We start from the raw sequence: 141246 nt of genomic DNA, 5'->3' as shown, positions 1-141246 counted from the left end.
TAAAGCTCATCTGGTTCCAACTCCCCTGCCACGGGTGAACAAGTCACTACACTTCCATATAAATGCCCAAACTGTGATGGTTTGTCAGTGTGCCGTCAGAGTACTTGGCAGGGATTTGGGTGAGGTGGTCAGGGCTGCATCTCAACAGGTCATTTGCCAGAGCAGGAACTACAGCTCCTGCCTTGTAAAGCACTGTCATAGCCAGGAGTGTCAAATCCCACGACCACCCACAGATCTCTACCGCAGCACATACTTGGGAAGGGACCTGTTGTCAGCACTAATGAGTCAAAGAAGAGATTTAATTAAATTTGCACACACGGAATAAAAAAGTCACATTACTCACCTTGAAGGGAAGAAACTCACTTACCTGCTCTCCTTACAAGCCCAGCTTGATTAATCACTTAAGGGACTGCCTTACACCTCCACTACCTTTCCCCATTTTTCAGCATTCATGCCTCTCCCAGAACTTCCAGGCAAATGTGCCCTTTTGGGAGCAACCTATGCTTGGGGAATCTCCTGACACTGGTAGGATGGGTCAGCACCTTCTGGGAAGTTGCCCAAGACCTCCTGCAGAGTTGCCCAAGACCTGCTGCAAGGCAGCCCTGCAGGAAGTGGGATGATGTTTAACACAGCTGCCCCATCCATACCTGTTCCATACCATGCTCATGCTTCTTGAGGCTCAGCAGGACAAACTTGTTCAAGGCACAAAACAGCCCTAAACTCTGCTATTTAGTCCTGCTTGGTGTGGGTCACATGGAGATAACTAAATGCCCATTTTTAGTTAATCCCTAAAATACAATATTTTTTTGCGCACTTCTTTTATATAGCCATTGCAAATAACATCAGAGAAAAATATCGGTAATTTCCAACAAATAATTGACTCACTTTAGCTAATGGCAGTTCCATGGCCATGGTGGAACTAGATGATCTTCCAGGCCCCCTTCCAACCCAAACTATTCTATGTTTCTATGAATAATGAAGCCATTCAATGAAACAGAAAACCAATCCGTTTTTTAAAAATTACAAAGGAAAATGACTAGAAGATTTTATTTTTTGGTGTCTTGAAGACTTCTGTGGATTATCCCAAAAGCCTCCCAATACCTGAATAGAAAATCACTTTGGTCGGCATTTGTCTTTATGACAAATTCATCCCAAATGTTTACTGTGAAAAAATCAGGGTATAGAAGCTTTTCATGGATACTGTGGAGGCTGTGCTCCATGCAAACAACAGTTATAAGGAATCAGATGGGAGAAGGTGTTCAGGAAAGCATAATGCTGAGGAAATTATTTTGTCTGCTTTTTTCTAGCATCACAGTTTCTTTGAAAATATCAGATATATGCAATGTGCGTGTCTGAAAGAAAGAAATAGTAGTTTGAGAGTCAAGAAATTGCACCCAAACTGATGCCCCAATAAGACAAAGTAATTGCTCAAACAGCATAAAACAAGTGGAATACTAATGACTGTCTAATAGCTACAGCCTTCTGGGTAAGCCTGTAAGTGGTTTACTCTGGTTTTTATGCTTATATGACAAAAAAAATACAAATCTTTTAACATGTAAGTAGACAAAGAAAAGCAGGATTTTGTTCCCTTCTTTCACCTACTCTTTTTCAGTAATGCATGACAAATTAAGCTGTTGAGCATAAAAATCCCCTGTTTTCAGGAAGAAATCTCTGCCTATGTCATACAATCAGCTTTTTGCAACAGAATAGCATCCTCCGTGCATGTGGAGATACAGCAAGGAGATGACATTTCTGGTTTTGCCCTGCTCAGGCAGAAACGAGCCCTAATCTGCTAAAAGAAAATAATTAAATGCATGCTCCACTGATAAGCCTATTGCACTGTCAGGCAGCAGCTGGGGGAGCTAACCTCAGTCTGAAATCACCTTTAGCTCTTTGATAGAGAGGGGAGACAGGCAGGAAGGTCACCACAAGCACTGGGCCTGCAGAAGTGTTAGATATGAAGGGACAGCATTTTTGAGTTGCCAAGGTTTGCAGTAAGCCCAACTGTAAATGCACAGTGCCCCATGGAGTCACTTAAAATTCCTTCCCCTGTAGATATTCCAGGCTCCATTGTTTTCTATCAGCAGTCCTTTTCTCCTGCGCTCCTTTGCCAGTACAGATGAAGGTCAGAGGAGAACAACTCAGCACAAGTTGACCCGAAGTTCAGAGCTCACCTCACTACACAGATGTAATCAAGGCATCAAAGTGTTGGGGAAGATGAAACAGGAAGGCCTGGTGGATATGATTGCCTGACAAAAGATTTTGGGAATATGAAAACTACAGGCAACATCGAAATGAAAGCCACTTTTGAAATACCAAGTCTTAGTTACTGAACAACTAGAAAACAATGGTATGGCCACTGAAGTAATCCCCTCTTGATGGAACAATACCCTCTGCTTGCAAACAGGTCCAAGGGTCAGAGCAGACCCTACTAGCTCAGCAGAAGGGGTCCAAAGAGTAGTTTTTAGAAGTTAAGATGTAACACTCTATGGTAATATAAGAACTCTTATAGGCTGTATGTAAATGCTATAGGATTTGTATCTTGTATTAGATTGGTTAGTGACAATTAGAATATTCAGTACAGAAGATGATTTATTGTATTGTAACCAGGACTTCAGATATTCTCACTTCCATTCTCTCTTCTCTTCCACTCCTTTCCTTACTCCTGCTCTTACTTCCACTCTCGCTCTTACACCCTCTCTCTCTCTCTCTCTCACCCACTTACTCTCTTGCTCTCTTGGGCCTGCTCAGAGCTGAGTCAGGCAGCTCTGAGCAGTGCCCCAATACCCACGCCTTTACAATAAACCGACTGTGTCCCAAGACCTGCCTATAGAGATCTCTCCGTCTCCATCCGTCTCCGTCCCGACCGAACCCGCCCGTAACCTACAGTCTGGCGCCCACCGTGATTGCCGAACCCACACCCAGAACCTACATCAAAGCTCAAGGACAGCACCCACTTTCTTCTCACAATATGTGCCAGACCCCAAAAATCAAACCAGACTGTGAGCTACTACTTTCCAAACACGTTTTATTCCTCATGAAGTCTATTTCAAGCAACACTGTGTGTCACCTGCCAGGGTAAATGCAGATGAGTCTTCCCAGACTTCAAATTCAAATGGATGCATATTTCCCAAGCAGGGAGATATAAATGTAGTTTTGTGTTTGGGGCATTTCCCAGCCAGCATCCCATGGGCTTGAGGTGATGCACAATCACATCAGAGGACCAAAGGTACCCAGGCTGTCAGGCAGCTTGCAAGGTGTAGGTGGCCATATAAATCTGTGCACTTGCCATCTAAACTTCACACAGCAGCAGCCTACCAAGGATGACAGGCAAGTGAATCCTTCATCTCCCTGGCCCTCACCTCTTCTTCCCTGTTCCTAGCAGCTCTTTGCTCTGCCATTGCCTATAAAACATTTCCACTCCTTATAACTGCTCTGTGAGAGTGAGACTTAGATCTCTGGGCTCTCAGAAGGGAAAAGAGGCACAAGAAGCAGCTGGTTTGGGGAGCAGAGGCCCCCCAGCACGGGAGCTCACAGCAGCAGGCACAGATGTGGCTCATCAGGTCCCTGCCACAGTTTGCCTTCTCTCAGCAGCTCACACACACTGAGCTCGACATGGGGCTTCTCACTGAGCTCAGCAAGCTCAGCGTAGCCTGCACTCCCCATCTCCCAGCCCAGAAGCCTTCTCCATAAAAAACAGGTCAAGGGAGTGATAAAAATCAGCACAGGAAAAAAACCCAAAAAACAACCAAACAAAAAACCCCACCACGCATCACTTTTCAAGACTGACCTAAATGAGATGAAGCATTAGGTCGCATCACAGATTTCAAGGATGTTTTTTGCCACCACAGAAGGTCTAATATCTTAGCAAATTATCAGTGAAAGCAGACACAGCACCAGCAGGCCTTTGTTTTTCTTTCCCCATGAGAGTTTTTTATTTACAGACTGCAGCTAAGGTTCCCAGATGACAGAAATGCCCAACTCCACACGCTGTGCAATGCCCTGGAGATCTCACACCTTCACTTTGAATGAACATCTTGCAGCCAGGGGCTCTTACCTGCCTCTGAGGTCTTCAGGGGAGGCATCACACTCAAGCAGATTCTGTGTTTAGAAGCAACATCCCTGGCAGCTGGTATTGTGAATATTACTTAGAAATTCACACCATTTATCTGCTTGTTCCTCTGTGACAGGCAGACCTAAAAGCAACTCAAATATTGATCCAGCTGGAACAGAGGTGTGTCATCTCATTTAACACCCTCACAATCCTCTGGTCGAGGGGCTGGAGTTTAAAAACACTTTGCAGACTTGGACAATCTGATTTTGAAAATTACTTGAATTGTGCTTTAATTATTCTGCATTTAATGACATTAAAATCTCGAAATGTCTTTATTTCTGAGCACATTTCTCCCACTAGTTTCCTCAAATAAATTAGTTTTGAAAATCTGATTCACAACAGTTTCACTTGGCTTTCAGGAGGGGCAGTAAAGCAAAGGATGAGATATACCAAGGGCAATATGCATACATCCTTAAAATAAACACCTTCTGTGCTATAGAAACATCTAATCTGTTTCTCTCAAAGCAAAGAAATTGATTTATTACCTGACTTCTTTCAAGAAGCAAAGATAATCAACAGTATTATAAAAATGACAAGCCAAGTTACTAATCAGAGCTAGTGTTAGAAAAGATACAACTGCAGTTAGAAGCCTAGGTTAAGGTCAAGGAAAACTTATAATTAAATAAATTATAAATTTCACACATGACAACATCTAGCTTCATTTGGGGTTTGATAGTTTCTGCTTTAAATGTAGACAAACTATACTAAATTAATATCATTAAAATACAGAACTCTCAATGTCTATGCTATTAACAAGAACAGATTTATAAATTAAGTCTGAGGTGGAACAAGACTGAAATCCAGGACCTTTCCATCTCCCTATTTCTTTCTACCTAATCTGATTTATGAGATGCTGTGAGGCCTAATACCCAATATGAGATGAAACAGTAAGATTAAGTAGCATGAAAAACTGGCTTCAGTGTCCCCATAATAGACATCATTAAATAATTAAATATACATAGATATTGGTGTTAAATTATAAAAAAAAGATGCAAAAAGAATCAAGTTGTCTTTTATAAAAAGTACCAATTAAAAACAATTTCCTGGCACTGGGACTTAGGGACACTAGAATAGGAAAACCAGACTCTAACACAAAGCTTGGGGAAAATCACAAAGTCAGCATCTTTGTGGCTTCTCATCCATAGAGAACAACTCCTGGGCCTGGAGCATGCTCAGCTAAGGGTGACGTGGCCCAAGGGGCTCTGGGGAGCACTACAAGGTTGGAACAGCGACAATACCCCAAAAAACAGTGCACCCCCTTCCCTGAGCCCTCTTCTTGCCCAACACAGTGAATTCCTCCACTCAGGGGAGAAAGGGAGGAAGCTTGGCTTAGCCAAGCGCAGGGGTACACCCGTTTCAGCCTAGGGAGTAGAAGGGAGCTGATTTGCTCTGCTAATAAACCAGGCTTATCGAGCTGGTGTTAAACCCTGGGTAACAGCCTCCTGTTGCCTGGAAATCCCTCCAGCAGGACCCATGCACCTGGGAAATGGTTACCCATTGCTTTCACCGCTCTGTACCCACCCAAAGAGATCCTTGATGGCCCCATTAACATTTTTCGAAATCGTAGGGAAAGTGGTAGTTCTGCAGTTTAAAAAAAAAATTGCTGTGAGAGACTGAAGGGTTTGAGGGGAGCTTTGGTGGGTGTTATCAGGGAAAGCTTAACTCAAAGGAGCTGAAGGGCACCCCTGGGTGTAGGCTGGATTAACTTGAAATATAAAAGAGGAAAGATATTATTAAAGAAAAAAATGATGATAAGTAGCAGGTTGATCCTGGAATCTGAGTGTATATCCAATAAAGAGGGTCCTTCCATCTGGTGTTTTTGCTGTAAAGACTCTGGATCAAAAGGCTAATGCTGGTATCTCCAGCAGTATTATTTGGGCCACAGAGTTAAAATCAATAGGGTCTTTCAGCCTGCCTGAAGTACTAGACACGGGACAGTGTCTTATTTCCCCTTTATTTCCCAGTCTGGAGTGCTGGTTTTTCACTCAGCTCCAGAGGCACAGTATAAACATCCAGACAGTCACACTACAGGCAGACAACAGGGACCAGTAATGTGATGCTTTAAAGCAAGAATTCAAGGAGCTGTTTGAAAGAAGGTTGTTCCAGCACCCCAGTCTGCCTCAGAGCTGGGGTTTGCACGGAGTTGGAGCCATGTCAATACCATGGAATTACATCTTTGGCTCCTGCCCCACAGCCCACGGCTGGAGCAGCACTGGCTCCACATTCCCTGCGTGCTCTCCCCCTCATTACCCAGACTGAGGCCTCAGATGTATCCCCCAGCCTCACAGCCCAGTGCAGCAAGTGCCTCATGGCTCCTGCCCATGCCATGGTGTGTCATCCCCTCTGCTGAGGCTCAGGAGGCTATGGAACTATTTTAGTGGCTACTTAGTGCATTACTTGACAGGTAAGTCAAGGTAAGGAACAGTTTTGTTTTCTCATGAGCCAAAGAGTTGTCAGGGTGAGATTTGTCCCACTGTTTAGCTGACACTGGCTTAAATTTGGCTCTTTTCCTGTGTTGTGTGTCCCTTAGTCATGCTGAAAACACCACAGAGAAATTCTCAGCAGTGAGCACAAAGTCAGGCTGACCATCCAAAAGGTGTTCCAAACACTCAGGGTTCCTCTGCTGGTGAGAGCTGCCATCACCTCAAGCACAAGAACAACCCCTCGCACTGTTGTGCTCTGAGAGTGCCAGGCACGGTGCTGACAACAAGAAGGCTCATTAAGAGGCAGCTCTGACAGTTGTTTTTAAGATAATTACATCCTGAAAGAGAACACACCTTTGTAGTCTCATGGCTGGATATTGACACAGCCCTAAGCAGGAACAGCAAGATCTACTGTGATTTGTCTGATCATGGCAATGGAGGGAATAAACAAAGGTATGACTGCTCAATATGGTAGAAATTAGTAGCTACGAATTACGGTAGATAAAAACGTGGTGATTCCATACCTGCCATCACCTGCTGATGCTGGGTTCTTGTAGTGGTTTGGTCCAAAATACTCATTACTGTTTATCTTCTGTGAGATAAGAATTAGGAGAAATGCAAAGCAGCACCAAACTTGAAAGAATATAAAGAAGTTTATTAACAGACCTAAAAGAAGGGAAAAAAATTATACCACACCTTCAGAACTCTTCTCCTCCCCCCACCTTCCTCCCTTCTCCCACTGACAATGTTCAAAGACAGCCCTTGAGATGTTCAGTCTGTTACCACTTCCATAATAACCTTGTTCAGTCCATTTAGAAAGAAGAGTCTCTCTTGCCCATGCTATGAACACATTATCACAACGAGACAGCCGCCCACTTCCAAATAACTTTATTCAGTCCATTTAGGAAGCGGAGTCTCTCTGCTCACATGTGAATCCCTTCCCACGACTTGCAGCTTTTCCCGCAACTGCTTTCGAGGGTCCACTCTTGAAGGTTTTTGGGGTAAAATTTTAAGGTTAAGCCATTCAGAAACAAAAGTTCTCTTCACCCATCTCTAAGAACAGAGGCCCTCCTCCTTCCCTGGGAGCAAAGGGTCTTCCTCATCTTCATCTTTAGGACTAACTCTGGTCCATCTCTAGGAACTGAGGTTTCTCCTTTTCCATTTGGAGCAAAAATCCTCATCGCTTCCATCTCTCCCTGTCCAAACTTCTCATGAAATTACAGCTGCGTCAGCATCTGCCTATCTCAGCGCAGGTGCTTCTGCTTACGAGTTGAACACTCCACCCCCCATATCTTCATGGAATTACAATGAGTACTCTGACATATTATAGCTTCACAACAGACTTTCAGGTTTAAGCATCTCCTCTTTCTCTTCCCTCTGGTTTTCAGCTCTTCACAGCACTAAAAGGGTTAATCTCACCTCAGCCTTGCAGCTGGAATGTGGCTTATCGAAGTGGAGGGGGGTGGAGTCGAGCTGCTCTGACTGCCCACAGCAGGGCAGTGGGGGGGTTCCATGGCTGGAACAGGTCCATCGGCTCCAGGATGGCCGTGGCCTGGCCCAGCCTGGCCCGAGCAGGGCCTGAGCTGGGCCCGCTGGCCCCTACACGGGGCCCGCAGCCACCTGTCCCAGCGCCGGAAACGAGAGAGAGAGACTCTGCCTCGGGGTTTCCTATTCTTAAGTGTGGATCACAGAGGCGGTCACAACTTTAAGTGGCTTGAAGAATTGTCCATATTCAAACTGGCCAGCTGATAGGTTCTGTCAGGTCACAGAGGAAGCTGTAAGCACCCCTTAGCAAGGACATCACTTCCAGGACTATGCTTGCTAACCTATGACAGTGCTTCAGCTGTAGGCTGGCTGTACCTTTTCCTTTTGAACTGAATTCTCCTCTTTGCAAGTGGACCAGTGGAACAGCCCACAGAGCATCTGCTTTTCATCTCTCACATGCACCCATTTATTGAAAAGCAGTAAATCATAACAAAGCAAGAGTCATTCAAATGAAGACTTCTATGGCACTGCCTACCAGCCCTCATTCTAGTCCCATCACAATCACTCCAAAAACCAACAAAGAGAGGAATAAATGCAGAAAAAAACAAACAAACAGAACTGTCTGAGAGGGACAAGGGACAAGGACAAGCAAGCTCTGAAATTAGTAGCTGGGTGAAGAAGGAACCTTGAGGAACTTGGACTAAATGAAAACAATTCAGTCCAATCACAAATTGCTAAGCTTTTCCCAGATAACTTCTCACAAAACCAGGACAAAACTGAAACTTTACCAACTTCTTTGGAAGGAAAAATAATGCCCTTTTGGATAGACAAGAGGAAGAAATAGCCAGGGGTGAGACAAATTGAAGGACACCACAGACCAGGGCTATTGTGGAGTCCCTTATTCTCCCGTTCCCTGGCATAAACACACCAAAAAAGCCAAAACCAAACAGAAAGTGTGAATTTCTCCATTATTCCCCACCTCTTCCTGACCTGTAATTAATAATTACTAAGCTATATTCATGGATGGCTTGTCAAGATTGTCTTGCAAGACAAATGGCTCTAGTGAGTTTTATGCTGCCAAGAATATTTATTGGCTATGAAACAGACTACCCCTGACTCCCAGGAGGGTCCAAGGGCCATCAGTAGGAAATGTATTTCCAGGAAAAATAAACCAAAAGAGCAGCACCCCTCGGAAATATTAGCACAGGCTTTTTAACAAGCACCCAGAAAATAACACATTTTTTAAAAAGGAAAACCATTACCCTGGGTATATTTACTTCTTTCTCTATCAGCAGACAGGCCCTGACCCAATGGATTAAACATCTAAGGAGCCTCTCCTGACTCTAGGGAGAAATGGGTCAGGCAATCTGTCACTCAAAATTACTCAATGTTAGATGATTTCAATCCATTGGCACTGTCTTAAATCTGAGTTAAACTGAAAATGTGCTACATCCAGTGGTCTGGATATCTTGAAACCATCAGCGTTAGAGTCTAAGTAAACAATGTGCAGACTGATCAAATACATATGGATCATGCAGCAATAAAAAACATGTATTAACTTGGGTAAATAGTACTTTTGTCAAAATATCTCCTACAAATTTACACAAGTCTAAATGGTGTTTATCCAAGAGTCCAAAATAGCTCCCAAGATACCATAGTATTCTGCCCTTTCCCAGGTTAATTTAAGTTGAAGTGTTCACAACTGTTGATCCATGTTGGTGGTGCACTACCATTTCCAAACAAAGCCCTCCATGGCTGCAGAGGTAGTGCTGGATTCCTGGGGAATATTTACCCTGCCTGTCACACATGGATGTGACACTGAAATGGAGCACCTCATGTGCATCCTGTTATTCCCTGCTTCCTGAAACCCTCACCATAACCCTGCTGCTGAGAGTTTCATTATTGCATCAGCTTAACTTAGTTTATTTTATGCTAAATACTCATCTTTTGATCTTTGCTGCTTCTGCTGCACTTTTTCTCTGCTCCCTGCTTTTGCAGCAAACCCTGTCCCTTCAGCAGCAAAGCTTGGGGCTTATTTCCTTCCTCACATTGCCAGCACCCCTGTAAAATGGTGTCACTAAGGTTCAGCAGATATTTATTGGGCAGCTGGAAACAAGCAGTAACCTGTGAGGCAGTGTCTGCCAAAGGACAGCAAGAAACAACACTTTACCTGTTGCTGGAGAAGGCTGACAAACCAAAAAAAAAAAAGGAAGCTGACAATAATCCACAAGACCCATTCCTTTGGGAATCGACCAAAACTGTTCATGCCAAGTGCTTGTGGTGACATAATCCCAAAATTCCTTCCTTTTCACTGCCTTTGGGTTTTCTTGTTAGTCCTTCCCTCCAGAACCAGCTGCATAAGCACTATTCTTTTGAACTCTGCCTGCAGCTTGCTCACACAGCATTTAGTTCAAGCCCTAGGAGCAGTAGGTGGAAACCAGTCATTATTTGCAGAAGGGATTACATTGTACCACTGATAACCAAAATGGCTGTGTTCCTTCCTTGCTTGTACTTATTTCTTTGAAATGCCTTTGGATGACACAAATAATTACTTATTCCATCAGATTCCACAAAGGTCAAAGGAGAGACCATTGCTCCAGTTCAAATCATGCAAAATAACCCAGAATTGTTAACCAGAGCTTATAATTGCAAACAAATCAAAGAACCAGTACAAAATACACCCACTGTCATTACTAATGAAATTAACACTTCTGCACTCAATACACCCTCTTTTTTCCACCTGACTTCAAACACTGTTCCTTCACTTTGCTCAAGTGCTGTCTCTTTCAGGCAGCTTCATGCTGAATCTCTTCTTCTGCCTGGTCCCAGCACCTACCTTGCTGATACTCCTGGTGCCAGCCAGGGGGTTTGGTGGCTGCAGCCAGGGGCTGACCCACAGGAGCTGGGCAAGGCGGTACTTGGGAGTTGGGCAGGATGAGATCCCTGTTCCCTGTGCACCACGCAGGAATAAAGAGCCTGTGTCTCTTTAGGCCTTTTAAAATTAATTGTCTTTCCCTAAATGCAATCAGAAAATCAATCACAATTAATTGACCTAATGAAAACATTTCCCTACACACACACACAGACACACAGAGCATAATTAAACAGTATCAGAGCCCTGAGTGCACTCAAAGGCTCTCAACCACCCTGACCATCCTCACCTGGGACCCCCAAACAAACATTTGGCCACAGTGCAGAACCTCTGGACAAACTCAGGCTGGACTCCCACTCCTCACCTGAGCTGTGTAATTGTGTTTTCATCCCTGTCTCCTAGGACAGACTCTGGACCCACCTTCTAGTCATCCATCTCCCCATCCCCACTTTGCTGCTCCTGTCCTGTCTCCTGCTGCTGATGCCCTGCATGGCCCCCAGTGAGGTTCCTCTTTGTCTACGAGCTGCTGGACCCTGTTACCAGCTCCCTGCTCTGCCCAAACCCTGTGGGGCTGCTCCCTGGCCAGTGAAGGTTCTGGGGTCTCCCTTGGCTCCCAGCTCACCCCACGCCTTATGAAGGAGCTCCCTCACAAGCAAAGCCAAAGGAGTGCCTCAAAGTCAGCAGTGAACTTTCTAGAAAATTGTATTCCCTCTGCAGAAGAAAACATCCCCAGAATTTACAGGTCCTACAGAGATTATAACCCTCTCCTCTAGAGGTCTTAGTTCAACCCTTTTAGGCATTCAGGTGTGCTGCACTTAAACCTAAGCCTAATTTCAGGAAGTAAATTCATCTGACCCTAGAAAGCGATGGAAAACTCCTTTTGTCCCCAACAGGATGTGACTAGATGTTTGAACAGCACAAGCATGACACATAATCTGCCATTTCACAGCAGAGAAGCACTGTGTGAATAGTCTAGCAAGCAGCACTACCAGGAGTGTGATAAAAATTATCCTTCCCCGATTTTAAATAAAAAAGAAGTTCAGTTCAGTTAACCAATCACCTGCACTTAGCTATGATTTTTTGCATATATCATTAGGAAAAGTGAGATGGAGGGCAATTATCCACTGGAAAAAGCTTGTCCCAAGGAAGGGCCCAAGTTAGGACCAGCACCAGAGAGTTGTAACTTTTGGAAAGGCAAATTCAGTTAAATAAAGTTCCTGTGCCTCCAATGCAACAGGAAGAAATTGATGGAAGTGAGAAGTAAATGAGGTGAATCAGGAGCTCTGTTTAAACAAAACCTGTTCCACCACTGCAAAAATAAAATGCAGCAGCTGTAGCATTCAAAACAAAAGCTATTTCCTAGAGAATTAGATAGTTGTAACAAGTGAGCACTGCAGAACTTCTGTAAAGAAAACTAGATGATCAAATTAGTGTAGACAAAAGGTTTATTGCCACATTACATTAATATAGCCGCTGGAAACCCAGAGCACAGGAGGATGAAAATTCAGAGACTACAATTTGGGAATCAGATATCAGATCTCATGGCTAACTAAAAGCAATTTCTGCGCCCATCCCACTTTGGAGGGGGCTTTTGGGAAACACAAAGCAATGCTTGAGGGAAAGAAGGGCTGTGGCAAATCATTCAGGAGATCAGACAGCTTTAGAGGAGTAGTTTTTAATCACTATTTGCCACTCCGTTACCCTCACAAATCAAAGATTTACTACAACATCCTCTCATCCCAGACATTTGTTCCAGCATAGGCGGGCCACAGACTGACCCTGAAACCATCCCACCTCCACTGGCTGCCACCAGACTCCAGCACAACTTCCCACAGGAAACATATACTCGTGCAGACACTGCAGCTCTCCAGCAATTCTTTTTTGCTTCCTGCCCTGTTTCCCTCTTTTAAACTTCAAAGACTAACTGGGCTGACCAACACTGGATTTCTTGCCCTGGCTGGGAAAGCCTGGGATGATCTCAGGGACAGGCTGGAGCTGTGCCTCTGGCACATCAGCACTGCTGCCATGCCTGGGGGAGGCTGCCAAGAGCCCTGGACAGAAGCTCCTTTCTCTCTCTCTTCTTCCACTGGTTTCTCCTGAGATTTTAGCCACTGGTTCACTTTCTTCTCATTGCCTCTGCAGACAAAGGCCAGACATAACCACCAGGACTTCGTCAAACACATTTCCCCTCTTTGCCCCACGTAAAAATTCTCTTCGCTGTCAAGTAATTCAATTTTTTTTTTACTTTTCTATAGCTAATAAAAGTGATTTTCCTGCAAGCAGAAGCCATGGGGCCAGGCAGGCAAACACATCCTCTCTTTAAATCCCAGGCTGTGCTTTGCTGTTAGCACCATACAGTGACCTATCTGCACCTGGCCAGAGACAAACCAGACTTCAAACTCTTCGCAAACACCTCGAGTTACACCCACCTACTTCTTGAAACAACTCATCTATGTAATTGCTCCCTGCCTGGACACTCATTTCCTAGTGGCACTCACTCCCTATTTTGGTCTTCAGTTAAAAAGAAAAGGGTTTGAAGACACTAAAAGTCTTTCAAAGGCATTTGATAGAGCTAAATAAAGTGACAGAAACACCCATCCTGCCCATGGCAAAAAGGTTGGGCCTAGAGGATCCTTAAGGTCCCTTCCAACCCTGACCATTCTATGAATCTCTGTTAGGATTGCACCCATTATATGTTTATTGGCCCATTCAGTTTGGGGGGGGGGGGGGGTCTATCCTACTCAAAAAGCAGAAATAGACATTTACAGTAATAGCTTTCAGTTATTCACTGATCTACTGACAACAGTTAATATTCGTGCCACGAATTACCCTTCAATCTGAATGTGGAATAAAAAAACCCCTTGAAATGGGTGAGATGGTGCAGCACCATCTGGCTCACCCATTTCCTCTTTGTTACTGTGAAATTTATATCCTTGTCTCAGTTGGTCCTTGATGTCATTTAGATACTGAGAAACATTGGACTGCACTAGAGCTCTGCTTCCTTAAAACCTGTAGGTTTTTCTTCACTTGTCATTGTTTTCCTGCAAAGTAATGTCCAAATGGCATCTCTAACATTTCAAAGTGACAGCAAACGGGCTGAGCAAGTGCAATCCTGGAGGGGAAAAAAAAAAAGAAACCAGCAACAGAAAAAGAAGGCATTTGTTTGCCACAGGGTAATGAATTCTCCGAGCTGGGCTAAGCAGACAAACTGTTACAATGAGAATCCAAGAGTTCTCGCTTTAGAGTTTGGCTGATGAACAGTACTAGAGGAGGGTCCCATTAAGTCATTTTGTGTAAGGAAAGAAAAGGTGAAAAGAGAACTACAAAAATCCATCTGGGAAGCATATCTACCCCTTATTATGAACACTACTATCAAGTTTTCCAGCTAAACCTGGAATGCATCCACCATAAAAGTCAGCTCTCTGTTTACAAATGAAAATAATCACATGAAGTAAAGCAGTGCCTATACCAAGAAACCTCCCAGATGCTGGAAACCTGCAGGAGCTATCAGGCCAGACACATAATAAAAAAATTTAAAAATAAAAATATCCAGCATTCTGGTATCTCATTTCAGTAGGACATAAACAAATGACAGTGGGAAAATACGCTAAGTGCAAGAATGATACTTTGCTGCTGAGCAAGAATTTCTGAAGATCTGAAGCGCAGCAGGCTCTGGGCTATTATTCAGGTACAGTGGGTAAGGCTGTGCAAGGCAGCTTTTTACTCTGTGATAGAAGTGACTTCTGAACTGAAAAAGGAGCTAATTCTGTGGAAGGCTGAACGCCACAGCAATCCATGCGCATTAAAATGAAATGGATATAATGGATTTCATAGTAGGAGCAGAGTACAGCACCACAGAATCACAGTCAGCTGCACATCAGGCTGCTGTGTAAAGTCACTGGTAAATAGAGCAGTTCAGTCTTTATTGCAAAGGGAAGGGATGCACACAATTAAATGTCATTTTAGGAAAAGCACCCTCCTCCTCCCTGCCAGTATGGGGCTGGCATTTGACTTGACATGAAAACAAGGAATGTAGGCACTGGCAGGCAGCGTTCACCTTGCACATTCAGGCCAGGACCTGGTCTGCTCCTGCCCTAACACAAATAGGGAGCACATTCACTGAAAACTTGAAACTGGAGGGAAGGCTGTTCTATTACCTGTACATTTCAAGAGCACAGAGTGCCAAGCCATCTGATAATAAATTACCCCACTCCAGCTTCAGGGGGCAAGCTGACAAATTGCATTTCTTCTGATTTACTCTTTCATAAGAAACTCATCATGCCTCCTGGAGATGCAGATATTGCTGTATCAGCCTGCTCTTTGCACGATTACAAAGGGAGCACTGAAAAGCATTTTTAGCAATGGCTTTTCACAGGTGAAGAGATTTGCAGAAATTCTGACTACTCACTCAATTTTATCTTTTCCTCCCCAGTACACACAGCAGACACACATCAAAACATCCCTTGAGCTAAAACATTGTAAACTTGGAATAAACTGAAATAAATAAAAATTAATTCATTTAATTTAAAAATGAAATATTATTCCAATGGAAGAGTTCAATTTAAATTCCCACTTCAAGACAGTCCCCACAGCCGCACCTGATGTGCCCATCAGCAGCCTCACAGTGGGGAGTCTCCACCAAATTACTGATGGCTGATGGAAAAACTGCTCTGAGAGTCAAGCCTGGGGTTTCCTGATAATTCTCACCTGAAATAGTATCTGTTCCTGAGGATCACCCTTCACAAAACATACACACTAATGAGAAAGCATCCAGAGACTCTAACTAAGAGAGATCAAGATTTTAGGAGACATGGTCTTATAGGATTAATCAGAGGATTGATGGACTTGGGTTTTAATGTCAGGAAGACAGAAGAGAGCTGTGAAAGAGCCTTCCAGTATGCAAAAGAATACTGCAAAGAAAAATGGGATAAATTTTGCCCTATGTTCCATGATGAGGGCAAGGTGTGGGCAGGGATGGTAGGAGCAAACTTTTCACCTAGGAGAAGACAGAGCTGCATAGCCAGAGGTTGGTAAGTGCAACAACCACAGTAATCACAGACCAACTGGATGTCAAGAATTCATAAAAAGAAACACGCTATCAAAAGGGCCCAAGTCATATTTGCTCTTGCTCTTCCTCATTTCCTTAGGCTGCATGAAGCTTTCTGGACTGACCATTTATGCAAGCTCCAATCTCTTAGGAATTAAGGGAATTTTAATTCCATAGCTCTACACCAATTCTTTCTGTCATCTAAGCCTCCCTACAGCCCTCCTGATAATTGTTGCATGCTCAGAGTCACAAGGAGTTAATCCCAGCACTGGCAATACTGAAAGTAATAGAGGCTGGAGAGAAGTAATTCAAAAGACTGGAATACTGTGAGGCTTTAAAGACCACTCTCTACTAACTGTATCTGAATTTTACACAGTGCATACATAGGCATTGCAAAACTATTTTTCCCCTTGGAAAGGACTGCAACTTGCTTTAACATTATGGCATCATGGATTTTTCTCACCCTCCCTCAGAGCACTGGAACTTTTCTGTAAATTTCCTGACTTATCTTGCAAACTAATTTGGGCCTGCAAATATGGCTCTAGGGGCTAATTCTCCCTATGCTGGCACTCTAATTATACCCAAGGAGAAGCAGCAGCTGAGGATAGAATGCTGCTGCACTGCCAGGGCAGTGTCCACCATCACTGGGCACTGGAGTCAATGCACTGCAGGTGCCAGGGTGTAATGGGATCTGACAGGTCTAACAGACCCCCAAAAACCCACTGCAGAGTGCCCTGCAAGTGAAACGGCAGATCCAGATATTTTAATCTTTTAGTCTCTACACATTTCAAATCTTGGAATAACTCATGGAGAAGAGGCGAATGCTGTTAGGTACCCCCAAACAGTTCACCTGACAAAGTTTAAGGGAAAAAAGAAATAAAGCTGAACCATTTCTGGCTGCTGTGGGGCCAAACTACTAGAAAATAAGTGTTAAATCAACATAAATCCTCACTTCAATTACAATCTAGCATTTACTAACAGCTAGCAAACAGATTCCTACGTTGGTCAACATTGTTCTGATTCAGCATAATCATCCAACAATCAGTACCTCCCTTTGTGACAATCCAGCAACTCAAAGGCTGCATTTCCATGCCGCCCACTTCCAGGCATTGCCAAACCTGACTCTGGTTCATAGAAGTCCCTGCTTTTTGGGCCAGCTGTCCTCTCATGCAGGTAATCGAGATCAACTGCTCCAGACTTACACCAGACCACAGGTTATTCAGACCTCCCTTAATTTCCTCCACCATCTTAAAACTTGTAATACAATTACATAAGGTTGTACATTTCTGTTGCCTCTACTACTTCCTAAATGCAAACTGGTCAGGCTCAGGTCCCCTCTAAGTCCTGAACTTGAAAACAATGAGGAACAAGTGCTCCTTCCTAGGAAGAAAAAAAGAGATTAAGTGGGCAGGCACAATTTTGAAGGTCAGTGTTTCTTTCCATCTTCCTCCAAACTGTGCAACATACCTAAAACTGCAAAATTCACTACTGCTGGGGAGAGGGGGAAAAAATTGCACTATGGTGCAATTGGGAAAAAATTACTCCTCAGAATATGCCCAACAGGCACTAGGGGAACTGTGAGTGTAAAACTCACACTTGCTTGGACACCATCTGCCAAGATATTAAAAATGCAATTCCAGGCACAAAAAGAAGCATAACAAATTCAAGAACCTGCCAAGCACAAGGGTTCTGAAATCCTAGCTCTGAGAGGCCAGGAAGAAAAGAACTGACAAGATGAGAAACGTGTTTCTTGCCACAGATGGTCACTCCATAAATGTCTACAGTGCTAAGCAGATAAGCCAGTACAAACAAGAGAGCATATTTGTACTTTTGAGAATCAGCACAATAGCTGGGTTTGAAGTACTTGCACTTCAAAATTATTTACTGCATACTCTTTTTCCATATAGAATGGGGTCATTATGCAGTAAGTATCTTAGTCCAGAAACACATGCAAGCATTTCCTCATGGCTGCTCCGGGACACTCTCACTTGGAGTTGTGTTCCTCAGAGACAACTCCACTCTGCACTTCAGACAAATGGTCAGTGTAGGGCACCACCAGCATCCCTGATCTATACAGGTTTAAAATTCAGTCCAAGACATCGAGCAATGAGCTTCAGAAAGCAAATACAGCCCTGATACAGCTTTCCCTTTCTATTATTTGGGATTTAGAAAAGATTCTGATTAAGATTTTCTTGTGAGTGCTGAAGTCAGAGGATAAAATGTCGGCAGGCAGTTTACAGAAACTGTTCCCTCTGCAAGCCAGATAAAAAGCAGGATGTCTGTCCTGTGCTAAGGCTGCTCTGGGCTGAGGGTTGACTGCACAGCAGTTTCCAAAGCAAGGATGGCTAAGCAAACAAAAGATAATAAAACCTCAAAGAAGAAGCTACAGGCCCCAAAATACATTTTCCCCATGCAATGTATAGGACACAGGCGCATTTGCTAACAGGTCAGAGTAATTTTGTCCCATGACTCTCTTATGAAGATGTCTGTAGAGATTATCCTTCATTCTGTTTTCATCCTAAGGAAAATTTCCAATCTCTAGGGAAGTTTTTTCCTCCTGCCCTGCACCCCTCCTCCCCCGGCCTTCTGTAGCAGAAACTGCTAATAAAATAAACCTTATTCCTTACACTGAGCAAGTATTTCAGATGGGATGGGACTGTGGCTTTTGGTGAACTCAATAAGGCTTTTAATTAATCAATCAATCACTAATCCATGTAACCTGAACAACTGATTAAGCCCATGGCAGCAGCACCCTCAGAGAGAAGAGAGAAAACAGTGAGCTGAGCTCATTTGCTCACATTCCCCCTGCCTGGGGAAGCTGTTCTCCATCCCCCCATGGGTGGTATCCCAAGTAATAACCCTGAGCTCCTTGAAAAAGGAGTGGGTAGCAGGCTTCACGCTGAGATAAGGCTCCACATTAAATTAGAACACAGGGATTTGGTGCTAAACTGTCTCATCACTTGGTGGCTTAGCTGACCTCAGAGCCTCAGCTTTCTGGGCTCAGAGATAAATGGCTTTAAATGTTTCACCCAAATTCCCTTCCAGGCATGCCAGGGCACATTTCACTGGGGTCACCTGTCTTTTCAGCTACCTCAGCAAGAAATTGGATAGTCCACCTGCCAGGTACAGTCTGCAGCAAACGACCAACATTATAATGTCAAAGCACCTTCTCTCTACTACTTTCATCAGCAAATGAGTGGCTTTTGCTCTAAAATTGCAGAGTAGCCAAGGCCCACCATAGTGCAGTAAGTTGTGTCTCTTTGGAGTAGACACAGCTTTTTTTAATTATTATTATTATTTCCAAACATGCTATCACTGCAACAGGATCTTGCTGTGTTCAGGAGTGAAGTTCCAGACCACTGGTGCAGGACTTCTACATGTGGCTGAGGCTTTTTGAGCAGAGTATCAGAACTACCTCACTCCTGCTTGAAAAATGTCAGTTTTGCCCCAATCTGCAGAGGCAGCAGAGCTCAGCCGACATAAGCCAGGAGCATTGAATTCACAGGGCCCTGGTGCTGACACAGGTGCAAACAAAGCCCCTTTCAATAAGTGGGAAATGGGAGAAATCAAAGGAAACCCCTGGGTGACAGCACTCCTCACTGGGGGGCTCAGCTGACTTGGGCAAATATGTCCAGTGCAAATACAGCTCTGAGCACTGTGAGCAGCCAGTGCTGAGTGCTGCCAGCTTCAGCCAGCAAGAGTCTGCAGGCAGAAATAATGGCTGGCCTAAAAATACGGGGGAAAAAAATGAGGGTGGTGGACACACCCACCATATCAGCAAAAATAAATTATTTCTATAAAACCACGTTTGTGACTGGATGGTTACAATCATTCTCAGCTGGGCTCCTGGGCTGTTGGATGACAGAGGAAGACAGGATATCATGTTGGCACTCCTAACATCTGCATACAGAACAGGGAACCCTCTAAAGCTGGTTTGTGGGACAGCCTGAGCACCACCCCCTCCGGGAATTAATGTCCACATGTTCCTGCAAAAACAAACAAGGCCAGATAAATTCCAGGCTAAGGTCTCCAGGCACAGCTGGAGATCCCAGACAGGGCTGCACTGGTGTTTCTCATGGCACAGCTCCTGCAGTTTTGCGTGGCATGCTACAGAAAAAGTGGGGTTTCTGTAACACACAGGGCAAGAGCTGTCAGAGCTGAGATTTACTATTGCAAAGCCCGTTTTCCCCTCTAAGACACTAAGCATGCTGCTGTTTCAAGCAGGTATCCCAAAGATAATACTTTTTGTTCCAGCGTGTGTTGCTTCTCTCATGTCTATTATGCATTTCTGATGAAAGGTCTGTTTGTTGCTTAGCTGAGCGAACCCCGATACCAGTTTCACTGGGAACTTGCTTGGATATATTCAATCCAATCCATAGCAGAAAGATGTATCCAAAGTGAGTGATTTCTGAGAGCAGCGAGGAGAACAAAGGGAAATGGAGACGCTGGGTGGAACAGCACAGCAGAGAACGCCGGTGAAGATGCCCTGGGGGTTGGAAGGAGCGCTCGGTGGCTTTCCCTGCCGACTCCCAGCACACGGGCACTGCGGTAACAGCTGGTGATGACCGGGAACACCCGCTCCCTCTCTCCGGAGAGGGAACTGATTCCCCCCATCCCGGGTTGTGTTTTTCCGACGTGGGAAGAGCTCCCCCAGGCTGCCGCGGGCTCCGGCCGAGCGGCCCCCGGGATGCGGGCGGTCCCGGTGCCCCCAGCCCGCGCCGGGATGCGGCGGGGAAACGCAGCCTTTGGGAACACCTGGCAGCACACGGGGGGAAAGGAACAGCTCTGTCAGCCCTTGTAATCCTCGCTGTTTGCTGAAGGCATACGACCGCCTGATCAGTTTAATTTCTCTCTACATCAGGCTTCTTTAAACCTGCCAGGCATCTGCTGCTCCTCCCAGCCTCAAGATCCTCTCTCTCCTTCTGCCTTCTTGGATGTTTGCCATTTCTGTTCTTCGGTTCCTAATTCCCCAACACTCTCCCTTCCCTCTTCAGCTCCCCCAGCCCCCTCCCTTTTTCCCTGTACGCTGTGTTTTTGAAGAGAAAATAATGAGTTATTCAGACACAAAAAATCTATACGTCTTCTGGATTAAATAAATACCAGGTCGTGATTGACTCTGTGTAGAGAGGATATATATATACATATATCCTGAACTTTCTGTCTCTTTAATATGGTATCCTAGGCAACCTGCATTTTCATGTTGGAGATACAACTATCCCAGCTTTTCTTCTTTTAATATAAAGATTAACCTTTGCACATCATCTGAGATTTTAAGAAAGTTCGTAACCTGATTATGCCTAAACTCCATGAATTATTCATTTGTCTGCTAGTGAGATCAGATTTAATTACATTGGAGGGACATCTTGTATAGAATTAAATGTTGAAATCCTCATTTGCCTTCGTTGCAGCTTTAGACACAACCGACATTGGGCTTTAAATGTACATAGACATGGCATTAGTTAAAAAGTTAAATTAAAAATATACCAATACCTCCAAACAACTGAACAATAGGCATGTTTACTTAAGTTGTTTGTATATTAAACCAAACACAACTTTATCTCCATCATTACAAAATTAAACCAACAATAAATTAATACTACATTATCCAGAATGTGGCTGCGAGTCACATAAAACATTTATGTACTCTTGGAGATCAATTTCTTAAACAGCTATAGGCTGATGTCAGCCTTCAAAAAACGCATATCAATAACAAAGTAACATCCTCTTGTCATATTTGGCATGCCTTAAATTCAAATTCAAAACAGAGACTTTGATCGTAATCAGTATTAGCTGTCTGTGTAAGCACTTTACGGAACACTTACTCTGAAACACTGATTAAAAGCATCTTGTAAGAGCTATAATAATAATAATAATAATATAAATGCTTCTACCCTTTCAAAGAAATTCACTGCCAAAACCTAAGATATAATCAAGGTTTTCACCCCACCAAAATTTACTTTGAGGACTGACACACCCCTGCATTGATCTAAATTCATACACATGTGTAACCTAGAAGATTTTGGTGCAGCCATTCCCCAGTTAAACTAGAACCATATCCCAGTTAAGACACCCCATCATTTCTCTGTATTGAGGGCTTTAATTTTGGGGTTTATTTTATTTGGAACTGCTAATGCAAATCAAAGTTTCCTGACAGCAAGCACTCTTGTTTGTAGGGCCTGATGCACAGGCTGGCTCCCTTGACAGCCAAATGAGATACAGCCACAGTCACCTTATCCCTCACCCCCACAGCCTGAGATGAGACTTGGCAGGGGAAGAATCTGCACTGCCTCCGTTTTTCTGCCTAGAAGTTGATGACACAGATTTTTTTTTCATTTAGTATTTCAAGACCTACTGAGAACAGCCCTATTTAAAAGGCTGCCATTGTTCTTAACTGCTTAGTGTAACTCCAAAGCCAAAAAGAGAGGTTGTTTTTTACTTGTATTTCCTGGTGGTTTGATTTTGTTGGGGGTTTCCTGGGTTTTTTTGCTTTGGTTTTTGTAAAGGGAAATAAGAATATCTCGTGTATATGTGAACCAGGTTTGTGTGGCCAGGTTTTGGTAGCAGGGAGGTTACAGAGGTGGCATGTCTGGCATCCGGCCAGGGTCAACCCACTACAATCTGAAGCTCTCCCTGGATGTTTGCCTTCTCCAAGGCACAGAGAAAGGATTTGGAGAGCAAGCTAAGCACCCAATTCCTTCAGGCATCACCCCTTCAAAGCCTGCTGCTGCCTCAGTCCAAATTTACAACTGCACTTTCAAAAACTCATTTGACTGGGAAGCAAACACAACATTTGCTGACATATAAAGGATAAGGCTTCACAAACCTCTGCATAAAGCCAGCAGGAGGGCCCTGCCAGAACCAGTGGGAACACACACAAATCACCTGTCATGGGTTTATCCCAGGTTACAATGGGTAGTTTAAATATGTGTGGCTGTAAAACCAGAACAGACCCTGAAAAATGCTCCCCTTCTCCTATCCAGCACCTTTTTCAAACCCACAAAATTTACCCACAAAGTTTCTTTTTTACATGTAAAGTAATTTTCAAGTCTACCCTGGTGGTTTTTTCCTGTGAGACGCCTTCTCGTGCTTTGTTTCCCATTGCAAGGCAACTAAATGGATAACATTATATTTTAATACTTTAATATACAACACTTTATTGTTTAGTGAAATATTAATGAGTCCTCAATGCATCCTTATGTAACAGCTGTAGGTGTCTAGACTGCCTGCTTCCTTCAAAACTGCTACACTGCATAAATTTAGGTTTCCTGTTACTTTTCTAAATGCATCATTTTCTGATGGAACTCCTTCCCTACAATAAATAAAAAGAATTTATGGATGATTGTCTTCACACAGCAGTGCTCTGAGCACAGGGGTCTTTGAGCCCAAAGTCTTGCAGGGATTCAGAGGAGGATTTAAGGATGCACAAAGATTAACCTGACTCCTGTGGTATCCCAATAAATGTTATGTTTCCTCCTTGCACTCCAGCACCGAATTTAGCACAAGCTAAAATGCCACTTACATTCATGCCAATATAAAGCCTCAATGGGACTTTAAAAATGTGCTTGAAGTTAAATCCATAGTGGGCCTGGGTGAACTGAGACAGGTTTAAACCTGGGCATAGATGGGCTCTCCCGAGCTGTGGGGAGCTGCAGCTTTTCCCTGCTGACATCAGGGGGAGGCAAGGAAGGCCCCTGCAAAGGAAGTGTGTGATTAGAGCCAGAATGTGCAGCAGAGCAAGAGCATCACTCTGGTTTGGGGTTTGCTTTTCTCTTACTAAAAGCAGATAAGTTTTTTCCACATGGAAAGATTTGAGTTTTCAAATTCATCTGTTCAAAAAGACTCTCAGTTTGCTCAGTGTCTCACTTCTACTCCTTCCTTACTCCCAACCCCAAGGCATGTTATTTTTCAGTGCACATAACACACACGACACTAATTTCATACAAATTCTGTGAGATTTTGATGGTAAAGAGCATAAAGTCTGTTAGCTACCCTATGACAAGAAAGGCTAAAAACCAGCTACAAGACTTCAGAAGCCAGGGACCCTCCTAGGTGCTGCTTACATATTCTGGAGGAGCAGTACGTCTGAGATCTTTCAGTTGGCTTCTTCCACTAAGAAAAGCTAAAACAGAGACATTTCTTGCCACCTTGCAGGGGCAGTTTTCTCCTGTAAGCAGCTGCCACACTTCCTGAAGCTCCCTGTGCAGAGGATGCTCTGGTTTTGCACATCCTTACTCACCGCTGTAACCTTAAGACATGTACAACATGGAGCACAGGGCACAGTCCTTCAAACTCAGTGTCTGCTCAGTGAAGAAATCCTCTCCTGCTTTTAAAGCATGGGAGTGTTACCCTGGGGATGTTTGACACCTTGAAAAGTCAAACAGTTTATTGATGTCACCTGAAAATGCACCAAAAAATATAAAATAGGAGGCTCCTCCCTGCATGATTTGTTCAAGATCATGCAGCCAGAACTATTAAAGACTACACCCTCTACAAAAACACTCTTGATTTGATGGAATTCAAGTATTTGAAAGCACTGACCAGAGCTGAGAGTAGCAAATTATGTCTAAAAATGTGCCTTTATGAGCCCAACCAGCTCCCACAAAAATCAATATTATCCTGCCCACATTTACCTCAGAGCCTGGAAGACAGATTACCTTCCTGGGAGTGATCCTTCACAACAGAGCTGCCTGAGCAAAGAAAAGAGAGAAATTATTTCCCCGTCAGATGTGTTCCCTGGACCAAAGCTCAGAGGTGCTCTCTGCCACACAGGCACAGCACAGCTGCCCTGTTTTCCAAAAGCTTAGTGGAGGTGTATGTGCTGCAGGTTGGCACAGTTTTCACACTGAGCCTGAAAAGTGAGTCTTCGTTCTCTAAAAATATGAAAAGCCAATAAAGAGATGCAAAACAATACTAACCTGGCATTTAGGAAGAAAAAACAGCAGGAACTTGAAGCCATTTCAGATTTCATGGATAAGAAGAATGAAAGTGATGCACAGCCATTCGCCTTAGACTTTTGCCCCCTGCTCTGGGCAGCTGCTAATTTTTCCTGCAAACACTATCATTCTGTCTACCCCAACAAGGAGCAATGCTGAGCTCCTCACTGCTCCTAGAATTAGCAGAGCTCATTGAAGTCACCTGGCGTTAATGCTGCTGACTTTTAATCCCCTCTGATCTATTTCAAAGCCACTGGTTGTGGTGGTATGAAAGTCACTCGAGCTCTGAATTCACTTTTGTTGTATTTCCCCTGCGGACAGGCAGGGGCCCTGCTGTGGAGAGACCTGGAATGAACTCTTGAGATCCCACTATGAGTGGCAATCCCTGGATTTTAACAGGGCTGGGCTTTCACTCAGGCTCTTCAGAAGGCACCTTTCTGTATGGCAAACCCTCTGCAGAATTTGGAGGCCTGAGCTGAGCCCCTCCACAGAATTGGACAAGCTCCTTGCTTCAGTCCCTCCCTATATTCCATGTGTACCAGTTTGGCCAAATTTAGAGATACATCCTCTGAGAGAAGGCAGGTCACCACCCCTCCCCGACTGGGTTTGGGAAAGAATAAGTTTTCCTCAAAGGAAAGTGAAGGAGATAAAAACTATCTATTTAACAAACACACAGGGAAAGGAAAATAATGCTAAATAATAAAATCTCTCACTGTGGAGAAAAACCTGGGAAAGTGTCAGAGTCCTCTCTTTGGCCCAGGGCCAGGCCCTCTGTTCCCCTGGAAAGTCCTCCCGATGTGCTCTGATATTGAAGCAGTCCAGCAGAAAAGGGAGAAAATCCGAAATTCCAGGGAAGGAAAAAAAGTTCAACTCTCAGTCTCTCTCTGGAAAAAAGGAAGCTGAACAACTGGCCAAAAAGCTGACTGGAAAGCAGCAAGCCGGGTGCCTCCTCCCTCCCCTGCCGCACCTGGAAAGAAAAAGTCTCTATCTCTGTGTGACCTTGAACAAGCTGCAAACTGCTTTGAAAAAGTTTTGCTCAGTTTTTCCTTCCCCCTCTCAGGCTCAGTTTAAAGGCATAAAAAGGCATAAAGATTAATTCCTGGGCATAGGGCAGCGATATGAGACACACATCATAAAGTCACCCCAAGACACCATGAAATCTCACTTTGTTTTGCACCACAGGTGAAGGCCCTGCCAGCCTTTCTCTTTGGAGATTATTATATTGTCACTTGTCAGGACTTGGATTTGGAGCAATCACAACGAAGGTGTTGGAGACAGCAAACAAGAAAAAAGTGAAGATTGTGCTTCAATTAAAAAACCTGGTCCAGTCCCAAATTAGCTGTGCCTCCCCACAGCTGACACAAACCACCTTTTGCAGGAAGAGGGCTGAAGACTGAATAAAACCCCTCAGGATGCTCACAAGGATTAACAACAGACTCAGGTGGAGAGGTGGAGTTGCTCAAAGGGGTTTCAGTAGAAACAGATTTTGCTTTTTGTTGGCTCCATAAGCCTGATATCATTCTTTGTGACACTTGGCTAGGAATTTTATTCTCACCTGCTGCCAATGCCTGTTATGCATGTTAGTTTTGGTTGCCTGTAGTAGGGTGTCTTGTTGAAGTCACTTAGTTTCTGCAGTGCTTCTGCCTGGAAGCATTTTGTTGGAAACTCAGCTTCTAAAGGCTAAGCAACCTGGAAAGGTCAATCCAACACTGGGGATGGAGACACACATCCAAAAGGTGCAGTGGAACAACGCAGAATTTCCCCCATTGGAAGGTGTATTTAAATAGCTTGAGGGGGATGTTGCTTAAAGTGAGCCAGCAAAACCACATGGCTGGAATACGAACCAAACTGCCCCAATTCAACCTTGAAATAAAACTGCTCCTGTCATCAGTGGTGTAATAGCAATTAGGGACTGGGAAAGAGGATAAGGGGAAGCTTTAGAGAGCTTCATTGAAGACGTTAGGACAAGACTATCCTACTCTTCAATTGTAATATCTTCAGTAATGACAGAGGCAGTGAGATCAAATGTTTTAGCATATTCTTACCAATAAAAATGGGATTTCTTATGGTAATCTCTAAAAAGCACTAAAACCTATTGCACTTTTGTAGTTTTGTTGTTGTTTTCAAACAGAAAGGCAGCAGCTTCCCGAATGTAAATCTTGGCTCCAGCCTACTCCCCCAATGACCTGCATTCAGCTTTATTCATTGCTTCTACAAAACAACTTAATTCAGTCATATCTGCAGTCAAAAAATATGAATAAAGGGTTTTTTAAGTGATGTTTGCTTCACTCAATTCAATCCTAACACTCAGATGTTTTACAGTATCTTTTGTGTTCTAAAATGAAAGTCCTACTTTAGACTACAGCAGAATTCAGCTTCTTGGGAAACTCTTCCATTGCACGCTCGCTATTTCCTATCATAATATGAAATATGTCTTCAAAGACAATTGCATCTACAGCAAGTCCCTAAACAGTTCTTTTAAGGCACAAAAGAAGCTGGGGGTTGCACTGAAGCTTATAGATTTGTTATCAAACCTTAAGTGTTGTGCAGCTCAAAATTTACACTAAATACCAAGGTAAGAGATACACTCTTTTTCCTTTCCTCTAAAAACACAGCCTCCTCTTCCTAAAAAAGCTCCAAGCTGAGAAGAAAATTAACTCATTCTTTACAAGGATGATGGTGAGCACAGTAACAGCTGCCAGAAGACAGCATCTTCCTGAAGCAAAATTTTTTAATTTTACTATATTGCAAGGGTGCAAAGAAAAAGCATTAAAAAAAAAGAAAAAGAAAAAAGAAATTATTTCATGATGTCACTTATTACTCCCATATCTATGAAATAAAATGGTGGTTTCTGTTATAAAGGAGACACAATAGACAGTAAATTCGGTGTGCCAGTGGCACATGTCAGCTGGAGGTATGAGCACCAGTTCTTGAACTTGCCACCATGAACACTCCACTTTGAATTTCCCATGCTCAGCCATGTGATGAGCATAGCTCAGCTCAAATTCTTAGCCCTGTTGGAGTGGGAAATGTATCTCAGCAGAACAGCTGCCCTCCCCTACCTGCTGTTGGTTGAGAGAATGAAAAAGGGAAAACTTGTGAATTTTTCTTCCCGTCCCACTCTGCTTCCTCTCTGTGTTTGGTCACTGGACACTGAGCCCACTACAAGGATAGAGCTGATCACCTGCTGTAATTTCAGTAAGACTAACAAGGATGCTTCCCAAAAGCCTGGGCAATTCAGCTGCCCATCACATCCTTGCTTCTCCTCAAACACATTCCTTCAAAAATGTTAATATGTTAAAGACAGGCTCACTGTCACAGCTTTTGTCCAGAGGTAGGCAGCTCACATATACATAAAAACAATAGAAGAAGGTAATCATGCTTTTCATATGTAAAGTTTCAAATGGAAGTGGAAACAAAGAAAGAACTGTAATTAAATTTACCCAGGCCACCTCCTTTGTCATTCCAAAAAACTTATGCCAATCAATATTAAATATAATATTCCAAAGAAATTCTAGTAACATTAAGACAGTTTTATCACCCTTCAAAGAAGAATTTTGTTAGAAATGAGTCAGTGCTGAAGGCATTTGAGCACATGTTTTCAAGAACAATACATATATTGTATCAGAAATTCTATATGTTAAAGATGCTTTTTTGGAGGGTCGCATTTGAAGACAAAGAGCCTCTGAAAATTTTTTTGGCTGACCTTATTTTGGTTATAGGATCGACAATAAGCTGTAAACATTTATTATGATAATTTCTGCTGTTTGCATTTTAGTTGCTATCAAGTGTTAAGATAGCAGGGTAGACACTTTGTTATAAATACAAGTCAAATTCCAAAACTAATAAACAAAGTCAGTGGGATATTGTCTAGAAAATGTAATCAAATAATACTCATTATCATCTCCTAGATTTTCCAAGAGACTGAACAAATCATGTTAGGAAGGCACAGTGCTCATTTACATTCCCTGCCCATGGGAATTTCCCACGTGAACTCCTCTGCCCAGTTCCCAGAGTGAGTCCCAGCTTCCTTTGGATACCAAAGGCAGACACTAAAAAGCAAGGCCATGTCACCATCTCCCAGTTTCTTCCCTCATTTAAGCCTGGAGTTGTACTGGCAGACTGCACGGGTTGATGTGCGTACTCACACAAACGTGCCTGTGACAGCAGCACTGCCTTGGGTTCACATGTGACAGCAGCTCAGGGACCTTCTAGAACATTCAGCACACACATTACTTGGAAGTGGATACCTCATCTCCAAAAATACCTCCTTTAGACATGACACGTATGAAATAAACACCACAATCATCAAAATGCATTCAAATATCATTTTTTCTGCATAGGTAACCATTTCTGGCCCACCCCCGGGTTCTGGATAATTACTATTGATTATTGACATTCTGTTGCTATTGTGTAGAGCACAAAGAGCTGTTTCCCACTTAAATTCTGGAAATTGGGGCATACTGAGGGGTTTTTCCAATTGTACCACTCACCAAAGGGACTGCTGGCAGCCAGGGCAGCATTCTCTTCCTGGTATGAAAGGTTTTGCTCCACAGCTGGAGGGAGCCCCTCCCAGCTCATTAACTCCAAAATGAAATTAAGGGCATCTTTACCCACAGGGTAAATCCTACACAGCCAAACACTCCTCTAAACACGTGCTTGTGTTTGACATTGCACACAATAGCACAAAAATAATAAAGGAAACAATACACAGACAGCTTTGCCATTTCTTAACAAATCCTGGCCTGATTTATATCCTAAGGACAGCAAACCATCAAAGACAATTCTGAAGTCAATTTGACAGTATCACCCATGCTAATGCAACCAGATATTCCTCTGTTTCTCTTTGAAAGGAAGTTAGGCTGGAAGAAAATGTACCTGCTCTCAAAGGCGAATGCCTCAGCTGCAGGCAGCATCCTCCTCTGCAGCATTTTGTTATCCCACCTCTAAATCCAAGCTCTCCTGCTACCAGGGAGGCACTTTTGGGAAAGGAAAAGAGAGGGAGAAGTAACAGTTAGCTGAAATATATTTATCTTTTGGGTTTGTTTTTTTTAATACAGAATTAACAAGTGTTTCAAACTCTCCTTCCACCAGAGATTGCATTTGTACGTATTCAGGAATTGGTCTAACTTACATTTCGAGTCTTTAGAGTGTGTGAAGAACTTTTAATGATGGCTTAACTGGGTAAGTGGGGAATGCAGTGGGTATGAGTAACTGTTATGGTGTTATGTAGGATAAAAAGCCATGTCATTCCTGCCTAGATCTACATACATTCCTGAATTTCCTTCTGAATGGGAAATTAAATGTGTTAAGTGAAAAAAAAGAAAATTTAAAATCAAACCAAAAATCTTTAATAATTTGCTATTTTCCAAGAGATTTGTATGAAAGGTTCTCTTATGCACACTCTAGTGTGGTTTTTAAAAATGGTTTCCTTTTTCAACATGAAGGGACTTCGTATTTGACTGCAACCAGAAGAAAATAGCTTTTTAAGCAATGACCAAAAAATATACAGGGGAGAGACCCAAAAGCCCAGCTCTCTTTAAGTAAATGGTGATTTTGCTTTGCCGCTGGTAAACTACAAAGAACACAACATCAAACTCTTATAAACACTTTTAAAAATTACTTTCATCTAAAAAGTTTCATTGAAATACATTTGACATCTCAATAGTATCTCAAATATAAATCAATATTTTAAATTAAATAAATCTTAAAATCCCATACTTTTTATGTAACTGAGTAATAATTTTAATGACATTATAAAGCTTAAATTATTTTGCTAAAAACTCATAAAGAGGGAAGTCTAAGCATTTTTTCATGAATAATAAAAACCAGAAGAAAATACAAATACTCCATAATTTTAAATACAAGTTTAATTCTATAGTGCCTAGTGAAGAGCTACACATTACCACACAGTTACTTCTATGTGAAAAAAATACCAAAATCAGACTGGTATTTTTGCCCTGCTGTTTTGACTCACACAATCTCTAACTGAACTCATTTCCTTCCCTCCTAACCTTTGTTTACTTTCATCTCATGTGTCTTCAGACATCTTTCTATGCATTTGAAGTTATTCTTGTTGCTCAACAAAATTTGGGGTTTAATACAAGATGTTTGATATAAGAATAGAGAAAAGATGCTTTTCTTCAGGGTGGTAATAAACAATTTTTCTTTATGGCCTTCTTGCTGTAGAGAGGGAAGCAATTGGTTTTACTGCATTTAGCTTTCACCCACTCACTTCTTTACTTCAGATTTTCTATTACCCTCAGTAAACCAAATCATGGTAATTAATTACCACATACCATCCTTTGAAAGCACACATTGGACAAGCCAGGCAAGAGGTTTGGAGATCAGCAGACCTTATTTAAATAAGCAACACAGCATTATCTGCTTTACCCTGCACAGTAAATTCACTGCATTAAAGCCACCTGACAGCAGATAAGGCAGCTGTTCCTCATGCTGCTCATGTGCTTCAACTGCATTACTTAAGAATCACAGAATCACCAGGTTGCAAGAGACCTCCAAGATCATGGAGTCCAATCCATGCCCTAACACCTCAACTAAACCATAGAACTGAGTGCCACATCCAATCTTTTTTTAAACACATCCAGGAATGGTGACTCCACCACCTCCCTGGGCAGATGATTCCAGAACTTTATCACTCTTTCAGTAAAAATCTTTTTCCTAATATCCAACCTATATTTCCCGTGGTGCAGCTTGAGACTGTGCCCTCTTGTTCTGTCTGCTGTTGCCTGGAAAAAGAGACCAACCCCCACCTGACTACAACCTCCTTTCAGGCAGTTGTAGAGACTGATAAGGTCACCTCTGAGCCTCCTTTTCTCCAGGCTAAACCCCCCCAGCTCCCTCAGCTGTTCCTCAAGGGGCTTATGTTTCAAGCCCCTCACCAGGCTTGTTGCCCTCCTCTGGACACGTTCAAGCATCTCAACATCCTTCCTGAACTGAGGGGGCCAGTGTCATCCAAATAAACTTCTCATGTTATGAGGAGTATCCTAAATTAATCCAAAGTAGTGGAATTGCATGTTTCAGGAGTATATTTATTAAACCAAAACCCTAGAAACTTAGGGATAAACAACACTGTGCCCACCTGCTTAGATTTCACCTTCAAACTGTGCCATGTGAAATATCAAAGCACTGCATCTCAAATACAGGGACTATCCTAATACTGGGAACTGATTTAGGATTTACATCCAGCTGTGCAGCTTTGGCTTCATGCACAGCACGGCACACACAGAAAGTCAGTCAGTACTTTTCAATAACCTATCCTTCCTGAACAGAATCTAACTAATTAAGAGTCAATTTGATTCAATTAGAGCATCAAGCCAAGTTCCCACAAGACAGAGATGAGGCTGATAAGGCCTTTTGAAAGCACAAAATCTAGGCTGCAATTATGTTCTACAAGGCTCCTCTGAAGAGCTGGGCTTCCCAGAGGAGGTCTCAGCAAGAGGGTTTGGCTCCTGCAGGTGGCCCCAGCCCCACACAACATCCAGGTACTAAAGGTGTACCTCTGTCACCAGTATTAGCAAATCCAGATTACTGCAAATATCTCGAGTCACTAATTATCTGTGAGACATTATGGAACAACTACATTTTAATTTTTTTCTCATGACTGAGATTGCTTTAAAGAACAGCATTTCTTATTCAGTAATATTCTCATAACAAACTCGGCTTCGGCACTGATTTACATCTCTGACTGGCTGTGTAAATTACACTGCACACAGAGGCTCAGGTGCCTCTAACATCCTGTATTCCATTATTCTGAGTAGCCAAGCAATAAATGTGTTTTAATTAGAACCAGAAACAGATACTTGATATGACCCAGCAGTCACTTTCATAGTGATACTTGGTGCCCATGGTATGCATTTAGATCCAGGCTTTCCAGGAGTTTAGTGTTGTGAGCTGCATCCAAAATTAATATTTCCCTCTTCTGAACACTGAGATGTTGAAGCAGAAAAATAATCTTATTCCATAACTTGCCCCTCTGACCTGCATCATCCCCAGCTAACAAGGATTGGGGAATAGACACTGGGTCCTCTGGTACTCATTTATTGATGCTGCCCAGATATATTGCAAACTTTTTATTGTTGGAAAAATTGCAAAGGCTGTTTTTTAAAGACATTTCTGGTACTGACAACTTTGCCAGCCCATCTTTCATTCCTGAAGAGCTTAAGGAAAAACCTCATCAGCCTGGTTAGAGTCCTCAGTCTGACACACAGCTTCAATGACAGTTCAGCCAAAGAGTCCCTTTTTCCTAAGGGTTAAGATCAAGCATCTCCTCACAGTTTTGCAGTTTTAAACAGTTTTAATCTGTATTAAATATCTTTGTTCCTAAGTGCTGCCAGTCACATGCAAACCATGGGATTCCTGGGTGACCTCTGCTGTGACATCTCAACTGACCTTCCCGAAATCTACACGTGTGACACGTGGCAACTCTTTTCTATATAGTGAAGAACCACGCTATCTTCAAGGAATAGCATTGTAAAGATTTGAGGCAGCATAGTTCTCCAGACCAGCACAAAGGTCTGCTAAAGACCCACCACATGGATCACTCTGCTTTTAAGTTAATCATAAAATATTAAAAAAATTTAATCCTTTTGCATTAGTTATTTCTGCTGCACTATTAAAACTTCACTAAAATAACATAATACAGAGGAGAATCACTTCCTCCATGTAGAGAACACGGTGGTTAATTAACATGCCAATAATCTTCCTCAGCTGACAGACTGTTGGGTTCCTACAGACACATATTATTAGTGGCATACTGCCTGCTAATAATAAAAAAAAAATGTAAGAATTGGGACTATAAATCATATTGATTGCTCATTGCTATCTACAGTCCTACCTAAGCGTTACACGTGGTTTTCTACTCCTCCAAATGGTTTTGCACACCTGCTTGCAACTAAAATTGAATTGAAAACACTGAAATTTGACATTACAATGTCCAAATTCCAGCTAAACCTGTAAAACTGTACCTGATGGTAAATCAGTGAAAGTCTAAAAACCCAGGCTAAAGGAATGATGACCATTACCAAGGGGTAGAAACTTTCTTAAGTTCTCCAGCTTTGCATACTGAGCAGCAACAAACAAATGCGTAATTCAAAATTATCTTCACATTCCTGTGAGCTGCTCCTTTCTCCAGAATTGTTTTTATTTTTTCAGTGTGTCCCTAAAATAAATATTTTTTCCATAAAAAACACTGGAGGACTGACACAGCCTATTTTTTTCCCCACACATTGCAAACAGAAATCAGAAAAAAGGCAGTATATTCAATACTCTAAATATAACCTGAAAAATTGGTGGTGGAACAAATTAGACAAATTTAATTTCATTTTTCACATTTGCTCATTTACCCAATAAGCAGAAATGGAACTCAAATTAGCTTATTAGAACCACTAAGCCAATATATTTCTGCTCTGGAAATAGGTCGTATGTCTCACTTATGAAGAGTTATTAAACAGAAACCTTTCTCAAAAAAAAATCTCTTAACAGATTCCCTTCCCAAACATAACAAATGAACTCATAAATAGACACAATGTTCCTAATACCTAAAGAATTATTGCTGGTGTAGTCTCAATGCATTTTTTTAGTGCATTTCAACTCCATTAGCATTTAGACTGCCTTACAGCTGGCAGGATAGGGCAGGAAAAACTCACCTAACAATGGACAAACTCTACAAAATGTCATTCAGAACACAGCATTACATAAAAATGAGGTGATAGACTCCAAGGTTACCTGACACAAAGCTTGAGGGAAGGAATTTCATCCAACATCTATGTTGGCCAAAATGCCTATGTCCATTGCCTGTGTGCCCATTTTCAGCACCTTCAAGCCCAACGGGGAAAAAAAGTCATTCTCATTAAGGAAATATAATTAAAGGATTCAGTGCACAACTCAATTATTTTTTTCACTAAATTTTTACTGCAATAATCATAATCATTTTGCTTCCCTCCCCCCATGCCCCACCCCCCCACACAAAGGCAAAACTAATTAGTCCTAAATGAGCAGGCAGTGCTGGTTACCGTGATGTTTGTGGTCTGGTCTAAAAATCAAACACAGACCTCCTCCCTGACTTCTACTGTGTTTCCTGTCAAACAAATTCTTTGCAACATTGCTTAGAGACAGGACAAAATATTTCAGGCTCTGAGACAAAAATAAAGGTGTAGCCAGTGATTAGATAAAAGCACATTCCCCTCCGTTCAGGAGGCACAGCAGTAGAAATCACAGAAAAACTTATCAGCACCTGATCTCTTACCCTTAAAGAATTAAGGCACTTCATTTTAAATACACTCACTACACCCACACACATTGAAATGTGGAAATTACTGCAAATAAGAAGAGGCAATCACTTGTGCAAAGCAGTCGGGATTAGTGTTAAACTTACCATCTGATGATGTTTAAGAAGCACTTAGAACATCATTATCTCTGTGTGTTCATAAGGAAATGCTGGTTTTCTCTTCAATTAGAATTTCATCAGATGGGTATAAAAGGTAATTTGAAGCTTCAGGAACTTTTTAGGTCTAGGTGTGGGATGTAATGGTCTGAATATGTGGGGACTAACAATTTAGGGAACACAGATCTTGCCAGTGCAAACTCCAGGTTAACTAGGGGTTTTAGTTCTGATTTACACTATAGGTGGTGAGCACAGAATCATAGAAAAGATTCCTTATTTACCTTCACCTTAAAGAGGATGTGTAAAACATGCTTGCTGACACAAATCGAGATATAAATCAATACATAAAAAACATCTGCAAATAGTCAGGTCCCCAAAAAGCAATCACTGAAAAGGAAAACCTTAGAATCACAGAATCATTAAGGCTGGAAAAGACCTCTGAGAACATAGAGTCCAACACCAAACACCACCCTACCAGTGCTATGGTTTAATTGAGGGCCACATCCAGTCATTTATTGAACACTTCCAGGAACAAAGACTCCACCATCTCCCTCGGCAGCCCATTCCAATGCTTCACAACCCTTTCCATGAAGAAGTTTTTCCTGCAGTTCAACCTGAACCTCCCCTGGTGCATCTTGAGGCTGTGTCTTCTTGTCCTGCTGCTGGTTGTCTGGAAGAAGAGGTCAGCCCACACCTGGCTGCACCCTCCTTCCAGGAATTTGTAGAGAGTGAGAAGGTCTCCCCTGAGTCTCTTTTTCTCCAGGCTGAACATCCCCCGCTCCCTCAGCCTCTACTCATAGGACTTGCTCTCTAGATCCTTCACCAGCTTTGTTGCCCTTTTCTGGACATGCTCCAGTACCTCAATATCCTGTTAAAATAGTAGAAAGCTAACTACAGTTTTGGTTTGGTGGGCTGCATATCTGGAGTTTAAATAAGCACATGTCTGGAAAAAAAGAAACAAAACCCTACTACTAGAAGTGTTTCTATTAGAAAAAAGTAAAATTCAGAGTACTGGCAGCCAAAGCAAGAAGCAAGGAATTCACCAGAAATAGTCTGTGAGGAAAGTGAAGAACCATATGCTTGGAAGTCCTGTAACTCCAAGAAGTCTCCAGGTATCAAAGAAGGCTTAGGTTTCACTGCAAGATCAACAAAGAAATAAAACAAAATACAAGTGTATGCATAACTGTCCAGAAATCACCTGAAGTTAAGTACTCCAGATGCAGCATTTCTCCTCCTTCAGTTTTGCTTCCAGGAGCATCTCCTGCTGCAGCTGGAGCTGCCACAGGTGTTCTAGCAAAGCTGCTCGCTCACAGGCTCACTAGCACAGGTTTTTGTCAAACACTTCTAAACCCAAGGACCAATTAAAAAGGGGGGGAAATGAAAATAATAAGAAACCATGTCATTTACCCAGTGGTTTGTCCAAACGTGCTTCGTATAACACAAGGAGCATTAACAGCTGTGGCTGGTTGACAGACTCCCCACTTCCATTTAAGCTCTCATGGACCTGCTAGGAGAGATCAAAAAGGCAAGATCTTGTACCTGAGGCAAGGAATCATTCTCATTTGATAAGACCTCCCCTGGACACTGAGGGTTTTCCCAGAGAGACCAATACAGATTAAAGGTATCATGTGACAACATCATAAAATGAGATGCTGCAAACTTCAGTGTGCCCTGCACCCCTCAAGGAGATAAATTTGGGATGAAGGAAGAAGTAAAACTGCTCCTACAGGCTCTCTCTCTCTTCACTTATTGTGAAGCTAGTACAGCAACAACACCTAAAGGGCCTAAATATATTCCATATATTCCATTTTGTTACAGAAAAGGCTGTTCAATATTTCTGTAAACAGGGTTTTTATAAGAGAGAACACAGGTCTAGACAAAATCTCCTGAAGTGTTATTGTATTGTGTGATATTATACAGTAAATATTTTTATTCTTTTTGAGAATTGGATAAGATGAAGTGAACTGAAGCCAGTGGCCCCAAGAAATGAGCAGTACCACTTCAGGAAACCTCCCATGCTAAGCAACGCATCTCAGGACACTCCAGCAAGGGTAGAAGTAAATTCTCTTTGAGAGAGGATTTGACAATGAAATCAGTCTGGAAAAACAGAAACAAACAGAATTTAGCACACCCTGTGAAGCAAAAACCTGCTAGACCTACCCATTGCCATTATATGGGCACATCTCTGCCAAGCAAACTTTAGGGTTGATCTTCGAAAGTACCAAAGTGTCCCTGGTTGGATGTGACAGATTGTTGTGGGTAACCCGCAATGTTATGGTGTTCCATATATATCTGTGCCCAAAACTCTTAGGGTGTCCTTAAGACCCTGCAGGACACAGATGCATATATATAGATACAGAATATATATATGACATATACTTATATATATTTATCTATATATTTATATAGATGATATATGGCATATATATAAATTTTAAAGCAGCATTTCTATTGTGCCACTTTAATATTTTTATTTAGTATCTATATGTGTGTATATATATATATATATATATATGTGTATAAAAGAAAAGTTGGCAACCCTCAAACCAATCAAAGAGAAATGCTGTATGAAACCCTGTTGCTGTGAGGACTCAAGATCCCTTCAATTCAGTAATCCAAGCTGATTTTACAAAGGCACAGCACATTTCCTGAATACAAAGAGCTGCTGCAGTTTCTCCAGTGTCTCTGGATTTCCCCATCAGGATCATAATTTTCAGCTTATTTAAATGAATCCTCTGTCAACCCACACTCATGAACTAAACCTCCACTTTACCCAGATGCTGGTAGTACAAGCAAACTGAATTAAGTGAAGCTGATGACCAGACTGGCGAGCTGGTGGTGAAAACCACCACCATACAAATAATGCCATGGCCCAAAAAGGTTTTCCTCAGCATCTCCTGTACATTCGGAATGGGGGACCAGTAGCAGAACCTGTCTGGGACTGTGTGGAACAAAGGGCAGGATGTCTGTGCTCTTCCTTATTTCATCGAGGAGCCACCAGTCCCCCTGATTTTTGGCATCCATAGAAAGCATCCTACAGCAGGTCCAAAGCGAGGTTGTAGTTTGGCATAAAATAGACTTAACAGGAGCAGCACAGGGCACAGTGGGTGAACCTCAGAGCTCAAACATCATATTTCAGAAATGTACAGTTACTGGAGATGGCTGAAAATGATTGTGTTACACCAACGTAGCAGGCAAAAAAGACGCAAAAATAATTATGCCCAAATTCCCGCCTCATGTACATTACAGATGAGCAGATGATCAGTCTACAGACTCCAGAGCTCTTCAGACTACAGGTCAATGTATTTTATGCTTTATTTACACCAGCATGGCAACACCATTAGAGTGCATTTAATTAATCTCCTATGGCATTTTCACTCGGTATTGCTGGGCACGCTGCCATCAGTGTAGAAACATCCAGTTCATACATGAGGCATCTTTTACTCCACTTGGTTTGCTCCAAGGAAAAAACCTCACAGATACAACTCAAACTTCCAGCTGTTTCCTTTCTCCTCATTTCCCCACTGGGACCTCAAAAGGATGCATGCCTGCAGATTTTTTTCCTTCCCAGCATCTTTTATTCTATTTTTACATCCTTCTAAATGTTTCCAGAACCAACACAAAGCCCACTTTGCAAGCTGTGCTGGAAATTGGGCTTATGCAGGAGCCCCAGGGGCATGGGTCGACTTTTCAACATGGAGTTACAATGGACAGAGGAGCAGGAGCTGATCAGCTGGATCATGGGGAAAGAAGGGATGCTGGAAGGCAAGATAAAATGTGCTCAAAATTGCTCAAAAGCAATGCAGCTGGCGCCTTCCTTAGGAGGCATGAGGCACAAACAGGAATTAAATATATTCCATGTTTATCTTTACAAACACATGTATTTCAGGTAGGAAATAATTGAAAAAAAAATGTTGACTGACCTGGCATTGATATGCAAAATCTTTCTGCCTTTTCTGGTGCAGATTGGAGGATCACCAACACTGGTACCCACATCAGGAGCAGCATAGCTTCTCCCAGCCTGAGAGCCTATTCACCCTGAGAGGTTCCTGGAGCTGGCACAGGTAAAAAAACAAGGGAAAACACATAGCACAAGGCACAGTTTGAATGCCAAAGCAGACAACAGCAAACAAGATTTGAAGCTAAGAGGTTGTAGCCAAAACTTCTGGGCTAATTTGAAATCCTTTTTCCTAAACCATGTTGAACATAATCAGTTCCAGTTTTAATGTCAGCACTTTCATCCTTGCAAGAATGCACCATGCTGCTCTTCAAGATGGTTTTCTAATCAGCATGTGGCTGCATATGACTCCATGGACTTCTCAACAACACCTTCTATTAGAAAAGGACATTAGTCTGAATCTAAACACTCTGATCAATTTTCTTTATGGATTTTAATCAATAAAATATTATATTTCACTGTAATTATTTGCAGGAACATTCTGGCTAGCTCAGTACACTACCACTGGAGCACAATGGAAAAAATACAATTTATCCTACCATCAGAAATATTTCTCATCAGTTTCATAGAAGAACAATGTGGATTTCCCCAAAACACGTGTGGGGAAATGGAAATTTATTCATAAAATGTTTTGTTAGATGTGTCAAAAATATACGTATGTTAAACTAACTGGAATGAAAGAGTTTCTCACCTCCCTCTTCTCCCCTGAAACACAGAGGCAGTTTTGCAGCAGGCACACAACAACTTCATGGTTGCAGCAGACACCTCAACTTATGAAGCCTGCTGGCTGTGTTCCAATAAATTTCCTAAAACTTAAAGTTTTCATTGTTATTCCTTTTAATCCATGATAAATATCTGTACGGCTCCACCTTCCCTCCCATTTCATCAAGTCCTCACCATGCATTAGCATATAATAAACTATTCTAGCAGGTTCGGGGGGGGTTGTTCAGGTTTCTTTTCTAAAAACATTTATCAGCTTCTTGGAAATTTTCCACAGTAGCCAGGAGTTCCTTGGCTGGGCATCTGTTGGGGTTTTAGTTTAGTCTGTTTTTTTTTCCTGTTAAAGGAATTTTCTCCCATATGCATGTTGCTAGGGGACAAATAGCTGTACTTAAGAAAGACAAAAGGGGAGTGGGGCGGACCTGGCTACTCCTTTGTCTACACCTGGGTGTGGGTTCAGTTCGCTCTGAGCGTCCGGAGAGAGAAGCTGCAGAGAAAGGAGCTGCTGCTTCTTTCTTTTTGGCCGTCCTTTCTTCCTGCTGGAAGCAACGCCGGGACCCCAAAAGCCGCTTTCCTTGCCCTGCTGGAGACCGAGCTGTGGCTGCCCTGCTCCGCTGCTGCTTCGAGCTTTCGCTACGCTGTAGCCCTGCTCGCCCTGCCTGCCTGGGCCTCCGTGGGGTTCTCCCATCTGGATACATCTCGTCTGCCACCCGGGATTTGCGTCCGTCTCTGCCGTTTCAGCCTGCTGTTCCTGAGAGTCCGGGATCGGCTGCCCAGGGGTTTGTGAAGCCTTTGTCCCATCCCTTCCCGGGATCCCAGGGCACCGGTGCCGCGTGCTCCCCGAGCTCGCTCCGGAGCGCCCCCTGCAGCCGCGGGGGAACCATCGCACCTGCCCTGCTCACCGGGAGCCGCCAGCGCCCCTGCCGGCTGCGAGCGGAACTGCACCCGAGGGGAAAGGGCCTGACAGCCGAGAAGGCTGGCACTGGGTTTGTGATTGCTGTTACTGCCATAGTTGTTGTTGTTTTGTTTGACTGGTTATATACATATATATATATATATATATATATATATATATATATATAGTAAAGAACTGTTATTCCTATTTCCCACATCTTTGCCTAAAGGCCCTTGATTTCAAAATATAATAACTTGGAGGGAAAAGGGGTTATATCTGCCACTTCAAGGGGGGGCCTCTGCCTTCCTTAGCAGACACCTGTCTTTCAAAACCGAGACAGCATCACAAGGTTGTTGCCCACCCTGCTTCACTTCCTAAAGCACACCAGGCAATGTTACCTGGCTGATTGCTGTTTGTGCCCGCTTCAGGGACAGCAAACCTCAGCATGGTGAGACCATGACACAATAATCAACTCTGCAGAGGGAGGAATATTCCAGCCGACTGCCCTTTTGAAGCATTATCCTGAAATGATAGCTTTTAGAATGTGAATGTATTTTAGGACTGACAACTGCATTTGCTCTTTACATTCCTATCTTGTGTCCCCTTAGCCCCAAACAAAGAAAGAAAAGCAATTAGAGAGAACTTATTTGGAGCTATCATGAGATACAAATAAAAATCCATTGTACAACAAACAGTGTCTGGCTTCTGAGGAGCAGGAGCACCTCAAAGAAACAAACTCATGACAGAATGAGAGGCGTATTCGTAGCCTGATCCAAACTGCACAAGCAAAGGCAACCTCCTCCCCTGAAAGAGAACTTTGACACACATATGTGAGTAGGACCATACTCTGGTTTCACTCAAAAGGCACCCACCTATTTTCACAGGCAGATATTTGTCAGTCCTAAGGAGTGAAAATGGTACTTGTAAGCCTTGGACTCAGGAAATCCACCTCCTGTCTTGACACCCAGCACACATCTATTGGTGCTGCCAAAATTGCCATTGTGTAACTTGACAGAAATGCTCTAAACCAAAGACAGCTCAGAGCCTGAGGCTTCCAAAGGCAGCACAGACAATGCTGATGCCAGCCGAAGGGCCGTGTGAGCTGCAGTAACAAAGGGCTGCTGCTTCCCCTCACAGCTTCTCTGCAGGGCTGAGGGGATTGCACAAATGTAATGCAGATCATTGGGTTAATATGCAAAAAAAATATTATATCCACAGTTTTTGAACTCTGGAGAGTGCAAATGCTTATACCAAATACACTCTGAAGAAACAGCGGTGTCAATTATCACTAAAAGGATAAATTTTTTTAAGGAAGGAGACTTTAATGAAAACCACCTTAATCCACTGTCATGGTTTTCAATTCCTTAGGTTTTGCTGACACCAGGTGGCACAAAGGAAAATCGTCTCAAAGCAATAAACATCTCTGGTCCTGCTTCAGCAGCCACATCACACCTCACCCTCTCCGAGTCAAGATTTGCCATTTTTATTACTACAAAAACAATACACTCAAAGTTTTAGGAGAGATGCCATGGAAGGCTTTTACAGGTTAATAACATCTACCATATGAACTGTTCACCCCCAAGTTCTCCAATCTTTTGCATACGGTTGTGTTAGAGCAGAAGGATTAGCAAAAAGACACATTTATGCTCCATACAGCCAGAGGCTTTTCAACCACCCATATAAAATGAGTCCCAGTTCTTGACAGGAAAAAAATTTACCAACATACCTCATCTGGCACTGGTCAACACCCCCGAGATAACCTAAACACAAGAGGAAAAAACACTTTTGCACGAATAGCAAAGTACTCTCTTACACAAAGTGTAAATCTCCTCTTCCTACATCATGACTGAGCCACATTCCCCATACACCCATATATTTACAATGTATTTATCACATCAATAATAATTTTTGTCATGAAAATACAAGGAGCAACTCTAAAACATTGTGGGTATTAGGTTAAACCAACAAAGAACAAAAACATATTCAGGTACTGCTGGCTGCAATTAAACCAGAGGAGCTCTTTGAAAGAAATCAGCAAGGAGAAGTAAAACATTTGGACCATTCCCTGGTCCAGCCTGGGCTTTTGAAGTATCTGGTGTTAATTGCCATTCCCAATCTTTAATAAAGATTAGTAGGTTATTGATAACACATGTGATGCAAGCAGAGGTATTGAGACCCCACCATGCTGTGGGCTGTCTCCAGCCCCTGGTACTATTGCTCCACCAAGGCTACGCTGCTCTGACCTCAATCACATTTACATCTGTGGCTTCCTAAACTATCCCACACCAACGCATCATGTGATGGGGTTACAAGGGAAATGGGGGGTTTAAATGGGTTTATAGCTGCTCCATCAGCCCTTCCATGCTGAGTGTGGGGATCCAAGGTCAGTCACAGCTCAGCATTTCCATGGTTTATTTTCAGGGACCATTGTCACCCATCCCTTGAGCTTCAACCTGGATCCTCATCCCTTTGAAAGAGCTTAGCTTTGAGCCATGTATGCTGGGGTGAACAGGAAGCCAGTTTTCATAGGAAGGACTGGGATTTGGCCTAGCAAACCATGGACTGGGGAGACGACAGGGTGCTGTCCTGTTAACAGCAGTGGGAATAGAATGACTTACAATAAAACTGAGGTTGGTATGAGAATGAATGTGTCCTCCAGAATATGGAAAGGTGACCAGCCTCCACTGCATTTTCACAGCATCTGCTCTGATCCCTGCCAGGGCTCTGCCATCCCACTTCCATTGAGAATCAGATACGTGCAAAGGGTTTAGGAGTCTCTGTTTAAATTTTCACCAAACCTTTGCTGTCTGCAGAGTCCATAGTTACATGCAGCATAGATAAGCATTTCTAGCCACTTAGGAGCAAAATTGACCAAAAATGGGCATTTCTGAGAATATTGTGGGACTGCTCAGGATGGAATGGCAGCCAGGGAAGAGCAGACACCTCACACAAGCTGAAAACCTGCTTGGGGAGGTCTGTCTGCCCCTTGCTGGGCAGGTGCTGAAAGGAAGAAATTCCATTAGTCTGAGTGGGGGTACTCCATGAATGAGCATCTCTGTAAATCAGAACATTTTTAATTAATTGCCCACACTAGCTTCTAAACTATGAGTTTATCCACTGGGTACTTACATCAATAGTCATGTTATTTTGGCTTGGATTCATTGTATTTAGACCCCAAAATAAATCAGTCCCATCATTTTTCCAAACAGCTTTGTAGAAACATCACTTATTTTGACTGTTCCATTCTTTAAATCCTGTTTTTTGAACATAGCCCATAGATTCAGTATCTGAATGGAGATGTTTGAAAAACACCTGTAAAACATATTTCTTAGTGTCACAATTATTGTAGTTTCTGTTTAGAGCAGTCAATGACAATTAGCAGCACATTTTCATTGGGGGTGACTTCTGTTGAGAAAATATTTTTTCCTAAGAACTATCAAGCCAAGGAACAGAAACAGGAATTCAGACTAGTTTTTGCTTGCAGCTCTCTACAAGCAGAAAAATCCATGGTTTAGATACCCAGTTTCAAAGCCATGTAACTGCACTTGGAAAAGTGGCCCAAGTTTGGCTGCCAGTAGAGTAGGGCAGTAACTTTTCCTGAAGTAAAGAGTACTCTTAAATGAAGTGGTGGTTTTTTTGAAACTAATGATGATGCTCAAAAATACTCCAGGCACAGGACAACAGGAAGCATCTGTCCCAAACATACAGCTTTTCCTTATATTGCATATAAGGGTCAGATGGAAAATTATGTAATTCTTAAAGGCAAGGCTAAGTGTAACACTTCCACCTATCCTGCCCACTCACCATTCCAGCTCAAATGCCAGGTGTGTAGCTTGCCAAATCTTTACTTAAGCTTCATGGATTTTAAAAAGACATATCAGGGTGCAGCTCTGAAACTCTCCTGTCTTGGTTTTGACTGATATTTTACAATACAAGCAGCCCAGAAGTTTTAAAAAAATCCCACAGTGGTTACACAGTGTGCAGCACTGTAACTGTGATGTGCATTTGGATTAACTCTCTCTAGTGAGTTATCCCTACAATCAGGGAGAGAGCTGTGCAGTGGCATCCTGGCTCTGATGGCAGTCACAGCAGGTGCCCAGGGAAGACTGGAAGGACAAGGCAGACCTCAGAAATAGCAAATATAAAAGGTATCATCATCTCTGAAAGAAGTCCAAGTGTAACAATCTGCAGTCTTTTATTTCCCCTGAAGCCTCCTTGGCAGTTTTGCAGCTGCTTCTCAGCTCCTGTTGTTTGCTGGCAGTTTCCAAATGCTCTTCTGCCTCTCATGGGTCTGACAAAAGTGTCTGTCAGCAGCCCTGGATGCAGTAGGTGGAGCAGCTGTGTGGCATTTTGATGGCCACCACAAAATAAATGACTTAGATGTGCTAGAAACAGCAAAGATTTTGGGTCAGCAGCCTGACTTCCAACCTTCCACAGGAGAGGTGGTTGCATTGAAGCAGTAGGTGTTTCTTGGCCTGCAACTTTAGCTCTGTGTCCACCCCCTTTGTTACACCCGGGAGTGACTCAGGAAATGCAATACACAAACACCAACAGGCACTCAGCTGGCATCATTTGTTTATTTAATAAAGTCTTTTCTGGTTTTAAAAAAGTTTACAAGACAGATGTGTTCCACATGATAAACAACTAGAGGCTGATCTTTCCTTGTAATAACTTAATCCATGCAGAAAGACTGGACTGCCTAACCTGATGTTAGGCAGCAGCTAACAATTCACCAGAAGATGCACAGATCTGCACACTGCAATGGAAACAGTAACACATGACACCACAGAGTGAGAATCAATACACAAGCCTACTCAGAGAAATTTTCAGAATTCAAGTGTAAGTTTAAGGAAAAACCCTGATTTATTCTTTAAATGGAGCTCACGTGCTGAGAGTGAAATGCTCTGCTACAGTCTGCCTACAGTCACCCTTTACTCAGCAGTCGTGTGAGAACACATACACAGAAATGTCACAAGTCCTTTTCACTACTGACACTACACATTAACAACTGAATCTGATAGCACTGCTTTGGTTGGTTCAATGCAGAATGATAGGTTTCTAATGTCTTAGCTCTGCCTTCCCGTTTTCCATCCTTTTCCAAAGTTGCTGAAGAGTGTTGCTGAGGCGAATGTTGGGTCTTTTTTCAAGAATCCAGTGTAGCTTTTGTGTAAGAAACTGTGGAAGGCAAACAAACAGGAACATTACTGTAGGTAGAGCAGAAATACAGCAGGATTCCTTCAAATCCCATTGAGAAAAGTATCTTTATTTATTGTCACAGCATGAAAATTAATGCCAGGTTATCTGTATACCACATTTTAGAAATGTTCAGCTGCTTAGAAACCCGAATGTTATTGGAAAGACTGGACTGACCAAAACACTCCAGAAGGTCTGCAAACCCTCTAAAATGCTCTTATTTCAACACATAACCCAGAAACAGTGGGGGGGGAACCTTGTATAGAACAGGAATCATCACCCAATGTCTGACAACCTGGGAAATTCATGGATTTAAAAAAGAAAAGAAAGTTAACTTTGTGAGCAAAGCACAATGCTGAATTGTATAAATCATGGCCAGATTAAACTCTAAGGACAGGAAAATGAGAGAAAGGTTAAACCTTAACTTTGTAAAGCTGTTAATAATTAAAACTGCACAGCCAGCTCAGGGCTTCAGTGTGCAGACTGGGATAATAACACTTTCTTGAGAGCTTGGATGTATTTGAAAAGTCAAAATCAGCAATGTGCTTTTCAGGGTCTGTGTCCTGAAGGCTTAAAACTGACTGGAAGAGTATGATAAACACCTATCTACATAGGCAGATAATCCATGACAAAGGATTCAGGTCTGTATTCAGTCTAATTCCATTCACTGATGTCTAGGCATGTCCTGCAAGTCGAGTGCCTGAAGGGAAAGAAGATCTCCTGCTGCTGCTGAAGTCTGGCTCTCAATGCCTGCCCTAATGTCCTTATTAGATGGTGGAGGTCTGTAAAACAGCCTGTTACTAAATCATCCTGGGAAAGAACAAACTGAGGAGGGGCAGGTGAGAACCATGAAAGAAAGCTGCAGTTCTGCCCTGTCTCCAATTTCTGAGCTGTTTTCCACTTCCACTGCTGGGGACTGTGTGGTATCCGGGCTGGTCCATAGTGAGCTCCCTGCTAGGTGAGGACAGACAGAAATACAGCCCTGTGTCTCTGTGTATCTGAAGAACACAAGGCAGGATTCTGAGTGAAGTCACTGCTGTATTATCAGATCAAGCTTTCAGATTTCCTGAGTCAACATGGAAACACTCTTGCCTGGACCAAACCCTCAACTCCAGCCAAGCACTCAGCGGGGAAGAGGTTTTCACCCACCCCAGCATTCTGCTGTGCAACTGCAGATGGGAGCAGAGGCTACCCACCAGCAAGATGATAAAATTTCACCTTTCAGCACTTCTAATGCCACTCTCTGCATGTGCTGCTTCACTGAAACAGGCAGGGGGCCAAGCATTACAGAAGAGAGGAGAAGCCAAACCTGAGGCCTGCCTTGGATGAGCTAAGGCTCTCTTTCCGAGGACACATCTCCTTCTGCTCCGCTGCTGGCACTGGGGTCATCCTTGTTTCGGGGGGCATTTCTTTCTCTACTTGACTCAGATGGCACCTTGGTTCTGGTCTTCTCTTTTCTTTGTTGCTGTTTTTCAAGTTTTGTCAGCTATTCACAAAGTAAGGAAAAAACACATCATGGAATAAAACAATTTCAGAAGTCTATTTCTAAGAAATCATAAATGTGAGCATTTGTGTAAAACTTGCATCTTAGATTCACAACACCAATACCTATATCAACAAAACAAAAAAAAAGAAAAAAAAAAGCTGAAGGCTCAGATTTTCAAAAATTTAGGTAAGACAGTGGATTATCACCATAAGATGACATGATCACCCCAAGTATAAAAGAGAAGTGATTTATTTATATCCCTCTAGCACAAGGAATACAAAAAATACATTTGGATTGACTAATCCAAATGTATTTTTACTAATTACATTGCAAATGACTTATAAAGTTCAGATTACCAATTACAAACACAGACAATTGCTCAGACAAAAAGAGATATTTCACTGTCATATCCAGTGACATAAAAGAGCTATTCATCAGCAATTATTTGTCTAATCTCTTCCTGCTAACATCACATTAAACACTGCAGGATGGTTCAGTTATCTCTTCTTGCTAAAGCTGAAAGCAAGAATATAAAAACCACACTAATCCTAAGCCTTAGTTCCCATGCTACAAGCAAATCAACAGATTTTTGACAGCAAAAAAAGAATGCAACAGGCAGGGAAGAGGAAAGAGACTAACAATTTAAACTGGCTCTTCTTCATCACATCTTGTGTGATGGATGTCTTGACCCTACCTCCTCTTGGAATTTCTATCAGCTGAACATTGCTGGGACCAGGAGTGGGAGCTATACTCGTTCTTTTCTGTATCTTTTCTGTCTCTTTCTTCTTCTAATTCCCTCTTCACCGAGTTTTGAGCAACTTAAAATCAGACAGGTTTGGAGTTTGTGAAGTTGAATGGGTTAAGTCAATGCATTGTGAAATGTTTTGTGTTAATTGGATGTTGCTCTAAACCTTTGCCAAAGCTCTCTGATTTTCTGAAGGTTGCCAGTAAAGTTTTTGTTGTTTTGACCTCTTGATAATATCCTGTTGGAATTTCTCCCTTGTGTCTAACTCGCGGAACATGAAAAAAACATAAGCCCTTTTAAGAGGCTCGTTGAGCAAGTTTTGGGGCCTTACAATGCCAGAGAAAGTTTTCAAACAAGCATCCTTGCCTGTCTTCAGCCCAAGTTGTGGCCACCAGGAAGATGTTGTCACATGGGTATAGCAGGGAGCCTTGAACAAGCCAATATTCCCCAAGAAAGAAATGAAACCTTGCAGTATCCTGCACGCCTTGGTAATTCCTTGGTTATTTTACATCTACACACAGGGCAGCAGTTCTCACTCCAAAATCAGAGCTGCTACTGCTGCTAATTATGCATGGTTTGGCCTGAGAACTCTTTGGGTTACCCAAACTGTGAGGGTACAGAAAGAAGAGAAACAGAAAGAAGAGAAACAGAAGTAGTTCTTTCAGGGGCTAAAACATCATACAAGAATAGAGAACAGAATTTGAAGGTAAAAATGAAACCGACTTCAAACCAAAATACCCAAGCTATTAAGGCAACACAGGGCACTTGTATCTGCTCATTTCATAGCTGGAGGACTTGTTGAGAAGGATGCTGTGAGGGACAGTATCAAAAGCTTTACTAAAATCCAGAAAAACTAAATCCACCACCTTCCCTTCCTTCACTTGGCAGGTGACCTTATTGTAGAAGAGTATCAGTTAGACAGGACTTTCTCTTTTGAATCCATGTTGACTGTGCATTGTCCTTTAAATGCCTTTCAACAGCACCCAGCATAGTCTTCTGCATAATTTTTCCAGGCACTAAGGTTAGATTAACAGGCTTCTAGTTCCCTGTTCTTCCCTCATGTCCTTTTTATAAACTGCAGTAACAATTTCAACAAGTGAAGCATTAAACAAATAACGTTGGTGTGGCCTTGCTGAAGCCCAGTTGGTAATGACAATCCCTCCCCCTTTTCTTTTAGCCTGGAAAAGTTGGCCACTGCTGTGTTTAGAGGATGAGGAAGCCTCACCACTGCACCTGGTTTTCAGCACAGCTTGTGCTATTACTCAGCAGAGCTAACTCTCCTCTCCAATCCAGACTTAAATTTGGGGCTGAAATTCACTGTTCCCTTGTTTCTGACAGAGAGGCACCTCTCCACTTCCAGCCAGTCACCCACATGCAAAAGCACCCACATGGCAAGAAACTTCACTAAAGGCAGGGGGGGTGGTCCAGACATATTAAAAACATTGTTAATGAGTCCTGATTAAACAACAGCTTTAATGAGGAGGAGGAATAAACTGTGAAAAGCTGTTTTGCATTACATACACACAACCTTTCCCAGGACTGCAGGCAGCCATCAACAGGCCAGGGAACTGAAGAAAACAACGCAGTTATTTGACTGTTCAGAGGCTGCACAGGAATGACAAGGTCCTTGTGCCTAAGGGAAGCTGTACTGCTTCACAACAGGAATGCTACAATTTTGCAGAGGATACACATCCTTTCCAGACAGACCTATGGGTCACTTACTTGTTTAGGGTCAACAGTGGCTGCTGGGGACTCCAGTTCTATTGTTACAGGACCATCATTCTGGATGTGGACCTGCATGTAGGCACCAAATTTGCCATCTGAAAAGGGAAGAGACAACAAGTGCTCAGGACCCTTGGAAGGAAAACACACACCAAAGATTTTACCAAGTGTGATACCACAAAGAAATAAAAAATACATAAAAGGGCAGCCAACCATTGAACTGCAGAGAGCTACTAAGAAAAAAACAGTGTATGTGCACCCAGGTATGTAGTTTGAAATTCAGAGAGGCTAAATAGAGAAACATGCACAAAACAAACCCAGTCTACAGGTAATCAAGGTGTCCACAGTTCAGGATGGGCACCACAGTTCTCACAGGCAGGAGGTGAAATTTTAAAGGACCCAGCTGGGACCCAGTCCAATTAGCCAGTTGATGTTTTGAAGAAACTTTATATATAGGCAAAAGGTAAGAAGACCTGGAGCCTACTCTGAAGCATTTGACATTGAATACTCTAGAGCAGGGGACACTGGGGTGCAGCTCAGTCCCAACCTGCTACAGCCATTTCTACATTCCTGTTTGTAACCTAGGCTGGTCTTTGAGAGTTACACAGATGTAACCTATACCCTGTGACCACAAAAGCCAGTCAAAACTAATGCATCTTTCTTTAACAAAATAATGAACAAAGAATATTATCTTGAACTTTATTAGTGAGAGAACAACTATTTGAATTGCTCTCTACAATCATCCCATCCCTCTGCTGTACTTTACTCACAAAAAAGGATGGCCTTTTCCATTTCCCATTCATATGTATGGACCAAAAAAAACCCATGAACTTCACAAGTCCCTTTTTTGAGGGTGATAAAGTGGTCAAATAAGCCCCCACCTTTACCAGAACACTCAAAGCACTCCTGTGCTCACAAGAACTTTCTACCTTGTTTTGGCACCAGAACTACTGTCAAGGAACATCTTTCTGTAACAGCTCCCTCCCATTCTCCTCACACGTTTAAATTTCTAGTTACTACTCTTCAGTGTAGTAAATTTTTTCCCACTCTAAGAATTCTGGACTGATCAATTCATCTTGCAACATCTTGTGCAATAAAATAGGATCCTAGAAGTATCATTAAAGTGACAAGTTCATTCTGCTGGACATCCATCTCTCCAAATTCCTTGCCTCTAAAAATCCGGCACACATGCCTTCCTCAGATGGAAGATCTTTACCTGAGGTGAGTCAGAGAAGCCACATCTGAGCCATAAACACTTGAAAAAGAGGTATCATTTACTTCCAGAGTATTTTTGTACGTATTTTGAGCCTTATGACCTAGAAATTTCACACTGGTTTTACACTTCTAAGCTTGTCTACTTGCAAAGTTATTCTTAATTAACCTCATGTGCATACTCTTGCTCCAGATAAGAGTGCTTATTCTGAAGTGACAACACTCACAAAGGGAATTAATCAGGGAGAATAATTATGCTTTCAACTTGTACCAAACCTTAATCTGAATTAAACTCTTCCTTGTGGAACAATCCTCTCATATTGACTTAGATATTACTACTAAGGGAGTAAGACATTTCACACTCCTTGCCATGTTAAACTTTACGGCCTCAGAGGACTAAATCCACATTCAAGACAGAGAGCAAAGGCCCTGACTCATAAGGAGGGCCTTGGTAGGTCTGATATTTGGATATTAGCTTGCACAACATGAATGCTCAGGTCTGCAGTCACCAGCTCTGCTCCTCAGAATAGACTGAGATGTTTAAGAACAAAAGTGCTGAAGCACAACAGACAAGCACTTCTGATGCAGCCTTTTCCTATATGTGGGTGCCCATGTGTTAAATCGTGTTAAGGTAGGAACCTTGGCTCTGAACCTTCTCCAAGATTTTGTTTGTCAAGTGTCCCACTGCTCTTGGTATGAAAGAATGGTTTGTGCTTCTCTTTGGGGAGCACTTCCCATTCTGAGCTCCTGGCTGGCAAGCTCCAGATAGATCAGGGAGCAGAAAGGAGCTGCCTGCCCAGCACTTAAAACTTCCAACAGCCAAATTCTCTACTGAACACAAACAGGAACCACAAAGCACGAGGCTCTTAGGAGATATAACAAGACCTTTATTGATCTGTCTTTGCCTCAGCTACACAAATTCCAGTTTCAGTGATTAAATTACTCCTCTAAGATGCATTAAGCAATTTGTAAGATCAAAGGGAAGGGCACCTATAGCAATCCAGAGAATCAAACTCTCATCTCCCAGTAACTACAACTGGTGTGTGTGTGTGCCTATGTGTATGTAGGGGCAGTGTCAGTACAGATTTTCCAGACAGCAAAGAAGCAAAAAACACTGGCAAAACAATTGGCACAGCAGAAACTTCGACCTGAGAGAATCTTAATAGACTTGGATGCAACACACCATAACTGGCACAGCTTAATAAGAAAGCAAAATCATAAACTGACAGGTAGCTCCAGTGCTGCCAGCAGTTTTAAATGTATGTGTTATCTGACACACTAGCACTCTTACACTTCCAAATCTGTGGTTTCAGCACAGAAAAAAAATGCAGAAGTCAAAGATCTTCTTGCAGAAAGCACTGGGAAAAAAAGTGCCAAAATACGGGCACTTAATATTCATTTCAGGTATACAACTGCTATTCACTGAGAGAAGGAATTCAAAAAGCTGCTGTCAAAATATAAACTGGTTGAAGGGGTATCAGAAATGCACTCCTTATCAGGAACAAACGTTGATTGGAAGAACATATCAAGCTTGAAAAGCTTGAAAAAACTGACTTTTTTGTGTGCTTTTCACTGTCCCTCCTTGGAAAGCACTGGGATAATTACCCTAACCTAGAGTCAATATGAAAATTAGCCTCTTAATCTTTCCCCAGCTATCAGTTTTCTGTCTTTTTTTACTTTTTTCCTCGTAAGGAAAGTAAGATCAACCATAATCTATTAACAGCCACTATTTAAAAAATAGTCTTTTCTAAAAACTTGTCTTCTGTCAAGTGTAGCAAAAAGTCAAATGTGAATATGAAAATGGACAGAAAGCACTCAGAAAACCAAACAGAAAAGACTGAGTATGGACAGAGCACAAATACGCAGGGAAGCCAGGCATTCTCTGGTAAAGAGAAAACTGTTCCACACACAACACAGAGTTGAGGAAAGAGAGCCTAAATCAAAAGCTGTTCTTAAGTAGCACATTACACCTCCCACTGTCACAATTCCATTTAACAGGATGTGGAAGTGACAGATGGAACTGTGCTGTCCATCACATACTGGTGACACCTTGGAACCTGACTGAATACACTTCTCAGAAAAAATTGCATTTCTTGGGTAAATCTAACTACACAGCACAAAACATCCAGCCTTTGAGGGAGCCTGACCTCAGAGTTTGTTCTCATGGCTGCAGCTTCTCTGGGCTGCTCATGTTGTGCAGCCAAAAGGAATACAAGAACATCTACATGTCATGCAGAGGAAGGCCAGGAAACAGCTTGGCTAGAAGACTGGAGTGGTCACCCTGACAGGCTCTACTGAAAATACCATAACATCCCCCCAGCTACAGAAAACCACAGAATAAAGAAAGCAACACTCAGGAGGGAACACACACGACAAGTGTCCACTGGTCACACCAAGGACCTTACCAACCTTCTGTCCTTACCTTTAATAAGCTCTGGTTTGTAGGCTTTTCTTAGCTGCTCTAGGAAGTTGTTATAAAAAGACTCTGCCTGCTCCGTGGGCATTGCCATGTGATAGTCAGGCTTGTTTCCCTTCAGGATGCACTGGAGAGTAAATTGGCTCACACACAACACTTCATACTGTTTATCCATCACACTTTTGGACCAGTGCTTCCCACTTTCATCTTCAAAGACTCTCAAGTTCAAGATCTTTCGAACCCTAGGAGGAGGAGAAGATAATTCCTAAATTGTCCCACATAGGATCAACAGGTACCATACAGAATGAGAACAGATGCATATTCAGTCTGCCTCCACATAACAAGATATCCCTCTGCACCTTCATTCCCAGCCATGGGAATCTCATCACATTAGGCCATAACCAAGAGAGCCCTTGGTTAGATGATTAACCCACACCATCATTTTACAGAGTCTGGTATCAGGACAGAATAACTGCATGTTACACAGTGACATAAAGATGGCACAGGAAGTAAGTAAGCTCACTCTTTACTATCTGCTTTCATGTGTCACAGCATTATTGAAAGTGTGAACAGCTTTAGGAATTTTAATCCTCCCACCGCACCGGGAAATCACACTCAATAGGAAATGAGATCATCCTAAAATGTGTTTAAAACTGTGGGTTTTTGTTTCCAATCATGATTCACATATACTCCTCCTGCTTTGTCACTCCCTAGCACTATTCCCAAACCAGGCCCCATAAGCCAGATGATGAAAACAATTTTTCATCAGGATGAGAGGAGGAATCCAAGGAACAGGAGAGAACTGCAGCTGGCAGCAAAGTGGTTTGAATTTTGAGCCGATTTTCTAAAGATAGGGGACAGAAATGACTGGCTCAAGCAACAAGGGGACCTTCACAAGTGGATCATGAGAAGTGGCAGGCAGCTGCAACCTAGTCCATGCCAGGACTTTAACTGATAACAGGACTGCATGCAAGCCACTCTCCTGTCTTTGGTTTCTTCTTCTGGCTTCTTCACACCTGCAGCACCAAGGGAGCCTATCCAGTGCAAAGCATTTCAGCTGCAGTCATCAGCCAGGCATTTTGCACTGCACCAGAGGTGAGGCAGTCAGTGTAAAATAAAGCTGAGATTTTGTTGTGGTCTAGCTTCAGGGCTTTGCCATGACTAAGGCACAGTCACAAGAACACCCTTGCCAATTTGTGTGTGTCAACAGCAAACAGAATTAACTCCTGAATGAAGTGGATTGTTGAAAGCATCCACTGGAAGGCACCAGCAGAAGGCTTAAATCATCAACACTACTCTGTTTTCTTCACAGAGATGTTCATTGTTTCATTACAGGACTACTAAGGTTTCCTTTAATAGGACCTGAAAAGCCTGGTTAAGCTGATTTCTCTCAGTCCTTTTGCCCAGATGCTGGCTTCCTGCCCTTCCTGTGTCAGCCATCCCAACAACATCCAAGTGTGTAGAGCATGGTAGCTACAGACCTCCTGCCTGCAAAATTCAGAAGCAGCTTCCACATTCACCAAGGCAGGGATCAGAAGCGATGGCACAGCGGAAGTTACACACTAAGGAAGGCAAACAGTAAGGCAAGCCCATGGAGCATGTGAGAATAAAAACCCCTTCTTGACATCAATCAGCTCCACTCCCTGTTTCTTCTTTGCCTTTGCAAGGACTTAGGTCAGCCCTAGAGCAATAACCAGCCCAAAAGAGACAGAAGAAACCCCTGGAGAGCTCTCTCTTTGCATGTGTTTTCTGGCTGAATTCCACTATTCTGTGGCCATAGAACAGATGGCCAGAGCCAGTCCCCCAGGCTGCCAAAACTGATGCCTGTTTACAGACAAGCAACCGACAAGACTACCCTGCCTTTAGGAAGAACAAAACTCATGTGCAAGCTAAAAGGAGAGTCTGAGGTTTCTGTTAAATCCCATCCTTGAAGGACGGATTTTTTTTGACTCAAAAAGGACAGACACCTAAAAAAATCTGTTCTTGATAAAAAACACATAGCAGAAAATGGGAATAGATTTTTCTCAATGGAACATGAAGAATAAACTCTAAGAAACCTGTATTCAAGGTAAAATCTGAAGAGAAACTAACAGGCAAACCTGAATTTCCCAATAGGAATAGCTGATTTGTTTAGCTACTGCACAGGTATCAGCACTGCACAAATGGAAGAGTACAGGGCAAAAGGGAGTGACTTACATGTGCTCCAGCTCTCTTTGTGTATCTTCCAAAGAAATGCCCAGCAGCACACAGAGGCCTCGTCCTATTGAACTGATTTGTTCACCACCCACTGGAGAAAGGAGAGAGGGAAAAGAAAAATAAGGCTAAATGCACTGTCTTGTTTTATGGCACATGTAAAGACTGGTTTCAGCTGGCCAACCACTAAAGAAAACGGCATTCTAAATCCTGTTTCCTCTGTCTTAAGTTCGTAGATTTGAAAGATCACATGGAAACATTCTTTCAAAAGCTTTCAAACATCACCACTTCTTTATGAGCTTGTAACTACTCCAGCATTTAAAAACACTGTATAAAGATTTTTTTTTTTACTACAACTGGATCAGCTGTGGTAACCAGAGAAGTGGTAAAACTCTTTCCAATCCTTGAAAAATTACCCACCTGGTTGATGCCACTAAGCGTAATTTCTCTACTCCACCATTCCCTTCATACTTTGCATTTTTTGTGAAAAGGTGATTTCTACCTGATAGAGTCCTCATGGATTTTTTGAAACATGACTTTCAACAACCTCCAAATTCTGCCCTCCTAATTGGGAAAACAACCCCTTTCATGACATTTACAGTAAAACACAAACTATCATAGATCTGCTGTGTTTTCCTAAGAATTGTTTTAAATTACCTTAATTTAATTATCTTAACGTGGTTGACCCTGAGATGACTGCAGTAAGAATAAATGCAGTCTTAAAACTGAGATAAGCACCAGCTCCCCCGCTGTTAAAACTGCATCCAGGTTCATGACTGGAACAAAAAGGTCCAAACATCCCATAAAACGAAAGGAGATCAGGCCTCCAGTGAAAGTTGAAAGTGACTGGGCACTAGTGGCCAGATCAGGGCATGAGTCCTCTAGCCCAGAAGGGCTCTGTTAAGTACAGCACTGTCTCTCTCACAGAGTGATATCTCAAAATCTTCAACAGCCACAAACAACAGTTTAAATTTTCCCCAGAAAAGTGATACCAAGTCAGCAAGAACACCAGTGCTGACAGGGTCTGACCAGCTGTGCCCACAGTCCCAGCTGTGCACAAAAGCTGTGCCCTTACAGACACATTCTGCCAGTGCTGATGCACAAGCAGAAGCTGTTGGATAACTGCTGCACACCCAGGACTCCCACAGCAGACATTCACTGCCTCACAGGCAAACTTCTTGGGGATTTTAAGCCCCTTGAGCACAGAAGGTCCAAACCAATAGCAGGGACATTCCATCAGGACACATCATTCCTACTGGCACCAGGGCTAGACCCAGGCATGCAGTGCCTGGTGGCAGCTGGGACAGCACCACTGGCACACACAGGCAATGCAAAAAGGTGAGCCAGGCTGCACTGTCACCTTGCCTGCGATGCACTGAGGTGACAGTGACTGTAGTGCCAAAGCATGCATGCCACGGGAGAGGGACACTGGGATGGCACTGCCACCACACGCACAGCAATGCGAGGCCGTGACCAGGGCAGCCCCACTAACACAGCATCAAGGCGGTGTCACAGCACCAAGCCTGACAGAGCCCAAGAAGCGTTCGGACAATGCTCACAAGCACATGGTGTGATTCTTGGGGACGTCCTACGCAGGGCTAAGAGCTGGACTCAGTGATCCTTGTGGGTCCAACTCGGAATATTCTTGAGATTCCGTGAACACAAGCGATGCAAGATGACTGCGACTGTGCTGCCAACACAAAGGCGCTCGAGGAGGCGATGGCAGCGCGACTGCCAACCCACGCCTGCCAGCCAAGGCTGCGCACAGAGCTCCATACACCCCCCCCACACGCACCCCACGGGGGCCGGCGGCCGGGCCCCCGGGGGAGCCGCAAGCGAGCCGCCCCACGCCAAACCCACGCGGGGGGACAAGGAGAAGGGAGCGCCCACACAGCCACACAGCCACACGCACAGCCGCCCCCGGCGCCCCGCAGCCCCGCGGCCGGGGCACACTGACCTGTGACGCTGGCCTGGGCCACCCGCTGCACGATCGCCTTCATGGCGCAGCGCAGCGCGGCCGGCGCCGAGCGGGGACAGCGGCGGCGCCCGGCAGCGGCGGCCGCTCCCCGCGCCCGCACGCAGCGCCCCCCGGCGGGCGGGAGGTGCCGCCGCAGCCCCGGCACCGCCGCTGGATAGGGAATTCCATCGGGAAGGGACAGGTGCGCACAGGACAGGCGCGTTCACATGTTTGGCCTTCCTCCTATCGCCTATACGGATTTGGGGAGGCGCCTACAAAAAGGAGAATATGCAGGTAAGCAGAGCGGCACCTGCTATAGGAACAGCTATAGGGACACAGCGACGTGCCCATAAAAATGAGTGGCTGGGAGGAGCCCTTGGGAAAAGGAGGGGGTGGCTGTAAGGACCTGAGGAATCCATGTGGAAAGGTGGGTCTGTAGGTGCATGGGCTGGCTGGCACTTGGGTTGTAAAAGCTCCTATAGAATCACAGAATGGTGTGGGTTGGAAAGGACCTTATCACCTCATCCCAACTCGCTGCTGTGGGCAGGGACACTGCACTAGGCCAAGGTCTTATCCAAAACCTGGCCTTGAACATTTCCACAGCAGGGGCATCCACAACCTCCCCGGGCAACCTGTTCAGTGCCTCACCACTCTCACAGTAAAAAATGTCTTCCTACTATCTAACCTAAATTTCCCCTCTTTTTATTTGTACCCATTCCCCCTTGTCATATCACCACAGTTCCTGACGGAGAGTTCCTCTCCAGCATCCCTGCAAGGCCCCCTTCAGAGACCGGAAGGATCTGAAAGCTGAGGTGTGTGGGCAGAGGAGCTTGAGACAGCTTTCCACACAGCAAGATGGGAAACCTTAGAGACCCATGTGGGGCAGGGCAAGATGTGTCCTAAAAGGGAGAGCCCCAACAGAAACAGGGAAGCCCCCACAGAAAGGAAGCTCTGCTAGTGCAGGGCCTTGGGTCAGCTCCCCCAGAAGGGAGGCCATGTCCATAGGAGCTGCAGGAAGCATTAGTTACGGCCACAGAGCTGAGGGACAGTACCCTACAAGGAGATGTAGCATGTGTAAGGGTCAGGGAAACCCCTAAAGAAACAAGAGCCTAGAGCAGAACATTCAGTAAGTTTTTAGCTTACAGAAACATTCCTGCACTTGTAACTCATCTCTTGGGAGCTTTTATTTGAAGGACCATTAAGAACTCTGTACCCAAAACATTAAACTATGTTCCTTCCCATTTACTAATCGTTCCTGAAGTATCCATTTCAGAGCTGCCCAGCTGAGGAGCCATCCCGGGTACATCCTGGATCATCCAGGTACGTCCTGCACACCAGCTGGGAAAGCAACTTCACACCAGCTGGTCAGAGCTGCTGTTTCAGCAACGCAAGGGACAGTTTTCCAGCAGTGGTCTGGTGCCAGGCACTGGGATGAGGTTCTCCGGCACAACATTCTGAGCTTTTGGACAGCTCACTTTTCGGAAGGAGGGTCGTCATTAGGAACAAAGAATGACACCACACGCCTGAGCAGTCGAGTGAGAGGAGGCTGAACCTCTTTGTATGTTATTTCTGTTGTCACTGTCAATCCAAAAGGATATTCCTTAGTGTGTACTTCCTTGCGGATCCCTTGGTTTGCCTCAGGATCATTTGCATTCTCTGAGGAACAGAAAGGGCGGGGGGGGGGAAGACAAAAAAGAGCATAGCAGTAAAAATGTTTTATCCCTTCATCATGGCACAACAACAGCCGCACAGGCATTCAGTGTTTTTTTGCTTTTTCCTCACATTCTGAGGAATAGATAGCAAAGATCTGTTAACTGTGTAGCCAGAAAAAGCGATTTACTAAGGTAGATCAGATACCTGCACTGGTACTGGCCAAGAACCAGTACCACAGGAGCAGTAACTACCAGCTTCCCAAACTACCCACATTAAAGCTAGCCCAAGCAGCCCAATGCGACTGCCTCTTACTTCCACTCTCTGCCCACCCTCTCGGCAAAGAAATGCTTCCTAATGTCCAGCCTAATCCTGCCACAGAAAATCTTTGAACCATTCCCACAGTGCAAATAAAAGCAACAGGTTAGGAAGAGTCTAGTCCCCGTTCCTGTGACCCGAGATAAAGCACGAGCTTCTCCCATCAACACGGAATTTAGCTCTCTTCCGGGGGGGCTGTCAGGGGGCGCGGGCGGACACCGGGGTCACTCGGCCGGCCCGAGCGGAGGCTGCGCTCCGGCGGCCGCACAGCCCGAAGTGCCCCGAGCAGCGGGCGGGCGGCACCGGGCCTTGCACTCCCCGGCCGGGGGAAGGGGCGGGAGCGGGGCTGAGGGGAATCCCGGCGCTGTGCCCTGGCACCCAGGAGAGCCCAGGACCCGCGAGCACCCGAGCTCCCCCTCAGGCAAGCCCCGCCCCCGAGCAAGCCCCGCTCCGGACACGACTCGTGCCCGACCGGGCCCGCCCTCAGCGAAGCCGCGGTCGTGTCGCTCCCTCCCCACCCCCCGGAGGTGACCGCAGGCCCCGTCCCCGGTACCGATGCTGGCTTTGTTCTGGCGGCTGTAGTAGATGAGGGCGCCCAGCGTGGTCCAGCCGCCCAGCGAGTAGAGCAGCGCGGCCCTCGCGTTCCACACGGCCGCGCGCGCCGGCTTCATCGCCCCCCCGCGGACGCGCGCGGCGCCCCGCCCCCAACCGGGCACGCGCGCAGGGGCGGGGCCGCGCCGCGAGGGCAAAAGGCGCCAAGGCCCGCCCATGGCACCAACAGGGGGATTTGGGGACAGCGCTAAGGAGCAGTGCTCCTACCCGGTTTCATTTTTCATTAATACAGCCCCGCGGTTGCCGAGACACCTCTTAAGAACATTAAAAGTTAAGCTAAAGGCTGTCAAAATTTCTGTTGGCTAAAACAGCCTTCAGCTCTAGTTATGATGTGTGGAAAATGCAGAGTAAACAGAATATAGACAAACAGGAATACAAATAAATTAGAAGGGAGAAGTAAAACACTCTCCCTGAATGTTTATTTCGTGTAACAGTTAAAAACCCTTCTTTAAAAGAGAGAAAAGGAAATGTAAATAAATTGCTCCACTTCTGTCATCAACACGATCCATGTAAATCATCTGCTCCTGCTGTTCGGTTTGATCAGTCACGATGCACTTGAAACTGCCAGCTTTTTTAGGTGGTCCATGAATACCTGGAGACTCACATCATCTGTCAGGATTGGAGCTCCTGATTCCTGCAGAAAAAAATAAAGAAAGAAGGAGCCTAAAATACTGTTGTTAACACGGGACAAACTGAGAGCACATCAAATGCCAGCACTCTGAACTAATTGCCTGCTAAATCAACCACCTTTTTCTTCTGCAAAAGACAGATGCTTCTCTTTGGCAATAGCACTGACATTACCCTCTAGTATAACCTGAACTGCTGCAGGGAAGTCTCTTCTTCCTAAAGCATAAGGAATTTTTCTGCTCAAAGCGCTACACAAATAAGGTAAGCAAAGAGGATATAAAAAGACTCTCAGCTAAATTAGATCTGTATGTATCCATCTGCTAGTTACTTTTTCCAGAATACTGGAAATACATGACATCCAGGCTTGAAAACTGCATTCTGATCATCCAGTGCTGCCCACCAGTGCTGTTTATCTTATCAACAACCATGATAAGGAATCAAGGACAAATGTAACACCGTTCATGGCCACATGGTGAGACAGGATGGCTACTGCACACATAAACACGTACATTTTACAGCATTCCCAAACATGAGCAGCTCTTCCGTGGCTTACCTGGCCCCAGGCATAGAGGTTATTGTGGGTCTGAGAAGGATTCACTTTAGACAGGAGGAACCGGGCCTATAAAGACAAAAGATGAGGAGTTTGGTAAAATGAGAGACCTGTCTGCTTCCTCAGGCTTCATCCCATCTTAGATCCATGACCAGCAATGCTCCTGCTTTTGCAAGCAAGGTACTAATTTAACTTTAGCAGGTTTCAATTCCCGAAATAGCCTTGCTCCACAGAAAACTTGTCTCCAAGAGACACAAAGTGCTCTGTTACAGCAGGCTGTGCTCTCCTGGCAGGGCAGCTCTGATTCCGTGAGACAGGAATCCATGGCACAGGAAACACCAGCACTGTTCCCCCCATGCCACATCTGCTCTTCCGAAAAGAGCTCAGTGCAAGGCCAGTGCAACAGAGTCACATCAAAAATCAACACCAAATCTTTGGTTTGGAGCATCAGCTCCTGCCTCTTCACAGCTACAGACAAGCACAGCGCAACTGTAATTCCAGGAAGAGTGAAAATACCAACTATTTTATACCCTCATTCAGTGTTTGAGAATGAAGAAACAGATGGTCAGTCATTCAGCATTACTGTCCTAGCAAGCTAAGTATAGGCACATAACCAAATCATTTCTTTCTCACCTGTTTGGGGAATAAAAACATATTTAAGTTATTAACATTAAGATTTTTTTTTCCACCTTCAGATTTCAAAAGCATATCCAGCAAGCGATCAGCTGATTAAAAGACAGAGTCGTAGTAAAAGCTGATGAGAAAATATGCAAGCTCTGTACTTTGAAGAGCTAAATTGTGTTTGACTTACAGAACCATCCTTTCAGAAAAGCAGAATGAGCCATTTGCTCTAGGCAACAACAGTGCTCCTCCAGAAACTTCCTTACCTGACTGCCCCCATGTTCAGTGTGGATGTAACGTGGCATTGGGAATCTGGTCTGCAAGATTTCCTGGGCATCATCCAGTGGGGCCTGCAGGAGGTGCTTGAAGTTTTCATATTCAGGCATATCTTGGTATCCAGCTTTCTGCCACTGTGCAATAGTCTATTGATGGGACAGGAAGAAGATGAAAACAGAGCAGAGATGACTGCAAGCCTCCCGCTTTTACCCTGCATGTCTTAAGGCCGCAAAATGCTACGGGTACTTCTGCTTAGGGGACAAACACACCTTCACTACTCTGGCTACAACATTACTTTCTGTCCTGAATTTAAGCACAGGCACCCAACACAAAAGCTGGCAGCAGTCTGTGCAGTGCAAGAGCAATTTGTTGAAAATCTTCAGTATGTTTCAGCCTGTGCCAACACAGAAATGAAGCATTTATAAATTACTGACATTCTGAATCTGACTTGGCCTTACAGTATTTCCAAGGTACATGTATGCAGCAATTGCTCTGTACATACACAGGTCAGACGCTCAGCTGTTCCCTGTCTAAATTTTACCCAGCTGCTGAGTGTCTTGCTCTGCAACAGTAGATAGAAACTGTTTAAGGTAACTCTAGGAGATTTTTAGAAAGGGCCAGTACCTAAGCACTTCCCTCAGTCATGAGGGAAGGCATATAGCAGCAGCTTCCAAAAACATCCATTATTTAAAAGCAAAACTGGAAAACTGCCTAACTGATTTCTTTTAAGAGCAGGAGTATGTAAGTGTGAAAACCCTGCAAGCGAAGTCTGTCACCTCTCTGAAAATACTTGCAACTCTGTTAAAATATGTATCATCTTGTAACGGTGCCCTGCTTAATTTCAAGCTTCTCTGGCCTTTTCCAGGCACAGTAAGGGACCACCTTCACGGCCAAGCTAACACAACATCTGCTACTCAGTGCAGAACACATCCTTAGTGATTCCAGTATTATTTTTACTCTGACAGTGGATGGAATTGTATCCCAACAGGCAGCATGTGTATAGCCAGTCATTGTGCTGCGTGGGCTTTGCAAGAAGCTTAACTTCACACTAACAAGCAAGCATGGCAGGAGGGAGGGTGTACAAACAGAGAACGTGAACACATTTCACCATACCTCACCAAGGTAGATAACTATCTGGAAGAAAGTATCCATCAGTAGGATTCTGTCAGGAAGAATACTGCTGCTGTCCAAAAGCACTGGCTGGGGAAAATAAAGAACAAAGTCAGGCACCCCTAAGCTCTCAGATCTCAGGATGCCAGAGAGCAATTTCTACGCCCATCCAAATATAATTTCATATGATCTTGAACAAAAGTATCTTGTCCTTTAATAATTTTTTTTAAAATCTATAGGGGCCTTTTAGTTGCAATAGTGTTACTCTGACTGAATACTCATTATTTTGGGTTGATTCACCTCTTCCTGGGAAACACAGACTCACCTCAGGAGGTCCATGGAAAGAATAAGCATAAAGGATGGGCTGGATCATAATGAGGGACTGGGTCAGATCCTGCCTGGCAAAGTGGTGCCGGTAATAGGAAGATTCATCTGGACTGTTATTAAAGACCTGCAGGAATGGGGAGCGGCGCAGGTGGAAGATGAACTGCACCAGAAAGAGGAGTGAGACAACAAATGTCAGCCAAAGTTACCAAAACTTCTGGACCCAAGTCCAATATTTTTGAACAGTAAATTCTTTGGAAAAAAGTCTACCCCTTAATAACTCTTCAGATTTCTTCCCTTATCAGTCTCTTGCAGCACTGAACTACAGGACCAGTCCATGAAATTAAAAAAGCACCTGTTCCTCCCTTGCTGAATCTGATAAATAGTACAAGATGTTTTATCATCATTCCCACTCATCCCTGCACACTTTTCCCATGGCTGTGAGAAGTGACATTCTTACCTGAGGATACAATGAAAATGATTCTGACAGCCTAAAGGAGTTGGGATCATCTTTGTTGTATTGTCCAAATTTCTGACACTGTTGGAAGCAAAATGGATACTTTGGTTATTTCTCTATTTTTTCTATTTTTTTCTTTTTTTAGAATTCTTTCTTTCCAGCAGGGCGTTCTTTTGTTAATTTTTAAACAATCAAGGCACGAACCTGACAAGAACAAGTACTACAACATTTACAGGCTATTTTTCTTTAAGTGAGTGGTTTCTTTGTCTTACTGGAATGAGAATGAAGATGCAATCTATTTTGAGATATATATATTAATAAAATCTAGATTTGAAATTATCCAAGAATGAAAGAAATGGTGCTTCTACAGCACTACCCATTTTTTTCCCATTAATTCAGAGCTACTACATTACATCTAAACTGCTTTGTACACTATGAAGCACTTCTGCAGCAACTACTTCTTGCAGAACAGCAGCAGACCAGCATTTGACCAACTGAAAAAAAAAGCATCAGTTGCACCAAAAAAAAGTATCAATGGTTTTAGGAATCAAACTCTAAATGATCCCACAGTTGTTTCAGCACACAGCATGTTCCTGTTTGTGCTTGTGCTCAAATCTCTATTTGACTGGCCCTGGTTTTTTAGGATCTGATGTGCCATATTGTGTCAGTACCAACCCCACATGGGAGTTTGGACAAGGCCAACAGTGACTTAGACAATTTGGGCTTGTGAAATTGAAAGCAAGAGACAGTAGGAGGTTGCAGAATTAATTCAGATTACTACCCTGAAATTGGCCCACATCTGAATGCTGCGTCCAGTTTTGGGCTCTCCAGTGCAAGACAGACATGGATATATTGGATTGGGTGTAGCAGAGACCACCAAAGTTAGTCAGGGGCTGGAGCATCTTATGAAGAAAGTGAGGCTGAAGAAGGTGGATTTGTTCAGCCTGGTGAAGAGTGGGATCAGGGAGTCAACTCACTGTCTACCTGACTGCTAACTGGGGAAATGGAAATTCTGATTGAGGGATAGAGGCAGGGGAGAGAAGAAAAAAAAAGTGACTGTGATCAGACAATGGAACAGGCTGTCAAGAAAAGCAAGAGAAATCCCATCTCTGGAGTTCTTCAAAACTCAACTGAACAAGAGTTGGAGCAACCTGCTCTAACTTCAAAGCTGGCCCTACTTTAAGCAGGAGGGTTGAACCAGAGACCTTCCCAGCTGCATTATTCTGTGTTTCATTATGCCTTATTCAATCTCAGGTTTAACCTTTTGAGCATGATGGGATGTTCACCTATTCCATCCCAAATTTGCTGATCACACTGGGTTCTGAGTTATCCCATGCTACAGCTATGTGACCATGACCAGAGCACAAACAAAGCAAGTCAATCTGTAAAAAGACTGCTGTTGTCACTTCCATTTTTACTGAAATTGAGACTGCCCCCAGCTCAGTGTGTTGGTCTTACCAGCCTGATGAGCTGCCTGTCCAGCCAACGCAGAACATCAGGTCCCTCCTCAGACTCAGCCCTGTACACTCCCAGCCGTGCCATGAGCACGGCAGCAGCCTCCTGGTCAAACGCAGCCTCGATGTGCTGGAGCTGAGTCTGTGCATCCGCCCAGCTGCAGGGTTAGCAAAGGGTTAGTGCCACGTGCATCCATGTGTGCCAATGCATGCAGCCAACAGCCAGGAATTCCAGCACAGACTGGAGCTGGAGCTGCTGCCACTCTGCCAGAGCACTGGCATGGGGTACTCACTTTCTGGCTATGGTGGTGACACGAATGCGCCTCTGTGTGCTGGAGTGTTGATACTGAGTGACAAACTGCACTGCCCCTCTGCCTCCCTGAGGGATGGGTGCATTGTGCTGCAAATGAAACAAGGTCAACCGTCAAAACATGATGGCTTTTCCATAACTCTTCCCAACTGTAACAAGCCCCCACAGCACACAAAAGAAAGAGACAAGCGTGAACAATTCCTGAAATTATTTCCTCATCCTTTGCAACCATCCACCTGCAACACAGGAGATGCCATTGCATTTTCTGGACCTGCAACAAGTAGTTTGGTGTGTAAAAAATATGGTTTAAAAAAAAAAGAGAAGCCAGGACTGACCTGATTTACCACTTCAAAGTAAATGGCTAGAGTTGTACTGGGATCCAGACTACAGATTTTCCATTGAGATGTCCCTCCAATTCCAAGTTCCTGCACCGAATCAAAAAGAAAGCAGCAATTTTCCTCTAGCAGAAGGAAAGGCAAGCTTATGTTAAATCCTGATTAGCGGTACAGGTAATGGGAGGCCTTCTAGATTCCTTATCTTCTGGGTGTGAATGAAGTTACTTGAAGGTCATACAGTTGAAAGAAAGCCTTAGGAAACAAGAATTTAGTCTAGGAAAGGCTGTTATTTCCTAGGGATGTTTTCTTGAAAACTCTGACATTCTAGCTGAGCTATAGGTCTAGACAGAAACTTTGCATTGTTTATTTACTTCTTTATTAAAGATTTTCCCATGTCTGAAACTTACATTTTCAGAGACACATGGCCCCTTGGCATTCAGGGATACACATGGTCCAATGGCTCCTGCAATTTTCAGCTCCCTGGAGGTCTTGAACAAGGTTAAAAAAAAAAAGTTGCTTTTTTTTTAATGAAGTCAGTCAAATAGAATACACACAGTCTAAATCAGTTGCTCAGCTTTAATGAGATGGTATTTTCCCAGACCATCTACTGCTACAATTAGTGAAGGCAAGAGAATCTTCAGAGCCACATTTTAACAATGAAGACATATTTATACGGATGAGACAGAATGAAACGTTCCTCGTTGAGTGAGGAGAGGCTGTTTTAAAATAAAACAAAACCAAAACAAACAAAACAAAACAACCCAAACAACAACAAAAAAAACCACCCAACAAAACAAAACCCACAAACTTACTAAGCTTCCAAATAAAAATCTCTCCAGTACAGTGCTTCTCCCAAAGAAGCACTATATCTGACCTCAAACACATAGACCTTCCTACACCCCAAACACCCCAGAGGCTGAAACTGACTTTTAAATGAACATCATTTGTATTTCCCCATTCCTTCCATCCAGCCAAACTAATCTCTCACCTTCACATCCAGATTTGCACCAAAAGCCATCCGAAATTCGCCATTGTAGCCTTTGCTAAATACCCGCTGGAAGGTCTGCTTGAAGAGAGAAGTGTTGAAGGAGTCTCCCATCACCATGTGTCCTCTGGGAAAGAAAAAACAAGGGAACTGAAGCAACTGGGAACTAGAAGTACAAAGGATACATCCCCTCTGACACATGCAAACACATGCAGGTACTGCTTTACAGCATGCCTTTGCACAGGCAGGATTCACGCCAGGGAGCGCAGATTCACGGGTGCCTCCTACAAAGCCACACAGGTTAGTGCTCCATCTTTGTCAGTTTGCTTTCTCAAGTCTATTTCTTGCCATTGCTTTAGCTGCCTTCAAAACATTCGTGTTTCAACCCTGGGAAGTTCTTTGCTCAGCCTGCTTTCCCTGAGCAGGGCTGGAGCCACCCACACTACACCAGGGGTGGCTGCACCACTGCAGCATGAGAAAGGTGTGTGGGGCTGTGCTGGACCTCCCCAAAGTGCCCTGGCAAACGCAGGCCTGACCAGATGCAGCTCAGTAACACAACCACAGGGTCAAACAGTCTCTCTTCTCCCTGCTAGCACTGAGAGATTATTTACAAACACCTTGCACTTGCAGTAAGACATGCCAAGTCCCCAAAAGGCCTGGTTTAGCACACAGCCTTCCTCACAGAGACTATTTACCCCTTAGAGATGTTACTTAAAACTGGACCCAGGGAAGCCAAAAAAATCCCTGGAGAAAGCATAAGCGAGCCGTTAAGCAGAGAAAATCTGGCCCACACAAGGAAAGCTTCTACCCACCATCGAGTTTTCTAACAGCAGTGCTAATTCACATGCTGCTTTGAGACTCCAGAAATGTGGACTGGGATCAGGTGAGGCTTGCCATGTAATTCCTGGCAAATTCAAACCACAGTTTAGAACAGAATGATAAAAACCCTCCTGCCCTGACAGCACACTTAACTGCTTTCTGAACCATTCTCCCCCTCTAAAAAAACCCAAAAAGCAGATGCCAGCTGTGTGCTGCCCTGCTGCGAACATACCCAGTGAGGTTAGCACAGCACTTCATCTCCAGCAGCCCTGTCTGGTCCAGCGCACAGGCGTAGATGTCGATGCAGTGCCCGTTGGCCGCAGAGCGGTTGGCCAGAGTCTCGTAGTGCTGGGAACACACATATGGGGCTTAGGAGGCTGCAAGGTGCAGGATTTCTGCTGCTCCCCATCTCAGGCCAACACAAGGTACACATAGGGCAATCACCAGTGCTGTGCTAACTAAATAGATGTTGGCCGCAGCACACTTCTCCCTTCTAGGATGAGGGATGCACTTGGATGAGCCGGAGTTTATTGTCTCAAATACAGAGAGTGCATAAATTACATTGATTCATCTAGTCTGTGATGACTTAGTGGGAACCCAAAGATTTCCAGGTGAGAGTTAAGAGAACAGGTGTCATCCTGCTTTCTCTAAGCTGACAGGCACATTTCATATCTGCCATTTTTACCATTTTAATGGTTGTTTTATATGTCAAGAAGACAAAGGAGGCTTTCTGGAAATGACCAATTCTTGGGAGACAGGCTTTTTCCTCCCTAGAAGGAGATACGATGATGTGGATGAACGAACTCTCCAGCCACCATCAGCTAAGAGACAACACTGAAATACTTTCTTCTCTGAGAAGGCGCAAGACCATGATGGAGAACAAGGAGGAAGTCTTTTTTACCCTTTCCCTTGACCATCCTCATAATTTAACAAAGACTCAGCATTTCAAGGACAACCATGAAACACACATAGTGTTCTGAGACAATATTCAGTTTTAGCTTTTAAAAACACCCAGCATGTACCAACACCTACTTTGGTGGCCTTCTTCATGAACCTTGCATTATCCTTCTCTATGTCATGCCAGGAACGGATGGGTGTTTTCAGTTCATCTCCCACCACCATGCCCGGCCCTTGTGTTGGTGGCCCACCTGTGAATAGCATTATTCTGGCCCCTGTGTTTGGAAATGTGCCCTAAAATAAAAACAAACACTTATATCAGAGAGGCGGAGGAGGAAAAAAAAGGGAAACTGATTAAATGGCAACAGTGCTTTCTTTGGAGAAGGGTCTGCGCGTGCTTCTGCAATGTCAGTGGGGACCTGTCCCTACTAGAGGCCACCTCGATAATAAAGTGATGCATTTCCTGACAGTCACAGCACTCTGTGAGTTTAAACTCAAACCATGTCAAGCTTCATGTCTTCAAAACAGGAAGCAGGCAGTTTCTGTTTTCTTTACTTGTATCTTAGATGGCACTCAGATAAATCCAGTGCATAGTATCACCTCTTGTGTGGCAACACACACAAGAATCAGAGGCCTTTAAACACCTGCAAATTTTACCATTTAGAAGGAACCTTCCAGCCCACTCTACATCAGCTGGTGCTAGCACAGCTCAAGTGCCAGTAGAGACAAATTGCACCTCTGCACCCCACTGTAACCCAGCTGCACTAACACCGGCACTCATCTCAGCAAACACTGTCACGTGCTTACCATGACCTGCTTGTCTCAAACAACAGCATTAAAAGTACCTCCAATAAGCCAACTGCAATTGAAAGAGCCACTCCTGTAGAACGTAAAGGTCTCTTTCCCTGGGTCACTGGCCATGGGTCCCTTTGCAGCTCTCCAAGCAGATCTGTTAAATTCATGTCAATCTTATGCACGGGCTGTAGGAACCTGCAAAAATTCAAATACAATGTTTTCCTGCCTCTAAGTTCAGAGAAGGAAAAAAGTGCCTCTTTGTTCCTGGCACACATAAATTGCTCTGAGACAGTAATCAGAAGTAGAGAGATGCAGCAGGTTGCTTTCTTGCATCCAAACTTTCCAAGATAACAAGCCTGCGCAAAATAAAAAATTTGATCAAAGTAAGATATCAGGAACTAACAAGAAGGCAAAGTCACATAAAGAACAGGAAAGAAGTTCAAAGGTGAGTTAATTTGCTGAAAGGCGTAAGAGCTGCCACTGAAAAAGAGGAGCTGAGAAAGAGGAAACTGTGTTCAATAGTGGTAAGGAACTATGACAAGACAATACCATTTAAATCTTCTCTCCCCTCTCGGGAAACCCAGGGTTAGAAGTGACCTACAGGCATAAAGGGGCATAAAACATCTGCCCTGCTGTGTGCTGTGCTAGTGAAGCTTACCTGCTGGAAATAACAGGTTGCTCTGGGGTCTGAAGAGGTCTTCCCTGTTGCATGGGGACAGCTGGCCTTGAAAGCCCAAGCATATCCTAGAGAACAGTAAAGAGGAGGCAGAGGAGATGTACTATTCAAACACTAAACATATTATTTATATTATTATTTAATATACCCTGAGCCCTGCAATACTGCAGCATTAAATAGACTTAAACCTGTAAAATTGCTCATCTTTGCACTGCCATTAGGAATGGATCATGGGTCCATTATGTGAGATACACAAACACAGCCTTGAACGAGCTTCCAAGAAATTTACAAAGGCAAAAAGACACGACAGATACTGGGAGGGCAACAGGCTCACAGTTAAGAGCACTAAGCCCTCCTTTCTCCCAGAGAGCCCAACAGAGCTGAGAGGTACAAGCCCCTGCCCTGAGGGAAGGCAGAGCACACCTGTATTTGCTTGGCCGTCAGGTCCTTGGTGCCCCGGAACACGTAGCTCTTGGAAATCCCTTCGCAGCTCAGCTCATGAACCTGGACCATCCTGCCGAACGTGATGAGCCCCACCAGGGCATCAGCAGGCAGCAGGCTCAGGGACATTTGCAGGGACTCCTTCAGGGCCTGCAAATCCTCCTCCTCCAAGCACGTGTCCACAACATACAGGAAGATCAACGGTGTCTGCGGACCTCGCTGATGTGGGAAGACATGACATTTTATAAAGCCTCCAGCCAAGGAATGGGCCCCTTCTTAAGCACCTTGCAGACATGTTATTTATTTGCATTATCCTAAGAAAATTTTACACATATGTCATCTGTCACAAACAAGACAATTCTGGGGGCTTCAAACTCGCCTGTGGTTCATTTACCTGCACTATATATTCAATTGTTGAAAACTGAGGCATAAGCTCTGCTGGTTGATTGACTTCAGAAATGCCTGCATATGCTGGTGGGAACTGAAAGAGAGAACAAAAAATTAGGACAAGTAAGTTGCAGGACAAAAATGTAGGGCTCTCCTCTGCAGTACAGAGCCTGCCCTGCAGATGATGTGGTTATTCAACTCTTTATTTACTGACACTGCACCAATCTGATTAATTCATGACAAGAAACCCACAGTGCTGTTTTCCTAAGCACAGACAACAAGTGGGCAGCAGGATGGACAGCTGCTCAATCCAGTGTAAATAAAAGGTAGGACTACAGCAGCAACAATGTATTAGTTGAAATTATTTTAGCCATACAATAATTTATGATGGCAAAAGTCTACTCAAATCTAATGAATTTCATATTCTGCAAGAATAGTAAATATCAAATGCAAAAAACACACTAGGACACATGGAAGAAAATAGCATTTTTATCTCCTTCCTATGCTCTGCATGCCAGTAATGTGAGGTAAAGCAGACTGTACTCTGGCCTGGGTTTAGCAACAGAAGAAGGCCAAGGGAAGGGATCTAGAGAAGCAGAATTTATGCTTAATGTCCAGGGAAGGCCATCAATAAAATGTTCACTGAAAAGGTGGAAGTGTTTTTTCCAACTTACCTGGTTTCTCTGAAAACAGAAGTTACAAGCCCAAAGCTTGGCCCGATAATCAACTTGGCTGCAAGGGAAAGATGAGGCATTGGCGTGACTTCAGGAAAAATATACAGCACAGCTTCACAATTAATTCATTAATCTATGCTGGTTCACAGCACTGAGTAAGAAACAGACACTCCAGCTTGAACAGCAAGTGTTTTAGGGATTCAGGCTCTTGTTCGGTTACCAGGAAGTTTATTAGCTCATCCAGCCCTGCCATTTCCAGGCTTGTCAGCATGAGAGACCACTGACAGCTCTCTGAAGCTTGGCAGATGCAGACACAGACCTGGGTCTAATCATCCTTTCACTACACTTAGGCTTATCTCATTGTCTTATTGTTTGTGCAGCTGTAGCACACAAGTGCTCCAGTCTCAGAGCAGCAGGAGCCATCCACCCAGATCCTGTGCAAACACGGAACAAACAGGCTGTTCCCTGTCCCACAGTTTACTCTCCTCAGCCCGTTACAACATCCTGCTAGTGCGGGATGCCTTGCCACGTTCTCATTCCATGGCTTTGATCTTGTTTCACTTCCTCTTGCTGGTATTCCCTGCTTTTTCTCAGTCCAACACCACACTCCGAGTATGCATGATCATCACATGATTTTGGGACCAAGATACTCCTCTAAAATGACCTCATTATGCTCATACTGGAACTGACCTACAAGCAGCAGGATGTGTAGGAAGCAGGAAAACAAGTGAATGCCACAGTCCAGAGCACAATAACAGTATAATGGGTATCTTTGTTTATTATCAGTTTCCACATTCACCACAAAATTCTCTGGGATGGTGAGAGGACTCTCTGACTTAACAGCCTCCCCAAAGACCCTCTGGTCTCCTTTGCTCTTGCCAGCTCTAATAACAGGAATGTTGGTGTATAGATTTTAACAAGCCTACCACATCAAAATGAAAGAGGCTGCCAGGCACTGGGCAGAGAAAAAGGGGAATAAGGAAGTAGTGAAGTTCAGATGAAAAATAGGTACTATCCAGCCTCTCCTAACATCCCCAGCCAAGCAACTCCTACCAGAGTGGGTTGAGCACAGCTTTGCAGGTTGGCCTGCTGCAAAGCACTGGTTCATACTGCACAGGGGGCAGGTCCAGACGCTCCTTCAGCGGGGTCAGGAGACAGGCCAGGGGCACAACCATCCTTGTGGCCTCCAGCCTGCTGGAGGGCCACACGTTCCAGCTGAAGCGCACTCCGTCACGCTCCTCATTCTGCTGGATGAACTCCAGGTACGTTGCCATGGCCCTGCAGAAGTTCTGGAAGGACAGAAGAAGGCACGTTCAGGCAGCAGCCACTTGTGTGGACAACGGGCCTGTAAAGGAGCTCAGCAGGTCAGCTACAGGTGGGGGGCACAAGACACTGCAGGAAAAGCCAATGCAGTACAATTAATTAATCCCATTATCAAATGAACCATGTGACTCCATTAATGTCTTCTGTCCAGTGCTCTCATGAACATTACTGCCAATTAAAACACCACCAAATCCAACAAAGAAACAAGGAAAGCTGACACTCAAAGTCAGAATGCAAGGGTTGTTTTTTTCTTATGATTCACATTTAATATCTCAATACCCAGCCAGCCTCATGGTGACCTCAAGGCAGTCCTGCCTGATTGGGTCAGTAAAGGAAAACAGGGCAGATTTGCAACACATCCTGGAGCCTTCAGCTGAAACATTGCAGGGAGGCAAGGAGGACAAGTCTGAGACCAAAACAATCATGAATGTCACCAGGCTTCCAGCCTGACCTGCTTACAAAGGGAAAGGACTACATGACAAAACGTCAAAAAAGATCTTTTGGACACCCATTCTGCATGGCATCATTGTCCCACTGCCAGTAAGGAAGGAATTAAGAGTACAGCAGACTTCAGAAAACATCAAGGAGGAATATCCCCAACATAGCAGAGGAGTTACTCTCTGTGTTGCCTTATTGAACTCTTTAAAATAAGACACAAACCAGAGCTTCCAGGCCATCATTACCTTTGACTTCTCTGAGAAAGGCAAGGACAAGCCTACCAAAAATCTTATTTGTCAAATCCAGACCACAAACACCACCCAACACTAGCAGCAATTCACAGAGCCAAAAGCAGCAGCTCCACAACCTGCTTCAGACAAGGAAACTCAGAGGCTCACCTGCAGCTGCAGGTGCTCCAGGATTACCTTATGCCTGGTCCCCACTGCAGGTGGGAAGTTCAGGAGGGCCACGCACATGAGAAATCAGAAGCATCACCTCCCCACAGAGGAGGAGAAGCTTTGGTGTAACATATTCCTACAAAACTCCAAATTCACTGTCATTTTTTCTTCCTTGCTATTAAGGATGTAAATTAAGCTTAGGGAGAACTGTCCTATAATTCCAACCCCTCTCTGGATGAACAAACAGAAGGGCTCACAATACATCCCCACCACAAATAGGCCTGCCGGGGTGAAAAGGCAGAGCTGACTCTGCCTGTAAAAGATCTTTCGCATCAGAACAGCAAGACAAATATTTGACATCTCAGGTATGCAGCACAGCCACAGGGCAAATTTATTCCATGTTCCTCCAACTGTAGCCCAGCACCACTTCCCTGCCCCAGGCAGAGGCCCGACTGCCATGCTGCGTTTGACGTGGGCTGTGGCCCTACCCTGGGGTCCGGACAGCAGGAGGAGAGGGGTCATCACCCAGCTGCTGCGCTTGGAATGGCTACAGGGGACACCACAGATCCCCCGTGCAGCCATAGGTGCCACCTCCGCCCCCCAGACCACCGATCCCCAGCACGGCCACAGGGCAAAGCACGGACCCGCCGCACTGCTACAGGCGGCACTGCTGACCCTCCACGGCGGACACGGCTGACCCCAGCCCTGCCCTGGGGGACACCGCCGATCCCCATCCCGGGCAAAGGGAACACCGCCGAGCTCCCGTGCTGCTCTGTGGGACACTGCTGACCCCCCATGCAAGCACCGCGGCAGGAGACACCACTGACCATGCTCAACACCTCTTCAGGGGACACCACCGACTGCCCCCTCCACACCTTCCCGTACGAGACACCACTGGCCCCCCAGCACCCCTCACAGGGGACGGCCCCGACCCCTTCCCCCTCACAGGGGCCGTCACTGACCCGCCGCCTCCCCTCGGGGGACACGGACCACCGCCACCGCCACCGCCACCGCCCATCCCCTCGGAGCCCCGCCGCTCCCACCTGCCCGCGCCGCTCGCGCCGCTCCCTCCCGGCACGCCCCGCGCGCCCGGTAAGGCCAGCTCAGCGGCGCGGGCTGCCCGCAGCCAAGATGGCGGCGGCGGCGGCACACCCGCCCCGCCCCCGCTGAGGCTCCGCCGCCATCTTGGCTAAGGGCACTCCACACCGCCCCTCAGGAGGGGAGCGGCGTGCCTCTAGCGAACATGGCGGCACGGCAGCGTCAGGGAGCCCGTCTTGGCCCAGGGCGGCAGGTTCCGCGTTGGACTGGCGACGGACTGGGCGTCCCTGCGGAGTGTGGGGTGCGATGTCGCGTTCCTGCTCTGGCACGGCATGAGGGAAGCAGCTCTGCCCTCGAGGGGCTCGGATGCTTGGGAGCTGCTGTCGTGTTCAGCAGGGAGCATAGAACTTCCTGGGAAGAGGTTATCAGTAACACTCCACTAATGACACAGAGACACTTTTTAAAGAAATAAACTGCGAGCCCCACACAGTCTCCCCCTGTCACAGTTCCCGGCTTCTCTCTCGGGCCGAGGGTTCTGTCCCCGGGCACATTGGCTCGGCAAAGCACACTGGGCAAAGTCATGAGGCCATCCAGCCCAGCAGCAAGGCAGGGACAATCCATCAGATTTTCCTCCTGCTCTGTTCCCTGAAACAATTTTACCCCCACATCTGCTTGAGGCCACAGTGGTTCATTACTCTGCCAGGAAATCTGTATCCCAGCCTACTGGGAAGACCCCTGCAGTGCCCAGACCCTCTGGAGAGGAGAGGTCCAAGAATGGACACAATTTTCAGGGATATGAGGTAGAAGTTTAGCACACCTGACTTGCCCCAGGAATTTGTCTCTGCCTTGAAACTAAGCAAATATGTTTCCTCTTTCATTGCTTCCATCTTCTGTTGCTTCCCAGAGTCTCTTCCAAAGCCAAGGAGGAAAAGCCTTTTCCCAGTGAGCCCAAGACAGAAATCCTCCCCTGCAGCTTTGTGTGAAGCCACGCAAGTGAGATTTGTCCTATCTGAATGCACGGACCTGAATCCATTGCAGACTTTCACACGTATTCAAGCGGCAAAGGCATTGCAGTGAAATACCTCAACGTGCTTCTAATAATTTGGGTGTTTGCCTTAAATTCATGCAGTGGTCAGCTTATAAATACTCCCCCAGCTTCCGTGTGGGCACTGCTCCACCTTCGCTTAAAGGAAATAAATGCCCTGTGATCAAGTTCACTCACCCATGCACTGTCAAGCTTTGGGGGTTTTTTTCCTGTTTTCTTTCTTTTAAATGCACAGAAATCTGTGTTTGGAATGTGCAGAGTACTGTAACAGGTCCAAAACAAAACAAAATGAAATTCTGTGTGAGGTGAGCATTAGCTTTGCCTTCCCAGCTTCCTGACATCCCAAATGCAATGGGAATAAGAAAGTAGAAGCATACTACTGATGTGTGTATCCTAAAGTGCATAAAATTCACATTACTACTATTGCTAGCATTCTCAGACCCAGGACTGGCTCTCCAAGTAGGAGGCAAAGCAAATCTGCTTTTCTGAAGTTGCCTGTTTTGTCCTTCAAGTTACATCTTCCTCCCTTTGCCACATCTCAACAGCAAAGAGCCTTACTAGGACCCAGGGCTTCAAGGCCATAGTGCACACCACTGCAAGCATTAGATTAACTAAAATACTGAGTAACTACTCTGAATTTGTGTCCTGCTTTCAACTTTCAGAATTAACTTTCCTCCCTCGTAGCTGGTTTAGTGCTGCATTTTTGATTTACGATTGGGAAGATGTTGGTAACACTCTGATATTTTAGTTCTTGCTGGGAAGTTCTTATGCTAAGTTAAGGACTTTTCAGGTTCTCATGCTGCCCTGCCAGCCAGGAGGCTGGGGGTGCATAGGAATTTGGAAGGGGACATAGACAGGACAACTGACCCCGAGTGGCTCAAGGGATATTCCTTATTCCTTACCATACAGTGTCATGCTGAACAATTAAACTGGGGAGAGTTGGCTGCTGGTTTCCAGCCCACTGCTTGGGCACTCCTCGGGCAATGGTCAGCAGAGGAGGAGCAACTGCGTTGTTCATCACTTGTTTTATGTAATCTTTTACCATTATTTTCCCTTCCTTTTCTGCCCTGTTAAACTGTCTTTATCCAAATCTAAAAGCTTTACCATTTATTCCAATTGTCTCCCCATCTCACTGGGGAGGAAGTAAGGGAACACCTGTGTGGTGTTTACCTGTCTGCTTGGTTAAACCAAAGCAGTTTGGAAGAGGAGCACAATCTTAAAGCTCTGTGTTTGTGGCCCAAATAACCCAAGTAAAAGCTTTCCCAAAAGCATCTCCTGGAAGAATCACAAGCTTGCTCAAAAAGTGGGAGAAAGAAAAACACCACAGGCTGCCTACACAAGCCCCAACTTGATTTTTGTTTAACAGCTGAAAGAGAAGAGAGCTTTGAGCTCTGATTCCTGTCCTCCCCACTCCCCAGAAGATCTCCCAAAGAATGAGCAAAGTGCAATGACCAACTTTCTCATGTTGGAAGTGAACATTTTAAACGACAACTTGGACAACATCCGCAGAGCTTGTCACAATACCTTTTAGTCTCCTCCAGACTGCAAGTTAAGCTGGGCTTAGTGTGGCTGAGGAGGGCCTGGGCATGCATTACTCACAGGTGAAATGACAGAAGTCCCAGCCAAGTGGAGCAAGAGGAGGGAAAGCTGGTCTGTCTGTGGCAGAGGAGAGCCCTGTTTGAGGTGTCTGTAGCCTGTTTCAAAGCATCAAGTGTTCAGCAGCAATAGGAGACCCAGCTGCCTCCACTCACTACAGTTTCGTCCCAAGACCTGTTCTGCACGTGGAGGCAAAAAAGAAACCAATGTGGCTTAAGACCGAGCTTTTTTGCTGTTGGAGCCCTGGGGGGAGCCATCCCGGGAAGAGACAGGAGATGGTGCTCTCTAACAGCACCAGAGGAACAACAATTACCCATCACACCTCACACGGGCCAGCTACCATCAAAGTAAAAATAAAAAAAAAAAAAAACAACCAACCAACCAAACCCAGGAAAAAACTAAACAGCCACACAGCCACGGGGTAAATGTTTTCAATACCAAAGCTTCAAGTTTGCCATTCATCCTAAGGTTTTAAACTTTGGTGTGTAAAGGCTACACGTGCCAGGCAATATCTGCCAGCTGTACACTGTCAGTTCACAATGCAGCCAGCTACCATAGTCAATGTTTCTCTTGGAATTAAAAAGCAATTTTGCACTTGATTCCGTGTGAAAATGGCATCTGGGTGTGCCCACCCGCCAACTTGCCTTTGGACAAGCTACTGCTAGTGAGGGAACCACTCAAAAGAGGCTCTTGGGTTGACAGCAGGATCAGGGCTCATGAAAACACGGATGAGCTCTCTCCAGCTCGGAAGGGATCTCATGGTCCTGCAGCAGCTGATCTCTGACCTCTTGTATGAGGCCTGCATAAATAAATGAGCAGATCATGCTTCCAATTTGTCATCCATGTTTTAAGGGATAACTCAGCTTTCTACACGTAAGTGTTTTTATATTCAGTACTGGAGCTACTATAGTAGCTTCCTGAAAACATTACACTTCATACCAGTTTGAAATAGGGACAGCTTTGCCAGGGAGAAGATTGACAAAAGCAAGGACACTCTTAGTGCTACCTTTTAGCATTTACTCCCTTTTCAGATAAGAATTTCAGGCTGATAGATTAGCCAGGTTCATGAAGAACCAGAGTGACAGAAAGATCATTTTTCTCTGATTCATATAGAAATAGATCAGACAGTTTCCTATCTTACAGATAGGAAATTGAAATTACTTTTCCCTTATAGGCACTTTTTTCCTAATCTGAGAAGTCTTGTTACAGCTTCAACACTAGGAAGTTTCAGATACCACAAAGGTCATCCAAGCCAGATAAACTCAATGCCAAAATTTAAAGTGCTTAATAAACCATCTGTCTACTTCCTAAAGCTCTTCACTGAGGAGAAGCTTTCTCTCCTTTTTCTTATTGCCAATGAATGTGATTATAGAGCATAAAGTGACATACCTGCATGATAAAGTCCTGTTGTTTCCCTGGAAGTTATCTTCTAGCTGCAGTGGAGCACAAACATTGTGTTATCTCGGCAGCAGCAGGACTCAGGACCCCATTGTGTCAGGCCCCCTTTGAAGACAGGAAGACAAAGGCAACCTCAGCCCCACATCTCAGTGAAATTACCTTTGGTTGAATAAAGGATGTCTGATCCAAGGCTCCCTCCAGGGAAGAGAGCAGCATTTTCCCCTTGGCTTCTCTGTGCTGAGTGGTTAAAGGGGGCAGAGGAAGAACAAAGCTCCAATCATTTCACCCCCACTCTCTCTTGTAAGAGCTTTTGTAAGAGTTCTTCTGTCTCTGTAGAGATATGCATCCCTTTCACCTGGAGACAACACTGCAGCAAAAGGAGAGCCTGCTGGGGGTGCTCACCTTGCTGACACACTCAAAGTCCTTCCATGGAGTTGCCAGCTTATCAGTACTCATTGTTTGCTCCAGTACACACCTAACTGCTCCCACACAAGGAGCCTTTGCCTCTGCATCCATACCCTCCCTGCATGAGACAGGAACTGTGGGGCCTTTTTATTCTTTATACAGCACTTACCCCCATTAGCCTCTGCCCTCCATCCACGCTGTAAGAAGGGAAATGGAAATCAAGCAAGATTTGAACACTTTCACATGTGATCCAGACTGCTTTTAGAAAGTGCAAACTCCTGGACAGCACTGGAAATGCTGATGTAAAGTCTCTTACCCTTATGATGTAAACTGTTCCAAAATCTACATTAATCCTCTGTCAAGTTACCCAGAGTGCTGCTAACTCAGCCACAGAGGTGCTTTTCCATCACCCTCCCAACACAGTGTCCGAGAGGGCTTATCTTCAGCCAGGCACATTTGAAAGCCAGATGCAACGGGCCCTGTGTTGTGCTTGACCTCCTGATTGTTCCCCAGTGCTGGGAGACTGTTATGAAGATACTGAGCAACTGTGGAGAGATCCTGCCTGGACAGAGCCAGCTGAAGCCACAGGCAGCAAGTGGTACAGGGACCAGACTGTCTGTGCACCCCACCCTGCCTGCTAGTGTGTCATTCCAGCCCTCTGCTACTCGGGATGCTGGGAGAGCTGGCTGGACCATATATGCACAGTATTCATATTTATGAAAAAGGAATCACACAGAGAGTCACACTCAAGAGAAAGACACGTTTGCTAGTATTCAGATAATCTATAAAATCTATAAAAATTTTCTCAGTATCACCAGACCAGAGGGACCCCTTTCTGTTAGGGAAAGCATATCTTCCCAGAATACATCTACTCAAAATTTCAGTGAAGATATCCATGTATGTGATGCAGCTGCAGAACACAGCACCAGAAAGTTGATGAGGAAAGAATAAATACAACAGATGCATCACCAGGCAGCAACACAGGAAATGAAGCACACATGTACATAAGAAAAATTTGGGGTTTAATGATAAATTAGCAGGTAAGAAAGATAATAAACAATCAGTGAGTTCTATTTGACATATTCAGAATCTTTCCCACATCAGATTCTTAATCTTTAGATAGAAGCTATCATGGGAGAAGTGTCAGCTTTAGAACTTAACCATCCATCAGTAGCATTAGTCTGAAAACAAAATTTGGGATCTCTTTCTTGGTACCACTTGTTAGCAAGTTTTTCTGATCAGCTGTGAGGGCCTAATATGTGTTAAGACAAAAATGTCTCAACGTTGTTTGAACTTTATTTCGAACTGTTGCTTAGAAGCAGTTTCAACATTAACCACCCTAGTTGCCACCTCCAATTTTGGTTCAAGATTGGATCTACATTTCCACTTCAGTCCTGACTCCACTTCCAGTCCACTCCCAGGATAGTTCACACAACTGATACATTGCTGGTTTATGTATCGTCACTCCATGTCCTGAAGTTGCTCACAAATTTAGAAGGCCGCTTTTAAGAAAAGCAAGCTATTTGTCACCTTGGCTGTGAAGCAAGAATCCAGTTTACAGTTTTCTTTCACTTTAGAACTCCAACCACTCTGTCATGTAAATACAGTTTGATGGAGAAATCTCACCACCTTCGTGACAATCATCAAAAACCTGCAAAAAAGAAAGCCCTGTGTCAGCAGAGTAATTACTTCTGGTTGGATCATGCTTGCTGTGTGTAACATGCTCCCATGTTTTCTGCTCCTTCCCCAGTAGATCAGCATTAGTCTAACAGAGGCCAAAATCTAGGAAGCCTTATGGCAGCTCTGAGGGAGAAGAGAAAAACAGATCCCACCACAAAGGGACATGCTGGCAAGTTTTACCTTCATACCAGGTCACAGGAGGAGAGACCAAAAGCTAGGCAGAAATAAGGTAGCTTGTTAAAAACACAAGCAAACCTGGGATCAGAAATATAACACAATTTGGAACAGGCTACAGTTGACAGCATCCTTTCACATACAGTCCAGTAAAGAGACAGGCTGGAAGTGGGAAACACCTGGCAGAGCAGGTGTTTAGACCAACTAGAGAGTCTGCCTGTTACACCACATCTAAGGCATCAGGGGCAGCTTTTAAGCCCAGCTGGCTTAGCCATGAGGCTGGCTCATGGGCAGAACCTGCAATGTGCCAGCTGGCCATTGCAGGACTGTGTTCAGGAGCTGCATGCACCCACTAATGATACACAGAGTTAGTTACTCACAGGGCAGAGTCCACAGGGCGTCCTGACTAATCCCGTGGGCTGGATGAGAGGACTGACGGCTCTGTACAGCTTCATCTGCCCATCCACACTGCCCACTGTCCCCTCCTTGGCAGCAATAATGGTCATCTCCACTTTGCCATCATAGATCAGAGTATTCAAAATGGTCTCAATGTCTTCCATTGACAACTCTACCTAAGAAACAATTTGTGAAATAGATGTTAGGAAAGATGCATGCCAGTAAGTCCTGCAAGGACAAAGAGAGCAAACACCATGAGTAACAAATCCTTAGAGTTCTAACCTAGTCCAGAAAAAGACACCAGTCTCACTGGGAACTTTATGAAGTTGTGCAGATGCAAAAAGAAAAGCAAATAGTAATAGCTCCTACCTCCTGAGCACTTTTGATTTGCACTAGCCAAAAAGAACTTCCCTATGCACCAGAGGTGTCTCCATCATCCTAGCATGATACTGTTCCAGTTTTGCAGGAAAATGATTGTAAAAGAAGAAAAACACGAGAGTGCTAAAGATATTGATGGTGACCAGTAATTGTGGGGTATTCTTCCCCTTCTATTTTTTTCCCTTGCCTAAAACTCCTTGAAGTATGTACGTAAACTTAAGAGAAATGATGAAATCTAAACCTGCTGAGACTGTTAACAAGGATGTGACTGCTAAGTCTTTTATACATCTTTGAAAACCCACATGCACAAGCTATCTTGGAATCCCAGGCAGTATCAATGACCCTCCCCAAAAAGCAATGAAGCCACAAAGCTCACCTCCACCACACAAGCTGTAGGGTACTAAGACACTTATGAGACCTTCAGCAAGTTTGCAGTCCTCAGCTCCTAGAGCTAATCAGGCACTGACAATTTGAACAGTAGTGAGATGAATCTGCTCTGACCTTACTGATGCCCAGTTCACAGATGTATTTCCACACCTCGTGAGATGAGGCAAACGAGCTGTTCCTCTGTATCATGGGGTTCTGTTTGCTGTCTCGAGCTGCCTCTGCCTGAGAAAAAGCAAAGGTTAGTTACAGTCAGCACTCACTGCCAAGAGCTTCCTTCGTGGTTCAGTTTCAGGCAGACTCAAAAACAGCACTTGTTTTCCATTTCTGGAACACATTTAGCATTTAAAGCCATGTCCTTAAGACTGGTGTATGCGAGACAATGCAGTGCACAATCAAATACAATTTTATAATAAGTGACATAAAATTTAATAAGAATAATTCAGATTAGTATGAAGGAATACCAGCATCTGGCATTTTGTTGACCAAAAAAAAAAAGAGTTTCTGCTGTACCTAGAGCCAGTTAAAACATATTGTAATGGAATAGACAAATGCTACAATCTGCAAATGGGACATTTTAGACTAGGAGCAATTGTCTTCTAGGCAGAACTAACTGACTGCTGCCTTATGCCCTCTTAGAAATGAGGTGCTCTGCAGAAAACACAGTGACATTTCCTAGATTTTTTAGTCCTGTGCTCTTTGCTGCCTAGTTTGTGTCTTAGTTTAAGACAATTACACAGGGTGGAGACTCCAAAATTAGTTACCTCCCCTTTAGTTTTAACCAATCTCACCAATAAAGAGAGATGGGGGAAGGTATCAGTGAAAAAGTATCAGATAAGAGGTAACAGATAAAAGGTAACAGCCTCCACGGTTCCAGAACTCCCTCTTCCCACAAACAACAATCAGCAGGGGACAGGGACTAAACAAAACCTGGACAAACTATTTTTGACCAAAAGGCTCCAATGCTGCTTAAAACGCTGGAAAAAACTTCCCGGCAAGTTGCAGGTCCGCTCCTCCTCGCCAAACGGCAGGCGGCTGGAGAACTCATGGAGAGATGGTCTGACTCCTCCTCGGCTGTCCCGAGCAGCAGCGGGAAAAGGTATTGCGACACTCCCTCTGGAGCAGGTTTGGATTGCAAAATGCTGCTTCTCGGGTTTAGCCTTGGAGACCTGCCCCAGGCAACCCCCTTGGGAGGGGGAGAACAAAAGCGCTCCCCTCGTGTCTGTTTCCATGTTTAAAGTGACCCTGCACCCCCGCTTCCAGGATAAAACACACCAGTTCCTCTTAACCGGGTTGCTGGGTCTTAGGGACAGTAATAATCTTGGGCAGTCTGGCATTCAGAAGATAAGGAATACACAGTTTTGGGTCTCCTAGGACAGTTTGTCATTGGACCTTGGAGATGAAAGGCTTCCCTCCTTGTCGAGGGTGTAAAAATATCCATCATTAAAATACAACACCATCACACTTGCTGTGACAAAAATAATAGTCCAGTACAGATTTGCCAATCTAGCTGCAATAATGGCCAACATCTATGGAAAACTTAAGCCTTGTCTGGCACCTATTTTATAAAGAAAACCATTACTTGCACAAAAGAAATGGCAGGCGACTTTGGCACTCACCTTACTCTGCAGAAACTTAAAACACTGTTGATTTAACACCTCCACAAATTCAGACTCGAAGTCCTGGTCGCTGTACCAGGCCCCACCAGTGACAGAGCGGTCGGGCTGCAGGTTGTACAGCATATAGACCTTCTTCTTGGATGCCTGTTGGAGGAAAATGTATAGCTCTCAACAGCTGAAAGCCCTCATAAGGAAGGAAGATTTAAGCAGATGATCTGAAAAAGAGGTAGTTCATTACTCCTATACCTGGGGCACAGCAATCCACCTAAGTCAAGCTATCCTCAACCTGTTTGACCCTCAGGTAACACAGAGATAAAGAGAAGATCAACATCCCTCACAAGAACATGAAAAAGCTACTGCTTTTCTGTGTCCAACTTCTGTACCTCCATCTGGTTTACCAGACCCAGTGTGAACCAGAACACTGAAGGGAGTTCGTGGAGATCCAGGGCAGAGGACCCTTGCAGAGCCACTTGCAGCTAGGTAACCATATCAATAGTGCCACATAAAAGGCTGAGATTGCTTCAGTATCAGAAATATCAAATTGTGGCAGCAACTCTGGGACCAACTGAGAAAAAGTAATTATGGGCAAGTTGATTATTTGGGTGGAGACTTGAGAGGAGAAAGGAGAAAAGAGTGGTAGAAAAGAGAGTTAACAAACAAAAGAGGAGAAGTCTTTTATGTAAAAGTCAGAACAAGAGAGGGCAGGATCTGCAGACAGTAGGAGTGTGCATGTTTACAGACAGCAGAGAAGCTGATCTGTGGACTCAATATCTGTTGCACCTCAAACCTGCACGCTAAAGGCTGAGAAACACTGGTGCCCAGTCAAAGAGAAAGCTGGAGGCAAAATGAGGTTTCTCTGCTCCCAGTCCTCTGTTAGAAGCGTACAAAGCATGCAGCAGATGTTTGAAATGGTTAAAAAAAAGCCACAAAATACTCACTGCCACAGATTTAACTGCTTTAATTAGTTTCTTGCTTTCCAAGTTTTTCAGTATCTTGTTAATCTCTGTTAAAGGCAGATTACTTTTGTATCTAATGTCTCTGCTCCAAATACCTGTTAAAAAACAGAGAAGTGAACAGAAATAAATAGAAGAAGCTATTTGTTTCTGTACATACTCACCCACCAAAAGTCACACCACAACACTGCTTTGAGTCACTTGCCTACCACAGGAGGGATCCTACCCCTCCCACCAAAAGGGAAGGAATGGACAGAATGGATTGGGGAAAACTAACAGCTATGTGAACTCTTAAGATTTTATATCTGTATTGTCTGGGCAAGCATTTGTGACTTTGGACAGGAATGGTCCCACAAGTAAACAGAGTTAGCACCATTCACAACCATAATTTAAAGTACCTTTGTTGCCTGCATCCTCTATGATTTGGTAAACCAGCTTCTCTTGATTGTCAGAGCCTTTCATTTTACTGTGAAACAAGACTGTCATCAGGATTTTTGAAAGGTCCAAAATGTTAAAGAAGTTGGATTTGTTTTAAACTACAAACAAGAATTGTGTTCCAAATATATTTCCCAGCAAACACAGGCTTACCTTGCATTTTGGGAATCTTTGATTCTGTATAGGAGACCTGCACTGCTCCTCAGAAGATCCAGCTGCCCCTAGGAGAGATGGGCACAATGCATTTACTTTCTTTCAAACAGCTTGTTTCAGAAGGTGTTTTAGAAGAATATTCTAAAATTCTACAATAAAAACCTTATTTAATGCCAACAAAATAAAGAAAAATGAGAACTAACATTTCTAACCACTGGAAACAATAACAGCCTTGAGGATTTTTTTTTCCCCTGAAAAGTATCCACTTATCATCAGCTATCAGAAATAACAAACAGCTCCTGACCCTTCCCACAACATCTACACAATTCCTAATATTTCTCCTGACTTTCACATGGTACAAGGGACACCAAGTTTTTGTATACTTTGCTCTGAGTTTCCACCAAAGCACTTATTTGCATGGAAACTGAGAAATCACAGTGGAGATCTGGAACAATTCCAAGTTTCAGTAGCAAAGTTCTACTTTTTATTAAGTGGCCATCACTGGAAAGCTGCCAGCTGTGATGGGCAGTGACTCTCAGAAGCAAATTACTGGCATCTCTCACACACACAAAGAGATTGTTCTGCTCTGCATGCTTGTGCTAGGCAAAATCCTTACTTCCTATTTTGAAGAGGCAAGCAATTAGACAAGCCTAAGAGTGTAAGTGTGTATAACAGCATTAACATTCACTCTTTCACTGCCAGTGGATCCTTTCCTATAGTTACAGCCTTTCTTACAGATCTGGCATGCTTCATGTTTCACCTGTGTGCCAGCAGAGCAATCCACACACTTGGGATTTTGTGAGGGGTTCAGAGGAGTCCATCACATATGAGAGCATGGGCTAACATCCATCCATCACATATGAGAGCATGGGCTAACATCCATCCTTTTCTCTACATTTAACTAATTCCCCATCACTAACAGGCCTTGTGGTTATGCATGTGCAGAAGAAGATGAGGAAGGTGGGATCTCCCTACCATGGAGAGCAGCCTGTTGATGGCCACAGCTCTCTGCTGGGCTTCCATGTGAGGCATGTCATTCTGGATCACCTGGTCTGTGATGCCATGTGGGAACTGGTGGCACAGCTCAATAATCCTGCAAGAAGAGAGAAGCAACTTTAAAAGTCATGTTCTGCTGCATCCAAAACCAAATCCAAACAGTATTGGAGTCAGGATGAAAAAGAGTGACACGAGCAACTCAGGGGAAAAGTATCCATCAACTGCTTCTTGAGGGAGCTCAGCACCTACTTGCTGTACACCATTTCCCTTTCCAAGACCAGAAAAACACCCAACCCCCACTGTCCCCTGAGCACTGTCCCCTGAGCACCTCCCAGCACGAAACTCTCAGTGCCCCCAACAACCCTCTCCTTCAGCACCTGTTTCCTGACCACACTCGGGCGTCTAACCCCCTCCCTCAGGCCTTGAAAGACAAGGCCCCGCCCCAAAACACGTCCCTGGCCTCCCTGCCGGCCTCCACACACCCACCCCGCCGCCCGGCAGCCTCCATGCCTGCCTCCGAGGGCCCCCAGCACCTGCTCTCGATGTCCATGGGGTCGGGGACCTCCGGCTTCACCTTCACCTCCGCCATAGCACGGCGGGCTCCGGCGCGGCCAGATGACGTCAGAGACGAGCGCCGGAGGAGCGGGCTGGGTCGGTTGCTGCGCAACAGCCAATGAGGCCGGGAGCGGCGGGCGGGCGGCGTCCCTGGAAACGGGAGCGAGAGGGGCGGGATCCAGCGGGATCCAGCGGGGTGAGCAAGGGCCGGACGGCAGGGATGGAGCGGGCCGAGCAGGGGCTGGACAGCACGGATGGAGCGGGGCGAGGGGCGGGCGCTGCGCCGCGAAGGGGCGGGGAGCGGGGCCTAGCCGCGCTGGGGATGCCGGTGGGGTCGTGTGCGTCCCGCCAGGGATACGATCCCAAGAGGCTGGAGCGGAACCCCGTGTACCTTTGGCCCAGGTGTGCCGAGAGCAGGTGGGGAGCATGAGGGGAAAGCTGTCAACCCCCTCAGGTCAGGTAAAGATCTGATCCGCCCGTAGTTGGTGGGTGTATGTCAGAGAATGGACCAGGCTCTGCTCGGTGGTGCCCGGAAATGGGAAAAGAGGCAACAGAGAGAAACTGGGGCACAGGAAGTCCCACCTGAACGTGAGGAAGAACTTCTTTCCTGTGAGGGTGACTGAGCACTGGGACAGATTGCCCAGAAAGGGTGGGGAGTGACCCTCCCTGCCTGCATTGGTGAGCAGCATAAGAGTTGTTTCTGGAGCACTGGAGGGTTGATTACAAAACCAAATCCTTGTAGCATAGACGTGTTTCCTGGCCCTGAACATCAATTCCCAAGATCTGGAGTATGTCTCTTCGTTTCGTAAAATGCCATCATACCCAAATGCAATTTTTCATTCTTGAATTACACAACATGATAATGACTGTGTACACTAGGATAAATCGGGTTTGGCACCTGTTTTAGGGATATATTCTTGATTCACATGATAACTGGCATAAGCTTAAGCAATAGCTGTTTTTCTGTAGTCCTTTTCAGGACATCCTGTATTTATTTAGGGGGCCATAATGAAATGAGGCTGGTTTCACATCTGGCATGATTAGGGTGGAGATTCCTGTCCCTTACTCCTGCCATATATCACTGACATATGGTGCTAAAGCTGTTCTAGCTCAAACACACAGGATCACAGTCACAGGATGGTTTCAAGAATCCAATGTTCTCTCTTTTAAGAGAAACAAATAAAGACAAGGAGTCATGCTAAGAGGCTGTATTTCTCAGTGCATTCTTCTGTTTAGAAAGATTATTGTCTGCCTTTTTATTTTTCCATTTTAAAGATCGCTGCTGAGAAAAATGACAGCTGGCTCTGTCTCAGTTCCTCAGATCATCCCACTTCGAATTCCACCTCCAGGGAAAGCTCAACGGGAAATAGACACAAATACTCTCATAGAAATAAAATCAGGTATGAACAAGAGCTTTGACTCCATCTCAAACCTTTACTTATGTGTCCATTTGAAATGTTTGGCCTCTATGCTTTCTTTGCATTTAAGTATGAATTTTGGAGTGTGCATTTCATTAAGGAACTTATAAAATTAACCAAGTGTCCTTGCATGTAATTTTATGTATTCAAACAATATTACTGACATAAAAGTTGTATGTGTGAGCAGCCTTAATTGCTTCCAAGGCCAAACTTTTAAGCTGTTGCATTTTGCTTTGACTGCAAAAACAGTGCTTGAAAGGATCCTGGGCCAGGCTCACTCCCAATGTTGTCATTACAATTTTTGAATTGTCACCTTTCGCTGTGGCAGAAAATATCCTTTCTGTCATTGGAACAGACAAGCTGCTGCAATGTTTTCATGCAAAACCATTGCACAGCTACTTTGCTGTCACGAATATTGCTTCCAATGAAATTGCTTTTTTTGAGTAAAGGATTTTTCATGGGAGAAACAGTTTTGGTCCCAAACATTCGGTCACTTATAGAACTGCTTTATTTTCTTTATGTGAGAAAAATCAAGCACAGTAGTGAGTGCTTTGTTTTTCCAAGGTTGCCTACAGTCTGAGGAATTACTTTCTCTGTTTCTTTCAGATACACCAGGGGCCTCTATTTATTACACTTTAGATGGAAGTAAACCAGAACTCATTAGGAAACCTGGCCATGGGGCGTGTAACACTTTGGAGTATAAGGGTCCTATCTTTTTACCAGTGGGGAAAATAATGGTCAAGGCCCTGGCAGTTACAAAGTGAGTATCCTGTTTTATTTTAATCCTGCTTTGGCAGGGGACAGATATCCCTGTCATAGCTTGTAGCCGTGTTGTTTAAAGCTTTCCATACCTTGCAGGTGAGAGATGAGCCTTTTCCCAGGCAGTTTGCAATCTAAATGGTCCTCATGAATTGCAGTGACATGTCTTTCTCAGGATGCTTTTTATCCATCAAGTGTTTGTGTGGTTGGATTACCTCTTGGATGTTATCTCCTGGACTGTGGGTGTCCAATGATCCATGGAGGCTGTGGGTGAGAAGCTGCTGTACTGCACTGAGAGCTCATCCTTTGGAGTGAGATCATCAGAAAAAGCAGAGGAACCACGGTGGTGTTTTCTGGGGTCATCTAGTGGTTGAATGGATTTATAGAAGTTGATCTTCCCAGGAGTTTGTTTCGTTTCTCCCAAAGGATCACAGACTGCTGAACCTCACAGCTTAATTACAATGTTGGGTGAAGCAAAAATACAATACATAGAAAGAAAATTGGATTTTGCTGCACAGCCACTGACTTTGTCCAAACTAACTTCATGCTTAGAGACAGAGAGAGGACACATAAATTCTCTGTCTATACTGTGTTGTGTTATCTTTTATTTCCAAGGGAGCAGAAACTTCCACTCCACTTGGAGCTTTGTGCTCGCTGTTCCCTGTTAGCTCCACCTGCAGCCAGAGTGTGCCTTGTGTCTGCACTGGGATATAACAACATTATATAACACACAAAACCGAGGCCTATGTTTGTTTTCTTGCTGTCAGTACCTAGATTTACACTTGTTTCCAGTCTGGTTTTTATTAGGTCATTTTCAGGTGTGCTGAGAGATGCTCTAGAATGACAGAGTGGTTTGGATATTTTCAGCAATTTTAATGTTACTGTTGTAATTTAATAGGTATTAGAGAATGACAGTTGATTTATCAAATAAATATTGCTCAATTCTACTGAAATATTGACTGCCAAGCTTGGAAGGGATGTTCCACCTGAAGAGCCACATCCATCAGTGATTTACTTGTTGCAGCACACAAGTCTGTGGCAGGTTCTTAGCTTTGTGAACATTGATTTTCAGGGACTACAGGGAGAGTTCAGTTGTAACAAAGGTGTTTGTGGTAGAGTACCAGCAACCAAACATGCTTTTCCCTGTTGAAGATGATGACAAGAATTTCCTAAAAGATATGGCCACACAGGTAAGTTTTAGCAATTGTAACCCCTTTTGTGAATATAAAATGTTGTATATATGATATTATTTAGAGATTAAGCTTTGACTGCCAGTTTTATTTACACATCTTATTTTCTCTGTTTGCCCATCTTTGCTGCTTTGATCCTTTTGGTAATATTACCATTTCAAGGGGATGCTTTTTTCCCCCCCATGATATTTTATGACCAATTGAGGTCAAGTATTTAAAAAATACATTTATAATTTAAGCTTTTCAAATGCTTGCATTGAAAAAAAATAGCTTGAGCATGTACTTCTAAAATTTTAACAAATAACTATAGCAAGAGATGATTAGCACAAATGCAAAAATGTTATTTGTAATTCAAATGGAATTACTTTTTAGAATAAGGAAGGTGGAATGTTTACTACAAAACCTAAGAAGAATAGACTGAATGTGGAAATCAAGCCTGCCTGGGATCAAACACCCCAAGACCTTCAAGGTACAGTATTATTTCATAAAACTGAGATAGTCTTCTGTTCTAGCAGAAAATAGTATAGAGTTTTCCTCTTGTATCACTTGTAAAGCGTGGGTAATTTTAAAACCATCTCAGAAGACAGAACATCCTCTGGAAATTCCAGTTTCAATTGCTCACCACTGCAAATAGAGAACAAAACTTACCTTCCATACATTTCACATGACTTCTTAAAAACATATTAAAATGTCATTCATTTCTCAGCAACACAGCGAGGCCCGGTCTGTATTTCCCTTTGTGCCAGAAAATGCTGTTAAATTGATGGGATTGCAAATCCTTTACAGCACTTCTTTACTGATGTTTGCTTGCAATAAGATTCCAAAATAAATACACAAAGCAGAAATGAAAGCTTGACCCAGATTTTCTCTGTAGATAAAGCCTCTTATTCCATGGCAACAGCAATGGGACTGTTTAAGAGCAGGGAATTGTATTAATGTTTACTCATTAATTTACTTGTAGGAACTGGGTTTTTTGAGCATGCAGGAAGGAAGAAAACTGTAAATAAATTAAAACATAAAAGTAAGCTCTGTCAGAGAGGTATGGGGTTTCTTCTAGTTTAATTTCCTATAATTCCATGCAGCTTATTTGAACCCAAAATGTGGATGCCAAGTATGTTTTTAAATATGTTTAGCAAGAGTATGTAACATTCATGTTCAGATAGATATTAACTGCATGAAGCGGGTGACAGTGGAATAACAGAATTGTAATTTTAATCTTGGAAACAGACAGAAAGCCTTCTCACAGTTCCTCTCAAGGACCACAGCTCCTTGCCAGTCATTTGGGAACCACAGAGTACAGAGGGGAATCCACCTCAGCACAACCGATGGAGTCATTGCAGGTGAGCAGAGGGGTAAGCTGGCGGAAACTGTACACGGCTGTCATCAGGACAGAGGTCTAAAAAAAGGAGGAGGTGGAGATTTGTGATCTCTCTCAGCTATTAATGCCTTTGCATTTAATTTAATGCAATTTAAATTAATGCATTTAACTGTAATGGTAATGATGCACTAGACTGGGAATGCCCAAAGCAGGACATGGTTATCCGTAGGGACAAAGCCAGGCAAAGGAAATGAGCAGTGACTGCATTCCTACTAATTCTCTTCTAATACATTCCTGAATCCACAGTCAGCAAATACTTACTGCTGTATGTTGGCAAGTTCATACTTTAAACTCAATATTCAGTAATGCTGTGGTGGCAGTAAATGGCAAGGCATTGATTTATTTTTATTGGAAGAAGCTGTGGGTCCTTAATGCCACTAATGGGGGAATCAAGTGTAGTAGGTACTCTTCAAAGCAGTGTGTTTAAGTGCAGTTTGTTTCAAATTACATCTGTAGCTGATTTTGCTATTTTTATATGCATTTGCAAATATTTCCTTTCTAAAGCCTGAAGAATTACCTTTATTTCAGTTTTCAAGTTCCTCTGCAGTGACTAGCCAGAAAAGCTTAGCAAGCACACAAGTGTCAAGGATCCAGAGTGAAACAGATTTTCTTAAGTAAGTGACTTCTCCTTTTAACATACTGGTCCTTTGGAAAGTATCTTAGGCTTTTGCAACCAAGCTGATAATGCTATGGGCCTCTGTAAAAATTCAGAAGGCAAAGACAGACACTGGCTCATAAGTGGAGAGTATAATCTAGGTAGGACTTTAAAAATTCTTTCTCTTAAACGTAGTTTTCAACTGTCAGTTATCAGCTGTCTCATCATCCCTTAAAAAAATTCCTAACACCCATAGGATCAGAGAATAAACTCTCTTTTCAAATTGTAGTACACCCTCAGTGCTGTAGGTGAACACTGCTCACTGGAGTAGTCTCACAGGACATTAATGCTTATCAGTATTGAAAAGGTTCTGATCTACGTCAGTGGCTCCTCGTGGTGCAGCAGTGAGGCCTGACACAGACTGCCTGTCAGGAGACCTGTTTACTTCTCATGATGAGGAGCAAAGTATGAAACTCCAGAGCAGCCAGAGAGCTTTCTACCTTGCAAAGCTGTTTAGAGTTCAGAACTTCATTTTATAGATGTTGGGGCATGGTCTGGTGTCCCACCACAGCTGGGAAATCACAACTGAGAAACCGGTGGCCTAAGTCCTGTCACAACAAGTTCCAGATTATTCACTATTATGCAGCAGTGCAATACTAAAACAAGCTCAGCCGGTTTGCTCTTATTTTCAGATGTGCACACTGTTCTGCCCCTCGCCTGTCTGACCCCTTGGCTCACTTCTGCCAGAAATGTGGATATCTGATCCCCCCTGTGCCAGTCCAGCGCTTCCCACTCCCCGAAGGAACACAGGTCAGCAGAACATCATAGCAATCCACACATCGTCCTTGAAGAGAACGACAGCCTCTGCAAGTTACACAGGCAGCACTGGCAAACCTGTTACTCAGTCCCACTTTCATTTGGAAGTTCTGCTCTAATTGCTTTGTTCTGCTCGATACCTTTAGCACTGGACCCAATGAAATTCCTCAAATTAACCATAGATAACCATAAACCGTTAACCATGGGCAAAATTACCCACAGATTTCTTCAAGTGTCGTGTATTCTAATAAGGAAAACAATGAAAAAGTAAATTGTTTTATTTGCCTGTGTCAGGAAACAGTACCAATCCTGAAACCTTAAATGATGGCATGTGTGGGCATATATAAGAGCACCAAGTTTTTGCAGTGGTGCCTGTAACTGTCTTCCCTAAGCTCTTCCCAACAGATATTAACCTAATCTAACAAGTCCATGCTGTGTTTCCCTTCCTGTATCATCAGAAAGTTGTCTCGTCTGGGGCAATGCTGTAGTTTTAAGTAATGACCGAGATTCACCACCTCTTTAGATTAGGTCCATAATTAGGAGAATTTCAACTACTTGTACATATTTTATAGTAGCATTTTAATTTTATTGAAAACTACCTCAGTACCTTTCTGGCATTGTCTTTCCAGATGTCTTCATATTTTCTCAATATGATACTATGATTTTTAAGGATCAATATCAGTATCAGTTGCTGTCAGTTGCTATGTCTCCAGTGACCCTGCTGCTGAGACTCCAGCTGGGAAAATACTGAAATCTCATTATAACCTTAATGATCCCATTATGTTCCCTAACACAACTGTGGTGTGGCTTTTCCTTCAGATGGCACCATGCCTTGAATGCAGACATCTTGTGCCAATGAATACACCCACTTGCATTATCTGTGAGTCACCAATAGCTCCACAGCTGCAGCCTCAAAACAACATCTGCATAAAGGTAATTGAGAATAAGTAAAACAAAATAGTGATTTAACTCCTGGTATGCATTTTTCTAACAAGTGATTTTGTTACAAATATTTTGATCCAACCTGGCTTTGTATAAATACATTATGGACACCTTTAAGAGTTAGTAGGATTAAAAACAGTTTGAATGGAAAAAAGGATTAAAGGTTCCCCAGTACAAGAAAGACATGGACATACTTCCCTTGAGAAGGAAGAAGCAGCAGAGGCAATGTGTGATGAGCTGACCATAACCCCCATTTCCCCGCGCTGCTGAGGAGGGCAGGAGATAATCAGGAGGAAGGTTAAACCCAGGAAGGAGCGAGGGGTGGGGAGAAGGTGTTTTTTGAGATTTGGTTTTATTTCTCATTTTCCTACTCTGATTTGATTGGTAATAAATTCAATGACTTTGCCCAAGATGAGTCTGGTTTTCTCCTGAGAGCAATCAGTGAGTGATCTCTCCCTGCCTTTAAACTCATGAGCCTTTCATTGTATTTTCTCTTAGCTGTCCAGCTGAGGAGGGGAGTGATAGAATGGCTTTGGTGGGCACCTGGCCTCCAGCCAGGTCAACCCACCACCAGTGGATTATAGACATTGTCCTAAATGTAATGTTTTATGGCACCCCTGATGTAGGTGCAGAGGCAGACCTGAACTATTTAGTGGCAACATCAAAATAGCAGACTAATTATTCTTAGCTCTGGTAGAAACTCAGTTGTTAATAGTGACTGTGCCAAGACCTTGTAGAGGTCTTTTAAGGCACCTCATGGTATTATATTATTATTAATAATTTTCTTTGCAGATACTGGGCTGTCTGTTTTGTGTAAGTGTAGTGACTAAACAAACTGACACTAGTGTATGTAAAGATCTGGAGATATTGATACTTAATCTCCTGAGGAAACTATCCCATAGTTTAAAACAAATAGTCACCGTGTGATGACCAGGCAGCATGGCCTAACTAAAGTGTGAAACAGCCCAGACTTGAAGGATCTCTTCTATCTGCAGGACTGAATAACCCCAGCAGTTTGTAAGATCAAGTCTTTGTCTTCTTGTTCACAGTTATCAGATGTGAAATGTATTCTCTCTCTGTTTAAAAGGGCAAAGTCATTTGTCAGGTGTGTGGCACAGGAAATCCTCTTCACCATAAACACTGTGCGACTTGTGAGAGCAAACTGCCTGAAGTACAGATGGTAAGACTTCAATCACACTGGGTTAATCAAACCAAAGCAGAACATCGTTTTTCTTTGAAAAACTGAAGTCATGTCCATGTGTCCCTGTGTTACCAAAGCAGAGATTCTCTCCCCCATGTCATATTTAAGCCCAGTCCTCCCTCAGAAGTTTCACCACAAATGTCCAGCTAAACATCTCTTATACCTTCAAGTTTCTGACATGGAAGTCAGTGTTGTGAATGCCATTGAGAAAGCTCAGAAGGCTCTTCGAAAATAAGTAGTCTTGACTCCAAGGGAGTCTTGTTTGCATCCAGATTACTTTCAACTGCAATAGAAAAGTTGAGTATATACATCAGGAACATCATTCACGCTGATTTCAGTTATTTTCTGAAAATAGAATATGCTTTTACATTATTTTTCATATCTCCACTTTTACATTATTTTTCTTATTTCCATTTGCTGCTTCTCCTACATGCATACAGCTAGCATGCTTGTATTTGGCTGTGACTCTGCACGGAGGTGAGAAAAGCACTGAAATATTACCTCTAAAATTGCTCTGTTTCAACTCCCTGTTTAGCTTGGCTCCTTAGAAGAATTTTACTTTCAGTTCTGAAAAGTCTTGTATTAAAAATGTCTGGCACATTCCACCTCTCCAGGTTCTGATAAATACAAAAATGATAGAATAATAATGGTTTGCAAATTAAAATCTTCTGATTAATGGTTATCTTCTGAGTTCTAAAACTGTCTGTAGCTAGAGGCAAAAGTCTCTTGTATAGGCACTGAAGTGTTATTTGAAAGTGAGTTTCAGTAGGATTCTGTACTTACCTAAGACAAATGTATGTTTAGCTGCTTCACTGAATGCAGATATATGTGTACATAATATGTAGCTGCATATGTAGTTAGGCATGTGACTTGAATGTGAGACCTGTATCAGCTGAGAAAGTTAAATACTTACTAAGAATTATTAATAGTAATCAGAAATTTTACTAATAATAGTGATTAATTAGTGATAACAATAGTATTTTGGAATAATTAATAGTAATAATGCTGATATTATTATTAATGGCTATTAAATAATTTAGATTTAGAATATATTTAGACTTGTGCTTTTGGAAGATTTATCTTCTAACTGAACTCCCAAATTACATTGTTTAAATTGCAATGCAGGCCACAGATGAAAACAGGGCTATTTTGTTGTGGTGTAATCAAAATAATTGTCCTTGGGTTCTGTCCCTTATCCATATTCCCAACTTGTAGAGAAAATAAACTACATAAGCCTTGAGGCAAAACATAACAAAACATTTTTAAGTCCTATTTGTCCTAACTGGGATCTGTACTGAAACTCCAAAAGTTTCAGATGAAAAACCTGTTTTCTTTTACTTACTCATATAAGTTAATTGGAGGAAAGTTGGGTAATACATAATTCGCACAAGGCAAAAGAGTGAAAAAAAGTATTTATGCAGCAAATTCCAAACTGTGAGGAAACTCCTTGCCTGAATGCATTCTCCCTGCCATACTACTAAAAAGAAAGGTACAAAGAAGATTGTGTATTGGATTTGAAAATTCAAGTTTATCAGCAGAGACGCCTCCATCTTTATTTCGTCTGTACTTATACATAGGGCCCTATTAATAAATACTCAGTTTAAAAGCACACCATTGATAAGGTTCTTATTTTTTGGTGCTAGTTCTGCTAAAAATATTTTCAAATTAATTAATGCTACATTTTATCATGGTTTTGTAATGAAAAACAAAATTACAGGTTTGACCCGAGTCACTCTGTTGCTCATTCTAAGCTGCAATAATTCATTTAGGCTGAATATTACTTTATGTTGTCAGAGCAGCTTGCTCTCCTCTTTCTCCTTATTAGGCTTGTGGACTTTTCTTCATAAGAAGCATTTTCTCCCTAATGCTTGTTTTGTTTTATTAGCCCACATTTGGAGGAGACTCCTGCCCACCTCAGCAGGGCCAGCAAAGGAAGACGGCTCTGTGCTCAAAGTGCAACGGCGTGAACCAGAGCGACGCCCGCTTCTGTGCCTGGTGTGGGGCCAAGGCATGTGCTCCTGCTGTCTGTGGGACAAACCGGCTGCTGCTTCTCTGCAGCCATGTCAGACTTCTCTGTGCAAAACTCCTGTCAGTCAGTAAACAGTGTTATTATCAACATACCTGCTTAGAGCATCAAGGATTGCGTATGGAAAAATGAAAGGCTTACAAGACATCCCGACCCCACATCAGTCAGTGACCCAAGGGTTTAGAGTTGCGAACAAATGATCACGGGTCAACAAGCACCATCATTGCATCAGCTGAGATGCAACAGCCCTGTGCTCAGGCAAAGTAATTTACCCATCAAAGGTTAAAGTATAGGCTAACCTAATGCAAGTTTTCCCATAACAACTCCGGCCTATAACCACCAATACAGGCAATTACCAGATATGAGATGATGCATGCAATTGTTTTAACTGAAGGCCTCCTTAACTTCAATAAAAACAAGTACTTAGCTGCTGCCCAGTAGAGTTACAATCAATGTAAACAATTTCCCATTGTACAGTGCTTCTACCTAAGATCACACTTGAGGAGCATTTATTTTCTGTGAGCTGAATGCACATAAAATTTAAAACACTCCCTTATATGCATAAATAACCATTAGTCCTGTACTGTACCAAGGGACTCAGGGTGGTATTTACTTCCTCTTAATTCATTCCTCTACTCTTATCATTCTGGAGTCATTCATCCTATGCTTCTCTAGTGACAAATATTGCATTGAACTTTCCAGCCTGGACCTCCTCCATCCTACTTTTCCTGTTCCAAGTGTGGTACCAGCAACCAGCCCTATGCTCGCTTCTGCGTGTCCTGTGGTATCTTCATAGAGCCCCCATCCAGACAGAGCTCTCCTGCCAGTCCCATGGATCGTGGGGACTCAGTGGGATCTGCTCAGGTGGGACACAGTGTTACAAAGCCAGGTTTGAACACAGCTGAGAGGCTGCTCCATTGTGGGTGTGGATCAGCACAACTCCATTCATTTCCTTGGGCGATGCTGTGGGCTAGGAGCACAAGGGCAAACCCCTTGGTTCTGCTTTCTGCTGAACAGCAGCCTCAGCTCAAGGCCTTGATCCAGCCTCTTTCTAAATGGCAAAGTGAGAAATGATCAGCCTTTCGAAAGTCTTAGCTCTTTAAGTACTTCTATGTTATTAGTTGTGAATTATTTGTGGCCTGCTGATATTATTTCATGCAAATGTAGTAGTGTTTTTAAAACTCTGTTTTAAGGAAGAGCCCAATACTTAGCAAGGCCAGCTTTTGCCCTACAAAAGCATACATGTCTCCTGGCAATCATGAAGAATTTGGATTTTGCTTGAATATTTGTGGTAAGTTGCCTTGTTGTTACAGACTGGTAATTAAAATAAAAAATTGTTAATGATTCTTCCTGCTAGCTTTTTCATTCCCTTACAATTTGGTGTAGTGTTTTGGTTAAGTTATGCTTGTAAGCTATTGAATTACATCTGTATTACTTATATTTTCCCTTCTCCTCCGCCTCCCACAGGCAAAACAATTACAGGCTCAAGTTGCCTGGCAACCTTGTCCTGTTTTCTTGCCCAAATCAAGGACAGAACTAACAGAAAGAGAAGATAAAGGAACCCAAACCATTGGACTTTTTTACCCATCCAGCAAACTGCTGGAAAAGAAGGAGCTTGAGCTGATTTCACAAAAAGAAAAGGTGGAAAAGATGAGTGATCACAAGCCTCTCCTGACAGCCATTAGTCCTGGAAAAGGTTAGAAGTTCTGATTTTATGATTTCTAAACAATTTATGACCTTGCTTTTTCTTGAAAATATTATAGTCTATGGAATGTGGCATCAGTAGGACACTGATTTACATCTTTACAAGTCTATCTTCCCACCAGTCACTTGTAAATGCACTGCCTTAGAATTCAATCACTGATCTCCACCAATAGCTGAAAGAAAGCTATCAGAAATATCAAAATTGTGGCTACTGAGCCCTGTGCAGCCATACTAATTTGGCAGTAGTTTGATTTCCTCAGATCCCACAAGACTGGAGGCAGGTGTCCTCTATTTGAATTGGAAACCACTGCACAGCTCCCAGTTCCCAGCGCCCCCCACAGCCCCTGCAATGTGAACTTCAGGTAGAGCTGTGGTGGCACCTGCAGGGATACTGATAAACAAAACTCTGAGACACAGGGGATCAGAGCTCTTGAAAATATGATGAAGCTGGTCTACATGAGGAACTTGTTTGGGGTGCTGTTGTGGAATAAATTGTAGAAACTTCAGAAGCAAAGACTAGAGGAAGGGATTCTTAGTAGGATTATGAAAACATCACTCACTGAAGAGTCTTTTCTCTCCCAGACTACAGTAGGAGCAGTATCAGTACTACAGACAACTATCTTTCCAAGTGAGTTTTGTGGTCACTTTGTTCTTTGTGGAACCACTTGACCATTTGCTGTCATTAAATGCTTGACATTTTGAGGTTTTAGTTTTACTATCCTGAGAAATCTTCAGCTTTCTGGATCCCAAACCCTTGAAGACAGTCCATCTGTGTTAATTAAGGATCTAATAAATGGCTTAGTGGGTAAAATTGTCTTTAATCTCACAGGGCAGTCCAGCTGGGCAATCCATAGAATGAGTTAATTTTAAATCATTACAGCACCAAACCCTGGTTTGGAGGAGCAGTTACTCTTTTAGATCCACTTTCCCATCTAGCTCTCTTCAGCAATCAGATGGTCAACCCCTCAGGCTGTTATCAGAATTCATTTTCTATTGGGTAGTAAAGGTTGCTAAAGAATGTTAGAAATTCCTCTTTTGATTCTGTGTATCTGTATTCAGATGGACTCTGATTTTTAAAATAATCAGTGGGGAAATCTGTTTTCCTCCTCCCTTCCTCTGAAATGTGGCATGTTCTTTTAGGCATCACTGTAGGAAATACAACACTTGACTCAACATGTCAGGGAGCTTAATTTAGTCAGAGATAAGAGAGGATTGGCCCCTAATAGTGCCAAGAAAAAAGCAAAGTAACACCGATTATTTGTATATCTCTGTCAGAAGTACAGCTCTTGCCTTGTGAGTGAGAACTGCTGTCACTGGGAAAGGGAGGGAAGAAATTCTGAACTCCATTTGAATTCTTTTCATTTTTATCCTCTTAGCAGAGGTAACTTTGTTGAAGTTGCACTGTGTAATGTATTCTCCGTTAGATCCTGCCCAGGACTGAGTAACATATTTCATTCCGTAAGTCAAAAAATAAATGTCTCTTACAGTCAGTTCATGCTGAGTTGTATACATGGCTTGAAACTACCTGCATCAACATGACCATGCATTATCACCCAGGAAAATCTTGTTTATAGATGCCAAATATGACCATTATTTCTTCAATCAAAATAGTATCAGACATTTGATATTAAAGTTTTTAAATACAAGTGATTAAATAAGATGGTGGAGGTTATTATTTCTTGACCATATCAATTATTAACTAACCTTCTTTTCATGTGTGAAGATTATAAAAAAAAATACTAAACAGTTAAGAAAGGGGCAAACAACAGCAGTACCAAACCAGTAATCCTCTGGTGTGTACTGGGTTTCTTTTTTTGCTGTACTTTCAGTCTGTTTTCAACAGGAGCCAAGACATTCACCAGGTAAGCTTTACAAAGAAGGCTTCCCTTTTTTACTGTAACAAAGGTTAAATCAGTGTGATATAGATGTAATCTGCTATGGGCAGCATGGATTCAAGTATTCCATCAGTGCTGCCAAAAATCCTTTGAAATCTAATAAAACATCAACCATGCAAGAATATGTTTCTGACCCTCTGGATTTTTTGAAGTAAAATCTGGGGATCTGGGCTAGTTATGAACCACTTTATTGCAAATAATACTGACTTCTACAGAGAGGTCACTCACCAAGTAGTCTATTTTAGATGTTTTAAATACTACTTTCAACTTGTATTAGTTTTTGCATATGAGACCACAGCAGGGAACAATTTATGTTGTTCTGTGGGTTCTTCTTTTTCTATCCATTGAAAGCTGCTTAACAAGTAAGATTTGCTGGTTTAGTTTGTCATACCAGTTCAACCTTGAGTCTTCCAAGCACAAAACTCCTTGTGCCCTTGCTTTGTCTTGTAAAAGCCAGAGCTGCACTTTTCTTCTGGCTTGGTCTCTTTTCACTGTTTCAAGCTTCACTTAACATGAAGGAAAGGATAAGGTCAGAGCAGCTTCATTGTGTAAGCTAAATGAGGTTATCAAGCTTACACAATTTTATTTACAACAAAATGAATCATGCTCTGTACTTACCATAAGGATGCTATAAAGAAAATTAGATTGAAAACAGTCAGTTAAAAATGAGAACAAGTCCATTTGTTGCTTTCTCTGATGAAAACAGAATGGAGCTCCAGAAGTACCTGGACAGGAGGTGCAAAAGCTCTAAATAGCTTAAGATGAGTTTTTAATCCAGGCTCATTCAGCCCCTCACGTTTCATGCCCTCTATCAGTATAAAGGAATGCTGACTCTCTCTCTCCCAGAGATCCTGATAGGCAAAAGAGCAGGAATGCTTAAGCTTTTAATAGGCTCTCACATATATAATTGAAAGGAATTTATTTGGAGGATAATTTACACAGACCAAAATGCTGTGTATCTGAGTTTCTGTGTTTGCAGTTTTCAGATTTGGTTTATTGTTCCCTGTCAGTTATCCCAAATCAACTAAGAATCAGTTCAATAACACACAATTACTTAAAATTTTTAAATATTTTACTTTTTTCTTTTCTTATGATCTGGAATAGTGTGAGATTTTCCCTTCACACAGGACCAGTTTTGACTCCCAAGGATCATTCCAAGACATGGCTTTGCTGTGAATAGAGGGCCCTAAGGATGAATTATATATAACCTATGGATAATACAGTGTTTCACCTGGCTTTTTAGGGTATAACTTCCTTCTCATTTTCTTGATTAGATGAATTTTCTACAGATTTTTTTTTTATCTCAGTGCAGCTATGCTATTTTTAAATCTTCCATCACATGACTAGAAGGAATGTTAATCACATTTTAAGGATTTTTCTCCTGCTTAACTCTCTGTGAACAGGTTACTGGAGAAAACAGCTGGATCATGTTTGTGCTCATCTTAGAAGCTATGCCCAGAACAACCTTGAATTCAGAACACTGATTGGAGAACCTCAAATGGGAAAGGTAGGAAGGAGCTTGTGAGTGGTATCTTCCCATGGAGGGTCATGAGATTATTGTGGCTGCTACATAAACACTGGGAAAATAAATGTCTCCCTTTTCTTTAGACGTTGACCTGTTTTTGTGTGTAATTTGTGTAAAATGTCTTGTTTTGTTGTTCCATTTTTTGCTCAGTCTTTTTCTGAAGACTTTTTCTGCTTTCTTTCCAATGGCAATTCCTATTTTCTCACCTAAAAGCTGTAAGGGGAGTGAGAAAGCCTTTGCTCAGCTGCTTTTATATAGGAAGAAGGTGGAAACCTTCTAGGACTCCTTCCTAAGGAGTAGATACTCCAGTAAATACTTTGCACCTGATTTCTATATCCACTGAGACCTATTGTCCACCAGCATGTCCAGAAGCTGTAGTACAACTATAAATATAAGAGAATATCTGCTTAATAGAGTTGAGGTACAGTACATTGCAACTTTTTCCTCTGCTAAAGGATTCAAAAAGACAAGCCTAAAGAATATAAAATTGCTTAGGGAAAGCTATTCCTGCTGCTTCTTGGCCTTTTGTCAGTTTATTGTCTTAAAAGCAGTGCCCTCAAAAGTAACAGAAATGGTTCAAAGCAGATGCCAGCTATCTGGGTTTAATGCTGCTTTTTCAGTTTTTCATGTGGATTGGAAATATAATCAACCTTACCTCAAAATTCTTAACCAGCTGCAATATAATCTTCATTCCATTCTTTATAATCCCCTGTGCACTCATTTTTGTGTGACTCCCATAGACTTGTTGCCAGCAGTACTGTCTCAAGGAATTGATACACAAAGGAACCAAAGTTTTAATACTGACTGTGCTTCCCCAGGCTGGTGTGACTAAAGCAGCCACCAGTTCTCCTGGATCTGGAAGTCCCAAGAACAACACAGCCTTTTACACAGCTACAAAATCTCAGTGGAGAATGACTGTACTTCCATGAAATATAGCCTCATTTCAGTTTTGGATTCACTTGGTATTTCAGTTGTTGCAAAATTTCCAGTTACTCAAAAAACACCTGCCCCTTTCTCATTGACATGGGAAGTGTTGGTACAATATCACAAGTAGGTAAAGGCCACACGTGATTTTGTGTATTGGCTGCACCACAAACACCACCAGCAAGACTTATTCCTAAAAGTACTTCTGTGGGGTTTTTTTTGGTAAGGCATACTAATGGCTGCTCTTTCCCTCTAGATTAATTATGCTACCATCTCTGAAGATGACTGTGACGTCACTATTACATTGAATTTTGCTGCTATTAACAAGGTCAGTTCAGGGGATGGGGCCTGTTGAGAGGCAGCTGGTCTAAAGCTGTCACTAGAGCAGTGTAATGATACATTTTAAATTCAGGTCTAAACAAGAACTGCTTTTGTTCAGAGGGTGTTAACTTACTGCTTCAGAGAAAAGAATCTTTTTCTTTCTCTGTTAGAGCTGGATGAACAGGTAGCCTTATCTGATGAAGCCTGACTTCACAGTTATGTTGTTATCATCTCACATTTTGTTAGTTTGCTATTAGTATTAACTTTCTTCTTTCAGCTGATGTTGTTTGATGATCCTAGCACCCCTTAGCTTTTGATCTCAGATCCTGCTTTTTTTCAGCCTGCAAACTGTGTTCTTAAGGAATAAGCTTAGTAATTTCCAATAGTTTGGAGATAACTTTTGTCAGAGCTCCTGTTAACTTTATTCAAAATCTGGAACTTCCATCTCAAGAATTACCATGTTCCAAAAACCATGACATACACATTTCTAGCTTTTCAAAGATTAAAATCTACCATCTCAAAAATCCAAAATTCAGACTGTGTCTCTTGTGAGGCATCTTGGAAAGCTTACCTTGCCATGTGGAGCCTGAAAAGCTGTATCACATCATTTCAGAAATGAAATTTCTCAAGTGGTAGAAATACTTTCATTTGGTGAGAATCTTCATTTTGTTAAGCGAGGTTGTGTCACTTTATTTTCTAAATCAAAAGAAACACCTAACACAAGGTTTAGAAAAAAATGCCACATAATTTTGCCTCAAAACAGAGTTCAATTACATATGATAATGTCTTGTGTTAATTTGACACTGATATTAACAGCCCATGTATTTTCTCATTTGCAACAGTTTTGTGCCACTAAGATTATAGCAGCATTACATGATAATAACTGCCTGCATTTGATGATTCTACAGGATATTCATCCTAAGAGAGCAGTGAAGTTCAGCAATGATTACCCGAGTGCTGTAACAGAAGTCACAGATGGACAGGATGGCAGTCAGACTAATTTTGGTGAGATTTTTTCCCCCCTCTTTACAGTAGACCATAAATACAGCAGTCAGGAATACAGAAGTAGTGCTTGGAAGCTTAGACAGGCAAACATTCTGTGTCTATTTAAGTTGATCTTTTAAGTCACAAAATGTGTCCGAGCTGAGATTTAAGCAATGTACAGACTTTCTAACATTCCTGGAAATTCTTCATCCCTAGGGAGCAGCTGAGGAGACCAGTGAACTGCAGCCACAGCTCACAGCAGTGTTTTTATTATAGCAGTAAAACTTTAGATGTTTCACATATTCTTTTACAATAGGAACCACAAATATCAATATTATCTCTACTTCTGAGCTCTGCCATGGACTGCCAGCTCTGGCATATTTGGCAAAGATAAGAAATTATGAAATACGTTCATCCTAGACCTGGTTTGCAGAGATGTTGTTTAACTGCAATCTCCCACTGGTGTTAGTAACAGCTCAGCACTTTGGGCATCTCATATTGGACTTAGGTTTTCATTAAATCAACCAGTTGTAAAGTGAGCCTCAGAATTCAGAAATTCCTATACCATCATTTGATATACTTAATTCACATACAAGTCTCATCCACTTTGTGCTTCCAGTCTGAGACTTGACAAGAGGCAGCAACTGCACTGGGAGCTGTGTAAACCTTTTGTTAAAACCAGTATGATCTGCAACAAGTGTTTCATCACTCTCTCATGCAGAAAACTGATAAATACTGCTTTGATTGTGGATAAATTATTTCCAGATCTCTCCTCCTAGTTCAGATACTGACTTTGCTTTGAGTTAACACTTGTTTTTCTTTCTGGTAGGCAGAGGTGATCATAATCTTTTCTATTCAAGAGGCAAAATAAAGAGAACCAAGTCAAGAACAGTAATGGGACAGGAATATAAGCTCTCCGTAAGTATCTTCTGCAAATACAGGAGAAAAGATTTCTAGAGCAGCACTAACATGAAGGAGGGCATCCAAGGATTAAAATAGAAAGGTTTTAACCCTGACTGAGGGCAGGGGATAAAAGTGCAACTTAATATAAAACCTGAACATTGGTAACTTGACATTTAGTTCAAAACTGAAAATAACTCATTTGTTTTTCTACTAAGAGTTTAATTAGATTTTTTTCTCTCATTTTGAACCCATTCAATTTTGACACTGCATTAGGCCTAAGGACTGTTGCAGAGTGATTCTTTACAGATTTTTTTCAGAAGCAACATCAGGTGGAGGTATTGTCATCTTTCCGTGACTTTACAACATTCGACTCTGTAGAGGCCTAGTTTAATGCAAGCAGCAAGGATTTAACCTCCACTGGAGACCAAATTTTCTGAAAGAACTGTCTACTGAAGGGATTGTCAGTAATGACATGGAAAATTTCAAAAAGGAAATGTACATTAATCTAAGCTTGGATCAGTCAGCCAACTCAACGGGTGGGAGAAGATACAGAGCTCTGTGGTATGAGTCCAGAGATAAAAATGCTTGGTCAAGTGATAGAGCTTTCAAAATGAGAAAAGGAGGTTGAAAGCTGGGAAGAAATAAAAGGAAAAGGTTTTAGGTTTTGTTGTTTGTTTGTTGTTTTAAGATTTAGTAAACTAACTTATCTGAGGCAAAACATTTTTAGAACAGAGTACTTCCACAAGTTCTGGAAGCTTCAAACTTTAATCCTAAACATGTACCCATGTTTAATTTTACTGTGCTGAGCAGATCTTTGTACAGCCCTGGAGAGCTGCATTGATGTAAAGCTAATCATTTGCAGACACACTTGCTGAATGAAGACCTCAGTAGTGAGATATTAGCCCTGGTTACCCAACACTTGCTTAGATTCAGAAAGACATTCCCAAAGTCAGGGATTAGTAACAATGAGGCTCAGATACATTGAATTCATCCCACTGTGTGCATTTTTCACTTTCACTCCAAGGCGGAATCTGGCCCACCTACTTGTATTTTCACTGTGTGAAATGTTACTGGCTGTTGTGTGTCTCCACAGCCAGAGTCCAGACAGCTACTGGATGAACTGGGTCAAACTGGGAAAGGAAGAATCCCCTTCATAGAACAACTGCTCAGTGATGTAAGTTACGCTTGCTGAAGTTTCCTTTTTCAACTCTTGGGCCATTTACTGCATGAATATTAGCCTGGAATGCAACTTTGGAGTGACGATTAGGAGGCAACAGCTTTGCAATACCAGTCTTCAGACTGGAAGAGCATTTTAGAGAAGATAGGGCCTGTTTTACATTTACAGATTCCTTCCCCAGTTTCTATTTGGTCAGTGCATAAGGCAATCTTCTCTGGGTTTGTCAAGGCCAAGCAGAAAGAACAATGTATCTGTTTTATAGTTTAGGATCCAGTCCTCTGTATAGCAAAAGCAAGCATAATCTCTATGTTTCTGCTGTGGGATCTCATTTGGCTACTGTTACACACATTTACTCTGGCTTTGGACAAACATTTTTTGAAGAAAGCAAAGCAACACACTCTGAACCTCTCTCTGCCTTGAGCATGAAGCCCATTTCCCAACTTGAATTGGCATAATACAAAAGCAGGGTAGAAACTGAAGAATCTGTATGGTTTTACCAGCTCCATTTCCCTCTGCTCTGTTCCAGGGAGCTGACCCCAACTCCCTGAGCGAGGAGGAGCGCCCTGCCCTCACAGTTGCTGTCCTGAACAAGCACACAGGAGCCATCTCCCCTCTGGTGCAGAAAGGGGCCGACATTAACCAGCAGTCAGGGCCGTAAGTGAGCTCTGATCCTCTGCCTTGGCTCTTTCCAAGTTTTACCCCAAAAAAATCACACGTGTTCCAGCTTTAGAGGGAACTAAACCCCCACCTCTCCTCCACAAATCTGTAGTGGAGGAGTTCCTTTCAATGACAGTATCCTCACTCCTTCTTCCAGCTACCAGCTTTGAAGATTTCTTGCAACTTGTTAAAGCTGTTCTATTCAGTTCCTTCTCCATCCACTTTGACTTAGAGATAAACCCCACCAAAGCCTACCACACTTCTAGTGTGTTCTGTATCCTCCTATTTATTTTCCTTAGTTCTACTTGCTGAGTTTCCTTAGGTAATAAGTACTTTGCTCATTCCTCCCATGCAGGCACAACAACACAGCTCTCCATGAGGCAGTTCTGCTGGGACTGGAGGGAGAGGAGTGCATCCGAGCCCTGTTATGGTAGGTACTGTGGCTGGGCCCCCAGCTCAGCTGCAGGCTCCCCCAGCCTGCCAGCACAGACCTGCCTGGCAGCACTGGAGGGCCAGAGCCTGCCCCGCGTCCCTGCAGGAAGGAGCATTGCAAATTGCAAAGTTATCCCACATCAACGTTCACCTACAAGCCACTTCACTAAGTGCAGTAACTTACAATGAATTTAAGCAGTTTAAACCAATGTGTTCTGTATTTACAGCTGCAAGGCAAGCGTGCAGAAGAAGAATGCAGCGGGGCACTCAGCGTTGGATTTGGCTGCTGCAGCTGGAGATAATAAGGTTATGTCACTGTTCCAAGTAAGTCTGGATAGAGAACGTTGAACTTAAGAGACACAGGAATATTGTTCTTGTAAGTGTGTTACTACAACAAACTTTTTCCCCAAATAAAGCTGAAGGTTCTTTGACTTTGGGAGCACCTGCTCACGTGTGTCCAGTTGTGTCTGCAGAATCCACGACCCTGTGTGATCAGCTTGGGCCCTGTAACAGTGAAATATTTTCTCCAAGATTCCCCCATTCCTTTCCAGCAGTTCAGAGCGCAATTCCTCTCTGACTGCACTCTGTTCTGCAAATCTTCCTTTCCAAACTTATGCACAGAAAGGGACAAACCAAACCTTCCCAGGCACAAATAAATTTAATTGTCTTTAATGCCTGATGAACACTGCTTAAGAGTTTGACACTTGAGCAACAGCACTGCAAGCTGTAATTGATAAGCTTGTTTTCCTTTTTGATCTTAAAGCTGCATTCAGTGCAGCCCATTGCAGTAAAGGTCAGATTCTTGTCCTCCAGAAAATCGAGTAGAACTACTTTGTTGTTCTGCCTTCAACTTTTATTTATAAATGCATCAACACGAGGCAGCAGCCAACTACAAACAGAAGCTTACAAGAATACCAGGCACACTAAGGTGTGGTATAACTCAACGTTATTAGCCACAATCCTAAACCCCTGAAGTATTTTTAAAACTCCTTCCGCTTTCTATGTCCCAAAGTTATCTAAAAGATTGGTATATTCAGTACAAAAATGGAAATGCATGTCAACTCCTATCAGAAATACAAGTTTTAGCACCAAACAGTGCTTGTATCTCTACAAGACAGCAATATCTTTAAACAGCTGGATTAAAAAAAAAAAAAAAAAAAAGGAAAAAAAAGAAAACAAGTCAACCCGCAAGTAGTAATCCTTAATTAAACCAGCAGGAAGATTAGGAGAATCTCTGCAGGAAAAGATTATGCAATGCATCAAAGCCCAGGTACTTCCCAGACAGAATCGGAGGAGTGAAGCAGAATCCCATCTGCTTCTCAGGAACAGCCAGTCTGGAGGCGGCCTGGGGAAACACGGCCATTCAGTCACGGGGGCAGTGCCCCAGCACATGGACTGGACAGATGTCACTGGCAACAATGAAGCTGCAGCAGTCTAGGCCAGATTCTTTATACCACAACGCTGGGTCTTGGCTTTATCTTCAACCTTGGTCATCTTCTGAGAAACCTCTTTTTTCTGCAAAGAGTAAAAATAGTATGTTACTGTCTGCCACTAAATTGAGTATCGTTCAGCTTCGGGGGGAAAGCAGGATACATCCTGCATAAAGCATGGCTGAGAACCAGGAAAGGGCACACCAGCTGATCCAGCCCGAGCCTGGATGCAACAAAGCACTCTGCACAAAGCCTTGTGGTAAGGAACGAGGCCAGCTGAACAATCCGAACACTACAAGCCGAGTACGTACAAGTGCCTTTCTCATTCGCATTTTGTCCAGCTTCAGGAACTCCTGCACCGTCAGGTTAGCAGGTTCTTTCTGAAGAGAAAGAAAACCACAGTCCGCAGAGTGCTTTTTGTGTTCCTCCCTGAAAACAGGCGAAAAGAAAGAGAAAATAAAAGAGAAGACAACAGCTCTCAGCGAGCCACACGCAGCCGCTCTCCCCTGCCGAGCTCCTCGGCTGCCGCCAGCGGTTCCGCCGGGCCGGGGCGGCGCCGATCCGGGCGGGGCCCGAGGGATCCCCCCGGTACTTACAGGGGGTCGTCGTCGGGCTCCCAGCCCTCCAGCTCCTTGAGGCAGAAGAAGCACTGCGCCACGTCGGGGCTGTTCTCGCTGGGGCAGTGCACGAAGCCCGCCGCCGCCATCTGCGGGCACAGGGGAGGCCGTGAGCGCCCGCCCGGCCCCGCTCCCGCCGCCCCGGCCCCGCTCCCGCCGGCCCGGCCCCGCGCTCACCCGCTCGGGCGTGCAGGCGCAGCCCTCGGTGAAGGGCCAGTTGCGGAAGGTGGCGGCGCGGACGGAGGCGAAGTAGAGCCGCCACACCTCGGGCAGCACCGCCAGCCCCTCCATGGCCCCGTTCAAACGGCGGCGCGCGCGGGGCAGGGCGGGAGCGGGGCGGGCCCGCCGCCCTCACAGCGCCCGCGCAGTGCGCCTGAGCCGCCACCCAAAGGATGCTTTTTTATTTCTTAAAGCCTCCAGCACAAGTCCAGAGGGGAAGGAGGACAAGTTGGCCAGCTCGAGCCTTTCTTTTTTGGTTTGGTTTTTTTTAAGATGACTGTAGTAGAGTCCTTCCTGATCGCAACGAGTCAAAACTCAGGGAAACCCTGGGGCTTTGCTGCCCTGTTAGGAAAGGGCGAGGTTCCACCTTTACGCTCCAGGAAAGCTTAGCTTTGTTAAGCTGTGTTTGGCCCCTCCTCTCACTGCTGCAGTGGCTGCCCGGCTCCGGGAAGCGGGGAGGAAGCGTGCCGCGGAGCAGGGCGGTGTTGGCTCCTGAAGCACAGCTCGGGTACGCCAGCAGCCGGGGGCCCGAGGCACAAGAGGGAAGCAGAGGGCTGAGAGCTCAGTGTGTCTGCTTGCTTCGCCGTGGGCCTTGGAAGAGCCCCACTCCTCGCAAAGCCACGGCCATTCAAGCAGTGGCCCTAAGCTGCTAAGCTTAAGAGACATTTACACTTCAGCATTATGGGCTGGAAATGTTCTCTTGAGAGAAAGCTGGGATAGAAGAGGTAGAGCTGTTAACTGGCTGCTTGTCCCGGAGCTACGGGCAAATTAGCAAGAAACAAGCAAAACAGGAATACTCATATCCACCCTCTATATGCTTTGCCGAGCTCATTTTTACCAGTCCTCCTGAAGAAGGAAAACAGCTGAGATGCAAGGGCTCAAAGGCATTTAATCACTTCACTGCCTTTGAGGATCTGGGGTTAAATGAAGGACCTGGATAAAACAAGCTGTCTGCAGCACAGCTGCTATAACACCATCTTCACTTGGCAGTCTCCGAGGAACAAAGGCACAGAGCAAGATGGTTCTCAAAATCTTCACGGTCACCTTTGAGAACACAATGCAGAACTGGTCATCTTCTTCAGACTATTTCGTATCTCCTAATTCTGTCTGGAAAGCAGGAGCCTGCTAAGGCCTGCATGTGTGTGGCTTCTGTGGAGATGGCCAGCAGGGAAATGAGGAACTTCTTGCCTTGGTCAGCTGCCCACACACATCCTCTAAAGGCCGTACTGGAGTTTGCTAGATTCCAATGAAATAAGATGATGGAGAGACACCTTAACAAACAGTATGACTACAGGCAGGCTTTTCCAAGGGAAGGGCTTTAATTCCATTCATAAAGACATATATTTCTTTTCTTTCAAAGTCCAGCTAACTCATAACATTAAGAACACTGAAAATTTTCACGTAGTCATGAAACAGGCAGAAATGTGCATGGACGTTCAGGCACACAACCCTTGGCTGGGCTGGTTTCCCCTCCCACTACCACTGGTTTTGTGTTGGCGATGATGTACGTTCACTACACAAAAACGTATTTTGTGTCCCTTTCTCTTCTGTTACCAAAATGAAGACTCCACTAAGGCAACTACTGCTACAGTCAGGCAGCCAACAGGTACACACAGTAGATTAAGGACAAAGAAGTCACATTTGGTGTGTAGCTCTCTGTGGGCTTGATGTGAAAGGACCATCCAGTGGATGTGAGACGTAGTTAAAATGCACAGACTGACCTTTGGTTAGTGCAGCTTTCTGTGCATCTGCACTGAAAGTCAGGGAGGGAGAGAAGATGCTACACTGTGAAAAAGGACAAGAGCCACTACCAGAGAAACCCTCTGGGGTTGTATTTTTTAATTCTTGGGTATTTCTATTTATTCTTTGCTCTCCTCTTTACTGATACTTAAGAGCCTTCCAAGAACTGGATCTGGCCCACCTCTGCCCTTTCCTCCCTCCAGGCTGCAAGCAGATTGCTTCTACAAATCAGAGCCTGCATTTGAAACATCCCCACTGACTTTTGCTCTGGGTTTCTTCCAGCCAGAGCACCTGTAGCAGGAGGAGGTAGGTGCTGGAGCCTGTGAGGCTGCTCTGTGGTTAGAGGTGTGCCCAAAGGGCTGATCTGTAGACCAACAACTGGCAGTGAGGTGGAAAGATTCCAAAGAGCTGATTTGGCAGCTGTGGTGCCCTGCCTTGCCTAGACACAAACCCACCTGACACCGTTCCTGGACACAAAACACTGCGCGTTACGAGAACTCCACACTGAGCACAGGGCAAGGAGGGGAAGGGAAGGCAGCAGGGAAGGAGCAAAACAAAGGTGTCTCCTCTGAGCCTTGTACTTGGGATCACAGGAATCCACACGCTCTTCAGTACTGCTGAAACATGGTTCCAGGACTACTGATACGGCATGTGTAGAACTTTCCTAAAGTCAACACCCAGCTACAGGCACCAATATCTTACTTCCCTTCAAAGACTCAAGACACAGTTCCTAACAAAGCAATCAAACCACAGAAACACGGAACGGTTTAAGTTTAGGTGTTCATTTTTGCTCATAAACAGAGACAAAAATCCTGCAACATTTTTTGGACAGGTTTCAAAACTTGAAATCCATGGTGCCCCTCTGAAGTGAGAAACATTTTTTTGTATGGTATTTTTGTTTGTTTGCTAATGAGGCTCTCCAAACTAACAGTGGCAGGAAAATTCCCCATAAGCAATTTTCCAGTGGTTTCAGTGTATCCCAGTTGGCATTTCCAGGCCTCTCCCCTTGGAGCACAGGAATCAATCCTCTTGGATTGCATTTTGCACACACAACATCGCACTGTTGACATCCAAAGTCCTAGGGATAAACACACCAGCATGTTCCAGCTCTCTTGTGGCAGCCAACATCCTCCACCGAAAGCTGGGCGAGTTTTTTCAATGGATTGGGCTTTTCCCAGCTCCCCAGACACCGCCAGCAGCTCAGCGCCGCAGCCTGAGGAAGAAGGCGTGCTTGCACTCCTTGCTGTCCAAGGGGTAATACTTGTCATAAAAATCCAAAATGTACTCCTCGGTCTTAAATCCAAACTTCTGGTAGAGCAGCATAGCAGGGTTGCTTGCAGAGACGTGAAGGGTGACGTCCTTGCCCATGCAGGTCTGCCAAGGGAGGGGGGGAGGAAAAAAGAGATATCACTGCAAGAGAACGAGACAGCCTCTGGGGGAATGCGGAGGTGAGGAGATTCATCAGCTCTGGGATCCAAGGTACTGAGGAAATGTGAGAAAAGTCACAGGCCCCGACACAGGAGTTACCACACATAGCAACAGCAAAGGGAACGCTGCTGCTGCTCCTCCAAGCCTTTGTTTCTGGGAAACGTGGATTCTCTGACAATGAAAGTAGGTTTGGGATTATAATTTGTCATCTTTCCATTGTCAATTACTAAAGTAATTGTTAATTAAAAATAATCTTGGTGTACAGCACTGATCTCAAATACAATGGCCTGAAGAAAAGACAAAACATGCCAGAGGATCAGGCTCTGCACTCCTCCCTGTCAGCAAACAGAGCTGAGCTCTCTGGGACCGCCCGAGCACCTCTGTGCTGTCATGCTGGAATTCCTGCCTATCCCACCCAGCTCCTCTCCCATCCTTCAGGGCACAGCACTCACCTCCCGAGAAGGCAGGAAATTCAGTTCAGACAGCAAATTAATAGCATGGTTGAAGTTACCTTGAAGATCCTAAATTATTCTAACCAGCAACACCCTGATAAAGATGCTGAAATAATTTATTTTCTGCTTTCATCAAGTGTTTTAACAGCATTCCATGTATATTGAGTATATCGTAACTCTAAGTGGGAACAGTAATACCCTCTAGGAACTCTCCAAGACAGAACATTCAAGAGGAAAATTCTCAGAGGGATTTAAGGAGGAAAAGAAAAAAAGACATAATTGGAAGCTGTTTTGGGGGAAAGAAAATTGGAAGGAGATCATTAAGAAAATGCAGTTTGGTCCTCCGGGCCAGATGCGTGAGAGGGTAAATTCTGACAGCAAACCAGCCACCACCATTTGCATCAAAACATTTTCCTGTTAAATTATGCTGTTCCCAAGAATTCAGCCCCAGACTCAGCACACTGATCCCAAAGTTAGTGACCTACCCTTAATCCAAACAGTGCATCAAAGTGTCTCAGGCTCCAGAGAGGAGACCCAAAGCCCAAGCAGGCTGCAAAGCAGCACCTACAGCCTGGAGACTGAGGAACAGAAGGTCACAACCACCGTTCACAGGACTAAACCCCTTCTACCACCGTCAAGAGAGTCAGCAACAGCAAAATAAGTAAAATGTGAGCCAAAGCTACAGTGCTGATCTCTCATTGCTAGCTCGTCTAATCAGCCTCAAATCTCTCAAATGCGCTTGGCTTTCCTCAGTGAAATTTCATGCTACTCTACCTGCAAGCAGGATTAGGTTAATTGATGGGATACATCCTACAAAAAGGTGTGAGGATTTTCCAGGTCTGACTTGCCAACTCCAGCATCCCCGTTCTGCTGGAGAGAGAAGTCTCTGGGAGTCCACCTGCTGGATCCCTGCAAACCTTGGCGCCTGTTCCCACTGGGTGTTGACATTTCACATCAACAGAATGAGCTGAGGGCAATTTCCTTCAACACTTCACACAGAGCTGCCTGGGAAATGCAAGGGGTGAGTTTAAAGAATATTGATTAGAGGCCTGTGTCAACACTGCACAGAGCTGTGCAGGTAGCAGTTACCCTCGGGCAGCCCAGGAACGGAAAGTGCTTTTCCGAAGCACGGATCACTTTCCCCAAGGTTCTGCCAGCACTCCCTACCTTGCTTCAGCCAAATAAGTAAGAGGAAAAAACAGTTTCAATGGTGAGTTTTTGTTAGTGCAGCCCATCTCGACTACAGCAAATTAAGCAATGTTTCCCATTGGCAGCTCTGCCAAGAGAGTTCAGGGAGTGGCAAAACTGTGGTCCTAAAGAGACAGAGTTGGGCTCTGTAAAGGACATATATCTCCATCCTTACTTAAGCTGCCTTTCCTGCAATTTAGTTCAAGAAAGTCAATGGAATGAAGGCCACTTTAATAACAGTATTAATTCAGAGATTTAATGAAGTTTAACTCCTTTAATACCACCTGTTTAGTGAGCTGAGATTGATTTTCCCAAGTGTTCCTGTGGAACAAGGCCCAGTACAAGCCAGTTTAAACAATGAGGTTGCAAACAGGTTCTCTTTATCATTAACTCAGCTGTATTTGAACCAGAGTATAAAAGTGAAAGTTTTGATTGAGATCAGTAAGTGATTTAATGCATGGAATAAACCTTCAGGAGTAGCCAAGAAAGCAGCAATAATTCTAACTGACCCTCCCCAGTCTTACCTCATTCTCTCCTTTAAACCCCCCATTTACAGTATTCCTTTTACACAACTATTGACCACTGAAGAACACAGAGTAAATCCCAAGACAGCTGAAGTGTGCAGCATCCCACTGATTCTGAGGACACAACCAGGATGGTTGTTTTCCTAAATACATTTTAACTTCCAAAGTAGAAGCTACTTCCTCCCATAAACATTCACACAAAGTGTTCCTGCTCTCTAGTATCTGCATGTGTGCACACAAGGAAGAAGGCAGAGCTGGTTCTTTGGCAAATTCACGGGATGATTTCATTACCTGGATAAGATGGTAAATCATGAAGGTTGCAATACCAGCTCTTCTCCACTCAGGGTGCACCAACAGAAAAGATATGTAAGCTTCGTTGTACTTCACATCTGGCACCATAAAGCCAAAGGCAATGATAACTTTCTTGTAAAGGACGACAACGCTGAAGTCTGGATACTGCAGGCACTCTGACAAATCAATTCCTATGGAGAAAGAGAGAAACAGCAGTTGGAAGCATTGCAAACAGAAGTGTCAGGGAAATCCAGGGGCTTAAGGCTTTTTAGAAATAATCCCTTCTTTTTACCTTTATTTCAAATCTCTGATAGCAAGTGATTACAGAATCACAGAATAGTCCAAGGCCCCTGCTAGAGCAGTCCTCTGTTACTACAAATTATGCAGTCAAATTTCCCACATTTTGGGAAATCCCAGGTATCAGGACACCCAGAGTGCCTTGGGAAAACCAGCTGCCTGATCCTGGTGTTTCCCCTGCCAGGTAAGTATGCAAGGGGAAAGGAGATGATACAACAAAACAGCCAAAACAAGATCTGGTTACTTAGCAGGGAAGCTTGCATGGAAAAACTGGCAAAGCTGATTTCCTTTCAAATGACTCAAGGAGGAAACTGAAACTCAACTCTCTTCAGAAGCAGCACACATGAAACTGGACTTTAGCTTTGGTAGCATTACCTGCCTATGGTTCCTATCTTTTTTCTCCACCTTGCCTGGAGCTCTTACTGCTGTCTCTTGTGCACACTCAGCTGGTTGTGGAGCTGCACTGTGAACCTGACCACAGCTTCCAACGCTATCAAAACACTTGCTTTTAGCATGCAACTTCTCTAATCTGGGGCACGAAATAGCCTCTCAGGCAGTGGTGCTTCTGTGAGCCAGAGGCTGGACACAAAAAGGGGCTGAGAGTTTATTACTTTGCCTCATCACCCTGCTGCAGCAGTCCTAGAGCACCCCCACAGCATGTCAGCACCAAGCAGTGCAGTTCGAGGCACTGACTGCCTGGCAATTTGTGTGGACAGACCCCAATGAGATGCAAGACACGGAGGAGGTGTGCCAGAAACGCTTGCTTCAGCCTCAAGTTGGCAGCTGCAATATATTTGGAACACGGGGTAATGAAATAGCAGAGTGTGTTTTCCAGTAATCACTCCTGATGAGATGCAAGACTTCACAAGGCACCAGGCAGGAAAGAAGTGAGTGAGTTATTTTCTTGCTGGAGAGTCGGTTGGGTGGAGCAAGGCGTGGGAGGAATCGATTGGCAATAGGGAGCAGTGTTAATTAAGCCAGGCTGCTGCTGCCTGCGGAGTGCCTTGCAGCGTGCCTGGGCAGGAGCACTCATTGCCCCGGGCACTCTGCAGTGGCGCAGTTTTTCCTGTAGGAAGATGCTTAGCTCAGGATGGTTCACCCCCAGAGATGATTCCCGCTAGGAAGAGGTTTCCTGCTAGGGCACCAAGGCACAAGGCACTGTGAGGAACAACACCAGGGAATCTCTCTTCATCAGTCGTTTGCAGTCACTACCTGCAAACGTGGTTCTGCCTCGGGAGAGGCAAGAACAGCTCTGAAAGGAAGGATTTGGAGGGACAGAAGAACTGAGTGCTGGTTTAATGATGCTCGCCCAGCTACATATCCCTGCCCACCACCCCCAAGCTGTACCAGCATCTTTGCATCCAGTCTTTACCTCCCAAAGCATCACCTCCTCACTTCCCTCTCCTAAAACCAAGGTGCAATAATCATATCCCAGCCTCGGAAATTTTTCACCATGAAAAAGATTTCACCATGTTTAGAGACTGATGGGAGTGTCAGCTTTCTGACTTAATGATGAACAGTTCACAGTTGGGTGTAACACACCCATGGCTCCTTGTGTTAAATAAAACAGGGTGAGTCCTGAAGAACTTAATGAAGGTGCAACCCAACTTGGCCAGAACTTCAAATGCATTATCAGGAGAGGAGAGACTATGACAAAGCGGTTCAGCCTCTGCTGGGATTGCAAGTGTCTCTCACGAGCTCTAAAACAGCTTGTGAAAGGAAAGGTGTGCCAGGTTATTTCCCCCCACACTGTACAATTTGCATAATGAGTAGCACAAAGAGCTCCCATCCTGACTGCAGCATATGGGCACTGCTGAACTACAACCCTGCTGAATCACTATCTGCAAATCAAAACACAAACAGTTACCTGGAGTAAAGGTGTGTACTGTTTGTACTGGGCTTTTCTAAATTAGTCTGCTGCATTGTTTGCTGATCAGAAGCTGATACATGAACCAGATGAACATCCCTATTATTATTTCAGAAGAACTACAGACTGCGGCCTCGTAACTGCCCCCAGAAAGGGCAGCCACTGTCCCCAAAGAGCCTGCAGTTCCAGAAATGACACAGAAAAATTCAAACCTAATCTTTTCCATACCTTGTAAATACTGAGGCCAGGATTGAGGAGACAAAAGGACATCGCAGCAGAGCCTGCAGTTTTAAGAGCAATTCATAGAATGACAGAATGGGCTGAGTTGGAAGGGACCCTCAAGGATTATCGAGTCCAGCTCCTGGCCCTGCACAGGACAGCCCCAAGAGTCACACCATGTGCCTGAGAGCGTTGTCCAAACTCATGTTGGGCTGGCTTGGTGCTGTGACCACTTCCCTGGGGAACCTGTTCCAGTGCCCAGCCACCCTCTGGGTGAAAAACCTCTTCCTGATATCCAACCTAAACCTTCCCTGACGCAGCTTCAGAGCTGTTCTCTTGGGTCTGTGGAGTCCTGTCACCACAGAGAAGAGACCAGTGCCTGCCTCTCTGGCTTCCCCTCCTGAGGAAGCTGTAGGACATGATGAGGTCTCCCCTCAGTCTCCTCTCCTCCAGGCTGAACAGACCAAGTGACCTCAGCCACTCCTCATACAAGTTCCCAACTTTGACTGCCAAGATATCCAGCTTATGGCTGCTAGGAAGAAACCCTCTCACAAAGGTATTGAGCAGTAATCTCTGGTATAAAACTGTTTCTTTCAACCCCTGATTCTGCGAAACATTTCACTGGATGCTTAAGTTTAGTTAACTACTAAACTACCAGACTACTCCTATTGGCACCTATTTTTGTAAGTACTGTGCTAATTAGGGCCTAATTGCCCAGTTCCACATGATCTCAAGAGACAAGGGCACTAAACCCACATCTCCACCTCAAATGCATTCCTGTGACATCAGATAATGGGTTTCTAAGAACCAGCCAGACACCAACTGAAGAAAAATTTGGCCCAAGAACATTTTTGTTCTGAATAAAACCACTTCCTTCTTAGGAACCCAAGCACTGGAGGAATCTTACCAGGCCAGAAGAATTCGTGGCACATGGAGTTTATAGTGGGGATGTGATTAGGGCGAACATAGCAGTAATCAATGGGTGCTTCTGGCTCAGCCTTCCAGTTGAGATCATTCCTGTGTGGATTTGCCCGGATTTCTGCCAGCAGCCTGAGTTTTGGGGGCTTTGTCTCATAGTCACGTCTGCCAGGAACGTGAAAAGGAAACACAAAAAGCAAGTGAGCAACAAGAACTGCCACTGCAGCTAAATAGGTACTGCCCATAAAATATTTTCTGACATGCTCAACTTAAGAAAAAAAAAAAAAAAGAACAGTCTTCCATTCATGTGGGAAAACAGCCCCCAGCTCAGCAAAAACACCCTTGTGCCAGAGGCCAGGACACTTTCTGGACCCACATGTCCAGCCAGTCTCTCCTTACAGCATGAGCAAGGAAATCACAGTTCTGACCCAAAAGAGGTGCAACTTGCATTGAATGGCTACAGCAACGCCCTCTCTGCCCTTGCCCCCTCTTGGAGATTCCCCTTCCCAATGCAATCCGTTTCACTACTCAGCTAAGCCAAACACTATCCCTTCAGGGTTACCATGGTGCACTGGGTTGTACTTTGAGGAGGAGTGAGGAGCACTGCCCAAGAAAGGTGTCCTCTCCGTGGGCTGGCGGTGCACAAGCCAAGAGCAAGCTCAGACCCTCTGTACCTGATGTAGGGTTTAAGGACACGGGAGGTGTAAGGGCTGACAATACTGTGGTCTGTCAGCAGGTCTTCTGAGCCTACCAGGCGATACAGAAACTTGGTTGTCTGCTGGCGATATCCCTTCGTGGCCGGCAGCATTGTCTGGATGCACAGAAAAATGCAGAACAATTGCAGGAAGATCAGTCAGTGATTTAACAAGGGAATCGTATGGAGGGAGAGTAAGGGCCTTTCAATATGACAGGATGGACTGGACCATGATGGTCCCACTTCTGTACCCTGCTGTGCACTCCCAAATTTGGTGCCCAAACCTAAAAGTGCTGCAAGTCCTCTCCCTCCTACACACACGAAAGAGCACCTGCCTGTTTGGGTACGTCCAGGCCTCCACCATCAGCATTTGGGCAGGGCTGGAGTACAAATACATCGACATTTGTGGTGCTGACACTGATAGACAGCAGTGCTGCACCAGCATGTCCCAGGAACAAAGAGACTCAGGAGAGCATTGGTGGGGACACAGCCCCAAGCCAAAATGAGTCTTGTTCACATAATCCTTTTCACTTTAGGAGTCAGATACCCTCAATGTGACACTGCTGTATACAGCAAAAGCTTTAAAATAACCTGTGCCAAATGCTAACTTAGATTTGGGAACACCCACCTGGTATCTGTCCAAGATCCTGAAGTCCTGGCTAGTAGTTCTGTACGTTGCTTGCCCTACTGGGGACCTGGAGACACCGCCTTCTTTCGCTCCATAAATCCCATCAACCAGGAGCAGTGCAGCATTCACAACCTGGTCCAAGTCAAAGAGCGGGAGTCCTCTTTCCCTCTTGGCCTGCCTGACCAGCAGCTTGCGCCTCAGCCTCCGGGCCTCTGGGGTCATGCTCAGAGCATTGGGACAGGCTTCCAGTCTCTTCAGCAGCAGCTTTTCCTCATAGATGCTAACTGAGGTGTGCTTGGGAACTCTGGGTTTAGCATCCTTCTCCAGCTGTGGCTTCCCCTTGTCTCGTCCTCTCACCTGCAAGGGTGTGTTTGACTCCTCAGGATCTTCACTGTCGCCTTCCATCCGTTCTGTTTTTTCTTCCTCACTCTCCACCTCTTGCTTGATCTGCTCAGCTGTCTTCACTTTTTTTCTGCTTGCTATCATGGTGCTAGCACCAGCTGTCCCACTGGGAGGGGGCACATACTCTATTCCTGGGTCTATGACTCCATCTCCTTCCATCTCCTCATCATCTGTAGAACAGATCAAAATAATCCAGGGGAAAAAAATAATCTAAACATCAAAGCCCCATTTCAAAATGGTTGTCACAGCATTTTTCTGCTACAGAAAAATAATGTGGGTTTACCCAACACACCTCATTTTCTGTGTACTCCTGGATCTCCTGATTTTGGACAGGAGATGCTGTAAAGAGTCCCATTTCAGGACAGAGAATCAATCCTGCTCCTAAAGTGTCTTGTAGTTAAGTGTCTGGAAACAGAGCCCCTCCTGAGCTGCAAGCTCATGTTCTTTGAGGAGCGTTAAGCTACTGAAAATTCCCAAAGACTGGGGATCAAAAGCTCAAGCTGGTGAGCTGTATCTTCAGCTAGCATACCCAGGAGAGGTTCTGTCCTCTACAGAACCTCACTATTCTTCCTGTCACCCAGAAGTCTGGCTTCTTAAGGAACTAACAGCATTCAGCCTGCATCACTGCTTTGCAATCTTGCTGAAATTTAGCATCCATTAATCAGCACGTTCAAACTTATAAAATACTGGGACATTACCATGGGAATAAAATTTCTCCCATGAAAAACATTTGAGACAAAACTAGAGTTGCTATCTAACAGGGTAATCTGTGTTGCAGTGAAATGCTTATGCTGAGTTGTCCAGCAGTTGCTGTGTGAAATCTACCCACTGTTTATTCAGGATTCCTCAAAAAAGGGTAATGGGGGTTTCTTCTGGCCTTAGAAGCTGGTGATACAACTGTGGAAAACCAGTCACAATTAAGACAACAGAATACTGCCAGCTACTTTCCATCTCATTTTGAAAGGATCCTGCAGCTCACTGGGAGCTTCTTTCTGTAACATCTTCCTAGAAAACTACACCACTAAACGAAACCCATGGTGGCTCTTACCATGGAACAGTGCCTGTGGTGGCATGACATCCGGGATGAGATCAGCTTCCGAGAGCAGGCTGGGAGTGGCTGAGTGTGAGGCGGGAGTGCCGGGAGCAGAGAAGTCCAGGGATGGGGATGGAGAGGGGCTGGTCAGAGGCGTGCGGTCGGATGAGCTCAGGGAGGAGAAGTCGATGACCTCTCCTTTCTCCAGGACGATATCGGGCCGGCGGCAGCGGCTGCTGAACTTCACGGGAGTGGAGGAAGTGCTCCGGTCCAGGAACCCGGCCGCCTCCTTCTGGGCTCTCCGAATGTCCTTGGCTTCCTGAGTGCGAGACCTCTTCTCCTTCAGCTCCATGGCTGACTCCACTGGATTGCGGCTCACCCGCTTCCGAAGGCCTTCCACAGTAATGATGGGATCCAGGGGCGGCTTGGAAGCTGCTAAAGAAGGAGTTTGCTTATTCTGACAGATGCTGAGCTCCTGCAGTCACTGGATAAACACTACACAGTCAAAAACACGCTGCCTACAAAGATGGGTTTCCAATGTATACAAGAAATTCACTCTGGGACATGTAGCATTAAGCCAATGTATGACTAAAGCCTCATTAAAGCCCACATTTTATTCCTCTACAAAGAGGAGAATTTGCATCTAGTGACAAAAGATAAAAGACAATCCCCAGGGTAAAGAAAAGTGGAGAAATTGTGGATTTCAGCTAAAAAACCCCAACCCAAACCACTCTGCACAAGCCTCAAAACCCTTTAAATCACCACAATGCAAAAAGGTAATAAAATAGAACAGGCTTCTTACACTACAGTACACGCATCAGAGTTCTCTTCAGTCAACCATTACAGCAGAACAAACCAAGGAACTGTCCATGCACACAACACATGGTTTTAACTGAACTTTCCTCACATCTCCCAGCTCTGGCCCAGCAAGGAATCTACACATTACTGGGGAAAGAGTTACCTTTTGCCTTCAGTGCAGATGCTGACAGCTTCTCTCCTTCAGGTTTCAGCGTTGGGGGCTTGTTATGAACCAGTTTCCACCATCCCGGTTCTCCAAATTCCTGTGCCCCTGAGCGAAAAAACAAGGGGCTCCCCACAGAGAGACAGCCAGCAACTGTGCTCCACCATGTTGAGGTCTTTTTCCTGTGGTGGAGAGAGGAAAACAAGAGTTGGGTCCCCACTCACCAGCTGTGCTTCCATCCTGGACAGAGTGTTTCTGCCACTGGCACTGACACACACACACACTGAACTACTCCTGAAGCACTTTTTTGGCCCCTTGGAGACAGGGAGCTGCATTCAAGCCCTTCATTCTGCTGGGCAGTGCACTCTTACTGGGCATCTGAGCACTTTTTGTTCCTTTAGGAACTGGTCACAGGGCCAACTAAGATGTCACTTAGGGAAGAGGTGAGAAGAAATACTGAAGAATTGCCCTTGTAGCATATAACTGAGGTACTCCCTCAGACTCTGGAGAATCAGGTTCATGGTGCACAGCATCTCAGGATTTCTTCTTGCCCTTGCACCCCCTCACCAGCAGAAACTTCTGTACTTGCCAAGGCTTGGCTGAGTTGGTGTTCACTGCTGCCCAAGTGCTGCACTTACACACCTTGGGGTACTGAACCTCAAAGGTGGGGGATCACACCCAGGTGCCTCAGCTCAAAGTCTGGAGTGCTACAGTAAATCTGGGTTAGCTGCACTTCAGTATGCCAAGGAAGAGCATTGCACGGCTTGTACCACTACACACATGGTTCAGCTGTCTCTGTTCCATCAGTGGCTTGTCCAGGCAAGTGGGAAGGCTGTGTCTGAGGCCAGGAATCACTCTCTGAATTTTAATCAGAGCAAGGAGAGCCCAGTTCCCAAGACAAGTCTCAAAAGGCAGCAGCAAACCCTGGGAGGTGTTGGCTTCCTGAATGAGGGACAATGGGCCATCAGCTGCCCTCCTGTCAGGGTCCCTGTGGCTTCCAGAGAGGACAAATGCCAACATTTCTGAGAACAGAGCAAGGAGGCTCAGACAAGCACTGAAAGCAAAGCCAAAGACCAAATGTGGTTAGGAAGAAAGGCCAGATCTTACAATAGAGAAATCCGTGGGGAAGAAAAGAAGCTGTGAAGTCAATCAAATCTACAACTTCCAAGGATTGCCCAGCTCCTTCCCTGCCTCCACAGCACATGCATTAACAGGGAGGCTTGGGTTTGACAGCTTCATCATGCTCAGAAAAAATGAGCTGTTCACCTGGAAAATGAAGGCTGCCCTTTATGAGAGGGGTTCCTACTCTGACAGTGTCTTTACACACACTGAAAAACATTTCAATTGTTTAACACCTACTATGTAAAAGTCATTTCATTAAGATCCAAAACAATCTAAAAGGTGAGGCTCAGTTCTTCTTGAAGAACTTGGTCCTTGCAAGCTTTGTAGCCAAGGAACGTAGCGCTTTGCTGGACCTATTTTTGTCCCTAAAGTTTGGCAATACCAGGATTAGCTCACCCATTGTGACTGTTTAGAAAAACACAGTCTTTGCAGGTTCAGATGCTGCCTAAAGGAAGATAAGAAATAATCCAAAATACATGCATTTGTATTGCTTTTGTGTGACATTCCTGGGGTTGTTTTTCCCCAGTAAGAAATGCTGATTCTTTCTCAAGTGTGACCCTCACACCTGCATTCAGATTCTCAATATTAAATCCTCCCTTTTTATCACTTGTAAGGCTCAACAGAGATGTCACCAAATTAGCCAGGATTCTTGTCCATCTGTATAACAGGTTTTGATTCCTTTGGCTCACCAACCAGACCCTCAGGGAAATATCATGTCTTTACCTGTTTCCTAGTAAGAAAGTCCAGTGTTTCTCAATAAAAGCACAAATGTCTTCTTTCCATCTGAAGTACCCCTGACGGCCCGTTCCTTCCAGAGACAAGTTGTACATTGCCAACATCACAACCTGCAACAGAAAGTGTTGGACACAAGTGAATCCTTTCTGCTTTTTCTGCTCAACAGACCCCCCACAGCTGCCACACACACAAATCTTTGCTCCTTCATAAATATCTTGTTTTTACAACATCTCATACGCAACTTCTGCAATCCATCTTCTTCCTGGTTTCATGCTGCCTGTTCTTGTCTTTCTATTGTTAGATGCACATTCTTCCAGAGATTTCTCCATCCCAGGGGAATAGCAAGCTGCCTAGTTATGCAGGTTTGTGCTGAGACACAAGAATTGTGCAGCTGTTGTGTAAATGAATTACAGTACAGCTGGGGTCTGAATGTAATGTGGAGGTAGGGAAACAGTGTTTCAAATTAAAAAAATAAGGTCAGAAGTAATCCCGCTATCCAATACATCAGAAACATTGTGACAATGGTCTTGCACACACTTCACAACTGAATTCACTCTGACCTCTTACATACCCAAACTATAGAGCAGGTTTGAAAAATATCTCACCTCTTTCAAGTAAATCCTAGGTGACCAATTGTTAATTACATTTACTTAATTAATTTTAATTAATTTATTAGAACTAAACTAAAATCAGCTAGGCTGGGATCACCTTTCAACAATCACACAGCCTCGGTTTGGCACTACTTCCAACAGGGAATTCACCCTCAGAGAAATCTGAAATGTGTTTTTCTTAGGGAGATGGGTCGCCTCACAGTGGACCTTGGCTTTCTGGGATACATTGTCAAAGATGTCAAAATGAGGAAGTACAGACAGCTTTAATGTCCCCTTCACTCTATTTCTACCTCACAACCCCTCTTAGTTTGACAACCAGGATTTTGTGGGTTTTAAAGTCATGTGGACAGTGTCTCAGGACGTCAAAAATAATTCTCTTTTCAACTGGCTAAAGATACAGATCTGTTGAAGCCACATACTGTGAAAAAAATCCAGAAATCACTTTCCCAGTATTTCCTGCTTCCAGTAAGTTAATTTGACCAGTTCCCTCAATTCCGCTTACCCAGAAGCAGCAGCAGCAGCTTTGGCTGCTGGAAGCCCAGGGAGGTGGTCACAGATTTCTTCCTCACCCATTTTCATTTTGTCTGCCCCTTCCCCATGGCACTCTGAAGAGACTTGAGCATAGTGCCAGCAGCCTCTGCTTTCCCAGTCTGGAACTTGGTGAAACTCTGCCAGTCTGCCAGCACAGACCCCTACACCAACCTTTTTCCCTGCACTGGCCACCATGAGAAAGCAGTGCAGGAGTTACAATCCGTGTTCCAAATTACCTTATATGATGAAAAGGCTGAGTGCCTTTTGAAAGGCCAACAAGGCTGATATTTTCAACAATCAGACAGCTTGTCCTCAGGACAAGTGGCCTCCTGAGCTGGTGGATGGGGACAGGGAACAGAATACCCCCCAGTGATCCAGGAGGAAGCAGCTGGTGACCTGCTGAGCCACTTGGATGCTCACAAGTCTAAGGGACCAGATAGGATCTATCCTAGGGTGCTGAGGGAGCTGGCAGAAGAGCTCACCAAGCTGCTCTCCATCATTTACCATCAGTCCTGGCTCAGCAGGGAGGCACCAGATGGCTGAAGGTTGGCCAGTGTGACACCCATCCAAAAGAAGGGCTGGAAGGAGGATCAAGACAACTCCAGGCCTGTGAGCCTGACCTCGGTGCCTGGCAAGGTTATGGAACAGATCATCTTAAATGCCATCACTTGGCACCTACGGCTTGGATTTAGAAGGGACAGGTCCTGCTTGACCAGCCTGATCTCCTTTTAAGACCAGGTGACCTGCTTGATGGATCCAGGGAAGGCTGTGGATTTTGTCTACCTGGCCTTCAGCAAAGCCTTTGACACCATCTAGAGGGGCCCAGACAGGCTGGATCCATGGGCCAAATCCAACAATAGGAGCTTTAACAAGACCAGGTCCTGCACTTTGGCCACAACAACCCCCTGCAGCACTGCAGGCTGGGGACAGAGTGGCTAGATAGCAGCCAGGCAGAGAGGGACCTGGGGGTACTGACTGATGGCAGGCTGAACAGGAGGCAGTGCATGCCCAGGTGGCCAAGAAGGCCAATGGATCAGGAATAGTGGCCAGCAGGACCAGGGCAGTGAATTATCCCCCTGTACTCAGCACTGGTGAGGCTGCACCTTGAGTGCTGTGTCCAGTTCTGGGCCCTTCAATTTAGGAAGGATGTTGAGGTGCTGGAGCACATCCAGAGAAGGGCAGCAAGGCTGGTGAAGGGTCTGGAGCACAGATCCTACAAGGAGCAGCTGAGGGAGCTGGGAGTGTTTAGCCTGAGAAGAGGAGACTCAGGGGAGACCTTATCACTCTCTACAACTGCCTGACAGGAGAGTGCAGCCAGGTGGGGGTTCAGCCTCTTCTCCCAGGCAACCAGCAACAGGACAAGAGGACACATCTTAAGATGCATCAGGGGAGGTTTAGGCTGGACATTAGGAAGAAACTGTTCACAGAAAGAGTGATGGGCATTGGAGTGGGCTGCCCAGGGAGCTGGTGGAGTCACGGTCCCTGGAGGTGTTTAAGGAAAGCCTGGATGTGGCACTCAGTGCCATGGGCTGGTTAACATGGTGGTGGTGGGTCATAGGTTGGACTTGACAATCTCAAAGGTCTTTTCTGTCCTAGCTAATCCTGTGATTCTGTAACATTCCGTGAGACAACACACCATTACTGTCCCGAAGGATGCAAACAGATGTTATTTTGATTACTCAGGTGTGCAAATGATTGAAACAGTGAATTCCAGCAAGGACTGATGCTAGTGCATAAGCAGCCAGGTTGGAGCTTTGCATTCACGGAGCTGGCAAGCTTTCTATGTTGCCACCTCACTAATTTTACATTTTCTTATATACAAAAAACTGTTCATGCCTAGCAGCCAAATTGCATTTATTTTGCTTTTGCAAACCTGCTTGAAGACATGAACTCATGAGCAATACACAGAGAAGGAAAAAAAAAAAAAAAAGAAAAGGAATGTGGTTTGTATGATTATCTTCCAATTTCCCTGCCAAATGTTCAAGTTCTCATGTGCAGGCAATCCTCAGCTAACTAATTTCTGAAGTTCATGCAAATTTATTACCAATACCTGATCCTCCTTTTCCAGGTAGCATACACACAACAAACAACAATTTCAGAAAGTCCCACGGTTGTTCTGCTGGCACAGATATTTCACTTACTTGTTGCCATGTTAATCTCAGACGTTCAAATTGCTCCTTCCCATCTTCTGAGCAATCAGAGCAAGTAAATCTGAAAAAGTTATCTCCTTTGAGGTAGCTGAGCTGTTCTCTCAGTTGACCTAAAATGAAAAGGCAAAAAATCAATTTTTTTTTCCTTTTATAGGAAAAGTGCTGCAAAGGCAATTTGGATTTCCTCCAAGATCACATTTGTCTGAAAAAAAGCGAGAGAGCCACCTGTAAACCCCCATGCACCCAAAGTTACAGGCTCTAATTCTGTGTTTCTGCAGCAGAGGAAAAAAAAAAAAAATCACATTAATCAGGGCTTCTAAACTCACCAGGAGTTAATTTACACAATATGATAAATTGAAAAATGACATCAGGGGACAGGGAAACTGTTATGACTTAGAGTGCTTTTGAAAAGTCACACTCAAAAGCTGTTTCTCTACAAGGATGACATCTCTTGTACTGTGTAACAACACCAGATCAAGCATTTTTAACTTATGGATGCCTTGCTTCTACAGTGAATTGCAGAATTAAAGTTGCAACTGTGTCTGATGGGGGGAAAACCCCCCACACGTGGTAGGTTAGGAGAATATCCAAATGGCAATTCAATGTACAAAAGTGATTATTTGCCTGAGCACGTTGGCAATTTTCACGAGTGACAACTGAACTCCCCAGAACTGAATGATTAGGAAAGAGCACAGTATCTCCCTTTTGCAGCTGTTTACTCTCCACATTTGTACGTGGCTACTGTTGCTTTGCAACTGGCCTTTTCTGCTCCTTGCATTTGTTCCACAGCAACTGCGAGAGGAACATATTTGTAAAATAAAACAAATGTAGTGTTCCATCAAGTGCTCCTGCATGAGATAGCTCATGCCACCTTTAACTCTGCTTCATTTTTTAGTTAATACTTTTCAAGTTAGTATTTCCCTTTACTGTGTAGCAATTTAATAGTCTGATGCTGGTTTCATTAAAACCAACACGCCTTGAGAAGAGAGTTTTACACTATAAATTTTGGCAAATTCTAAGAAGGCAAAAAGGGCAGCTCTGGAATATCTGCAAGGCAGGTGCCACCTAAACAGTTCCTTATTTCTAACCACAAGCAAACAAACCAACAAACCCCCCAAATCAAACCAAACAAAAAGCCCCCCACAAAAACCAAAGCCAACCAGTGCAATATCTGGCTTTTGGATTTAACAGATCAGATAATCCAGGATTTAGAAAGTAAAGCTGTCTATTAAATTTCCAGCAGCATTTATCTTATATCAGGTGTCAGAGCAGAGGCATCTAGTTCTGCAGCTTGCTCCAAACACCCCCCCAGAGCTGGCTGCTGCAGGCTGGACATGTTTCCATGAAAGCCGGCTTAAAGTCACATTATTGGGAAAACATTAAGGTTGAGATTTAGCCATATGCTCCACAGATGTGACAAATCAACAGGAAGGAAAAAAAAACCAGTAGTAACACCATCACAAGGTCCTTTTCCTTCCCAGAGCTTTACAGCAAGGGTCATTATCTTTATCTGAGTGAGCAGAGAGGTCAGGTCGCTTGGCCCAAGCCCCTAAACAGCTGCAAGAGTTGTGAGGGTGGGCACATTTCTGAATTTTAATGTTCTCTACTAATGAAAGAAGATAGTTTAATTTCCTTACGGAGAGCACGAGCCCTGGACACACACAGAGCTCAGGGACTGAAGTGTCTAACACATACCCTGCCAAGGCAGGATGGGGTACAGCCAAAGCAGCTGTAAAACAGGAATGCAGGACAGCACAAACACCTTGCAAACACCCACCACAGCCAGGCACGACACAACTGGCAGCCTTACTTGCTGGGATCCACTTCTGGCACTTCTCACAGTAATAGGACATCTCCTCCATCCAGGATGCTTCACCCTCATCGCTGTTCAGGGAGTCCCCGCTCTGGTCATGTGATAAATCCACAGAAGCCTGGTCCTCGGACTCCACGATCAGGAGAGTCTCCCCTTCCACCTCGCCCTCCTCCAGGCCCTCGGAGGTGGAGGTCCTGGTGGCTTCATCGTCGTGCCGGCTGAGCAGCCCGCTCATGTGAACGTTGTTGGCCATCCTAGAGGGAGCCTGCAGAACAACGAGCTGTTCCTCCCTGCCTCCAGTGCATCCACAGGGGGATGTGCCACCGCCAAATCTGCACAATCCAAGTACCAATCACAGAGGAAAGGGGCTTTCGTCTGCCCTAAAGCTTTAGAGGCTGGATTATAACTTACACAAAAGTCTTTCACAGATTACCTCTGTTTGTTAAAACACCTGCAAGAAGTGAGATGCAAATGACCTCCAAACGTCTTTAATCAAACCTCTAAGGAGCCAGGCCTGTGCCTAGGACTACTGGGAACGTTTTTCCATTAGCGCCTTGTCTCTTTCTTCCACGAGCTGCTTTGTCAGAGCAATCTGCTCTTCTAACAGGCGAATGTTCTCCTTTTTCTGGTTCTGACGCTCAAGATCTCTGATAACGCCACTTCGCAGCCTCTGAAAACACAAACGACAGCGTTTATCACAGCCCGGGTGATGCTGAACGGCATCAACCCCACCCAGGCTTCACCCCTGCTGCAAGGCTGTTCCCTCTGCTGCCTTTGTCGGGTCTTTGCCACAGCAACTTCAAGTGGTTGGAATCTTCCAACATCCAATACCACTACAGCAAAAAGTGCTTAATTTGCACTCACTTCAGGTGGGTGGGTTTACTACGTGACAAAGCTATTGAGCAAATAAATGCTAAGAACCTGTAATTCCCATGCCAGGCAGGATGGATGGGATCTGAAAAGTCCTGTTATCTCTGACCTAAATCTCTACCAAATCCTAATAAGCTCCTCAAAACTTTTCTGCTTGGAGGCAATTTTGTGACAAAATGGAAACTATTTTAAGAAATACTGGCATGTGTCTTTGTTTGCTTCTTTCTTTCTGCTTTCTTTCTGCTCATCTTAATCTTACAAAAATACCCACAGCCTGCTTATGCCAAACTCTTGAAAAAGCAAGGCACTTCTTCCAAAAAATCCCCTTTACCTAAATGTTCATTATAGATCATGACATGTAAATATATAACATATATAAAAATAAATACATAATGTGCAACACACACAGTAGCTTTCAACCTGGGCTGCAAGCCCTGCAATGGCTGTAAAAAGCCCTAAGAAAATCCCAGCTGCTCTTTGTTTCCTCCCTATGCTTCTTTTCCTCTTACCTAGACATTTTCACTCACATTGATACTTTGATAATCAGGTAAAAGATCAGTAATTTATTCGACCCCTCTGAATGATGCCAAAATGCACCTGCAAATAATTTAACCTGAAAGCTGACCCTAAAGTCACTTGAGAGGATGTGTGTGACTATTATTTGACAAATTATCACAGGCCTTTATTCCTCACCTAGCATGCCAATAACTGCACACTTCAAATGCAAGCATTTCTCCTATCAAGATCAAAACAGAAAGGTTTTGTTTAAGAAATAACTTTATCTGGTTAAGAAAATGCACAGACACATATGTGAGCCAATAACCAAAATTCTCTCCAGAAATTAATCTAATCAAACCAGTTCCTTCCCATCAGCTTCCATCAACTGAACTCAGGCTACAGATCAGTAACCTGAAGCTGAACACAAAGGTCATAAACTTATTATTATATTACTATTAGTTAATAACAATAGAGATGTGGGGAGATACAAGGTAACTGAACAATTACACCAAGAAATGTAATCCTTTTTCCTTCACAAAACACTGCAATCTTTAAGATGGTGGATGTATTTACTTTGAAAATGCACAGTTTGCAAAAGACACCTTTACAATTTGAGTGTCACAAGTGACAAAGACTTCTGAAAACGTTCATCTTCGCACCTTTCTCTATTCTTGGAAGCTAGCCCTGCTGGTCTTCTGCAGGCATGACAAGCATGTGAGAGCTCAAATCACTTTGGGCCTGGCACATCAATTTATAACAGTCAAAAGTTTATTAATCTGCATAAAGATAAACCTGAAATAATCTCTACACCAGGACTGTAAAATATCCGCATCGTTTATTTCCACTATGTTATCTAAATAACTTGATCTGTTGAACTTGAAGCCATTACTGCCTGACTTGACCATGAAAAATTATAAAAAGAAAATCTCGGATTTGATTTATAAAACATGAGCTTTGAGCCTTGGCCCTTCTGAATACGTATGAGCCAAGGATTTAGGTCAAAAAGATCCACGATGTTTAGGTGTCCCACTGCAACATCCAAGGGTGATGTTTATCCTGCAGCACATGTTCAAAGTACAAGTGCCATTAATTGCAGCTGAAGTTCAGTTTAGCAGATATTCCTGCCAGATCCTCGGTGGCTCAAGGCAGGCACACTGAACTAGAGAGCAGCCAGCTACAAAAATGTAAGCTTAGGGGATCTACCCAGCACATCCATTAGCTCTGGCAAGTGCAGAGCCATCACTGATTGCCACTCCAGGAGACCAACCTTCCTCTCCTTGCTCCTGCCTGTGCCATTCAGAGTGTTCTCCAACTCCTGCTCACATAAATCTGCCTCTTTCCTTACACAGACCAGTGTCCTCCTCCTCCTCCAAATTCCATCATTCTCAAGCACTGACAGAGACAACCTCTTGAGGGGAAGAAAACAGAATCTTCTAATTACAGAATGTGTCATAAAGCCCAGGCAACAGCCAGCTGAGCTGGGCTGTGGACTGCTGTAGTGGTTTGGTCCAAAATACTCATTACTTATTTACCTTCTGTGAGATAAGAATTAGGAGAAAGCAAAGCAGGCACAAAACTTAAAAGGGAATTTGAACTCTGGTGTTCTGTAACTTCTGACTGCTTCAGTATCATTTAAGACAGGGTTTTTCTATATGCATTTTCTAGATTTTTTTGTATTTAAGTGGAAAAGGATCAGATGCGTGCCCTCATATCAGTAACCCCTTGGCTCATCAGCAGGGTCCAAACCAGCACACTCACTGCCCACACAGCACACCTTTACATAACCACACAGCTTTTAGTCCCAGCAGGATTTCTCTACATTAGGATTTACCATGGTCAGACCTGACACTTTTGACTGTGGGCTATCTTGCACACAGGCTGCCTGCCAGGAATTCCCTGATTTTTGTAAAAGTAGAACAGAAAACCTCCCTGTTAAATTACCACGTGGTGTTTCTGACAGCTTGCACTGTGCCTGGCCTGGCAGAACAAGAACGGAGCCGGGGCAGGGGCACGGCACAGCACAGCGCTGTCTGTCCTTCAGCAGGGTGCATTTGTGAGGCTGAGGAAAAACAGGGCACACCAGTGGGACAGCACAGCCAGACAGGGGAGAGCCCTGGGAACACTGCCAGCGTAGTGGCCTTGGCCTAGAGGCTGCAGGATTACATCCTCCCTGCATGCTGGCTGCTGGGGAGGGAGGGAAGCACCTCCACCGAGTCTCACCTGGGGCTCCTCGCTGCTCTTTGCCCCTGAAGGGAAACACACAGGACAGCATTAGGGAGCTGGTGCAGCTAGAAGAGCACGGGAAGCTCTTTTAGGTGCCAAGGCAGGAAAACGTGGGGAAGGGATAGCTTGTGGAGAGAGCACCATCGGGGACAGCGCAGCCGAGGCAGCACCAGCGGGGCAGCGCTGGGCAGATGCAGTCCGGCCTCTGGGCACCGGCTGAGGCGCGGGCAGGGACAGGGAGCTGCGGGAAGGGAGGGATGGATGGATGGAATGATGGCTGGAGCAGGGACACGTGGGGCTCCGTGCGGGTCCGCAGCGCGCACGGGGCGGGGCTCGGGGCGGGCGGGGCTCGGGGCGGGCGGGGCTCCGCGCAGAGCCCGCGGGTGGGGGCGGCGCCGGTCAGGCCGCCAGGTGAGGGGGCGGGGCCTGCCCGGCCGGTGGGCGGGGCCGCAGTGAGGGCCGGGGCAGGGCCGAAATCGCCACCTCCCCCCCGCGGCCCGCACTCACCTCCAGCTCCCGGCGCTGCTGAATGTGCACGGCCGCCACGATGGCGGCGGAGAGCAGCGCGGAGACGGCCAGCGCCAGGCGGGAGCCCCGCGACATGGCCGGCGGGACCGCGGCGGGTGAAGCGCCGGGCGGGCGGGGGTGCGGGAGAGCGTGAGGCGGCGCGCCCCGCCCCCGGCCGAGCGCCGAGCGCAGCGAGCCAGGCCGGAGCAGCCGAGCGCCGATGCGGGGCGGGGCGCGGCGCCGGGAGGCGGGATCGGGAAGCGGCTGCTGGAGCGGGCGCTGCTGGAGCGGGCGCTGCTGGAGCGGCTCTCGCGCTCCTCGGGGCTCGAGCAGGGTCCTCGCCGTGCTGGGGCTGCGCACTCGCACCCTTCTGGCCAGAGACTCTGGCGTGGGGTGCTAAAAACGGGCCTCTGTTCCATCAGCGCCACCGGGGAGTGGGTGCCCAGCTGTGCCCAACTGTGCCGGTGTCTCCCGGCGCTCCCTCTGGAGGGGCTGTTCGCTGGAGTTTCCAGCCGACGTGCGCCTGCATTTCCAGTGCGGTCGCAGCTCTGGAACACGAACAAAAGGAGGTTTCTTCTGCGTGCAAGAAACATTTCTGGTTTTGTTGAGTGAAGACCACCAGTTCTGCACTTTCCTCGCCCAGAAATCCCGAATTGCATGGGAGAAGCAGCTGGAGAAAGCTGCTCTTCAATTGTTTGGTTTCTTCTCATTGTTCCGTGTGTGGCCCCAAGGCCTCGTGTTTGCCAGTTTTTTGTGCTCCGAAGACAGAATTATTCCTCTCCCTGGGGGCTTTTCCCTGGCACCCCCTCGCTGAAGTATCTGAGCAGACAGAGGCTCAGTCCTGCTCCTGAGGAGCAGAGAACCTGTCAGCAGTCACCATCCACTGCCTCGCCACCCAAATTAGCCACCAGAGGTACACAGGAGTGACTCCTAGGAATGTATCACGCAAAAGGATGTCTGGTGGGGAGGTGGGGTTACACCACAAGGAGAAGGTCAGGGAACAGCCATTCCCCATTTCCCACCGCCAGTGGGTAACAAGCTCAAGCCAAGCAGGAGAAGGTTGAACCATGTGGGAGTGAGCTGGGGAAGTCATTGCTCCAGTCCTTCAGAAAACTACCCGTGCAATCAGAAGGGATCTGTACAAATTCCTGGAACACCCTTGATGTCTGGATGCTGTTTTTGTCTCATGAGCTCCCTAAACCACAAATGAACACCGAGGTGGGAGGTTTATTATGACAGGTGTAGGCTTATTCCTGACTCCTTCCTGTGCTTTTTTTTCTCCAAGCATCTGCCACAGCTCACTGCCAGGCAGGATGGTGGGGCACAAGGAGTTTTAACCTCAGCACACAGTCCCTGTCTCAAAATCAGGCTTGGCTATTTCCAGATAGAGCCTAGAAGAGTTACAGAGCAGTTACTGCTGGAATATACCTGGGTCTCATCCCCAGCCCTGTCCGCAGTGGGAGAGGAAAACCAAACACATCAGGCTGATCCCTCCTCATTGTAATCTTTTTCATCTCTCTGCTGAATGAACATGATTAAAATGAAAGGTGAAATTAGTGGGAATGATAATATTTCAATTGAGTCTAATGGTTCTGCTCACGTTGGTGTGTTTACTGTTATTAGGGTTTGTGCTTAAGTGCTTGTAGTGTGTCCAAGGCCACTGGAGTGCCAAGAACAGGGTCGAGCCAGGAGCCTGGTGGATGGGAGCCAACACAGCGCCCTTGGCACTGGGGAAGGGTGCAGCTCCCCCCAAGTGTCCCTACCCAACCCTGTCATTAATCACTGGAGGGGCTAAAATCCCCAGGCAGGGAGCATTCAGGCTGTGCTTTCACAATCTTGGCTTCTGCCCTGCTGGTTCAGGTGTTCCTGCTCTCCTCCCTGCCTCCCAAGGGCTGGGCCTTGCTGAAGGGCTCAGCTCCCCTACTGTGACCATGCTCTTCTGCTTTGCCCCCTTTCCATGCTCTGGGGTGCGAGGGGATCTTTTCCAAGCCCAGATTAGCAGCTGGTCTGGTTTAAAACCTTGCAGCAGCCACAAAGCCCATTTTCCTTTCTGGGAGCCCGCCTGCAGGGGCAGGGAAGTGGTGTGATGGAGGTGGGAGGGCAGGAGTGCCCAGAGGAGATGCTGCTGGGGAAAACCTTTTCAGCTGGTGGTGGGCAGAAGGGCAAAGTCTCATCTGTGAGAGAAGGTGAGAGAAGATTTCAGCCCAACACAAGCCTGGTGGCTGCATCCATGGGACTCCCAAACAGAGAGTGAGGCAGAGGGTGGGCTTGAGCTGAGAGAAAGGTGGATCAGGAGGGTTTCTCAGCTGGTGAAACCTTTGCTATGCCCACAGCTTTGGTGCCCTCTTTCCTGTGCCTGGTTCCTTCTTTGCTGGCCTGGGAATAGCGGCGCAGCCACTTGTGGAGGTGGGGCCAAGCGCCAGGCGGGAAAGGGTTGGGTCACACCTGAAGGAAACTCTGCAAAGCTCAAGGCCATTTTTCCCCAGGCAAACAGCTCAGATCTGGATAATGATCTTGGATAACATCTGAAGTCCATCCTTAGGGGGCATTTTTACCCTGGATTTCAAAGAAAATTCAGCTTGTGCAACCTCTGTGCCTCATCCACCCTATCCCTCCCCTCCACGCTGTTTCACAGGCATTTGCCACCCTCCTTGATAAGGCTGCCCTGCAGGCCATGTCTCTCTAGGATTTCCATGTTTATTTCCCTGTTCCAGGCGTTTTGATGGATGTGGAGGAGTTCTGGCTGAGCTTTGTGTCATAGGTGGTTGCTCTGGGTAGCATCCAATGAAGAGAAGGGGTGGCAGTGTCAGCTCAACCCTATGTTAGCCACCAGAGAATCCAGAATATAGGGTGCTCAGTTGGGGCTTGCCTTAGTGGAAAAAGAAAAAGAACTGAAGCCTAAGGAAACCCCTGCAAGATAAAGAAGGAGAGGGAGAAAAGTCCAGACAGAGCCCATGTCCAGGTTCTGAACCACAGCCTTCTCCTGCTCTGTTTGTCCCATATAATGTGAGGAATCAATCTCTCTTATCAAACTGCAAACAAACAAACAAACAAAAATAATAAAAAAATAATCCTAAAGGTTTGTGTTCACAAAGCTTTCTGGGTTTCCCCCAGGGTTCTGGTGAGCTGCTGGCTGTCCTTCCATCTTTGCAGAGGCAGCTCTCTCTCCCTCCCTCCCAGTGGATGTGTGTGAGAGTGTGTGTGCTCACATGGGGGGACTTTGCACACACCCAGAGCTCTCCACTGGGACACAGGGGCTTGGCCACCTCAGTGGCAAAGAAGACAAAAACCCCAAAACCTGAATTCAGCCTAACCCAGGTTTCCATGTGCTCTCTGAAGCTGAGTGTGGCTGACAAGTGTGGGTGTGGGTGCCTGCACGGCTTTGCCGAGGTCTCAGGGTAGAGGCAGAGCTGAGGAGGGGAGCAGGCTGTGCCTGCTGCTGTTGGCATTGATTTTCTCCTTATGGCAGTGCTAATTATAGCAGCAAAAATAGCGAAATGCTGTGTTGTAGGCACTTTTACCTCACCATGATACCTTTTCCGCTTCGAGAAACAGAATTATTCCCATCCCTCCGCAACAGGGATGGACCTGGCTGTGGCAGTGTGGGCACTGATGGTCCAGCTGCAGCCACCCTGCCCCTGCAGGAAACGTTTCTGTAGGATTTGCTGGCAGGGTCGTCTTTGCTGGTATTCAAAAGTGTATTATGCAGAGGAAAAAATTGTAATGTGTTACTTTTTGTGTCCCTCTTCTGTAATTCAGAGGGGTCACTGAGGGCTCCTCTGTGCACAGAAACTCTAAAAATAGTTTTAATTCATGAAATGTATGTATTAAAAATGCCTTATTTTGACCAGGTCAGCCTCCTCTCCAGGCAGGTGGAGGTGTGCCCAGCTTGGGTGAGTTTTGCTTTATGATGGGCATGAATGAAGTGAAAGCCCTTGGAACTCATCCCCTCAGCACTTGTAGAGAAAGGAGCTCCGTGAACCTGTTCTCACCAGCAATTCGGATGAATTTTGCTGCTCCTCCCGTTCAGACAAGCCCCAGGGCCCTCTTATAGTTCTTCCCAGAGAGCTGGAGGGAAGCAAATCTGATTGTCCTGAGATTTGAATGGTGGAGGAAAGATAAAACTAGAGGGGAAGATGACAGCATTCTCTACGAGCAAGGAGCACTGCGACTTTCCTTCCATTGCCCGGGCAGCCTGCGAAACAGTTACTTTTGATTTTAAACTCCCCGTGCACTTCCTCCTTCCAGCAGCGAGGGCAGGAGCTCCGGGCAGCCGCTACAGGAGCCTCGCTGGTTTTATGGCCGGGCTCGTGTGGTTACACGTTAGCCAGCCAGCCCCGGAGAAGCTGGCGGGTCACCTCCAGCTACATCAACTAGGGTGTGGGGCTGCCACCGGGTGCCAACCCCTCGTATTGCCCTGGCCAGAGGGTGCAAAGGGGCCCCCCATGACCCCAGACATCCCATGATCCTTCCCCTGGCATCACCAGGATGGGGGGACTGAGGAGGAGGGTCTGGATGCTGCCTCCCCACCACATCTCTCCCCGCTTTCCCCATGGCACGGCTGGTCCCTGCCCCTCGTGTTGGGGTGCTGCAGAGGGTACCCGACCCTGGGAGTGCACCCTGGCTGCCTCCTGCAAGTGCTTCCCCGGAGAGGGGAATGAAATGCAGGCAGAGGCCAAAGTCTACCTGCTGTGCAGCAGGGAGAGGATGTAATCCCAGCGCATAACAATTATATTGGTGGCAATTGCACAGACCCTTGCCCGCGGCCGGCGGGAACTGCGGCGGTGCTGCTGAGAGCTGAGGGCGGGGGTGCTTGCAGGCTTGAGCTTGGGTGTTTTCTTTCCTGGAAAATATTGTAAAAGGCACCGGGAGATAAAACACATTGTGCATAGAACCCCAAAGGCTTGGCAGGGTAATTCTGCAGTCACCCTGCAGCTTGCAGGGCTGCTGCAAGACAGGGAGGTGGGGGCAGTCCTGGCCCCCAAAGCAGGGTGAGCTGCACCCCTCAGCTCACACCCTCCCAGGAGGAGGAGGGATTCTTGGGCTGCAGCCACGAGGGGAGCAGGGAGAGGAGGGCTAAAGTCAGGCTTTAGCCTCATCTGTGCGTGCGTGGAGGGGCCAGAGGCACCCATGGGTGCTGCAGCCAGCACTGAGCCCCCTCAGCGGTCAAACCAGAGCTGTAAGAAAAGTAGCCCAGCTGGAAGCGGCACCATTGAGCTCCCTAGGCAATTCCACAGGCAGCGGGTGTGTATCCCGGTGTTTCACTCATCCTGGGCGTGTTGGAACACATGCTCTGCTGTAGCACAGGCGGGACAAGGCAGGGGCTCTCCAGCAGCAGCGCTGGATCCCCGCTGGGCAGCAGCACTCCCCCTGCATGCGTGGCAGCAGGACGAGGAGCAGCAAAGGTGCACCTGTAACACGGCAGTGCCTGAACAGGGGCTGGGACATCCCGTCCCGTCCCCTGGCCCTGCCTGGAGCCGCTTTGTGCTCGGGTTGGCATCACCACTGCCAGTGGCCAAGGCTGTCCTGGTGGTTTCCTTGTTGGGGAGGAGCTGAGAGGAGTCCAGCAGAACCTCACCTTCTCTTTCTCTGGCTGCCAAAACCCTAGGGAGCTGCACTGCCAGGGTGCTTGGCCAGGAGTGGCAGCAATGGGACTGTCCCAGAGCACCCAGCTGGAGACAGTTATTCCTTCCTCCTGCTGACCCTCTCTGCCCTTATCACTTCTCTCTCACTCCATTAATCCTGCAAAAGGAGAGGGATGGTGGGGACAGCACCTAGTCCCTCCTGGAGATTTTTGAGATGGTAAAGAAATGCTTGAACTCCATACGCATACAATGGGATTTATGGCAGCCGTCATCCGGCAGGAATGAGGAAGCCTTGGGGGGCCCCCGCGGTGCCATTTGTCCTTGGGGAGGGGACAGGGGATTTTCTACCACCGAGGTTTGAGCTTAAAGGGGGGTGGCAGAGATGGCAGGGCCTGTGGGAGGGAGGAAGCACAGTTTATCATGCCATGCCAGCTGCGGGAAGCACGGGTTTCAAAGGCACGCTCATTATTTTTAGGAACCTAGAAAGGGACTGACTGAGTCAGCCCCCAGTTGTGGCTCATCCAGCTTTTTTCCACCAGCTTTTCACGGAGAGCTTTCCCCCTGGCTCCCAAAACCCCAACAAATGCTTGTCATCCCAGTCAGTTAATGGGCTTCACGTTCCTTTTTTGAGCTCTCAGCCTCCATGAGCTCATCCTGCTATGCAGTGCATCCCAGTGGCAGTGCATCCCAACATGCGATGCCTCCCAGTGTCAGGGAAAAGGTGGCTTTTCCAGGGCAATGCCTCCCATCTGCATGGTCACCCTGCTGAAGCAGACTGCAGCTGGGCAGCAAAATGGGAACAGGGAGATGTGGTGATGATGAGTCGAGCATAATGCAAAGAGGGAAAATGCCCCTCACACGGATAAAGCCAGGGAGTGGGGTGTCAGCAGACCACCTGTGGTGGGCTTTCCACTGCATTCCAGCAGCCCCCTCCAGAGATTGAACTGGGAAGCTGGTCATCTGGCCAAACCCACCTGGCTGAAGCTTTCTGTGACCTGCCAGAGGGAATCCAAAATCCAAACAACTGGGCAAGAATGGGGAGAGGCTGCTGCCCCATCCCTTCACTGTTCACCCAGCTGTTGGGTTTGGTGCATAGAGATGTCTCTTGTGAAAACACCAGAGAAACACAGGGCATTGAAGGCCACTGCCAGCAGTGACTGGCTGCTGGAAGAGCTGGAGGGGCTCTGACTTACATGGATGCAGGCTTTGGAAGTTAGAGCCCATGTGGATTTGCTGGTGTCTAATAAAGGTGATGTATTTTGAAGCACAGCAGAAATATTCAGAGGGAGTAGCTTTCTGTCTGCTGTTTAGCTACTGACTTGCAGGGTACTCCTGGGATTTCACTACCCTTGGAACCTTTGCTGCTGTATCAGGCTTGGTTGGAACGC

At 44.7% G+C, this 141246-nt stretch overlaps 8 protein-coding genes and 1 pseudogene across 11 annotated transcripts; 1 reads left to right on the top strand and 8 right to left on the bottom strand.

Moving 5' to 3' along the window:
- Positions 1-45410: 45410 nt before the first annotated feature.
- DTD1 (D-aminoacyl-tRNA deacylase 1) lies at positions 45411-57882 on the bottom strand. Its single transcript, XM_032103130.1, has 6 exons — positions 57777-57882; positions 55823-55913; positions 53633-53868; positions 49999-50096; positions 47355-47531; positions 45411-46027 (listed from the first exon to the last, which is right to left on the bottom strand). The coding sequence occupies exons 1-5, from the start codon at positions 57817-57819 to the stop codon at positions 47376-47378; spliced, it is 624 nt and encodes a 207-aa protein (XP_031959021.1). The 5' UTR covers positions 57820-57882; the 3' UTR covers positions 45411-46027; positions 47355-47375.
- Positions 57883-58942: 1060 nt separating this feature from the next.
- On the bottom strand, positions 58943-60446 carry SMIM26 (small integral membrane protein 26). Its single transcript, XM_032103131.1, has 2 exons — positions 60298-60446; positions 58943-59432 (listed from the first exon to the last, which is right to left on the bottom strand). The coding sequence occupies exons 1-2, from the start codon at positions 60413-60415 to the stop codon at positions 59248-59250; spliced, it is 303 nt and encodes a 100-aa protein (XP_031959022.1). The 5' UTR covers positions 60416-60446; the 3' UTR covers positions 58943-59247.
- Positions 60447-60735: 289 nt separating this feature from the next.
- On the bottom strand, positions 60736-75394 carry SEC23B (SEC23 homolog B, COPII coat complex component). Its single transcript, XM_032103122.1, has 20 exons — positions 75297-75394; positions 73148-73383; positions 72095-72152; positions 71428-71514; positions 71016-71252; positions 70575-70660; positions 69967-70111; positions 69257-69415; positions 68457-68572; positions 67409-67532; positions 66828-66908; positions 66421-66510; positions 66069-66175; positions 65780-65933; positions 64325-64402; positions 63866-64027; positions 63544-63630; positions 62421-62576; positions 61537-61602; positions 60736-60990 (listed from the first exon to the last, which is right to left on the bottom strand). Exons 2-20 carry the CDS (start codon positions 73366-73368, stop codon positions 60901-60903), a joined length of 2304 nt encoding a protein of 767 aa, XP_031959013.1. The 5' UTR covers positions 73369-73383; positions 75297-75394; the 3' UTR covers positions 60736-60900.
- A 5342-nt stretch (positions 75395-80736) lies between these two features.
- POLR3F (RNA polymerase III subunit F) lies at positions 80737-87539 on the bottom strand. Its single transcript, XM_032103125.1, has 9 exons — positions 87437-87539; positions 86883-87000; positions 85908-85975; positions 85718-85785; positions 85305-85417; positions 84367-84510; positions 82865-82972; positions 81970-82161; positions 80737-81386 (listed from the first exon to the last, which is right to left on the bottom strand). The coding sequence occupies exons 1-9, from the start codon at positions 87490-87492 to the stop codon at positions 81309-81311; spliced, it is 945 nt and encodes a 314-aa protein (XP_031959016.1). The 5' UTR covers positions 87493-87539; the 3' UTR covers positions 80737-81308.
- Positions 87540-87621: 82 nt separating this feature from the next.
- On the top strand, positions 87622-108744 carry DZANK1 (double zinc ribbon and ankyrin repeat domains 1). 2 transcript variants are annotated; one of them, XM_032103123.1, is made up of 21 exons: positions 87622-87654; positions 88734-88858; positions 89483-89636; positions 90708-90825; positions 91198-91294; positions 92053-92165; positions 92732-92817; positions 93491-93608; positions 94434-94547; positions 95644-95736; positions 97643-97765; positions 98486-98647; positions 99251-99479; positions 102786-102889; positions 104088-104159; positions 105061-105157; positions 105966-106054; positions 107133-107213; positions 107743-107870; positions 108229-108303; positions 108533-108744. In XM_032103123.1, exons 2-21 carry the CDS (start codon positions 88750-88752, stop codon positions 108651-108653), a joined length of 2283 nt encoding a protein of 760 aa, XP_031959014.1. In that variant the 5' UTR covers positions 87622-87654; positions 88734-88749; the 3' UTR covers positions 108654-108744. The 2 variants fall into 2 exon arrangements, with proteins under 2 accessions (XP_031959014.1, XP_031959015.1); XM_032103124.1 differs by lacking the exon at positions 87622-87654 and adding an exon at positions 88116-88136.
- A 392-nt stretch (positions 108745-109136) lies between these two features.
- LOC116441352 (baculoviral IAP repeat-containing protein 5-like) lies at positions 109137-110689 on the bottom strand. The gene is made up of 4 exons (XM_032103127.1): positions 110530-110689; positions 110332-110441; positions 110047-110164; positions 109137-109820 (listed from the first exon to the last, which is right to left on the bottom strand). The coding sequence occupies exons 1-4, from the start codon at positions 110641-110643 to the stop codon at positions 109740-109742; spliced, it is 423 nt and encodes a 140-aa protein (XP_031959018.1). The 5' UTR covers positions 110644-110689; the 3' UTR covers positions 109137-109739.
- Positions 110690-111868: 1179 nt separating this feature from the next.
- KAT14 (lysine acetyltransferase 14) lies at positions 111869-130727 on the bottom strand. 2 transcript variants are annotated; one of them, XM_032103120.1, is made up of 10 exons: positions 130173-130727; positions 128354-128472; positions 125059-125180; positions 123214-123395; positions 122268-122687; positions 120818-121389; positions 120170-120306; positions 119485-119660; positions 116195-116385; positions 111869-113685 (listed from the first exon to the last, which is right to left on the bottom strand). In XM_032103120.1, exons 1-10 carry the CDS (start codon positions 130426-130428, stop codon positions 113512-113514), a joined length of 2349 nt encoding a protein of 782 aa, XP_031959011.1. In that variant the 5' UTR covers positions 130429-130727; the 3' UTR covers positions 111869-113511. The 2 variants fall into 2 exon arrangements, with proteins under 2 accessions (XP_031959011.1, XP_031959012.1); XM_032103121.1 differs by having other exon boundaries at positions 122268-122684.
- LOC116442314 lies at positions 116536-116683 on the bottom strand (annotated as a pseudogene).
- Positions 130614-134410, bottom strand: LOC116441353 (protein PET117 homolog, mitochondrial). Of its 2 annotated transcripts, XM_032103129.1 has the most exons (3): positions 134274-134410; positions 133764-133831; positions 130760-130845 (listed from the first exon to the last, which is right to left on the bottom strand). In XM_032103129.1, exons 1-3 carry the CDS (start codon positions 134367-134369, stop codon positions 130776-130778), a joined length of 234 nt encoding a protein of 77 aa, XP_031959020.1. In that variant the 5' UTR covers positions 134370-134410; the 3' UTR covers positions 130760-130775. The 2 variants fall into 2 exon arrangements, with proteins under 2 accessions (XP_031959019.1, XP_031959020.1); XM_032103128.1 differs by lacking the exon at positions 133764-133831 and having other exon boundaries at positions 130614-130845.
- Positions 134411-141246: the final 6836 nt, after the last annotated feature.

This window comes from Corvus moneduloides, chromosome 3 (genome assembly GCF_009650955.1).
Source record: "Corvus moneduloides isolate bCorMon1 chromosome 3, bCorMon1.pri, whole genome shotgun sequence".
NCBI lineage: Eukaryota > Metazoa > Chordata > Aves > Passeriformes > Corvidae > Corvus > Corvus moneduloides.
Note: the sequence above shows the minus strand (reverse complement) of the source record. Positions and strands in the feature narration are given on the sequence as shown.

Coding starts and splice junctions, on each gene's coding strand:
- DTD1 (XM_032103130.1), bottom strand. CDS start 57,819: ATGAAGGCGATCGTGCAGCGGGTGGCCCAGGCCAGCGTCACAG. Junction 55,914..57,776: donor GGCCCAGGCCAGCGTCACAG/GTCAGTGTGCCC, acceptor TCCTTTCTCCAG/TGGGTGGTGAACAAATCAGT. Junction 47,532..49,998: donor CCACTGTTGACCCTAAACAA/GTAAGTGACCCA, acceptor CTTTGTGAATAG/CTGACAAAACTTGAAAAACA.
- SMIM26 (XM_032103131.1), bottom strand. CDS start 60,415: ATGAAGCCGGCGCGCGCGGCCGTGTGGAACGCGAGGGCCGCGCTGCTC. Junction 59,433..60,297: donor CCAGAACAAAGCCAGCATCG/GTACCGGGGACG, acceptor TCTGTTCCTCAG/AGAATGCAAATGATCCTGAG.
- SEC23B (XM_032103122.1), bottom strand. CDS start 73,368: ATGGCAACGTACCTGGAGTTCATCCAGCAGAATGAGGAGCGTGACGGA. Junction 71,253..71,427: donor CAATTGAATATATAGTGCAG/GTAAATGAACCA, acceptor TTCCCACATCAG/CGAGGTCCGCAGACACCGTT. Junction 68,573..69,256: donor TCATGAAGAAGGCCACCAAA/GTAGGTGTTGGT, acceptor GTGTGTTCCCAG/CACTACGAGACTCTGGCCAA.
- POLR3F (XM_032103125.1), bottom strand. CDS start 87,492: ATGGCGGAGGTGAAGGTGAAGCCGGAGGTCCCCGACCCCATGGACATC. Junction 85,976..86,882: donor TCAACAGGCTGCTCTCCATG/GTAGGGAGATCC, acceptor CATCTCTCCTAG/GGGCAGCTGGATCTTCTGAG. Junction 85,786..85,907: donor AAAGATTCCCAAAATGCAAG/GTAAGCCTGTGT, acceptor CTTGTTTCACAG/TAAAATGAAAGGCTCTGACA.
- DZANK1 (XM_032103123.1), top strand. CDS start 88,750: ATGACAGCTGGCTCTGTCTCAGTTCCTCAGATCATCCCACTTCGAATT. Junction 98,648..99,250: donor ACTCAGTGGGATCTGCTCAG/GTGGGACACAGT, acceptor CGCCTCCCACAG/GCAAAACAATTACAGGCTCA. Junction 99,480..102,785: donor AGCCATTAGTCCTGGAAAAG/GTTAGAAGTTCT, acceptor CTCTGTGAACAG/GTTACTGGAGAAAACAGCTG.
- LOC116441352 (XM_032103127.1), bottom strand. CDS start 110,643: ATGGAGGGGCTGGCGGTGCTGCCCGAGGTGTGGCGGCTCTACTTCGCC. Junction 110,442..110,529: donor GCGCCTGCACGCCCGAGCGG/GTGAGCGCGGGG, acceptor CTGTGCCCGCAG/ATGGCGGCGGCGGGCTTCGT. Junction 110,165..110,331: donor GAGCCCGACGACGACCCCCT/GTAAGTACCGGG, acceptor GCCTGTTTTCAG/GGAGGAACACAAAAAGCACT.
- KAT14 (XM_032103120.1), bottom strand. CDS start 130,428: ATGGCCAACAACGTTCACATGAGCGGGCTGCTCAGCCGGCACGACGAT. Junction 121,390..122,267: donor ACCACAGGCACTGTTCCATG/GTAAGAGCCACC, acceptor TCTGTTCTACAG/ATGATGAGGAGATGGAAGGA. Junction 120,307..120,817: donor GGATCTTGGACAGATACCAG/GTGGGTGTTCCC, acceptor CTGTGCATCCAG/ACAATGCTGCCGGCCACGAA.
- LOC116441353 (XM_032103128.1), bottom strand. CDS start 134,369: ATGTCGCGGGGCTCCCGCCTGGCGCTGGCCGTCTCCGCGCTGCTCTCC. Junction 130,846..134,273: donor AGCAGCGCCGGGAGCTGGAG/GTGAGTGCGGGC, acceptor TTGTGTTTTCAG/AGGCTGCGAAGTGGCGTTAT.